General features: G+C 38.1%; 3 protein-coding genes across 8 annotated transcripts; 1 reads left to right on the plus strand and 2 right to left on the minus strand.

Annotated features, from left to right (window-relative positions):
* Positions 1 to 12,898: 12,898 nt before the first annotated feature.
* Positions 12,899 to 32,470, minus strand: SELENOT (selenoprotein T). Its single transcript, XM_019748911.2, has 6 exons — positions 32,248 to 32,470; positions 19,375 to 19,485; positions 18,696 to 18,822; positions 16,000 to 16,087; positions 14,148 to 14,301; positions 12,899 to 13,634 (listed from the first exon to the last, which is right to left on the minus strand). The coding sequence occupies exons 1-5, from the start codon at positions 32,382 to 32,384 to the stop codon at positions 14,177 to 14,179; spliced, it is 588 nt and encodes a 195-aa protein (XP_019604470.1). The 5' UTR covers positions 32,385 to 32,470; the 3' UTR covers positions 12,899 to 13,634; positions 14,148 to 14,176.
* A 10,235-nt stretch (positions 32,471 to 42,705) lies between these two features.
* Positions 42,706 to 80,023, minus strand: EIF2A (eukaryotic translation initiation factor 2A). Of its 6 annotated transcripts, none has more exons than XM_019748894.2 (14): positions 79,881 to 80,023; positions 70,838 to 70,907; positions 65,929 to 66,003; positions 63,297 to 63,415; positions 62,156 to 62,255; positions 61,701 to 61,783; positions 58,907 to 58,980; positions 58,618 to 58,762; positions 58,292 to 58,408; positions 53,120 to 53,691; positions 49,711 to 49,824; positions 44,605 to 44,736; positions 43,712 to 43,777; positions 42,706 to 43,103 (listed from the first exon to the last, which is right to left on the minus strand). In XM_019748894.2, the coding sequence occupies exons 1-14, from the start codon at positions 79,906 to 79,908 to the stop codon at positions 43,038 to 43,040; spliced, it is 1,761 nt and encodes a 586-aa protein (XP_019604453.2). In that variant the 5' UTR covers positions 79,909 to 80,023; the 3' UTR covers positions 42,706 to 43,037. The 6 variants fall into 6 exon arrangements, with proteins under 6 accessions (XP_019604453.2, XP_019604455.2, XP_019604456.2 ...); XM_019748896.2 differs by lacking the exon at positions 79,881 to 80,023 and adding an exon at positions 79,619 to 79,760; XM_019748897.2 differs by lacking the exon at positions 63,297 to 63,415 and having other exon boundaries at positions 79,881 to 80,019.
* A 118-nt stretch (positions 80,024 to 80,141) lies between these two features.
* On the plus strand, positions 80,142 to 84,750 carry SERP1 (stress associated endoplasmic reticulum protein 1). Its single transcript, XM_019748899.2, has 3 exons — positions 80,142 to 80,691; positions 80,951 to 81,026; positions 82,230 to 84,750. The coding sequence occupies exons 1-3, from the start codon at positions 80,608 to 80,610 to the stop codon at positions 82,268 to 82,270; spliced, it is 201 nt and encodes a 66-aa protein (XP_019604458.1). The 5' UTR covers positions 80,142 to 80,607; the 3' UTR covers positions 82,271 to 84,750.
* Positions 84,751 to 140,183: the final 55,433 nt, after the last annotated feature.

Below are 140,183 nucleotides of genomic sequence, written 5' to 3' on the forward strand. Positions count from 1 at the left end.
TAAGAGACCTTTGGGACAACATTGAGCATAGCAACTTTCACATCATAGGGGTACCAGAAGGAGAAGAGAGAAAGCAAGGCATTGAGAACATATTGGAAGAAATAATGACTGAAAACTTTCCTAACCTGGCAAAGGAAATAGACACACAAGCCCAGGTAGTGCAGAGATTCCCAGACAAGATGAACCCAAACAGGCCCACACCTAGACACATTATAATTAAAATGGTAAAAGTTAAAGACAGAGAGAATCCTAAAAGCAGTTAGTTACCTACAATAGAGCCAGAAGGGAGCGGCAGGAAATATTCAAAGCGACAAAAAGCATGGACCTACAACAAAGACTACTCTACCCAGCAAGTATATCATTTAAAATTGAAGGACAGATAAAGTGCTTCCCAGAGAAGAAAAAGCTAAAGGAGTTCATCACCACCAAGCCAGTATTACAAGGAATTTTTTTAAGACAAAAAATAAAAAATAAAAAATATGAATAAAAAAATGGCAATAGTTACATATCTATCAACAATTACTTTCAATGTAAATGGATTAAATGTTTCTATCAAAAACAGGGTGGCTGAATAAATAAGAAAACAAAACCCTTATATATGCTGCCAACAAGAGACTCCCTACATATTGAAAGACACACAGAGACTGAAAGCAAAGAAATGGAAAAAATATTTCATGAAAATGGAAAAAAACTGAAAAAGCTGATGTAGTAATACTTATACCAAACAAAATAGACTTTAAAACCAAAGCTATAACAAGAGACAAAGAAGGACCCAGTAATCCCACTTCTGGGTAAAATTTATCCAAAGAAATCCAAATGCTACTTCAAAGGAACATGTGAATTCATATGCTAATTGCAGCATTGTTTACAATGGCCAAGATGTGGAGGCAGCCTGGGTGTCTGTTGCTGGAAGAATGGATAAAGAGGAGGTGGTACATATATACAATGGAATATTGCTGGCCAGGGAAGGGAATGGGTTCTTTTCATCCTCGCTGGCATGAATGGACCTGGAAGATATTGTGCTGGGTGGAGCATATCAGACAGAGAAAGATAGATGCAATGCGATTTCACTTATATGTGGAATCTAAAGAACAAACAAACAAAATAGTAACACACTCATAGATACGAAGAACATTTTTGCCAGATGGGAGGGGGGTTGATGGGGTGGGTGAAAAATGGGAAGATATTAAGAAGCACAAATTGGTGTTATAAAGTAGTCATGGGGATATAGGGTATAGCAGAAAGAATATAATCAATAAGCAGTAATAACTATGGTGTCAGATGTGTTCTAGATTTATAGGAATGATAGATGGGAGGGAGGTTGGGGGACAGGATGAAAAAGGTGAAGGGATTAAGAAGTACAAATTGGTAGTTACAAAATAGTCATGGGGATGTAAAGTAAAGCACTGGGAATATAATCTATAACGTGGTAATAACTATGTATAGTGCCATGTGGGTACTAGATTAGTCAGGGGGATCCCTTCTTAAATTATATAAATATCTAACTCCAATGCTGCACACCTGAAATTAATACAAAATAATATCGAATGTTAACTGTAATTGAAAAATTAAAAAGAGGAGGGAAAGGTGAAGGGGAATAAGAGGTTCAAATTTCCAGGTACAAAACAAACAAGTCATGGGGATGTAGTGTACAGCATGAGGAATACAGTTAATAATGTTGTGATACCATTGTACAGTGTCAGATGGTTGCTGGACTTATCATAGTGATCACTTCTTTAGGTATGTAAATGTTGAATAACTATGGTGTATACCTGAAACTGATATAATATTGTATGTTAGCTATGTTTTTTTAATAAAAATCTTTAAAAAAAATACCAAAATGAAATATCACTTCATAACCAGTAGGATGGCTACAATCTAAAAGTCAAATAAAATAAGAAGTGTAGAATTGAAACATATACTGCTGGCGGGAATGTAAACTGCACAGCCACTTTGGAGAAACGTCTGCCAGTTCCTCAAAATATTCAACATAAAGTTACCACATGACCCAGTAATTCCACTCTTAGGTATATAACTATGAGAATTGAAAACATATTTCCATACAAAAATCTTGTACATAAATGTTTATAGTGACATTATTCTCAATAGCCAAGAGGAAACTATACCAATGTCCTTTCTGCTGATGAACTAAGATGTAGTGTTATCTATACAACTACAAGATACAATAGTGTATCTATACTACTATTGCTGGATTATTATTCAGCAATAAAAATAAATGAAGTGCTGACTCATGCTACAACATGGATGAACCTGAAAAATACTGTGCTAAGTGAAAGAAACTAGTCACAAAACACCACATATTGTATGATTTCATTTATATGAACTGTCCAGAATATGCAAATCTATATAGATACAACATAGGTTAGTGGCTGCTTAGTGCTGGGGGATGCCAGAATAAGGGGGTGATAGCTAAAGGGCATAGGCTTTCCTTTTTATGGAAGTATTCTAAAATTGACTGTGGTCACAGGAGGGCTTTGTTTTAGGGAGGACAAAAATGTTCTAAGATTAGGTTGTGGTGATTGTTGCACAAGCCTGTGAATATTACTAAAAAACAATTGTATACTTTAAATGGGTTAATTGTATGGCATGTGAATTATACCTCAAACTTTTAAAAAACCTGGAACATTTTTCAGCATTATTTTTCAAATACTTGCTTCTCCTTGCCTCCTCTGAGATTCTCGTTACTCAAAAATTTTATCTCAGAATGTTGTCCCACGGATGCTCTGATTTTTTTCAGTCTTTTTTCTTTCTTCAGTTTATTTCTTTTGCTACGTCTTCAAGTTCACCGATCTTTCCATCAGGTGTCTAATCTTCTTTTAAGCCTTCCAGTGAATTACTGTGTAACACATTGTATTGTTTTATTGCTATAAGTTCCATTTGGTTCTTTTTTTATACTTTCAATTTCTCTCATCATTGTATTCATGTTTTCCTTTATATATGTGAGCATATGTGTAAAATCTTTTAAAATCTGTGCCTGCTAATTCTATCATTTTAGTCATTTCTGGGTGGTTTCTACTTATTGGTTTTTCTCCTGGCTATGGTTCACATTTTCCTGTTTCTTTCCACGTGTAGTAATTTTTTATTGACTCTCCATTGGGGAATGTTGAACTTTGTTTCCTCCAAAGCATGTAAACTCTTCTGTGAGGTAGTTGTTACTTTTGGGATCATGTTGAGCCTTTTAAGTCTTATTATTAGGCTTGTATGTGTGCGTTTGGTGTAGTCTTTCCTCTGGGCTGGTTTAGCCCTACTGCCAAGGTGTGACCCTCCTGGGGTCTCTACTGCATGCTCTAAATGTATAACTCTCCATTCTGGCAGCTCAGAACATGTATGTTACCCAGCCCTTTTGAACTCTGGGAATTGTTCAGCTCACAACGCCCCATTCTGTGCCTGGCCTCATGGGGTTTCAGCAATACACTCAAAGGAACGCCTAAGGAGACTTCTGGGTGTCTTTCTTTGCACAGCTGCCTCCTTTGGTGTCTGCCCTTCAAATTCTAGCCACCGCCTTGAACTCCAATCTAGTATACCTCAGCTTAGTAAGATGACTGTGCTCTGCCTGGGATTCCCCTCTCTGCACCTTAGTCTGAAAAATGCCTGTTGTTGACTGAATTGTGTTCCCCCCAAATCCTTATGTTGAAGCCCTAACCCTCATTGTGACTGTATTTGGAGATAGGGCCTTGAGGGAGGTGATTAAAGCTAAATGAGGTCATAAAGGTGGCGCCCTAATCCCACAGAACTGGTGTATTTATAAGTGGTTCCAGATCCATCTCTCTCTCCTCTCTCTCCCCACCTCCTTCTCTCCACGTGAGCACAGAAGAAAGCCCATGTGTGCACACAGGCTATCCACAAGCCAGGAAGAGAGGCCTCACCAGAGGCTGATTTTGAGAGCACCTAAGTTTGGGCCTGCTCGTCTCCAGAACTATGAGAACAGAAATTTCTATTGTTTAAGCCAGCCAGTCTGTGGTTAGCCCAAGACGACTAAAACAGCCTCCAGGAGGAAGCCTGGACCACTCTATGTAGTTCTTTTCTATTTTCCTTTCTCTTGGGGATCAAGGTCCTGCACTTGAAACAATGACTTGAAAGTAGTTATTTCACATATTTCATCTACTGCTAGTTGTCTATTCAAGCTTGGATACCAGTTATTCCATCATGACCAAAAACATGAGTCCCATTGCAACATGTTTCTTATGTCTTAACTAAATTATTTTTAGAAATTTCTGAGAGCTGGAAAAGGTGGAGAGTCACATCCCATCATGAGGGACCCTTGAAATATCTTTACTGCTCGATCTTCTCCAGAGAAAAGCAAGTGCGTTTTCCCATCTGGACTGGGGTGGGAGTGAGGATCCTATACGTATCACGTAGCTCAGCACAGGCCTAACAAGATTTCAGATTTCAGCAAAATAGGAGTTCCAGGTCCTATTCGTACTTGTATTGACATGGAGTTCCCATTCAGTCCAAGAAGGTAATCAGTTTAATTTCCATCATACACTTTTCCTTGGAATAAAAATCAGTCCCCTAAGTGAATACCTAGGCTCAGTGTCCGTCCTGATATCAATACTCACAGGACATACAGAGTATTACCCCTGGAAATTAAAACCAAGATTATATGCTGGACTGTGCCACAAAGGGCGGGAATGACTTCTCAGAAGAACAAGAAAGAATAATCACACTAAACCACTAGGCACTTTACTTACAGTGAATTTCATTCACGCTCTTAGGGCAAGAAGGGAAGCTCCTCAGCCAATGAGCAGAAAATAGATACCAAGAGGCATTTAAATGATACCCAGGGGTTAAAAGCTAAATTGTAAACACGAGACTTTAGATGTAAGGAGGATAATTCTAAGTTTCAGCCTGACACTGAACCCTAGAATAACAATAAACAAACTGCAGACTACGAAGCAATCGTGACCACAAAAGCTAACAGTTTTGTTTTTAATTTAATAAATTCCTGGATATATATCCAAGGTCAAAGATGTCTGAAGAGTGAGATGCTATCAGGATACCACAATAATGTTTTTCTTAGAGCTTCTGGCCATCTCTTCTGGATCCTCTGCCACCCCTCCAATGCTACCCACTCACCCCAATATCCTCCTGCAGCCAGAATCATCTCTTAAAACCCACATCTGGTCCTGCTGCTCATCTGCACAAAAACCTTCCTGACCACGGCACTGTACACCTGAAGCTGAATAATAATGAATATCAACTATAATTATATATATATATATATATATATATATATATATATATATATATGTGTGTGTGTGTGTATATATATATATATATGTATATGTATATAATTTATATAGTCACAGGATATGGAGTACAGCATAGGGAATAGAGCAACGGAATTGTAACAGCTATATTCGATGTCTGAGGGGTAGTAGATTGGTGGGTAATCACTTTGTGAAGGGTGTAAATATCTAATTATTACATTGTTCTGTACACCTGAAACTAATAAAAAAAATTAAGCAAAACAAACAAACAAAAAACACCTTCCTTGGCTATCATCCATAGAGTGGTGCCCAATTCCTCAGCTCTCAATGCCCTCAACCATCTTTCCCGGACCTGCCTTTCCAGGCGATTTCTCACCACATCCCCCATCTGTATCTGCCAGCTCCTCCCCATACTCTGTGGTCCAGCCCCCTTCCTCTGCAGGGATTATCAAAGACCCTGGGTCTGTTTTCTCATTTTTAAAATGCTGTTCCTTCTGTGCCTCCCCCCACCCCTGACTCCAATCTATTGAAAATTCTGTTTTCAGGGGTTTAGATCTAATGCCTCATCCCTCTGCTCCTGTAGCCCTGTTAGGTTTCTTTTACCAGGACGTATCATGTTTTGATGTAGTTAACACTTTTGCGTGGTTGTCTGTTCTGCAATATAAGCTCCTTGAACACAGGAATTGTATTATACATCTTCACAATCACTATCTCCCCGTTACGTAGCACATAGAAACCCCTCAAAAAATGCTTTCAAGATGCTAAATGGAAACATTATTCTGATTTTGGAACATTCCAAGAATAGGTCTGACTTTCAAGTTGTGGATTTGCTTGCCCCTCAGTGCAGACTCCAAAGCTATCCCCCACACTCCCTAGCCAACCTAAGGAAAGGTGGGAGCCCAGAGGATTAAAACACATTAATTCTTGGAAGACATTTTGAACTCTACTGGTCCAAAATGTTCATCAACTCTTATCATCTAACTCATTAATACAAATGCCTCAAGGAGGAAAAAAAATGCTACATCAAAGCCAGTCTTTTTAAGTTATGTTATTTCAAAGCTGCTTCTGATCATAGCTTCACTTTCCCACAAAAGTTCCAAGGAAACAGGCACTTACCCAGAAAGCACTGTAAATAAAGCCTCTTTTGTATTCCTTTCTGTCCTCTGGTGTGACCCGCTACCAACTTCAAGCCCTCCAAGTTCTGTTTTCCCTAATCAAACAGAGAAAGGACTTAACAAGAGCCATTTCTCTTTGTTGTTGGATTGTTACATTTGACAGTAACAATTAATCTTTCCCATTAAAATGTTTGTCACCTTCAATTTAGTTTTTTATTTCATTAATTAAATGAAAGGCATCCTCTGTTAATTTTCAACATAAACATGGAAAGATTACCCAGGGAGGTAAAGGAGACCCTTTGAAAACACACTGGTTCTCCTTATACTGTTTCCCAGAAAATAAGACCTAGCTGGACCATTAGTTCTAATGCATCTTTTGGAGCAAAAATTAATATAAGACCTGGTCTTATATCATAATTATATTACATTACATTATATTATATTACAAGACCGGGTTTTATATTAATTTTTGCTCCAAAAGATGCATTAGAGCTGATGGTCTGGCTAGGTCTTTTCAGGGAAACACAGTAAATCCCTTTCATGTGTGGCTGGAAAAGAGCTGCCCTCTCCCATACAAAGGGCTGATCAAGCTAAGGCTCGTCCCTCCCAGGTCTGGGCGACAGGCTGCAATTGCGAGGCTCCATTCTGGGACCCCGAGACCACTCTGCATGTGTCTGTTGACTGGTCTGTCTCCCCATCTTTTTCTTCTTTCCCAGCACCCTCCTCCAATTCTCCTCCCCTTGACCCAGTATTCTCAACAGCAGCCTATCAACATTTTGGAGCAGATTATTCTTTGTTGTGGGAAGTTGTCTTGGACATTGTAGGGTATTTCACAGCAGCTCTAGCTCTACCCACTTAGATGCCAGGAGCAATGCACCTCTCCCTCCCAATCATGACAATCAAAAATGTCTCATCACCAGTGTCCCCTAGAGAGTAAAACCCCCAGTGGAGAACCACTGCCTTAACCACACCCATCCATCCATCCACAAGTAACATTTATAGGACCACCCTTTTAGCCTTCCTCAAAACTTTCACAGGCTAGGTCTTCAACAAGTTTGTCATTATTTTCCTCTATACAGTATTTAGTGTTTTGGGTATCGTAACTCTCTTAATATCACATTTTAAAACTTCTAATTATGCCTCTCATATTATCTTTCTACATGCATCTTCTAGATAAGTTTCCAGGAACACAGCTTCTTCAGTTACTGTGCTCTACTGCAGATTATGTAGAAAATTTATATACGTTTAAACAATTCTATAATGTAGATGTTTCCTAAGATGGTGTATACATACACATACACACACACACACACACACACACACACACACACACGAGGAATAAGATGCAATGGAGCAGGGGTTACAGCCTTAGGAGAAACACAACTTCCTGGAGTATAAATTTTGCTTGACGATTTAGGGGGAGCCATTAAGAATAAAACAAAAATTTTATGCTAAGACATGAACAATTTGGAGTGAAATGAATTTTTTGCATGAATTTTAAGAAATGTCAACAAAATTATGTTTTGCAATGGGTCACGTCAAGCCACGGTCCCAGGTAGAGCTGGGCTTCAACAGAAACATCGAGAAGCCTTAGGAACATCTGAACATCTTCACTGAATTAAAACTGCAGGAACTTCAAGAGATCTTCTAATCCAAACTCTAGCTCAGAGACACGTGCGGTATTTTTTAAACAATTTTAAGGATGAAGGAACTGCCTTGCCTAGGACATGTAACTAACTGGTAATTTCCGTATGTGCTTTGCAATTCTCACCATGGAAACAGTGAGGAGAGTAAGTGGTCAGGAAAACTGCAGTGCGTAAATCCACTTTGGGGAGTGGAAACAGGCTGTGTCAATCTGTACCTTGAATTTAGATGTTAGGACAAGAATTTGTCATATAAACTTGCCTTGTCTCGTTCTGGTTATCTCCTGTACTCCCGAGCTTTTTTTTTTCAGTTTAGTTGATTTGAGAAATTCCAGTCCATCTTAGCTAAAGTTAAAAAAAAAAAGTTGTGAAGTGAAATCGAGATTAAATTTTTGTTCTATTATTGTCTCTTCTCTTCACACCTGGAGTAACTGCTAACAAAGCCCTCTTTGCTTTCACTCCTTCTTCCCCAAGCCCCACCAAGGGTGTAGGCTGTGGGGTTTTTTTGTTTGTTTGTTTTTAGCACTGCTACAAGCTGTAGAATCAGAACAAGACACTTAACATCTCTCTCAGACTTTTCTAAAATACTGAAGTAGGTATTAAAATCTTTCACAACACATTCTATAGTATAGAATTTTACTGGCAGAATCATTTATAAACAACGTGCTTAACTACATATATATATATATATATATATATATATATATATATATATATATATATATATATTGCCCACAGTATTTATTTACCAAGAGAAACTATTCTTTAGACCAAATATTCATATTAATATTTCAGTCAGTGACAAACTTCCATGGAACTCAATCCAAAGAAATGCTTTACATTCCAAAATCACTTTGCATTCTGCAAGATACCAGCCTTCCTCATCTCCTCAAAACCTTTCATGGAACTATATACCACAGATGCTTGGCCACAGGCCATCCATGCATCTGAGGTTTTGTCAAAGCACTGGAAGGCATGGCAGTTACATTCTCGGTACCAACGAACGTCCTTCCTGGTGGGAAAAGGGTTGCGCTCCAGCAGCGAGCAGGCGCATAAAATAATCTGTATTTTAATACCTTAAAAATAGTGTCTCATCTCTAGATCCTATGGGTTATTAAAATGAAATCCAGCAGCATTTTCTAATATTTTTTTACATGTTTAGGAGAAAATGTCATCAGCACATTTCTCTGCTCTTAGCAACACAAGAGTAACAATAAACAAAGGAGCAGTAATTGTTTTTTTCTCTAGTAAGAGTTGCTAGTACACAAACTAAATGAGTATAGCCAGTGGCCCAAGGGAGTGTGGCAGCACCCTGCTGCCCAGGTCCTGACACTTTGCTTTACTAACCAAGCCAAGCAACCCGATGCCAGCTCCCTCCACTCCAGGTAATTCTGAAAGAGCTAAGGACTTGATCTGAGCAGCTTGTAACCACAAAGCCATAAACGTGTCTTCACACATTATGATCCTAGATAGGAAGGAGGCTGGGTGAAGGGAGCAAATAGAGGAAACTAAGAGTTAACAGATGACAAAATTATTAGGGTGGGTATCAAGTAAGAAATAGAATCCAAAAATAGGAATGTGACCCAAGTTGCACCAGAACACATTTCTGGGACTTCATCCATGCTCATTCCTCTCCCATCCTTCCTAGCCCCCCTGCACCCCGTCCCTCCTCCCCACAATCTTCTCCCCAGTTATGGCGGAGGCTTACGGAGAAAGGAGGCCGACGTAGATGAAGAGTTCTGGTAATCACATCGGAATCCCTGAAGTCAACGAACTCTACACTGGATTTTTTAGTTGCATGAACCAATAAAGCCCTTACTTTTTTGGGGGGGCAATGCTTAATTAGGTTCAGACTGGGTTTCCCTAGTGATTTAAAGAGTTCTATTACGATTATTACAACAAAACAAGAAGTCAGCATTTTCTCTACTTAGAATTATACAAATGTAAATAGTTCTTCATGAATATCAATCAAGATCAGTTGTCACTATAAAATATAAGCATAATGCAGGCATATTGCTGGCTTTACGCTGAGAAAATCTAGCAACTCAAACCAGTTATTTTATACTCAGACTTAACATTTCCTTTAACAAACGATAACAAACATGTTGCATTATTAGATTAATTGGGACAATTAAGGTCTCAATGTAGTTCCTTAGAAACATAATCTCCCTCATGTCACTATTTCTCTCTCGAGTTCCCATTTTACTGAATTCGTGTTACTACGTCATTCTATAAACGTGGAGCACATGTGCAGACTCTTCTTCTGCGCCAGGAGCTATTTTCTCCCAGGATGAGTCATGAGTCCTGCATTCTGCTGTGTACAGTGCTCTTCCGTGCAGACCAGACTGACAGTGACATTATTTGGAAGCTTGGCTAACATGCCCATTGGTGGGTCACGTCTCAGACCAAATGAGTCACACTCTCTAAGGATGGGTTCCAGGGGTTTGTTCCAATAATTCTGAGTTTTAGAAGCACTGCTGTGGTGCACTAGTTATCATGTTGTTTCTTTTCAGTTTGCTCATGCTTACTTTAGGCAGAAGACATTCTATAAGCCTTGATCGAGTGGGTGACCTAACACTCACCCCACTGTGGCTGAGACCAGTTTATATTTTTCTTCAGGATACAGTTCAGAGCTAGGTCTATTTCTATTTTTTTTTTAATAGCCTAGAGAAAAGAAGTCAGGGACTGTGAAGAAAAAGGCTCGACTGGATTTTTAAATAACGTCTGAACTTTGTTCTGTTTTGAGGTTGTTAAATTGTCTATACCAGTCAAGAGGAAACGTCCTCATTTTATTCCTCTCTAGATGTGGAGATGTGAGTATGACTTTCTCAGGAATTGTGGAGGTTGGGGGTAAAGACAGACAGTGATGTAAACGGCTTCTTTCTGTTCCCGCCTGGCACAGAATCATCACACAGCTGCTGATACTTCAGCAACACGGAAGCACAAGCGGACCAAGAGGAGCTTAGGGTCCACGAGTGGTAAGACCTGAGTGCCAGCCAGATTTGGGGTGAGTTAGGAAGCCATTAGAAAGTACACATTATTTGATGACACAAAGTCTTAAACAGTGCAAAATTTTCCAAATACAGTTACATATAAAGTGCTCTAGCACAGATTTAATTCCACAAAGGAGGGGATCTTTTCACATCAGCTTAATAAAAGTTTATTTTCACAATGCTAGAGAGGTAAGCCCCCAAACTTTACAATCCCTCAGATTTTACTCAAAAGATTTTTAAAAAGCTTATAAATATCGAGTCATGATTAAGAATTCTGTAGGCTTTTTAAAAAATCTGAATTATTTAAAATTATGAAAATGATAAAATGCCAACAATCAAAGTCCTGAACTAAAAACGTTCAAAATAAGAATCATCATTGGGATCCTGTTATATTTTGATAGAAGTAAAGGCTGATCAACTGCTGTCATTAATGTCAGTGCTGGGAGGAAATAATGCACTTATATTCTGAAGCATATTTGTCTTGCATATCTTGATACTGAGGTATAAACCCATATTTGCCAACATCTTTTTATTAATCTAACAATTTCTTCCACAATAGCAACTGTGGTAAAAACCGCAATAACATTAGCCAACCTGCTGTCATTTTCTATGGTCTTCTAATTAATATAGTACATAGACATTTATGAACTACACAGCCACACAAATTTGTAAGCAACTAATAAATTCTGAAATGTTAGGCATATATTAAGACTACATTCTAAATAGTTTCATTTTAACTTTCCCTTTTCTTTATGTACTCATACTTCCCATTATTTTTTTCACTAATTCCATTAAATCCTAGATTTAAATATGGCCAAAGATAAAACAACAATATTGAGATGAATGTCAACAAAATACATGAGTTTACCATTGTCTAAGCCACGTAAAGCTATTCTTTAAAAGACAATTTATTCACCCAAGGCAAACATGGAAAAAGTTAGAATCAAACCTTAGGCTCTTCATGGTTAACCTGTCAGATATATGGGACATCGTAGGCTCTGGTTTGAAAGGTCTAAATGCCAAAAGGTTAACTGTGTCACTAGTGGAATGTCCATCAGCTGAAGAAAAACCCTAGACACGCCCAGCAGTGTGTTCAACTTGCAGAAGATAGGAAGTTTGACCTGGTACAAATCAAGTTAACAAGGTTTTCAGCCCTAGTCAAAGGTAAAATTTTCTTACTCCTGAACAATAATAACCTGTAACTTCCCAGCTTAAATTGTATTGACTCTTGCCACTATATGAACTTGGGTTAACAGTTCTGCAGTCTTAACTGAAAGGATAAGCCAGTTAATCAATTTCCCGCAGACCAACTTCTTGTCAGCTACAGATGACAGTATGTTCCACCCGAGGCTGTCACAATCATGATCCTTACCAGACATGCATTCAACAAATAGTCAGATACAAAGCACAAGGTTGTACTAAGTGTTTTGGTGGACCCAATGTTGAATTATCTCATAACTTTTCCATAAGTCTCTTTACTAACAAATTTAGACCCATCACTTCTACTCCTGGAAGCTGAAGTACGTTATAACGTTGCTAGAGAACAATTTTTCTACATTATGGTCCCATTTCTGCTCAATTACACTTACAGTCCTTTTAGAACTCTGGAAAGATTAAATTCACTGAATAAAAAAATTTTCAATTTTGTTGCTCAAATACAATAAAATTCTGATATATGATGTTAGGCAAATTAAATTATTAGACAAGTGATCTCCATTCACCTAACATTAATGTTGAGAGGTTAAAGTAAACTTGAATGAGGAGAGTTTCAATGATCCTAAAAATGGTAAATGATTGATTATTTGTATGTGAAATCTAAAGTATGTCCCTTATAAAATTATCTGTAAGTCAGAAAAATTTAAGCAGACAACTATTAAATATAATGTTAACAGGTACGCTGGGCAATAAATTCAGAGTTTTTAACTTACATCTGCTTAGTTTTTTATTGAGTATAAAGGCCCAGTTAATCAACTTATTAGATTGGTCAAGGCAAGACACGAACTATAACAGGATTTAAAAAGCAGTTGGTCGTTTAGTAGTTCTCTGGTAATCACACACGCACACACGCACACACACACAAATCGGTAGAGTACTCTGCATACAGGATTTCCCCTCATAATCTTGTATAATGCACTGACAAAAGTGTCACAAGCTACAGTATTCTGAAAACTATACAAATTGAACATGACCAAATTAGAGATGCCTGAAAAACTCTTATAAAGTATTTGAGAACTTCAGCTGTATTCGCAAAAAGATCAATTTTAAACTATAAAAAAAGAAAATTCATATAAAATCACAACAGATTTAACAGACATCTTTGAAAAAATCAAACTGTAACTCATTTTTCTACTTTTTTCAAATGTGACTAAGAAAAAAAAGTACAAGTAGTAATGTCCACATTTTTAAAAAAGCTATTAACTGAGTGGATTTGGGGAAGAAAAAAAAACAAAAAAACTATACAGTATTATTGCACTCCACGAATGTGCAGAATTCCGAAGTGTGCCAGCGCTGAAAAACTGTCTTGCATTGAGGTTTTCCAAGAGGTCCAACGCGCCTGCCAGGAAAGCATCTGGTCTGTACTAACAGCTTGCTGTCTTCAGTACAGGCCTTCATTATGTCAGCCACGCTGCTCTTGCAAAAATCCCTTAATGTCTGAAAGACACACACAACAAAAGAATGTTTGACTTCAAACTTCACTCTTGTAAAATCAACTCCTTGTTCAGAAAAGAACCAAGAACATCTCTGCTAAGCAAAAGTTAACTAACACTTCTTCATGTTCAAACACATTTGTTTATTAATTCTCTATCTTGAGCATGTTAAGACAATATTCTTGCATACTCTTAGGAACTAGTTATTTGAAGGTTCAGAGAGGATATGTATATAAACAGCCTAGTATAATATATCAATTCTGGCGATTAGTTCACAGTCAAAAAAATGATATTACAAACCCAATTATTAAGCCTCGGAGATAAATTCATTAATATAACCTTACTTCATTTTGGCAGGTCCAAACTCTCTTAGAAATTTTAATGAAGAAAACATCCATCTGTTAAATCCTAAGTTGGAAACTCAAGTGATAATATACGTAGTATCTAGTATCTTGCGGATTCATGATGAGAATTAACTGATATCTACACGTAGTTCTTATATTTTTAAACCACTTACAAAAGAGTTTTCAGTGCTGATAGGTGGGGCTATGATCGATGATGTGGGATTGAATCCATATGCACATTGAGCTTCATTTCATTGTCAAGAATTTGAACAAGCTGTTGCATGGATGGAAGGTGACCAGATTCCAGCTTAGACCACACAGGTACATCTATAAAAATAAATGATACCGGCCCCCCTAATTAAGTATGATTCTGTAATAAACATTCATTCCATAAATATTTAACGTCTGTATATACTGTGTTTCCCCGAAAATAAGACCTAGCCGGACAATCAGCTCTAATGCGTCTTTTGGAGCAAAAATTAATATAAGACCCAGTATATTATATTTTACGTTATACTATTATATTTTATTACATTATATAATATTATACCGGGTCTTACATTCCAGTAAAATAAGACCGGGTCTTATATTAATTTTTGCTCCAAAAGACGCATTAGAACTGATTGTCTGGCTAGATCTTATTTTCAGGGAAACAGCGTAGCTGGGAATACAAAAGTGAGCAAAAGAATTAAGCTTCTTGCTCTTACGGACTTTACATTCTAGTACGGTAAATACAAAAAGAACAATACAAATACTACAAAATCACAACTGTGTACTAAGAATTAAAACTAGTAGATGCTATGAGAGGGACATATGAGAGGCTGGAAAGGAGCCTTTAAACTTACTATTACTAAAAGTGAGAGAGCTGAAATATAGAAGCGTGGTACAAGGGAGGCTGGAGAGGGGGGCAGGGACTAGATCGGGGGTCAACAAATTGTAAAGGGCCAGATAGTAAGCATCTGCAGCTCGAAAATATATACAATCTGTCACCACTTCTCAACTCGCAAAGTAGCCGGAAAGCAGAAGAGGCAACACACACAGGAATGGCCGATTCCAATACAACTTTATTTACAGCACAGGCAGCAGGGGATATGGTCCACAAGGCCCTGTGTGTGGATCCCTGGGCTACGTCACACAGGGCCTTGGGCCATGCTAAATGTTCTGGTCTTTTTCTGGAGAACAAAGTAAAGACAGTGAATGAATCTGAGGCAGTGAAGCAACAAGATGAAATGTCATGTAAAAAAAAAATCAGTTTGTAGCAGATGTCAGCAAATTTTCTCTGTAAGAAGCCAGATAGTAAATATTTCAGGCTTTATGGAGCAAGAGGCAAAATCAAGGATATTATATAGATACTTACATAACTCGAGAATAAATTTCCAAAATTTTTTCATTGATGAAACTCAAAACTTTAGGTACAGACACTGGAATTTGAATTTCATATAAATTCCATGTGTCACAATTATATTCTTTTGATTTTATACCCATAAAAAAAATGTAAAAACTCTTGTTAGCTCATTGTTTGCCGACCTCTGGTTTAGAGAATGTATTAGAGGGTAAGAAGGTAATTGTGGCTTGGACAGGGTGGTGCCAGTGAAGATAAAGAGAAGTCGATTTTTGAGAAATGTAACAGGCGGTCCTGAGAAGACTTAGTAATCCATTAGGTATAGCGACTAAGGAAGAAAGGGATGTTATCCTAGGCTTCTGACATGGGCGACTGAGTAGAATGAAAACTGCCATGAAATGAATGAGAAATGCCAGGAAAGGAGCAAACTGAAGTATACAAGAACTGCAGCAAGCAGAGGTGGTCAACAGTTTGGGAACAGGAGTTAAGCACACAGAAGAGGGGTCTAGAGCTCTAGTGAGCTATACATTCAGGGGTCACCATAAAGACATTACTTTAAAGCCATGAGAGCAGATGAAGACCATGTTAAGAGATCATTTAGCATACTATGATAAACAGAAAAGCCTAATGCTCATTAAAAATCACTTAAAATTTATCACAGAATGGAAATATTCAGAACCCACCATTCAAAGTGATCTCAAATGCACCTGTCGACATACACTGGTTTTCAATCATGTTGCTCAAGAAGAAAACCATCATACATGCATAAACCTAAAAGAAAACATAATTAAGTACAACAAGTGAAGTCATTTTGAAATTAAAACATGGTAACTTAAGACAGTAACCTTTAAATAGTCTCATCTTTACTTGGTAACTACTCTTTTTTTAATCTACTTCAGAAGTTTCTATACAAACTATTAGTGCTATTCCATATTCAGATAACATACACAGAAAAAGGAAAATACATTAATTCACAGCTCTATACATGTTGAAGAACTTACATGTGATATTCATAATGTAGAGATGGAATTTCTAGAGATCTCTTAATAGCTTTAATATGTTAAACAAAAGAATGCCAACGTAAGAAAGGTTCATCTTACCATTTTTAAAATATAATTTATGAATTCACAAGAGACTACTGATGCAACAATCAGCAACTCCGTGTATTCAATATAACCTGTCCAGGTTCCAAACATACCATATGAAGTCAAAAATACTATCTGGTCTTCATCCCAGTTTCTGGCACAGAGCACCTAAAACCCTTGGAAGTTCCTAAGTGATGGGAGCCTAAAAGTTTGTGTTTTGATAAATTAATGATATGACTTTTGAACCTGACCTAAGGATAGGAGGCTGGTTGCCAGGAAAACCAATCATGTGATTAGAGAAAACTTTCAGTTTGGGGAAAGGACGGTTGAATTAGTTGCCAATGGCCAATGATTTAATCATCCAAGCCCTATGTGATAAAGTCTCCCTAAATATCCAAAAGGACAGGGACTGGAGAGCTTCCAGGTTGGTAAACATGCAAAGATGAAAGGAGATAGTGCCCCTGGAGAGGGCATGGAAGCTCCGCGTCTCTTCCCACATACCTTGCCCTAAGCATCTCTTCCACCTGGCTGTTTGAGTTATATCCTTTTACAATAAACTGGAAATCTGCTATACATTAAAATGTTTCTCTGAGTTTTGTGAACTGCTCTGGAAAATTAAACAAATGGGTTCATGGAGGAGGTTGTGAAAACCTCCAGTCTGAAGCCAGTTGGTCAGAAGCACAATTAACAGCCTGGACTTGCAACTGGAGTCTGAACGGGGAGGAGGGAGCCTTGCAGGACTGAACCCTGGAATCTGGAATCTGACGCTGTCTCTAGGAAGTCGGGCGTCAGAACCCAGCTGAACTCTCAGATGCTCTGCTGATGTCTAATCATTGTTTGTTGGTGGGAACCCTCCTCCACCCACACACAGGTTTAAATTGAGTCCAGGAACTCAAAAGACAAGAAAAAAAGTAGGTTAGGAAGCACTGGTAATAATAAATTACACTCATTCACCTTTTGAATGCAAATCTATACCCTCCCAAAAGAGACTGGAAGCTCCTTGATGGACAGAAAGATTTTAATTTAAAATCACCTGACTAACAGCAGGATGTAGTGAGGATGTCAATCCACAAGCTGTTTAAGAAAAATAAATCAAAACGCCCACAGCAAACGAGAAAGAGCTTTCCCTGCTCACCTCTCTCTTGAGCAAAGTGGGCACTGATTTCACAGAGGTTACCCTAGCACGTAAGTAAGTCTACTTTCACGGGAACAGTACACAAGGAAGTGTCATGTAAGCTAGTTTTCAATTACACGCCTCTCCTATAGTAGATCAACAATCCATATTTCTATAGAAGCAAAATGCACTAAAGGTATTTTGAAATCAATAGAATAAAAATAAAACATTACCGATATGTACTTAACTTCCAATTCTTAACCCTATACAAATTAACATTTCTTAATCACAGAGTAGACACACTTGAATTAGAGGTAGCCCCTGAGGAGGTTTATGTGTTAAGAAGCCTGGCCTGTCACTAGACAAACGGGGTGCCCTAAGAAAAGGAAGTACAGCTATGTGGGAGCGCGCCAAAGGCAGTCTCAGCCTGGAAATACAGGACAAGACCAGTGGACTCCAAAAGAGAAGCTTCTTGGAAGGCAATCTCATCCAAGACAGAAATAAAGATTAGTCCCATTTATCACAGCAGAAAGGCAGACCCTCCGGAAAAGATGACTTTAAGTAAAACAGATGAAAAAAAAACACCTAGAAAGAATGTATGCTGCAGCAGGACCCTACAAAAGAAAAAAGAAATAGCACAATATTCTTATATTTATATTGATTGTTTCAGGTAATTTGCTAAACAGATTCTCCATGAACATAAGAGTCAAGGGACAAATAATAAAAACAGAGTGAGAGAGAGAGAGAGTGTGTGTGTGTGTGTATTGATAAGAACAGTTCAGTGGAAATCCTGTTTTTAATGTGAATAAACCCATTAACTCCCATATCAGCTGGTATAAAAGAAAGGCCCACATTATGTTTATATCATGTTTTGCTAGGTACGTTTTAAGCCCATATAATCAAAATCAGGTATTAAATTATTTTGTGCCCAGGATCTACTAAAGTAACACCTCCCTATCTTCAAATAATAAAAAGGTAAGACTGAATCATTCTTACATAAATATGGAAACTAAGGCTAAGGGAGGCTAGGTGCATTGCCCAGAGATAAAAAGTGGTTTAAGTTGAAAAAAAAATACGTAAACAGGTGAATCAGCAACAAGTACTTAAAAAGAAAAAATTATTAAAATATATTCATTGACACCTAAAAACTTACAGCTATGAAAGCTATTAAATTACATACCTTATTTTCTTGGCCCCACTGCCAGATGCTAGGAGCTTGCATGCCAAAGAAAGCAAAAGGATCCTTGCCAACAATTATTAAGCCTATTAATACTAGTTTGAAGACTGACAGGAAAGATGCTATGTGTCTATTAAAAAAAAACAAAAGAAACAAATTCATCAGAAGCCACAATTTCTTGTTTACTTTAGAATTTCATAACTCAAGTGTATGTGTATAGACAATTTCCAGACATCAAATCTAAAAGTTATTAATCATAACTAGTGAAAAAGATAGTAACTAGTTTATTGCAGTTTTAAAACAAAAAAATGTTTTATATATTTTAAATCAATCAAAAATTAACTTATAAGATTATATAGCATTGGCCTTTAAAAAATATTATTGTAACAGTACAAAATTTTATACCATTGACTGACCATAAAAATTTGGGAGTTCCTGGTCTATTTCCACAATAAAAATTACGTAAGAAAACACATTTTCAGAAGGGTTGTTATCTAGAAAAAGATCCTCCTCTTTACTTTCTTACAGAAAAATTCTTCTGAATTTGCTTTTATGAAAGTGTTGTCTGTATATTATTACAACTAGCTAAGAAGTTATAATAATCAACAAAAGTTAACTGACCAATTCACAAAAGTTCACCAAGTCAAATTATTTTCCTTTTAAGTTACTGAAATTTACTCACCTATATATTGGTTGAGGGAGGTAATTCTCTCCTTCAATGCGGATGTCTGGGTACCGCTGGCTAATAACCCGCATGTACTCCTCAAACACCCGCCTATAACCTCAGGAAACACTGCAGAAAAACAAAAGTGCTTCCGGTAAGCGGTTTATAATATGCCTAGACTTATTCTGCAGTTAGACAAAGCCTAAAAATTATTACCAAGATTAAAAGTGTATCTCAAGAATAGCCACAAGTTAATACAATTGATGCTGAATGATGGGTATATAGAGGATTTGTTTTCCCCCTACAAATTTCACATATTTAAGCTACCTCACCCGTAAGTAAATCCTCCCATTAGAATATTAAACTTTATAGATTTGGGTTTTTGTTGGACAGCAGCAAATACCGTATTTTGCTGAGTATAATGTGCTCCCATGTATAATGCACACCCACGTTTTGGGCCCAAACTTTCAGAGAAAAAAATGTTTCATTTCAATTTTTTAAAGCAAATTTTTATTTGTTTACATTTAGGTACTTGCTTTTTATATTATAAAGAAATTCTAGCATTTATTTTTTAACATAGTATGGTACAAGAAATTTTATGTAACAAATAATTACAAAACACAAGAACAGACACAAGGTACAAGAAATTTTATGTACCGTAACAAATTTACGATATTTACACATCACAGAAGGCCAAGAACTCTTCGTCATTACAAGTTTGTCGTAAGTTCTATAAAACCGATTATCATATTCCAGGGTATTATTTTGCATATGGATTTCGTTATTGATTTCTCAAGTTATACTTTAACTCATAAGCATAAATAAAATAATTTAAAACATGTATATAAATATGGAATTAGTACTACCCATGTATAATGTGCATCCTTATTTTTCCCTCACAAATTTGGGCAAAAAAGTGTGCATTATACAAAGTAGGGTATACGTGAAATCTAAAAAGGCTGAACTCAGACACAGAGAGTACATTGGTGGTGGCCAGGGACTGGGGTAGGGGAAGTGGGATAATGCTGGTCAAAGGATACAAACTTCTAGTTTTAAAATGAATAAATTCTGGGAATCTAATGTACAGCGTGGTGGCTTGTTAACAATACTGTAATGTATACCTGAAAGTTGCTAAAAGAATAGATCTTAAATGTTCTCACCACAGAGAAGGTAATTATATGAGGTGATGGCTATGTAAACTAATCTTACTGTTGTAATCATTTCACAATACACACGTATTATCAAATCACTGCCTTAAATATATACACTTTCTATTTGTCAATCCTACTTCAATAAAACTGGGAGGGAGGAAGGAAGTGGTACTACCATATCAATGGAGCAGCCTATACATTCAGGTAAGATTGCCAAGCACTTAAATACATTAAGTTCTAAGTTAAGGAACACATAAATATAAAGCAGTGAAGGTACCACTTGGTAGAGAGAAGGCAGAATCAGTAATTAAGTTAGAGTGACACTGGAGGTGCCAGCTTTGGAATTACACTGTCATCAAGGAAAAAAACACCAGCCATCAACTGAAGGGAACAGAATCAAGTTTATATCCAACAGGGTGAAACAGTCCAAATATTTGTAGATCTAATTTAAGAAAACTCACTTTAAAAAAAAGAGAGAGAAATTCACCAGTCTTTCTTTACAATTAATACCTCTGCTACATCTAAAATAAAAATTTCACAAAAGATCACATCCCTAAAAAGTAGGAAATTTTCTCAAAGGGACACAAATCTCTTTAACTAAATACTTAAAAGAATTTATAAATCTCTAGATACTTTATCTTTACATAACATTCATCTTACCCAATATTTTATTAATACTGTTGTTAGATTCATCAAGTATGAACAGTTTGCCACAACTGCTTTTTCTATAAGAAATGTTTAATGATGCTTTTGCTTTGAAGATATAAAAATAATCTAGATTACCTATATACCTACTTACCCTGAAACCAACAAATGTCAACCAGATTTCAATGCCCAAATTTGCACTGGTGTTTACAATGGAGCTGATTATCTAAAATGAAAGTCTCTTTTAATGCAACATTTTGAGAACTAGAGACCTAATTAACTGAGTTGAAACTTTTTTTATAGATGAAGGGAAACATGAAACCCAGAGAGATCAAGTGACTTTTCCATGGTTATATATCCATGTATTATTTAGTAATTCACTCAAATATTTATTGAATGCCTACTATGCATCAAGCATAGGCGGCAGGTACGCAGTGGTAAGTGACATGACAGATCCGGTCCCTGCCCTTCGTCAGGGCTGAGCCTAGAACACAGACTTTATGATATGAGATCCTAGGCCCCTCCCACTAAACCTCTATAGAACAGTTAGAGCACGCCAGGAAATAAGCTCTCTCTGCCCACAAAGCCACAATCAGTACTCATCTAGTTGGCCTCCTGGTGGCAGAGATCTCTAAGGATCTCCCTCTAGGAGATCTAAGCCTGTGGGCCCCCAGAAGTCCCTTATATGAGCTGTAGGAGTTCCAACCCTTCACCAAGGGAAGTCCAAAAGGTCCAGCTGGAGAGGTGTGTCTCTGTGCAGGCAATACTCTTGGTCAGATTCCTCAGTCACCCATTTTTCTGTACTCAAAAGCCTAACTCTATCCTCCGTTCTTCCAGTCCCAAGCCTTCAGTTTAGTCTCAGATCTTTGCACCAAACTCCAAAAAGAATCAGCCCATAATCTTGAAATCCAAAAAAGACTTTAAAACTGTACCTTCCTTATTTCTGAAAAATGAAAGTTTATAAGACACACAACATAGACAAGTTTATTTCTATGTAAGTAAACTTTCCTCTTTATATTTGCCTCCAGACTTGTGAGGAAAACCAAAAAACTTTTTTCCTATAGAATTGTTTTCCCCAAAACATTTTTTCTGTGTTGAAACAGCAATCACACTACTGACAGAAAATAAAACATACCTAGTGTTTATCAGTGTGCAACATGTTAAATTAAAGGCATACACGGTAAGGAGCCAGTAATCATTCCACCCCTACCACTACACCCAGCTCTTTCAACTGACTCCATTCTTGCTGGGTAAGAATGTAAGTAAAACTATCATTTCCAGTATACTTCCAACAAATAAATATCTGAACATGCTAAAAATGTGTTGCTGCAGCTGCCTGTTCCTTCTGCTCCTAAACCAAAGGTCCTTAAGAAGTAAATTTCAACTCTGAAAAGAAATCTTAAGTCCTAACCACTTTGCAAATCTCTTTCTAGTAATACAGAAATATCTTACTTATAGAGTCAACTTTTGCAACTGCTCAATTTAAAATATTTTCACATAATAGTTTTCTAAAAAAGAACTTGCATATAAATTAGATGACCTGTGTGTAAGAAATAGAAAGGAAATTTAGGAAGTACAGGAAAATCCCTTGTCCATGCTATTTCAAATAGATTCTGTGCTTTTTAAAATCCAACGTGTTTTCAGTTTCCTGATTCACGGTGCCAGCCTTCCCATGTTTCCCTTTCCTATACTACATCTGCACCTAACTGTAGTCAAATGCTTACTGACATCAAACCTGAGCCTGTCACAACCCCCGACCTCTCACATTAAAAATAAAAAGCAAAACCTCAGATATTTACTATCATGAAATAAAGACTTCTAATTTCTAATTTTAGTATCTCTTAAAGTTATCTTCCCCCTTTATTTATAATAAGCACCCGTCTCCAACTGCCCTATCACCACATTTAGGATTAGATCCTGTTACACAGTGAGAGCCAATCCTCGGCTATAGCTGATGTTCCAGAAATGCAAATCTGTCACAGGAAGGCCCAAGTTCCCTGTCTGAAAATGAAGAGCTGGGATTTTAAAGAGTGACTATCTCCACACAGGTGAACATCTAACACCTGGGCTGTTGGGGGCAGAGAAGAGTGATGATGCTTCAAAAGGATGAAGAAGAAGAAATAAGTCAATCTTCAGAGAGGACAGAAAAATGAGGTACATTTTACTGAGAAAGTACAGATATGAACCAGACGAAGAGTGAATGAAGTCTTCTCATACTTTCCAGTTTTCTATTTCAGCCGGTCTTGAGGCCCTGCTGCATCCCCGCCTTTGGGTTCTAGATTATTCACTTGGTAATTTAAAAACGCATTTCTAAATGTGCTGTTCAAACCAGTTCAAATAAGTTTGTTACTTGCATCCCAAGAATTTCAACTAATATTCCCCCACGCGGGACGGAAATTCCGGTGGCTCAAGTGGTTGGAGCACCGTGCTCCTAATGCTGAGGTCGCCGGTTCGATTCCCACATGGGCCAGTGAGCTGCGCCCTCTACAGCTAAGATTGTGAACAACAGCTCTCCTTGGAGCTGGGCTGCCGTGAGCAGCTGGAGGTTGGCCATGAGTTGGCGTGAGCTTCCCTGGGCTGCCATGAGCGGCCGGCAGCCGGCGAGAGCTGCCCTGAGCTACTGTGAGCAGCCGACCAAGGACTGGCGACCGGCTGATAGCTGCGGGGAGCGCAAAGCTCTTAATACCAGCATGGACTAGGGAGCTGTGTCCTACACAACTAGACTGAGAAACAACGGCTTGAACTGCACTGGAGAGGGAGGAAGGAGAAAGGGGGAGGAAAAAAAAATTCCCCCACACTGTACCAAAAAAATCAGAAGATATTTTGTTAAAACTGTGGTTTCTAGCTGTCTACGACACTGATCAGTCCAACAGCTCACTGATCATTGAAAACTGCATTTTTAGATGTAATCTTGATTTCTCCCTGGTCTCTTCAGTAGATGTAGTATTAGACATTTGTCTGTTCCATCACCTGTTCAAAGTGTTTTAAGCAATGAATTCTGAGCAAGGTGCTCTATAAACCACACAAGAAACAATCTATTAAGGGAGTAAGAAACTACTATAATCTGATAAATTCTTTCTATAAAAATTACAAACAGGAGTGCTCGCACACTTTGGATGAAGACAGAATGTGGACCAGAACCTGCTCCTATTTAAAAGCTGCAAAAACAGCACTAAAGAAGTATCAGCTTGTCAGGTTAAGAACTGTATCACATGAAATCAAGTGGTTTTCCCTCTGGTTGTCTCCCTCTTGGAGCACTAGTTAGTGGCCGCCGAAACACATCCGCAAAATATGCCTACAGTGGCTTCTAAGATACCTGGCTTCCTTATTACATTTATCCCAAAGATCTGACACACCTAAAATTCAAGTCATGATCTGTTTTTATTCTCTTTATTCTTTTTTTTAAATATTTTATTGGGCAAGGGGAACAGGACTTTATTGGGGAACACTGTGTACTTCCAGGACTTTTTTCCAAGTCAAGTTGTTGTCCTTTCAGTCTTAGTTGTGGAGGGCGCAGCTCAGTTCCAGGTCCACTTGCCGTTGTTAGTTGCAGGGGGCGCAGCCCACCATCCCTTCTGGGAGTCGAGGGATTGAACTGGCAACCTTGTGGTTGAGAGCCCACTGGCCCATGTGGAAATCAAACCAGCAGTCTTCGGAGTTAGGAGCACGAAGCTCTAACCGCCTGAGCCACCGGGCCGGCCCTATTCTCTTTATTCTTACAGGAATCTTCTAGTTTCCCTAATACCTTTGGCATAACATTTCAGGAAATATTTTGCTGCAGACTATTTCACCAAAATTTATAAATTGCTTATTTTCCTCAGCTTTTTCTGGAGAAGGAATTTTATCTCTTTATTCTGGAAAGCACTTTTTTTATTAACAGATTTATAAGCCAGTCAATAAAGATGACTTGATAAATGTATTCAATAAATCATGACTTATTACATTTTACAGGAATTCTTTGTCTCAAAATATTTCATACAGAACTTCATGCTTTTATTCTTTTCAGTATTTTTAAAAATTGAGGTATAATTCACACACCCTCAGTACATTTTTATAAGGTGTTCGAGAGACTGATAAAAGATAAAACATATTGTGTTCTTTGCTAATTCATTGGCCAAACTTAGAGGGGTCTCCTGGCTGCTTTGTTAATTGTTTTCCTGTCTCATACTTCTACCTGTTGGCTGTAGACTGATTTCACACATTAGAATAAACTCAGTAAAAAAGGCAGGAATCTTAGAAACCACCAACAGCGTAAGTAGTGAGGGTGTGTTGGGAAATCGCGCAGCAGGAAGAGGACTGATGGGCAGTAGCATAATGAATTCTGGGAGCTCAGCCCCACCAGTAGAAAGGCATGGAGGCCAGGCCAAGGTCACTGCTGGCAGCGTATGTTCAAAACTGAGGTATTACATGTATCGCATTCTATGCGTAACAGCTACCACACTGCAGCAGAGGCCAAGCAGGGAAAACCCTGCCAGAAAGGAACAGCCCCTAGAGCTCTCAATCTGTACTCGTTAGGAATTTTAAATAGGTTATCTCAGGGCCACCACAGTGAAATACAACAGGTTGTACTCATTTTTCAATAAATACTGACTGATGAAACGTAGTGGTCTAGGCTCTAGAGAGAAAGCAGCGAGCCACAGAGAGAAAAGCCTATGCCTTCCTGGCACTGGCAAAGTGCTAATGAAACGAGGAGCGAACTGGTAACAGTCTAATGGAGAGAATACAGTTCATCAATTGATAGTATCTTAAGCTGTTTCTCTTGTCTTGCTTTAGAGAAACAGGGAGGAGAAACCAAAAAATAAAACACTGGAGGGACTACAGAAAAAATGTCACAAATAGAAAGAGCAGAAACAGCAAACAGAAGATTAACAAACAAAAAATTACAGGTCCTCTGAATAGCACCATTAATAGACAGATTTCACAGATACATCAGTTTTTTTCTCTACAGAAAATACCCTCTGACAGCCCACAGAACATTTACATCAACTGACCATCTATAGTTAGGTCACGAGAAAGCCCCATAAGTAGAAACTGCAAATGTCACACTCTGATTACAGTGCAATAAGCTAGAAAGTTTTAAAAACCTAACCCACTTTAAGATCTTCTAGTATTAACAAATTTAACTATGTCAAAATTTAAAATGTGATGGCCTATGACAATCATTTCACCTCTATGGATTTACTTTATGGAAATAATTGGACAAGTACATAAGATATATGAGGATATTCACGTTAGCAAAATAATTATGTGAAAAATTAGGACCAACCTAAATGTTAAATAAAGATTTACTTGTTAAATAAATTAAAAAATATAGACCTCATGGAATACTATGCCTGCTGATGCAGAATTGTATTTACTGACAAAAGAGATAAGTGATGGAGGGGAAGCAAATTTCAAAAAAAAGCATACAACTATGAACTCATGTTTATAAAATTACGTAATATAGTATGTGTCCTTGTAAAGAATCAGCTTGAAAGAGGTTCTTCAAAATGTTAATGAGTTACAAGATTTTTCACTGTCTTCCGTAGACTTTACTATTTTTACAACAAATATGTATTACTTTCATAGCCAGAAAGCTATTTTCATTTTTTTCAAAGCTGAAAGTCAAAGAGTAAAGTTTCATAGATTTACTGACATACTCATCACAGCATTAGAGACAATAAAAACAAGTTACAATAATGAGCAATTGACAAATGGTAGTATGTACACTGTGCTGTGTTTTTAACTGATTACCTGACCCCAACTTTCCTCATTTCTGGTCCCCTCCCCTCCTCTACTCTGCGTAAGGCTTCATTTGCATATGCTCTTCCATTAGCTGGTAAATCTCTTTCTCTCTCTCTCTCTATTTCCTGGTGGCGTTCCCCACACCTTTCAAGGTTTCATTTCCTCCTCTGCAAAGCCTTCCAGCTACCCCTGGATAGATGATCTTATTTTCCTCTGGATTTTTCAAGCCCTGTTATGCCCTCCTTTAGAACACTCAGAACAGAGTGTTTTACGTATGTCTGTCCCTCCCAGCAGACAACTGGTTTTCAAATGTTACTGTTTAAAACAAATTCCTATCTTTCTGAAAACTAGACATGGGAAAAAGGACATAAAAAACGAGGACTGAAAGCAGTTCTTGCTAAAACCTATGTGGCAAGGTGTCTTTCTCACAGACTCCAGGCTACACTCAGGGTAAGGCATGTGACAGCATGATTTCCATTTTTGGAAAGCTGGGAAAATGACTATTAGAGGAACCTGAGGGCTCCAACAGTACTCTTAAGTGACAAAAATAGAAATGAAACACATGCATGCTTTCACTGTTTTTCTTTAAGTTCCTAACAGTACAAAATAGAATCAAATATTAGAGGTTACTGGAATGCAACCAACATCCTAATTTTATAGATGAACAAGCTGAGACCTAAGAGATTAAATAATTTCCTGAAAGTCATTCAAAAGGTAAGAGGCAGATGGAATAAGAACCTGGAACTCCAAACTGCCAGTCCAGTAAATGTGCAGTTTCCCATTAACTATCCTAATTCAAAATTTATGAGGTTATCTTGGTATTTCTAAATGATGTATTCAATTTGATTTCTACCACTTACCTTAATGGCAAACTGTAAGGAAAGAATGTTTCTATTTTCTGTAACAGGAGATAAAACCTTTAAAACCATTCCTCTTTTACATACATCTAAAAGCTTTGAACTAAAGTACTTCGCTCATTATTAAATAGAAACAACTATTATGTGCACAGTATTCAGTTACACACTGCAGTGATTTGTTGTTTAAAATGGTAAAAACCAAAAAACAAAATGATTCAATTCCATGTAAACATGGAACTTGAACAATCTAACATAGTAGATATAGTAGCCACCTTTTTATCTGTTCCCTATTAACACTCTACTATTACTCTACTATCTGGATCAACTTCTTACTGCTCCTTTAATTCACTGATTCCAAGTACGTTTTTCCCTACTTAGCATCTATTTAAAAAATCAGGATTTATCATATAATCATGAGTGTATCAGTTTAAATGGCAGTAGTTTTTTCCTTCTGAGTGGTATATAAAATAATGGTGTAGTTTACAAACTATCATATCTTAGGTTTAGTGTAACACAGTAACTATTATTTAAGTTTTTAGTTTCAGTTACTGTGGCTATTTTGGGGAAATGAAAATTTCTTTGTAGGATTTCCCCCTGGCTACTATGTTTCAGATTTAAAAATTCAGGATTTCTCTCTTTCTCTTTCACCAAAATTATAAAAAAACAAAATCTGTCTCCTTTGTTTATCATGCAAGTGAATGGCACAGCATTGCTCCTGAACTCAAAAGTCATCTTTGACACTTCTCTTCCCCCAAATATGTAATCCATCACCTAGAACTAAATTTATCTTCTAAAGGTCTCTCAAACTTGCCTTTACTCTCTACCTTCTGCTATCACCTTTCTGGTCCAAGCTCCATCATCTCTTACCTGGGCAACTCCAACAGTCGCCCTAAATGGTTTCCCTACATCTATTCTTTGTCCCATGTAATTAATGTCTTTTTCACAGTGAGTCTAGCTGATTTCTCTTTAACATGGCCTGCCAGACCCTCAAGGGTCCATTTCACCTTTTCTTTGGTCAGTAGCTTTGACCTCCTTAAGAAATTACATTCTCTCCCACTTACAAGACCATTGAACATGTTATTCCCATTGCTGGAAAGCTCTCTCTAAATAAATCTTATCCTTTAAATATCAGTTCAAAGTTCATTTCTTCATGAACTATGACTAAGCCTCTCTCATGCTGTATAACTTTCCTTCACAGCATGTGACACAGTTGTAACTCTGTTTGTGGTGTCCATGATGAATGACTGCCTTCTGCTCTTACCTGTCCTGTGACATCTATGAGAACACTGAGTTGAATTCCCAACACCAAGTTAAGTGCCTTCACAGAGTAGATGCTCAAATATTTGTCGAATATGCAACTATTTAGTCTACAGTAACTGACATGATCTCTGCAACTCACAATTGCTCAGATTTCTTTAATCCAGCATTTTATTATCTTGACCAGTATCAATATCCAAGTCAGTTTCAGGTCTTTATTATCTTGCCTCTATACCGTGAAAGCAAAGGCCGATCTGATATAAATTTGAATAAAACTGTTCTTATAGTAGTTGCTTCATTTACCTCTTAAAACTCCATTTACAGTTTGTTTGTCCTAAAACTGTAGCAGTGGATTCTTAAATTAACAAAAATTGAAAAATTCTACTATATTCTGCTTATGTTTTGAAATCTTAACTTTTTAATCTACTATTCTTTGTAAATCAATGTTCATATGTCACATGTTCAATTATTAACAGTAAAGAGTTGTAGCCAGTAACCTCTTTAAACAACAAAAACTAACTAAATGCTGTACATCTCATTACATGTCACTAGGTTGGTGCAAAAGTAATTGCAGTTTTTGCAATTATTTTTAACTGTTTAAACCGCAATTACTTTTGCACCAACCTAGTAAGTCACACGTATAGGGAAAATAAAACATGCATACAAACATCATGCCAAACAGTACCTGTCAGAATACATTTACACATAAAAATCACGAGAAAGGAAAATGTGACAAGGGAACTTTTAAGTTCTGATTAGAGAACTTCCTTTTTTTATGTTCAATGTTTAAACATCCAAATAAGATAATTTTTTCCTGAAAACAAAATCAATGTCATCATACTTACCCAATTCTATTGCTCAATTGACATAATTAACCAAACACTCAGGTACGTAAAGTAATATTGTGCAAATTTTGTAGCAGTCATATCTGTCTTGTTCACATGGTATCGTTAGTCCCTGGCACAAGCAAGTACTGAATGAATGTTTATTGAAAAAATACATGAACATAGAAAAGTTTGTTTTAAGCTATTTTGGATGCTTGATCTTTCTCCCTTCAATTCCACTTGTGTGTCGTGTTGCTATTTTCTTCTATCAGCCAGTACAAAAGTAGTACAATAAACAGATGATATATGGAGCTAAAGTTTAAGAAACAGTACTCATAATAAATGTAAAATAATAAGGGACAAAAGCAATTGAAAGGAAGGTAAAAATAGTTCTTTCCTTTGTATGCAATTAATGAAAAATTTCATCTTACAGTACTCAGATTCCATGTGAAATTAAAAGAATTTTCACATATTTATCTTAAACTGTCTTAGCTTTCTTTCCTTTCTCAAACAAACTTGCAAATGAATGTCCAAGAGATTCTACCAAAACCAGGAACCCAATATTCACCTTACTATGCAGATTAATCTCTAGGGAGAAAAGTAACAAACAACAGGCTAAATTTACCTGTATTCAGTAACACATTAATAAAGTTATTTCTCATCTACAGATTTAAAAAAGAAAAAATTGTATGTAAGATGCTCAGTGATGGCAAAAGAAAACTCTTATTAGACTTTTAGAACAAGTTTATACTTAAATCAAAAAAAGAAACAAAACCTAAGTATCAAAAGTTCAGTGAAGTACTTAAGACTTTTTAAAAAGTTTAATTGGAAGGAATGAAGCTCTTCCCAACATTTGTTCTACACATTTTGAAAACTTTGTTACGAATATCCTTAGTGGAATGTATACTAGCTACTGTGACAAGTATCTCAATAAAAGCACCTATAAAAGATCGATATTTTATGAAAAGCACAAGTGAAACCAAGGGAAATAGAAAAACTATATAAAGTGGAAGCTGCAGTTTTTTTTTTTTTTTTTTTTAACTACTTATAGGCAAGAGTATCCCATTTAAACCTTAACAATATTACAATATTTATGGGTTGGTAAAATGACTGCCAGTTTCTAATTTTAAAAAAAATTATGGGAAAAAAATCGGAATGGTCAAGCTGTAACTCCCACTTGCAGTATTATATAAAAGATGATGCATGCCAGGCACACAGTAAACAGCACAGAAGCTTTTTTTTTAATCAAGGAAAATCGCAAGGTTTTTAGTTTTCACTCCGAACATAAAGTCTCACCGTAGTATTTTCTGACTTAAGGGTCACTTACTAATTTTTCTTTTTTTAAAGATTTGCTTCGTCTTTAAAGATTAAGCAAAAAGCTAGTTGGGTAAGTAGGAAATTAAACTTTAGTACCATTATGTTAATACATGAAGTTAAGAAAGCTGATTTTAAATGCATTATGGCCAACAGCAATATTCCAAAGTATCAGGATTCAAGATTTACTAATCTGACCATCCTATCTTGAAAAAAGCCGTCACATCTTTTGCGATACAGGATTCTAATTTCTGCAATTTTACAATTTTGGTGGTTTTTTCTTTATCTAAGACTTTCAAACCTTCCCCAACGCCACTTGCCTTACTACATGTATTACTGCTTTGCTTCTAATACTTAACCAGGTAACAACAAAAAAATCACTTAAAGTACATTATCGAAATCTTCCTCTCTCTCTCTTTCTCTGAATGCACAAGATCTGAAAGGGAGAAAGAGATGCCAAGGCAGGCAACTCCTGGGAAGCGGATGTAGAGGGAAGGAGAGAGAAGATCCACTTGTCCGGGCGCGAACGGTTGTCAGAAGAACAACGTACTCCTTTTTCAAAGACTTTCGAAAATGCAAACTGAGACTCACCCTCCGCAGACCTCTCCACGCCCGCCGGCTGTCAGAAGCCCCATTCCCTCATTCCACAGTCCCCTCCAACCACCCGAATTAATCTTCACCTAACCGGGCAGCGAGACCGCCCGGCACAACCCCGGCCAGGAGGAGAGGAAGCGTGAACTGGGTGCAAACGCTGGGAGCTCCGCCGCCGCCGCTGCGCCGACTCCTGCCCACCTCCGCAGGCAGCCGGGGAGCCATGGCGTGACACGGCCGACCGCTCCTCCGTACTGACGAGTGTCCCCAGGTCCTCGCCTTTCAGTATTTAACCTTCTCGTGCCCTCCTCCCCCATTCCCACCATTCTCAAAAACAAGAAGTGAGCGGTTGTGTTTGGAGGAAAACAAGGCGGCCTGGCAGTGCCGGGAAAGGGCCCCGGGAAAGGCAGGCTGCGGAAGGCTGCTGGCGCCGTTCTTCCGGGCCAAGGAAGGTTCAGCCCGCTAGGCCGTGAAGCCTGGGCCTCGCGTAGCGAGAGGCTCCGAGCGGAGGCGCGGCGCACGACTCACCAAATCTGGAACTTGAGCAGCGGCCCCGTGGCGTACTGCATCTTTAATCTCTTGCTAGGCACGCCACCCAGGTTGGTCGAGGCATCGCTCCGGACCACCGCCGACGCCGCCACCAGGAGCAGCAGCAAAAGCCTCATCTTAACCCACCCAGCGCTTGAGCCGCTCTCACTGACACTGCAGCCCGCCCAAGGCCGAGCCCGAGCCCGAGCTGCTGCCCACCGCGCAGGCGCGATCCGCCAAGGTCGGGGAGGGGGGCAGGGACGCCGCGCGCAGCCCCGCGCCTGCGCATGCTCCGCGAGGGAGCGTGACCCGTTTGCACGGTCCTGACCCACCATCTTGGTTGTGTGCGGGGACTGGGCGGGAGTGAGATAAGCAGAGAAGGGAAGCAGCAGTTGAGGGGATGTCAGAGCAGCCTGTTAATCATAGCTCCGGCACACCTGGGTTCTACGTAGACTTTCATTAATTCAGACATGTATCTGCCTGAGACTTAGGAGCACCTATTGAGCAGCCTTGATTCAGTGTGGGAGATAAAGGAGAAAGCTCCCGCCCTCGTAACAGTAATGCATAACTCTTCAGGGGTGCCTTGTTATGACCTTTTACTTGACCTTATAATATTACTTTGTCGTAAAATGGTTTTTTTTAAAAGACCTTTGGAAAATCTCAATCATATTCAAGAACAATAATTACTAATTAATCATGGTTGTGTACGGCTCTAACCACTTTTCCCCCCAGGGAAGCAAGTATCAGACACCATTATTTCATCTATAGCTATCTAAGCATGTATTTCTAAAAAATAACTATTCTTTACAAACAAAAACAAAATCCTGACCATAGTACCATTAATCCCCCCTTAAAAAAAAGTTATTGCTTAATATCTAATATCCAATCAGTGTTCAAATTTCTCCTGTTTTAATAAATATTTATTTTTCTATTTTTCATTTATTCAAATCAGGACCAAAATAAAATGAATATATTGCCATTAGTTGATAGGTCTTTTGGTCCTGTCAAAGCCTTTAACACCAAGAATACACCTGGAATTGAATAAGTTTCTTTTAGTATTCATTGCAGCAAAGGGGAACACACACCCGAGGAACTAAGGGGAGTCTCAGTACCAGGGTGTTCAAAAGACTATTATACTATCTGGACTTTGCATGATTTGGGGAAGAGGGTTGGTGGTGGCAATGAAAAAGTTGATCATACCTTTAAAATAAAGTCTCAGTGTTAATAAATATAGGTCATTCTGGATCATTTAACCCAGATACTGCAATCACTAACTAGATCAGGTAGGAGTAGGAGAAACAGCTGAACATTCAGTCAGAAACAGTTAACTCTCACTGCTCCTATTCAGCACTGTGCTGAATTGTACAATTAATTGTGCACTGTTCCTAGCAAGTTTGGTAAGATAAGAAAAATAATAAAACATGTAAGGACTGCAAAGAATGACACAAAACTGCCATTGTTTGCAAATATTAGTTGCATAGAAAACCAAAGAGTACAAACTTTGAGTACAGTAAGATTGCTAGATACAAGCTCAATTTACAAAAATCAATAGTTATCTTTCATCAATAATGAGAAAATGTAATTTTAAAGAGGTATTCCTTAATATTTCCTAGAATAAACCCTTTATATATAAATGCACACAAAAGGTGTCAAATATATATATAAACCCTTTATATATATAAATGCATACAAAAGGTGCCCAAAAGGTGCCAAAAGTATATATATATTTACATACATACATATGTATTTATATATTTACATACATATATGTATATACATATATATGTGTATATATCTATGTATATATACATATATGTATATACATATATGTATATATGTGTGTGTGTGTGTGTGTATATATATATATATATATATATATATATATATATATATATACTTTTCTACTCACTTTTCAAGGCCAATTCACTGTTTCTTCAGTGAAGTCTTGCCGCCCTGCACTGTGCCCCTGAAGCACTCAGCACTGAATTCCCTATTTAGTCATCAAATTTCTTCGTAATCAGTTATTACTATCTCAGTCTCCTCTGCTCTTAGCTGAGCTTGGTAAGGACAGAGATTGTCATTCATCCCTGTAGCTCAGGTGACCATGGAGTTCTTGCAATAATAATAATGAGAATACAGCGAGAATAAAGTGAGAATAATATTGGATACTATTCATCAAGTGCCTACTATGTACAAGGTGCTGATAGGCCTTTATGTATTTTGTTTTAGTTTATTAATTTCTGACACAGACCAAATGTTTGAATGTATGCATGTCATGGACGGGTAAGATTTTAATCAGTGAAGAAAGGAGAGAACACAAGCAAAGGCCAGGAGAGGGGTTGCTACATGACTGCTGTTCCGGAAGAGTGGTTCCTCTAGCAGAAGAATGGGAAACCAGATTGGGAATGTAGGTGGGGCAGATTGTGGAAGGCCTTCAATACCAGCCTAAGCAGTTTGAATTTTTTTTTCCTATAGAAAATGGGAGCCATAGAAGATTGATGGCATTATCAAAGCACTGTTTTAGTAAAACTGAGGTAGTAAGTGTGTGCATAAAGATTGAAGTAAAGTGTCTGAAGGTAGGGAATCATATATAACAAGGAGACCATTGGTGATCCTTTTTGGCCTTACCACATCCTGCATTCTTGTGTGGGGAGCGGGACCAGAGACCCTGCCTGACACCCTGCATGACAGTGATCTAGAGAGTGAATATTATGGGCTGAATGTTTGCCACCCCCCACCCCCCAATTTATATATTGAAGCTGTCAATGTAAGAACCAAACCTATACAGAATTTTTATAAGAGTTTATTTGAGCTAAACTAATGACATGTGCCAGGGAGCAAGATTTCAAATGCTCAGGGGAATAACAGTTTTGCAGTTTCTTTTAAGCAAGGCGGGGACTGGGTTACAGGATAGTTAAGAAAGATTATTTGTTCCCTTTAGGGTGGTGAAATCTTAGAAGGTGTCATATTAGCCTCTCTTGTCTCTTCCTTCTATCAAGCAGCCTCCTGTAATAAATTTGGGACATCTCAGAATTTTCTTCTTGTCAAGCCAAAAGAACCTAGAAGGGTAGATAAAACGTTTTCCTCCCCCACAAGCTCATGTAAACACATAGTGAGATGGTGGCCATCTGCTAGCCCAGAAGTGGGTCCTCATGAGAACCAAGTTGGTCAGCACCTTGTTCTTGTACTTCCCAGGCTCTAGAACTGTGAGAAATAAATGTCTGTTGTTTAAGTCACAATGTCTATAGTTATTTTGTTATAACCGCCTGAGCTAAGACAGTGAAGGTTCAGTAATCATGTCTCTAGCTCAGGTGTTCTTCTCATTTAATTAATCTAGGATGGGACCTGGGCGTCCATATATTGAAGTTTCCTCAGGTAATTCCACTTTGCAGCCAAGTCTAGTACACTAGACTTGAAATCTCTTAGGGTACAGACTGATGTCCTGTTTTCAAATTCCCAGAGAACTCAGCAAATTACTGAAAACATGGAAGTTACTTGACCTTTTATTGCAATGAATGGCAATGGGGTAATTGGTAAGTGGTAAAAGAAGATAATTTGGTCAATATGTTAAACTTCAGCTTTGACTGCATAGTCAAGTAAACTCATGCTGAAGATAACTGGCAATGTGGGAGTAGAAAGATACATAGAATGCACACATATGTATTTGGGAATCATGTAAGTGCATGTGGTAGCTAAAATAAAGAACATCCATGTATAGTGTCAATGTATGAAATGTCCAAACCTGTAGAGAATTTTTATAGCATTTATTTAAGCCAAATTGATGATATACGTGGTCTGACAATTAATTTCACGAACTCTTCCTAGAAAAAGTGCTACACACCTCATTGCTGAATATCACTACGGTCATCTTTGAAGTACTCCCTTTGGGAAGCTATGCAGTGACACCAGCATCTAGCCCACCCTTCAAAGCAACTTTGGAACTCTTTTTCTGGAATGGCCATCAGAGCTGTCATCGTATTACCCTTGGTGTCCTGAATGTCATCTGAATATTTTCCTTTCAAAATTTCCTTTATCTTCGGGTAAAGATAGAAATTTGGGGGCCAGATCAGGCGAGTAGGAGGCAGGGAGTTCCAAGTTATTTGTTTATGGGCTAAAAACTCCCTCACAAACAGTGCCATGTGAGCTGGTGCATTGTCATGATGCAAGAGCCATGAATTGTTGGTGAAGAGTTCAGGTCATTTTCGTCTTAACTTTGTCATGCAGCCTTTTCAGCACTTCCAAATAGTAAATTTTGGTTAACTATTTGTCCAGTTGGTACACATTCTAATGAATAATTGCTCTGATACCAAAAAAAGTTAGCAACATCGTTTTGACTCTTGATTTAGACTGACGGAACATTTTTGGTCATGGAGAATTGGCTGACTTCCATTGTGAACTTTGATGCTTTGTTTCATCATCAGTGGTAACACAGCCCAAACCATCATCTTGCTTTTCCCAAAGGTCTTGGCAAATGTTGACTCTCCATTGCTTTTGTTGTTGAGCTCCTTTGGGAACGTTTTTGCACACATCTTTCTCATGCCAAGATTTTCAGCTAAGATTTTCCTAACCGTTTCTCTGTTGATGTTTACTTAGTCTGCTATGCTAAGTCAGTCGACGATTTTGATGCACAATTTGATGAATTTTTGCAATGTTTTCATTAGTTCTGCTCATTACTGGCCACCCTAACCTCTCTTCAGCAGTGACATATTCTCTCCCCTCAGAAAAACATTTAATCCATTTGTACACTGCCGTTTTCTTCATGGCATTATCCCCATAAACTTGGACTAACATGTCCCTGATTTCATTTTCACTCTTGCTAAGTTTAACAAGAAATTTAATGTTTGTTCGTTGCTCTAATTCAAGCTCAGACATTCTCATGATGGTACACAAAAATACGCCACAACAATGAACGCCACTCAGCAAGACACCGCCACACATCGACATAAACACAGCTGTGAGACACTGATATACCAAGGTTATGAAACCTCACCGAGCTTTTGGTACAGTGCTGCCAATGTAAGTGCCCAGTGGCGAGTTCGTGAACTTAATTGTAACCTTGAAAACACCAAATGACCTCAATTGTGGTTAAGAACAGTGAAAATTTATATCAAGCAAAAGAGAACATAAATTAATTTGTATGTAGTAAAAATTCAGTATCTAAAGCACACAAAAATTACAAAAAGGGAATTTTTTTATTCTACTGTTTCCTTCCTTCATTTAAATGTCTTTTTTTAAAAAGAAACAAAAAGTTTGTATTCAAACTTTAAAAAAGAATTCTATTTTCTTGTATTTCTTATTCTGACATTAATTTTTCAAAATTTATTTTTAAACTGCTTAAAAAAAATCAATCTATAACCAGTTCTTCCATTTAAGGTTTTCATGGGGAAAACCAATACCAATCACCACAGTACCATAAACCAGTAATATTGTTACTTCTATGGGAAAAACGCATTCCATTTTGTAAACAGTTAACCTACAAACTCTTTTGTTCATTTGCAGCCAATAGGAGATCAGTGACAGAACCTGGGGAATGGTAGGAATAAGTCTGATGGTTAAAGGGCTAACGCGGATTAATTCAAGAAGTTTGGCAATAAAAAAGAAAGAGTGGCAACTCAGGCTATTAAAATAGCAAGTTTTAAGTGCATGAACATATTTTCCAGATAAGTTCTAAAATTTCTAAATCCTTATTAATTTCCATATAGTCAGATCTTTGGAACCATCTTGTGGCCATATCAGGAACTGTTTTAGGTGAGCTGATGAAGCGTTTTTAATTTTCAAACTCATTTAAAATACAAAAATGTTACATATCATAAAATATTAGAAAATAACCTTCAGGGTGGACGGGTGGCTCAGTTGGTTAGAGCGCAAGCTCTGGGCAACCGGTTCGATTCCCACATAGGCCAGTGAGCTACGCCCTCCGCAACTAGAATGAAGTCAATGAGCTGCCACTCAGCTCCTGGGTGGCCAGACGGCTCAGTTGGTTGGAGCGCAGGCTCTCAACCACAAGGTTGTCGGTTCATCTCCTCGACTCCACAAGGGATGGTGGGCTGCACCCCCTGCAACTAACAATGGCAACTGGACCTGGAGCTGAGCTGCACCCTCCACAACTAAGTTTGAAAGGACAACAACTTGACTTGGAAAAGTCCTGGAAGTACACACTGTTCCCCAATAAAGTCCTGTTCCCCTTCCCCAATAAAAAGAAAAAAATCACTGTTCCCCAATAAAGTCCTGAAAACAACAACCTTTAGAAGTGTCCTTTTCTGACTTCCAATTTAAAATAGCAAAATAAGCACCTGCCTTTGCTTCTCCCCTTTCTCAGGATCTCAGAAAAACGACAGGAATGTGGTACAGCAAGTGCAACTTTGGGAAGAAGGCAGTTGACCAGAGACTGTAGAAACTCTAGAAACAGAAAGTACATGGAACCATACCAATTTGCTTACCAATCATTTCCACAACACACCAGGAAAAAGGTGAAGACAGAAGCTGGTGAAGCCCTAGAGAGGCTCCAAGACAAATAAAGCAATATAAAGGGAAGGAGTGGGTTATGCAGCAGCAACTCAAGTAGTGAATTAGACGGCCCCCTTTTAGGAGAGGCATTCAGTGTACACTGCTCTCCCCACCTGCAGCAGCATCCATGCAGACACCTAAGCTCATTGACTCTACAGAGCTGAGCTGTCCCCATGGAATGGTAATCTTATTGCTGGGGCCTGGGACTGTCCCCTGTGGGATGGAGAGGTTACAGACAGTCTCAGTCGGAACAAGGCTGTTACTGGATTATGTCTTTAGGTAGACAGCCGAAGAGCCAAGAGTAACATATTTACCTTTTAATTTACTTTTTGAAAACTCAACATCTTACTTTTTTAACATTTCATAGACTTTCTGGCATAAAATTTCTTTTGGAACTTATATTATTTTTTACATGGCAGGGGGTATAAATTCAGGAAGTGTACAATTTAGTTTATAAAAAGTGACATAGTATTTTATTGGAAGTAGGTTGGCCCATGAACTTCTTTCATTAATCTGTTAAGCAATAAATGTTTCCATGGTTCAAGCTACGTGAAAATCAATTGGCCCATTACCTTTTTCCTTTAAAAATAAGTGTAGGAGTTAAAATGCCAATTTGGAGACTCACTTATTTGATTGTACTATACTTCCATCAAATAAAAACAATGGTCTCAGAGTAATAACAGTAATAAACGTGAAAACAGATTGAGTGAAAAAAAGAAAGAAGCAGGAGAGGTTGGTGAAGGAAAGAATAATAAAAGGAGTATTTAAAAATTTTAATACGTGACCCAGTAATTCCACTTCTAAAAATTTATATAGTAGAAAATATAAAAAGCGAAATAACTATATATTATGATTATTTCCTTGTTATTTTGTATTCTGTATAGTAGGGGTTAGCAAACCTTTTCTGTAAAGGGCCAGAGAATAAATGTTTTCGACTTTGCAAGGCACGTGGTCTGCTGCAACTACTCAGCTCTGAAGTTGAAGCTCGAAAGCAGCGATGGCTATACTCCAATAAAACTTCAAGGATACAGAAATGTGAATTTCATTCAGTTTTTACATCACCAAATAGTTGCTTTATTTGCAACCATTTAAATGTGTAAACACTACTCTGTGCTGCACAGGATCAGCCCAAGGGCCGTCATTTGCTGAGTCCTGGGCCACAGCATCCTCCGTTTTGAGGCGGCGCTGTATCCCATTCTATTGTTAAAATATTTCCCTATTACAAACATCACTAGGATGAACGTTATTTTTTTGTAATAGTTTTATACAAATCTGTTTTCTTAGGACAAGTATCTAGAGGTGAATTATTGTGTTTCCCCAAAAATAAGACCTAGCCAATCAGCTCTAATGCATCTTTTGGAGCAAAAAGTAATATAATATAAATCTAATATAATATAAATCTAATATGATATAATATTATGTAATATATAATACCAGAGTCAAATACTGGGTCAAAAAGACATGCCAAATTCTAAGTAACACTTTCTTTGACTTTTCTTATCTCCCTTGTCTTTTCTTAACTTCCTCCACTTTTTATTTCATCCTCTTTCAGTTTCAGTTCTTTTGATTTACCTCTTTTAGCTTCTCTTTTTACATACCAGGCCAGTGGACGTGTGATTGACCCAAATGATTTTGTCCCACCTACTCAACTGAAGCTGAGAAGGCCTGTAAAGTTGATGGTGTTGCTTTCCCTACTTTCACTGAGTTTACAATGAAAGATGAATTGCTCTACTCAGTGTGAGTGCACTGGATTGGCAGAATACAGATGTTATAATGACACACAAATGAAAGAGTAAACAACAGGATTGTAAATCTTTCCATCACCGTTTATATGGAAGGAAAGCTTAAATGTTAGATTCTGTCTGGACTGGGCTTGTCCTCTACTTAGCTGCCAACCATGATAAACATGACAAACCACAAACAAAGTAAATTACTTCCTATATAGAGCACCCCAAACAGATCCACATTAAATCTTAGTTTTGTTTTGTTTTTTTCCCCATGAAAACTTCCCTGATTAATTGGTCGTCCTTGAAAACAACCTGAAATGTACACACCCACCCTGTATTAGTCTGCCTAGGCTGCTGTAACAAAACACCACAGGCTGGGTGTCTTAAACAATAGAAATTCTTTTCTCACAGTTCTCAAGGCTGGAAGTCCAAGATCAGGGTGCCAGAACAGTGAGGTTCTGGGGAGACATCTCTTTCTGGCTAGAAGACAATGGCCTTCTGAGTGGTCACATGGCAGAGAGAGATAGAGAGCAAGCTTTCTCATGTCTCCACTTATAAGGGCACAAATCCCCTGATGGGGGCCCCATCTTCATGACCTCATCTAACCCTAATTACCTCTCAAAAAAGCCTTGGTATATAAAATGCAGACCCAAAATGTGATTTTATGTTATACATGTATAGCATATTTCTGCTACATAAAGTCAGTTAGATGGAAGACAAGAACCATATTATTTCACTCACATGTGGGATATAAAACAAAGCAACATATGAACAAACAAAACAAACAAAAAACCCTTATAGATACAAACAGAATGATGGTTACGAGGGGGTGGGGGATGGGGGGAGGATGAAGAGAATAAAAGAAGTCAAATAAATAAATGGTGACCAGATTTCGGGTGGTGAGCATACAACAGAGTACATAGATATTATATTATAGTTGTACACCTAAAATTTATATGTTATTAACCAATGTTACCCCAATAAATTTAAAAAGAAACCAACTTAACACTAAGAAAAGATGGAATTTATTAGGTGTGCCAAAAGTGGAAAATACTTAGCATCAGATGCCCACAGATTTGTTGATTTGTTCAAATGTAAATAAAAAAGTACATGAAAAGCATATGAAATATTATATAGTGAGTAGTATGTCATTGGGTAAGATGTAAAACATATTTTAAGCTCTACAGAGATGAACACACCTTAAACAGGAAAAAAAAATCACTTGACTTTCACACATATTTTCAAGAATGTATTAATACTGAATAGCACAGGCTAGGTCTGTGGTTCCCAAACTTTGCTAACACTCTGGAATCACATGGGAAATCTTTAAAGAATACGGATGCTTGATTTCCACGACCAGACATTGTTATTTAATTGGCACGAAGGGGGACTTGATCTTTGGGGGTTGTAAAAGCTCCCCAGATGATTCTAATGTGCAACAAAATTTGGGAGTCACTGGGTTAAGTTATCCTGGGGGATAAAAAGCATCTCCAAACTCTCAGTGGCTTAGAAAAAAGAAAGTTTCTCAACCCCAGGCCCCAGGGTCCATCACAGCAGGGGGAGGCATGAAGAATCATGCATTGGCTCTTACACGTTTTTGCTCAGAAATGACACACTTCACTTCTCCTAACATTTCATTGGCCAAAGCAAGTCACTTAGCCATGCCTTACTTCAAGAACATGGGTTAGTACAATTCTCCCACATGCCCAGGAAATGGAAACAAAAATATCAGAGTAGTATCTCCCATCTTTTTAAAATCTATATTGAATACTTAATGATTTCCCTTGGTGCTAAAGACTGAATGTTTCTGTCATGCCAAAATTTATGTTGAAACTTAATTTCCAAGATGATGGTATTTGGAGGTGGGGCCTCTGGGAGGTGATTAGGTCATCAGGGCCGAGCCCTAATGAAAGGGACTAGTGCCCTTTATAAGAGAACCCAGGGAGTTCCCTGCCCCTTCTTGCTGGCACAGCAAGATGGCCCTCTATGAACCAGGAAGTGGGCTCTCACCAGACACCAAATCTGCAGGTGTCTTGATCTTGGACTTCCCAGCCTCCACAACTGTGAGAAATAAATCTCTGCTGTTAATAAGCCACTCAGTCTATGGTATTTTGTTGCAGTTGCCTGAATGAACTAAGCACTCAAAGGACAATTTTCCCAAACTTGCCTTGTAAATTAATAAAGGATTCCTTGAGTGAGGAACTCGTAACAAAACCAAAATCGATTAAATTTAAAAAGTCTTTATTCATTTATATGGTAAATACCGTCCCTTACTAAAAAATAATGACATCTGTCTTTCAATAGATCAAGCTTAGCTAGAAAAATCCATGTGTCTCTTTTTTATACCATATGTTGAAATGGTAGAGGATGCAGGATGCAAAAATCAATATAATAGGCATCATTAAATAATTTCATACATACGCAGAATCTTAGATAAATGGTTAAAATTATAGGTGAACATTAAATGTGGGCACATGGATATTCCGTATATGCCAATGAACTTAACAGAAGATGTCTGCAGTGATTTCTGGTAACCAACTTGCTTCCTGTGAATCTTTAAATACCCAATTCCAAATTTTCCAGCTCCTGGAGAAGGGCTTTCTCTTTCTGAATTTTCTCCAACTAGAAAAGTTTAAGACAATAAAGTTATTCAACAGGAAATAAAATAATTATTGGATCTATAGTCAAATAGCAAAGAAAAAAACATTTAGAGAGTATTTCTGACACTTTATCAGACCCACTAGTAAACACAAATTTAAAAATGCATATTAGAAACAAGTTCTAAATTGTTATCTGGTATGAATCAAGGGGGCAAAGGTCAGAAGCTGTCTTACTGCATTCCTTTAGGTCCAGTAAATTTTCCATTCTACACTTGGGCTTAAAAGTGCTGAGGAAAGGAGGAGGAAAAGGTGCAAACAGGGCAGTGCAATCTGAGATACAGGAAGGAAGGAAATCTTGTATTTGTTTAACATAATAAATTGCCTTAATTTTCAGCAGCAATAGCATTAATGCGCCTGTTTGGAATAGCAACTGTGTCATTAACCATGATCTACATTATGTCTCCTCCTATCCATCCCTGTTTAAGAGTAAAAACTTTACAATATATATGGCACGTGATTTTCAAAAGAAGTTTAAATCTATGTGCTCCCTTACCCAATTAAACAATTGCTTATAAGAAAAAGGGAAGGGTAGTCGTGATTATGAGCCCAAATGAAAAATGCAGAAGAGACCTGATTTTTTTCCAGCTGTTTTCCAGTTGCTGCTTGTTCTTTCAGCTGTTCGATTGCTTTCAGTTTCTGCAAACATCAAATATGTTATGAGTCAAGAGGAAGGAAGAATGTTATTTTGGAATGCAAATTTTCTTATTAACAACTCAATCATCTGAATAAGGAGAATCAATTATCTTACATTTGTATCAAAAATAGTTTGTTAAAATGCTAAGGTGAATTATTTTGTAAGATTAATTGAAAATTTTAAAAATAAATAAATAAAATATGCTCCAACTCTGAAAATTAAAAAAATATGGGATTTAGTAAAATATTTTTCAAGCTTGTAATTGTTATGAGTATATGTATACATATGTGTATATACATATATGTGTCAATATGTGTGTTTATATATATGTAAATATATCACCAATTTCACCATTTATTTTAGCACCTCATTGTACCTGGATGATACTTTGGCTTTAAAAGAAACTTCATAGTGCAGCCCAGGGAAAGCTCCAGAGACCTGGTTTTACCTCCACAAACTGGTTGTAATTTGACAAGTTAATAAACTTCTTTTTGTCTCTGTTTAAAAGTGGGATAAAGATCTGTTCCCGCCTATCTCACACTGTCTAATGAAATACTGAGTATAAAAGTGTTCAGCATATTTCTGTACAAATGTACATTATTTCTTATTACTCCAAAAATCAGTAATAAAAAGACTAAGAGCCACTAAACATTTTGTCAATAGAAATTAAATCAGCACCATTCCTGAGTTAAAGTATTTCGTAGAAAGCAACGATGAGAGCTGCTACAAACGTCTTAGATTCCTGTCTTTAGGCATTTAAATATTGCTTTATAGGATTCTCACGTATTTTTTTCAATAAACATGTCTTATTTTCATTTAAATCACTCACCTTCTTTAGGTTCTTGATTTTTTTGTCTCTCTCAGGGTCTCCAGAAGTTGACTGAGACACAGTCTTTTGTGCTGAGCTCTGTGGGGCAGGGGTAGGTGCTGAATCTGGTGAGCTCTTGTCACTTCTTGCTTCCTACAGAAAATATTTTCAAACATTCAATTTTCTAAAATGAAAACATTAAAGTACTTCTACCAAAAAAGCCTTGGTATATAAAATGCAGACCCAAAATGTCATTTTATGTTTTATACTACAATTTATATAAAGAAAGGATCTAAACTGAAGGTCTCATAAAGTATGCTACATTGTTCCATAATAAATACAATGCGGTTTAAAAAACAAAATCACAGTATGAGACAAAAGGTTTTTACTATATAATCGTTATTGAGAACACTTTGTTAGATCTAGAATTTAAAGTAACCTAACAATAAAATTTTAAAAAATAGTATGTTAGTAGTATAATGAAAATACAAATGAAAAGAAGTGAAATGACCTTAGCAGAGTAAACTAGGAGATTTCTGTATCAGCCAACGAGCATTCAAAATTTCTGGATCTTTTGGGAGATTATATGGATGTTTTGGAAATGTGAGAGGCTTTTTTTTTTTTTAAAGATTGGGGGAGGGGAACAGGACTTTTATTGGGGAACAGTGTGTACTTCCAGGACTTTTTTCCAGGTCAAGTTGTTGTTCTTTCAATCTTAGTTATGGAGGGTACAGCTCAGCTCCAGGTCCAGCTGCTGTTGTTTAATGCAAAGGGCACAGCCCACCATCCCTTGAGGGACTCGAGGAGTTGAACTGGCAACCCTGGGGTTGAGAGCCCACTGGCCCATGTGGGAATCGAACCGGCAGCCTTCGGAGTTAGGAGCACGAAGCTCCAACTGCCTGAGCCACCGGGCCGGCCTGTGAGAAGCTCTTCCGATTAAGGTATGTGAAGTTTCACTCCTCTGATATCCTTCCAAACTACAAGTGTGTATGGCCAAGTCCATGTAACCGATGATGCCACAGGATAAGTCCTACAGAGACTTATTTATAACCAGATCAATTCCACTCTGCAAAGTTCCATGGAAAACTTTTGTCCTGAAAGTACATTGCTCTCCATGTGATCAGACCTCTGATGAACCTTTCTAGTCTCATCCCTCCTCACTGAGGAACCACTGATTCTGAACCACTCTGATTTCCGCTAAGGTGCTGTGAACTCTTGTTACCCGGCCTTTGCACTTACAACTCTTGTTTACTGTTCCTTGTGCCTTGAATCCCTTCAGGTCACCTGGCTGACCCTACTTATCCTTTAGGCCTCCCAGCAAATGACCCCACCTCCCAAGAGACCAGATTAGTTGTACATGTGGTATGTATCCCTATTGCAACACCACACTGCACTAGCCCCCATTATTCAGTACCTGAGGTTTCCTTATTCCTGTTCTACTTGTGCCCCCAGCATAATACATGCTTTACTGCACATGCTAAATAAATGAAAGAGCAAAGACTGACTCTCCTTTTGTAATTATGACAAGATGTATGTTTTGACAAGGCGAGGGGGGGGGTCGAAGTTAAGTCTTTATTGGCCTAGAGATAGAGCTCCTGCCTCTTCTTCATAGAGTTCCCAGTGGAATACACGGAACCCCGAGAATTCAAAAAACCTCTTACTCAGAATTCTGGGTGGAATACTCTGAATTCCCAAAGCATCGCAGGGGAACATGGTACAGGGTATCGCTCCTAGATAATCTGACTCTAAAAATGTCTGCTTCAGAGTGTTTAGAGAGTTTAAATTAGAGTCACCTTTTCTTTTTAAAGTCATGTTGGTTATACTTTTTTTTGTATACTCCAATGCAACAAACCTTAATTCTATGTGAAAGCACACTACTGAGTGCTTTAACAGAGTATTCAGAAAGAAACTATTTAGTTTCTACTCTTAAGGAGCTTATAAGTACTGATAATGTGCAGTTTTGTATTCTTCATAAAATTAAAGAAGAGTGGATAAAAGAAGAAGAGATACTTTACCTATCAAAATTTACTTTTGACATCAGATTCAAAAATTTTTTAATTTAGTTGTTTGTAATGAATTGGGAATCTTAATTTTTCTATTAGGAAGGAAGAAGGTTAATGTTACAAATGTGAAAAACTATTAAAGTTAAGTGAAGTATAAAATTTAATTTTCTTTCTTTTTTTTTTAAGGAGGGCGCAACTCAAAGTGGACCATGCGGGAACCGAACCGGCAACCTTGGTGTTATTAGCACCATGCTCTAACCAACTGAGCTAACCAGCCACCCCCAAAATTAATTTTCTACCATATTTTAAATAACCGAGAATAAGTAAAAATGTCTGCATTATTATACGTAAATTCTGGCCGTTCTCTGGAAAGAATATGTATATGGTAAGATTAAATTCTTAGTTTCAGTTCTTTTTGGTACAGTTGACAAGCTTATAAAACCATCACCAGTTTATAAAAGTACTTGGTTAGATTTTGCACATCTGACTTCTTTATCCTTGGTTACTTAATTGAGAGTCAGGGCCGAGAAGGTGTGGTCAAGGTGAGATACTGTCATGGACCCTTTACCTGTGTTCTATCACACAACAAAAATTTTTACTAATTCCAGCCAGTTGTCTCAAAGTGCACAGTGAAAGGATTATCTTGCAAGTAGAAAACCTTTGCCACCACTGGGAAAACATGAAAAGAGCAACTCCATAAATTACAGATCAGTAGTATCATCTTTAGTAAATAACACACGTGGGTAATTGCATGGTTGGTTGTTTTTGTAATTATTATGTTTTACATTAATGGCACTGATTATTTTTTCCAAACAACCATAAGGGTGGCCGGGTGGCTCAGTTGGGTAGAGCACGAGCTCTGAACAACAGGGTTGCCGGTTTGACTCCCACACGGGCCAGTGAGCGCTCCCTACACAACTAGATTGAAGACAACGAGCTGCTGGTGGGGCGGCAGGATGGCTCAGTTGGTTAGAGCGCGAGCTCTGAACAACAAGGTTGCCGGTTTAAATTCCCTCATGGGATGGTGGGCTGTGCCCCCTGCAACTAAAGATTGAAAAACAGCGACAGGACTTGGAGCTGAGCTGCACCCTCCACAACCAGATTGAAGGACAACAACTTGGAGCTGATGGGCCCTGGAGAAACACACTGTTCCCCAATATTTCACAGTAAAATATTAAAAAAAGCAAAACAAAAAAAGAAACCAACCATAAGGGCTCTCTCTAAGTCCATATATTTTAATATTGATTTTTCTAAATAAGAAATACTAATTCTATGAACACTGACCCAAATTTTATGTGCTCAAATACCAGAAAAACATACAAAATAAACAACTAATATTTTATTACAAAGGGGCCTTAGCTCAGTACCAGTGATGGTCATACTAAAAAGATCTGATAAAAGGAAGAATTATCACTTATAAACAGGATTCTAAGATGAATGGGTTTTATAGAAGGCCCTTAAATCTCTATTAGAAGGAATTTTGTACAGCCACCTGGAAAACAGTATGAAGGTTCCTCAAGATATTAAAAATAGAGCTACCATATGGCCCACCAACCCACTTTTGGGCATATACCCAAAGGAAACAAAATTATAATCTCAGAGATATCTGAACTCCCATGTTCATTGCAGTATTATTCATAATAGCCCAAGTATGGAAACAGCCTAAGTGTTCATCAATGGATGAATGAAGATAATATATCTATACACACAGTGGAATATTATTCAACTATTAAAAAAGGAGAAATCCTGCCATTTGCATCAACATAGATGAACCAGGGGCATTATCCTAAAGGAAACAAGCCAAAGAGAGAAAGATAAAATATGGCATGGTATCATTTTCTATGTGGAATCTAAATAAAAGAAGGCAAACTCATAGAAACAGAGTAGAACGGTGTTGCAAGGGGCTGGGGGGTGGGTGAAGTGGGGAGAAGTTAATACAAACTTTCAGTTATAAGATGAATAAAGTCTGAGTATATAGTGTATAACACGGTGACTATAGTTGATAGTACTGCAGTGTATCAACGAAATTTGCTGAGAGTAGAACTTAAGTGCTCTCAGCCCCCAAAAAAGATAAATATGTGAGGTGATGGATGTATTACCCTGGTTGGGGGAATCCTTTCACAATGTATATGTGTATCAAATCATCACATTGTACACGTTAAAATTTTTCTTTGTTAATTATATTAGAAAAAATATCAGCTATAAAAAAATAGCTAGGAAAAAAAACAATGGACTCTTACCTACTAGTAATTATAAGGTAACACTCAGGGCCCACAGAGGTCTCTAACCACAATGAGGAAAGGACAAGTTCTACTTTTACACAGGTGTAATACATGGAGTGGATCATTTTACTCAGAATGACCTAACTTGAGCTATTTAAAGATATTTCTGGAGATGAAATATATGAACTACAAAAGAGCATACTGATTTTTTTAAGCCCAGATTTTAGCACAATATGGTTACATAATGCAATTCTACACCTTAAAACAATTGTCCACCAAAACACATAAGCAACCTAAACTATCAGAATCAAGCATTACCAGCACAACCACACTGTTTGAACCTCAAATATGTCGTCACTGCTAATCAGATATTCCCAGCCCAGCTAATCTCACTATCACACCATCACAATTTGTCAACTATTACACTAGTGTGGTTTTTCAACTACAAAATCATATAAAAATCAGTTTAGAACAATTCCATTGTTTGGGTACTTCTGGTGCTTAGATTTCTAATTGAATAATTTCTTATAGTACCACGATATTGCGTGACAAAATGGCTTTATAGTCATGTACTTTTTGTTCTCTCTTAACAAAAACATGTTTTCAAGAAAGCAAACACTTCACAAAGTCTCCACCAAAAAGGTCTATATAAAGTAACATACTATATAATCCCATTAGGGTTTCAGGTTTTAAGGTCAGATCCAATTTCCTTAATTCCACATTATATACACAGGAATACTTAAAAAGTCATAGGCAAACACAAAAGAAAGACATTCTGACTAAGTCTAATTCCAACTACATTTTATAACAGTCAAGTCTTTCGGACGTCAAAACCTTCAGCCTTAAAGCTAATTTAACTGATTTTCTTTGTTTTGTTTTGAAGGGATTAGTGCCCCAAATACCTGTTTTGCAGCTTTCTTAGCCTCATGCTTCCTTTGATTTTTAAGGGCTGTTTTTGATAACGGCTTATCATTTCCTGGTTGTGGTTTCATATTCTGAGGTGGTTCCTCCTCGTGCTACGGAAAATGTAAAATAAACGATTTTGAAATAGTCCATGTTTTCAAAAACATATACTACAAAGTATACAATTTTGCTAGCATGAGATAAACTTATTTTAACATCACTGGCAAATATTTCAAAACTCTGATTAGTAGTAGACACACTCCAACTGTCAGCCTGGATTTAATGATGTACTTCCTATTAGTTGATAGTTACCTTTCAGATTATTTATCTGGCAAATAAGAGCTGGCAAAATTCACTTTGGTTTTGTTGAAACAATGGAACTTTTCTTAGTATTACCACTGACAGATGATTCTTATAAAATTAGACATCAACAACAGCTTCTTCTGAAATCTTTTTGGATCTGACTACTGCCAACAGAAACCCAGTTCCCTCATTTGTTTTCTTTGCCCAAAGAATTATTTGCTAGACCTTGACTTGCAAAATCAGATACTAGAATTTAAAAACAAAAGCACATAGAAACACTAAAACAGACTATTAGAAAATAGATGAAACAGGGATAACTGCATAATTATAAATCCAAGAGGCCTACAAAAACCTAAGTAACTTGTCAGACTTTATGAAACCAGACAATTGATTCCATCATCTGATATTTATACAACCATCTATCAACTATGTTCCACAACAGAAAGAGGGTGAATTAAGTACAGGATCAAGGAGGATCTAATACAGAACATGGGAATTATACTGTATTGAATAACTGAAATTTGCTGAGAGTAGAATGCAAATGTTCTCATAAAAAAAAATTCATCTACTGATTCTGTCTACACTGCTATTATGCTAGTGTTCAGGGTCTCGTAGACTCTACCACACTCAGCACATCAAAAGGACGAGATCTCCATGAAGTTTCTTGAGTACTAGATCTGTGTTGTGCTTGTAAGTGCTATGAGGAAACGGGCAAGGCTCAAACATTTAAGATACGGAGGAATAAATAAGAAACCATAGAGTGACTTTATCTTCGCAGCTGCATTAACTAGTTCAGGTCATTAAAATTCTGTGTGTGTACATAGCCTACTTGAAGCAACTGAATATATGAGAACGCACATTTGTAGAACAAATTTGGAGCTCAAGACTCTTTTACTTATTTTTTATGTCTACTACACACAATGTTAGTTAAGATATACTACTCTTTGCTGAACATTTGTTTTACACATCAGAATTCTTTCAATAGTGGGCTATTCTACAGCTCCTTGCTTTGGCTGAAAGTTTCTACTCCTGAGAACTTCAAAAAAGGACAAAGCAATAAAAAATGATGCAAGAAGAAAGGATAAGCTACATATCTCTTCCACACTAGAAGCATCATGTAGCTACTGACAGACATTCATTTTAGACATAAATAAATAAATAATCCCACACAGCTTCTACAGATCATGAGCTATATACTTTTTTAAACATAATTTATATATGAATTTTTACTTATAAAAAAAGTAACATTTTTCTTCAAGGGAAAATCTCAACACCTTTTTTTCCCTTCTGCTGTGTAACCCTCCTTCTTTGTATACTGTGTTTCCCCGAAAATAAGACCTAGCCGGACCATCAGCTCTGATGAGTCTTTTGAAGCAAAAATTAATATAAGACCCGGTCTTATATTATATTATATATTATATAAGACTGAGTCTTATATTATAATTATATATTATATTATATAAGACCGGATCTTATATTCAAATAAGACCAGGTATTATATTATATATTATATTATATTATATTATATTATATGACCTGGTCTTATGTTAAAATAAGACCAGGTGTTAAATTAATTTTTGCTCTAAAAGACTCATTAGAGCTGATGGTCCAGCTAGGTCTTATTTTCGGGGAAACACTGTAGTTATCAACTAGAACATTTGTGTTTCTAAGTAATTTCTTGACAGTATTTTCTTTGCCATTTACCTAATTTCTGGAATTAGATAGAAACAAATTTTTTTTATTAGTGGTTACTTCAACTAAAATCATTTGTTAAGATCCCATAATCACCACGTCCCATACAAAAGCAAAAATTAAGTGGAAATCTTAAATGTTAAAAAGTTCTGGTTTTAAGAAGTTCTCATCTAGTTTTATTATCATTTTCAAACTATTATCTTTCTATATTAATTTCTCTACCTCCTTTCACCAAAACAAATTAGTTTTATGGATCAGAGAATTAAAATATACACCAATTCAGAGTTTCTTTCTTTTGTGCTAATTTACACATATTTAGACGGCAGGATAGGCTGAGGTAAGTTACTGTTTTTATCTTAGGTAAAGAAAATTTCAGTACACTGATGGGACAAATCTAAAGAATACAATATGCTTTCTTTTATGAACTAATACAAATATCATAAATAGGGCTTAATTTATTATATAAGTTTATATATATTTACAAAATAGCTTAATATGACAAAAATGTTTAAACAGAACATTTCAGTGAAGTCAAGAAGTTAGAGATCACCGCTACATTTTATGAGGACAGGTTGTTCTTTTGTTTTTTCGAGAGGGTTAGAAGTGGTATTGTACAAGGGAGGCACAGGAGTATCTGTACCTTGGAAAAGTATTTACTTTCCCGAGAGCCTAATAATTAAGGAACTACATATCCCCATTTACTTGGAAGCCCCAGTTTACGCCTACAATACTGTCACTTTTCTAATAACAGAAAGACTTACAGAGCTAACTTTATTTCTTAACATCATCACGGAAACTCAGGTCATTTATAAATATTTTCTCCTGAGCTCTGAAATGCTACCATTTTAAAGCAGATAAGAATCTGACCAATATTCTGGTCATAACTTTACAATAGAGGTGGGCTGATGGCCTATGGAAAACAAGTGTGTTTTCTTTGAACAACAGCGTTTTTAGAAATTGATAACTTTCACATAAGCATCCAGACTTCTTGTCTTAAAAAAAAAAAATCAAACATTTTGGCAAACTGGGCCTCAAATCTCCTACGGAAACAAGCAGCTACTGCTGTGGGGTGGCCATGGCCTTCAAAGATGGCACATTTTCTCCCTGTCACCATTCTCTCCCAGACATCATTGCCTTAGATCACCAACCTTGCCTGACAGGCATTTCAATTTGAGCCAACGATCTACAAACCAATATGACATATTCAGTTAATTGTTTTAAACTAACTACTTTTACAACTTAGCAATATGAGCTGCCCGCCCTTTTCAGCAATAGGTTCTCCACTGTTTCTACCCCTAGAGTATATATTCTGATCAGGTGCCAAATAACACAAGAACATGCATGAGGAAACAATCTAGAGAACTCCACACACTGAAAAAGCTTTTCCTACCAAAGTACTAAGACTTTACTTACCAGTTTGGAATTGGTGATTGGTTTATTTCTCAAAGCTGGGGGTCTATAAGCTGTTGCAGTTTTAGGTTCTTCACTGGGTAAGTCACTTGGAACTGCTTGGTAAGTTATTGTTTTTTTGGGAAATATTCCATCTAAAAATGGCTGCCAAGAAATCTGCCATAATTCTGCATTTGATGGCACATCATACTTGTGTAAGACAGAGCCGGTATAATGCCAAATCTTGTACCCATTATTAACTCGTAGCCTGGGAGCACATGTGGCTGTTAAAATATGCTCACCATCTGGGCACCAAGCAAAAAATGTAGAATCAGAGGCCACTGGTTTAGAAATAAGTTTGTAGTTTTTAACATCCCACACTTCCATTTGTCCCCTCAGATTTCCAAATCCAGCTAGAACTAATATATGTCCATGAGGGCTATAGTAGGCTGCATTACGAGGACCAGTTCCAAAGTCAAACACAGGGTCACATTTCAAGTTGAAAATTGTCGCTTTGGCGGGCATAAAACCATAAACAGCACAGAACTCAGTAGAATTAGAATTCCAAACTACATCATAAATGGGGCCGTTTTTTGCTAGAAAAAGAATATAAAACCCAAATTAGCAATAAACAATTGCATGAATATAATATTTATTAGCACAAACTATAATCATATGACACTCATAAACATGTCAAACAATAAAAAAATCAAAAAATTTCATGGTGTGTCAAAAATTAAAATATTTTTCTGTGATATTCTATAGAGATTACTGTATTTCCCCGAAAATAAGACCTAACCGGAAAGTAAGCCCTAGCATGATCTTTCAGGATGCTCATAATATAAGCTCTACCCCAAAAATAAGCCCCAGTTAAGATCATCAGCCAGACAGATGCATTTAGTACGTCCGTTGCAACACATGACGGACGTACTGAATTATAAAATAATAATATTAATATATAAATATAAATAATATTGACATTAATACTTAAAATAAATGATAACATACATTATAATTAAGTATTTGTAAATACCCAAGCGGGCGCCTTTGGACGCCTATGTAAACAGATGAACTCGAGACTTATTGCTGAATGACCAATCAGAGTACAGAAACAAGGCATGAGTAATGTGCACACTTGATAACGAACTGACGTGGTTGTGTCTCACATGAATTTTCATAATTCAATACGTCGTGCGTTGTAACGGATGTACTTAATGCACTCGTGTGAAATAAAAAAATGTTTTCTGAATTTTGGTGCCTGCAATTTTTCGTCACTTTTGTGTGGACCATCATTCTTAATTGTCATCATTTTTGTTGCCACTACTGTCTCCTACATCTTCAATTAACACCTGATTTAACGGCAGATTTAAAGGGAATACTATTTGACCCCCAGACAAGATGAGTGCAAAAAGAAAAAGCTATTCCGTCAAGTACAAGAAAGGAATTGTGGAGGACTCCAGGGGCAAGAATCTTATGGCTTTCTGCAAAGAGAAGAAGTTGGATCTCCAAATAGTCTGAAAATGGCAAGCAGAGTATGATAACCTCAGTCAACAGGTGGAAGAGGGAAATGCTAAGCAGCCCAAGTGTGGATCAGGTCGGCAACCATTATTTCCTGACTGGAAGAAATCATCTGGGAATGGACTGCTCACAGGAGCGCAAAGGCTTTGGTTGTGCGCAGGGCTGATATTCAAGCATTTGCTCTTGCAATGGCACTATAGTTAGAGATATCCCCAAAAGAACTCAAAGCATCACAACACTGGCTAGATGGCTTCCTTCAGCGATATGAACTGTCTCTAAGATCGACAGCACTGTCCAAGCTGGAAGATACTGAAGTTATTAAACGTGCACTTGCATTCAAGTCCTTTGTTGAAGGACTTTTCTAAATATCAACTCTCCAACGTGATTGCTATGGGTGAAACTGCAGTGTTTATGGGCCAAGGATCTCAAATGACAATTGATCAGAGGGGTGCCTTGTCAATCTACATTCCCTCCACTGGTTACAAAACTGCATGTGTTACCTGTATTTTGGCAATTCGTCTGGATGGAACGACTCATCTCTAATCATCACTAAGGGCAAGAAAGATAAGGTTGAACGTGTTTCAGGCTTTTATGTTCTTGAAAACAAAAAAGCGTGGTGCACACAAGCAGTTATAAGCAAGTGGGTCAATTTAATGCTGCCACTTGTTTTGCGAGGTGGCCAAAGAGGTCTGCTAGTCTGGGATTCAGCCAGCCCTCACCGCGCTAAAGACATGAAGAACTTCCTTGCAGAGAGAAAAATAGATCAAATAATGATTCCTGCAGGAATGACTGCCTGTCTCCAGACTCTTGATATGGCAATAAACAAGCCATTTAAGGACCACTTGCGCATGGAAATCAATGACTACACTGAAAATAGAATGGAGAGAAATCAGCGTGGAAACTTTGTGAAGCCTAGCCTGCAAGAGGTCATGACTTGGGCGAAGAATTCATGGGATAAAATCACTGACAGCTGTGTTGCCAATGCACTACAGGCAGGCTACATGGACAAAACGTGCTCCTTTAAGGAGAGCTCTATTGCTGAACATGAGTGACTGGGGACAATGGTTCTACAGGAAATGGAGTCACAAGAAATTCAAGCCAGAATTTGGGGTTTGGAGAGTTATGACGATGTTCCAGAAAAAGATGACATGACTGTATTTGAATAAATGTAGATTTTTTTACATGAATAGATGTAGATTGTTATGCTTGAATAAATGTAGGTTGTTGTACATGAAAAAATAAGACATCCCTGAAAATAAGCCCTAATGCATCTTTTGGAGCAAAAATTAATATAAGACCCAGTCTTATTTTCGGGGAAATACGGTAATATGTAATCATAAATTTACTTAAGAACCGGAAATGAATCTTAATTATTTCTTTTACACTTTGGCAATGTGGGTTCATAGCAGCATAAGTTATTACTACTATTAATAAATAGTTTTTATTCAAAGAGATGGTAATATATGCACATAGTAGTAAAAACATAAACTATATAAAAAGACAAGCCACAAAAATAAGTCCCTCTACACAAAGGCCAGATTAGATTTCTTGGATGTCCTTTCAGAATGTTATCGTTGAAATTAAGTATCTCTCGCTGAACGCGCGTGCACACACACACAAACCTCCAAAGTTCTAAACCTTGTTGTTGCATTTAATACTCTATCTTAGAGATTTTTCCATATAAGCACATTAAGATCTGCCTCCTTAATTCATTCATTCATTCAATCATTTATTTATACCTCATTCTTTTTCAGTTGCACTGTATTCTATTACTAACCTTGCTGCATATACTCCACTGTGAGTGTTCAAATACATCTTTAGGAGTGAAACTGCCTGGTCAAAGGGCGTATCCACTTACTTGAAAACATACCATCAAGAGGCCCTTCAAAGAAATTGTACCAATTTACACTATTAATAGTGTTTCATAGTACAGATTTCCCCCTCACTCTTCCTCATGCTGTGTAGTTTCATATTTTATCTTTGCCAGCCTACTAAGGTGAAAAACTGTGTCTTGTTTTTCTTCCTATTTCTTTTATTATAAGCTAAGTACCTTTTAATATATTTACACATAATTTCATTTCTTTTTCTGTGGACTACTTTTTACTGTCTCATGCCTATTTTTTCTCTCCAGTTATTGGACTTTTATTGATTTACTTGATATAGTAACAGAGTTCACCTTTTCTCATACTTACTCTTTGCCTGTCTAAAAAACGTTTTCCCCAATTTTTTGTTTGTTTTGCTTAATTTTCTTTTCTTCTCCCAAGCAGAAATCTATAATTTTTATACATGCAAATTTATCACGTTTCCCTTATGACTTATGCCTTGTTTAGAAAGTCTTTCTCTACTTTAAAATTAGAAAAAACAAATTCTCAAATATTTTTTTCTAGTTCTATAGTTTTAAGTATAATTTTTTGGTCCAATTGAAATTTACTTTGGCGAAGAGGCAGCATTATTAACTTTTTATTCCAAACAGCTAGCCAGCTGTCCCCATACCATATATTAAATAATCAATATTTTCCCCCACTGATTCAAATGCTGACTTTATTATGTATCAGCAGTTACACAACTCTGGATCTATTTCTGGATTCTGTTCTGTTCCACTGATTTATCTGTCTATCCATAAGCCAGAGCCAAACTGTCTTAATTACAACTGTCTTATATTTTAATATCTAGTTGTGTCAGAACTCCCCCTGCCCTACTCTTCTTTTGCAATTTTCAAAACATTCTTGCATGTTTATTTTTCAATATCAACTTTAGAACAAGCCTACCCAGTCAAAAAAAAATTTTAAAAAACAACAATCTGCTGGCATTTTAATTTAATTTTAGATCAATTTGGAGAGAAATGACATGTTTATATAAAATTCTTATTAAAGGTCACAGTTTGTCCCTCAGTTTAAGTTTTCTTCCCATCAGCTCTACATATTTCTTGTTTTTGTTGCTGCAATATGGAATCTTTCCTTACACTATGGTTTTTAAGTGGCTGTAGTTTATACTGTGACTTCATCTAGATGAGCAGGGATGATTTTGATTTCTCACTGTACAACTATATACTTTATCTTTTGATCAGTTACATTGACTAGGTCTTTCAAAATGTTAAATAATAGTAGAACGGGGAGTCAGCCTTGTTTTGTTTCTAACTTCAATGGAATACATAGTTTTTTGTAAGGAAGGTTACCTTTTACACATTTTATTCAAAATAAAAAAATTAGGAAGTTGCCAGAATTTTAAGACTGTATTATTTTACAGTTATTAGGTTGGTGCAAAATTGTGGTTTAAAAGGTTAAAAATAATTGCAAAACCTGCAATTACTTTTGCACCAACCTAATCATTTAGCTCATCAAAACAAAAAATGCAGTACTAATATTCTTCAGTTGTGAAGATAGCACTAACCTTACTAGATGAATTTACTGCCCTAACAAGTTAAATAAGTCCCAAGAGAACAACTATAATGGAATCACCTCACTCAGCAAGCTCTCTAATTAAGTGCTAGCAGAACTAAATCCTGTCAAAATAAGGTCTGTTTGGAGATGATTTTAAGTTTCTTAAGTGGAAGTTTATCTCAAAGGTTATAAGATATGTGCGTTTTAGCACTTGATCAAGAATTTCGGTGACCTCACTTTTATGGCACAGTATTTCTTACCATCATTTTTATCACAGGAAGACTGTTGAAATACTCACGTAATTGCACTACAGCACTCTCCCCATTGGTTGCAATGTAGTGCAGCGTTTGTTCCCCATAGTAGGAAGCTCCTGTCTTGTCAACTTCCATACTGGCTATTACCAACACAGCAGTAGCTGTAACAGAAAAAACTTTAATTAGATTTAAAACACAAATTACCCTAATGGTGATTAAAAAAAATAACATGAAAAAATGTAACAGAACCATGTAAGTTTTCATTACATAAGCACTGGTACTTTTTTTTCTATACACACAGGAATACAGGAATACAAGTCTAAATCAATACTTGATTAACAAAATGAGAGATAAAATATATTTATCATACCTTTTTTGTTCCACAGCATTGTAACCTTATCTGCCTTAAAGAAACTTTTATTGGCTAAAGCTGCATGGGGTCCATCAAAGTTGGGGTACTGATATAATCTAACAAATGAAGGTGCACCCTTACTTCCTGGAACATAGACGGCCACCTAAGATACACAGATGTAAATCGTTATTTAATTTCTTGAAGCATTTAAACTAAGATGGACATGTTTTTTTTACAGTCACTAAAGACTAAAAAAAGGTTTAATCTCATACTATTCCACATGAGCAGACAAAAACATAGCGATTACCTTGTATGGTTGGGGTCCAGGTGATAACACAAAATCATTAATCTTTTGCAAATGCAATTTATTTGTAATTGTATCTAGAAAAAAAGTAAATGGTTTTAGATTAATGAGAGAAGTTAATAGTATTATGTTAAATTCTGAATGCGTTCTAAAAGGTTAATATAACTATACACTAATACTGCTCATTGTAGCCTCATGTAGGTGAGAAAGAGCAACATACTGGGAAAAGCACGGGCTGGAAGCAAGACAGACCTACACTTCAATTCCTACTCAGTCACTTCCTAGCTGAGTGACCCTGGGCAAGTAGTGGGATTATATACCTAACTCTCAGTGATTGATGTTTAAGAGCACAGTGCCAGGCACACAGTAGGTATTCAATAAACGCCTGTTCTCTTCAACCTCTGAAATAAAGTAGTTTTAGAGCCCATTAGATGAGAATGAGGACTCTAGCCTGATACTACAGAATGTGGCTATGGAAGTTCTGTAACTAATTACATGATAATGATGATCACAAGAGTAAAAATGGTTGGTATTTGAGTGCTAACTCTGTGCCAGGCAGTCAGAACCCGTGTTATAAACAATACTGCTCCCCTTGTTAATGGGATCAACAGCTACTACTCTTTCTTTCTTCAAAGTCAGAGATCCACAGCTGTTCAAAGCAGCATACCAAACTGCCCAAATAGCAGTTTCCCTCCTTTGGCCATGCTCACAAAGGGGCAAGTAAGATAAGCAAGCAAGCGAGCACAAAATCAATGGGGTAGAAACGAGTCTCAAAACCAGGAAAACGAAGTGTACGGCTATAATGATTGAACAATACTTCAAATCAGCCAGTATGCCATCTTTGGTACAAGTGAACAGAGTTATCAACTCCTATTCTACTTTAATATACTCAAAAGTGTACAGTCATTAATGGGCTAAGAACAAAAGGAGCTGCCAAACTTTTTCTTTCAATCATTTTCAGTAATCATGTTATTGGTATTGTCATTCTCAGAACACCGTGTGGTTCATGTGGAACAAAGCAAATGAGAAATTATGTGAATGTGATATTCTCAAACTCTCACCCCTGGTATCCGAGAGAACCAGGTTTCTGGTGTTGGCAAAAAGCAATACAGAGATTAAGATAAAAAAACAAAAGAAAAAAAGGCCTAGAAACAATGATTAACCCAGTAGCAATAAGAACCTCTTACACCCAGACTGTGGTCTTTAAATGCCATTTTTCACTAAAAGGAATCAGAGTATCTTGAAGCATTGGCTGATTCTAGGTGTACAGTGGGAAATATACAAGATAATCCTAGAACACCTTAGGTTACCATATAGCAAAGGAGTCATTAAAGACTAATTGACCACGGATAGGATAATTTGAGCATCAATAAGAATAATAATTGCAATGGATTGAAACATATCATATATGTTTAAATCTACAGTTCATGATAATGGGGGTGTAGGGAAACTAATTGGTTGCAATGAAGATTGCTAGAGAAAGAACTCATCACATTAAAAGTGATAAAGGGAAAGAATATTATCCTGCCTTTCCTATGTAAATGGTACCACTAGGTAACCAAACAGTAGATGGGGGAATTTCTCTTTGTAGAAGTAGTACACCTAATAAGCGAGAGGGGAGGAGGGTAATCAGAATATCACCAATTTGCAACCACTCATGAAATAATGAATCGAGGCATAATGTCAGCTAATCCTAAAAAATTAAAGACAGTAAGACAAAATGTGCTTCTTGATAAAAGAATTGAATACTGGCTCATGATACAGCCTTGCCCTCATCTTCCCAAAAAAGAACTTGAAGCTGACCAATTCTAGATTCAAATTAGCTACTGACAGGGGACAGATGAACATTTTAAGTTATAAGATGGAATACAATAGCAAAATTCAAACTATGAGAAGATGTATCGCATAAGTAATCTTGTTTAACTAATAAACTGCAAGGGGAGGAGATGGAGAGGTAACCTATAGCTTAAAAAAAACCTTAAAAGATGTTATCAATCAATTGCAAAGTGAGGAACTTGTTTTGGATCCTGAGTTTTTTTTGTTGTTTTTTAAATTTTTATTTATTTATTTAAGTGTGTTTTTCCAGGACCCATCAGCTCCAAGTCAAGTAGTTGTTTCAATCTACTTGTGGAGGGCGCAGCTCACAGTGGCCCATGCAGGGATCGAACTGGCAACCTCATTAAGAGCTCGTGCTCTAACCAATTGAGCTAACTGGCCATCCCCTGGATCCTGAATTTTAAAAATATATATAATATTTACAATTATTAGCAATTTAAAAACACTGAACAGGTAATTTATAATCTGTGATAATGGTCTTCTGTCTAAATTTTAAAAATTAAAGAGTCCTAACCTTCAGAGATACTGAAATATTTACAGGTAAAATTATATGATCTTTAGAATTTGCTATAGCAGAATAAGAGAGATGGAAGATAGATGGACAAAGTAGGATCGCTTTGATGGTTATTGGGACTAGGTGTCTACTTTTGTGTTTGAAATTCCACACAGTAAAACATCAAAAAATTTGTATCACAGAATTTCAATAGCAAATAAATTCAGAAAGAGATACTAAATGTTTTAATTGAATAGAAATTATTAGATACTAAAAAGTTATTATAAAAGAAAATCGTCGTGTTATAAAATTTCACTAGCATTTAGATTGACAAGTTATTCAAATGAATTAATATAACAATTATTTATATTATATATTAATATATAGCACTGTATTAATATTAAGAGTATTTTGGAAAATTCTATGTTTATAGTAAATAATAAAATTATTTCATAAATCTTTCCATACTGAAATTGTTGTTTTCAAAGAAGTGAACTTCATTGTTAACATTTCGGGCACAAATAATTTCATCGTCTGACCAGGATGGACACCTACATTGAAAGAAAGAATATAAAAAAACATGTAGACAGATTGTAACATCACATGTTATCATGTAAAAGTTTGCGATATTGTTTACTATTTAAGGAACAATACTTATGATGTTAAGTCAATTATTTATGATGTTAAGTCAATTACTAATAGTTTTAGTTACCACATGTAATAAGAAAAATAGTGTTCTTTTTCAATCAAATACTAAACAAAAGAAAGATTAAGTGTTTATTACATTCCTACATACAAAATCCTCGGATCTAGATTTTGATCTGACAAGTTACATTCTAAACCAATACCAAAGAAATAAACATTATGCAATGAAGATATTGAAAATATTTTCTAAATAATTAATATTTAAAGCATTTATTTACCAATTTTGCCCTTTTTTCTGGATGAAAGACTTTAAACATGTCCCAGTTTTCACATCATAAAGTTGTAGGTTGGGAGTCCCAGCTGTGCCATCTTTAGAAGCTGCAATAAAAACAATTTTTTATTTTTACAATAATTGTCTCCTAACACTAGTAATAAAAGTTTCATTCTTTGAAAAAATTTAACAAGATCATAAACTATCAAGTATGAGAATTGCTTTAAATCAACTTTCCCCATTAGCTTTAATTATGGATTTAATTTCCCATTCCTAAAGCCATGACAATATGGCAGCTGTCTGAGCAAAAGTTCAGCATTTCTAAAATGAGTTAATTACTACAGATTTTAAGAATACTTAAGAGATTTTTTATTAAGTTAGACATGGTTTGCTGTTAAATGGATTAATTTGTCTTACTATGAAAGCTTGTATGTATAAGACATACACACACACACACACACACACACACACACACTAAGTTATATGAAACCACTCAAGATTCTCAGCTGCTTTTCAATTTCCCTTTTATTTATTTGGAAAAATAAGATTATTAGAGTCCATGCCTACGAGAAGAACAAACCCAGGTTTATAACCCAACAAGGAATAATGATCATATATTTACTCAACAATATCCATACATAATTTGAAAATGTAATCCCCAATATTTCATTACTCATTTATGAAGCACAGCTATATAAAATGTTCATATAACGTATTATTATATCTCTAAATGTGTTAGAAAATGACACACCACTTCTGATTTTTTGTCATACCATACACATTTTTTAGATGTTGTGTCTACTGTACTTCCTCTTTCATTTATGATGATTATTTAAAATGTTTTTTATTTTAAAGGTTATTATTACTCTTAATATTTGAGATCTTCTCTATTCAGTGGTTATTTACTTTCTAAATTTTGGCTTTTTCTTTTCCTCTATCTCATAATGGATCTTTTTACTTACTATACTTTGAAATTATTTCAAGTCCATTGTATTTGGGGAATACAAGATTCATTGTCAGTTTAAAATATTCACATACTATTTACTATCATAAAGATTAGAATACTTTCCTATAAGGTTGTAAACTGTTTTCTCCCACTGAATTGAACTGGTCCTGTTCGAATGTTGTTATAATTGGAAAATACTTACTAGTATAAGGCTGCCACGTTGCCAGGACAGTGTTTTTTGGCGAGAACTCAAGGCAAACTGCCTTTGGGAGGTCGAAGGAGTGCAGCAGTCCCTTGTTAGTGACATTGAAAATATTTATTCTGGTTTCAAAAGAAATTACTTCAGCAACGGAATACTGTTTTACAATAGCCAGCACTACCCAAGACATTCATACCCCTTTTTAAATACAGATCACTCTTATGTGTTCATTTTTCATGAAAATCAATTTTCAGTTAGTTCTAGAAAATATCCAATAAACACCTTAATGAAAAAAAAACAGTGTACATTTTACCAAAAGGCCCCTATATAAGGCTGGTGTTGAGAAATAATATCAAATTAGTAGAAAGACACAATAGATAATTCTACCTTGAGCTGAAAGGGAAACAATAGGCTTTTAAGTGAACAGAGCTAACCTACAGACAAGCTGAGGTATATCAAACCAGAGAAAAGACGTGCTAAAACAAAAGTATATTTTAAAATTTGAGTAAATGGAAGCTGTAGTAGCTGAGGAAGTCAGCAAAGAGACTTTTGACGTCTATTAAAATCTCAGAAGCAGTCTCCAAAAGATGGAACTGTAAGAATCATTGTGGTATGATAATAACATAATTACAATTGTGTAATAAAAGCAATTTCCATTTTTTTGGATGCTTTCTATGTACCATGGTCTAACCACTTTATGTACGTTTCCTGATTTAAGCCTCACAACAGTCTTATAAATGGGCATCATCATCTCCATTTTACAAATGGTGAAACTGAGGCTTAGGAAAATGAAATGATTTGATGATTTACCCAAGATCATATTATGGATAAACGCCAGAGTCAAGCTTTAAAACTAGCTTGGCTGACTTGCTCTTATGGACTCTTTGGGGTTAAAGAAAAATAAGAGATTCCACCTTATTCCAAAAATTGCTTAAACTTACTTTGTTCTACTAAAGTTTGAGGACACTGGGTTAGGATAAGCAGAAATTGGTAACAAATGATTACTGCTTGCTGTTTTAACACATACACACACACACGAGATTTTTTTACAATTTACTGTAAATTACACACTTTAGAATTACATGAAGTTTTCTTTTTTGTTTTTGATAACTTTTAAGAGTTACTGTTAGTTTAATGAAGGGTACTTATTTTAATTAAAAAACACACATATTTAATGAAAAATCAGTTATAGTTTCTGGCTTAGTTAACCATGAACTCAGCAGAGATCACAATCAATACATTACAACTGTTTCTCTTGCCCCAGGAACATTATGTATCATTGTGGCCACAGCACTTTAAGGAAATAAATGCTAGAACCAGGTATAGAAAACATGTATTAAAAAGATACAGCATTTGCGGACATCTTAGAAGGATTCAGAGTTGAATCCAAGTGGGGATATGAATAAAGTATACAAAATAATTAATAATAATTGCCAAGGTAAAAACAGACTTACTCAACAAATCTTAGCTAGTAGAATAGGGATACCTCAAAAAGGTAAGAGGCAATGAAAAGAAGTATGGTATGTCCCATTAGACAGTAAATTTCTATTAACTCGTTATTCAAATAGTATAAACTAAAATATGGATTTAAAAAAATAAAACCCAAATACCCACAATAGGTTACCCTCCACACACACACACACAAAGAAAATTTGAGTACATCCTTTCTTTTCGGCTGAGATTAAGACGGTCAACATGGATAAGCCCCAATATGATTATCTACTTAGTAATTTAAGAGTACTAGTTTATTGGTTGGATTTAATAACTTAAAAAAAATATATATATATATTTAACCATAAAAGCTAATCTGCCAGCTATTTATAGTCACAAAGTAAATCAATTCAATGTAATCTTTTTAGTACTAATTTTAAAAAATCATGTGTTTGAGCCAATCTGACCTGACAGTTGAAAGACTTCAGAATACATTACCACAGTGGGTGAAAAACACTGGGTAAAAACAACAATAAAAATAACTTTAAATCAAGCAATAAATATTCGGGCATTTTCCTGGTTCTGTGAAATGAAATGTTATAGTGACTATGGAAAGATTAACAAGGATTGGATTTGTTGGTAAAATTATAAGCATTTAATCAAAACTTATTGTTTTGCAGACCAATTGTGTAATCTGATTATTTTATGTAATATACACTATACTAAACATACTTTTGAATAACTTACAGATACTTAGATGATATACTTTTATATACAATAAAACTAATAACTGCAGATAACTGTTATTAGTTTAACATCAAAGCTATAAAGTATTTAAATCCAAAGTATACAAGCAAAGAATTATTCTCTAAATGTTAGTGCAGAACTTAAGTAACCCTAACCAATAACTTAGAACACTATTTAAAACAACCTCTCAGCTTCTTCAGCATTAAATTAATGCCCTTTATCATATATTACTTTTTAATTTGAAGTAACTAGATAACTCAAACAAGTCATGACACACAAATAGAAACTAACAACTTTGGAGGTATTCTATGGAAACTATGTTGGAGATAATACCTAACTGCATCATGACATTAAAAGATGAACTTTATTAATAAGACCCAAATACATATTCAAACAATGCCAGTTATGCTTTATACTCATGACACATACATAAACTGTTACATAAACAGACACTAACTTTTCTCCGTTGCCCCAGGCAAACAAGGTCCCATCCTTACTAAAGGTATAGACTTTGCAATTTTTCCCAGATTCCCTGAAAAGGACAAGAAAAAAAAGTTAAATTAATAAGCATTAATGCTTCTCTAAAAATCCACAATTTTACTACAATTTAATGACTAAGAACTTACATAAACTTTAGAAAATAATTCAAAATATTTTAGTCTACCAAAATACTTTCTCTCTTAAAATGCAACTACTGGAAAGTAAACTAGAAATTGATTTTATGCCAACAGATCAATCTTAAGAAAGAAAACCAGCCCTTTGGGTGAATATCTAGTTTGTGTGACAACCCAAAAATGTAAGTGAAAGAATGTGCAAGTTACCAGCCTTCAGCCTGGGTACTGAGAGGGCTGAAGGATTTGAAAATGGATACTTTGTGAAGAATGACCTGAACCATCTGCATAACAAAACAATGGTGGCCAAGAAGTGCTCCTGGATTTGAAGGGCAAACACCTTCCATCAGTTTCTCATGTGTAGACAGAACGTATAACAAGAGGATCTTCCCATTAAACAATTATGCAGATGCAGGATTCTGTATAAAAACAGACGTGAAAATCGGACTTCTTGGCAATATTCTATCAAATGATCAAAACTCTAAGTACTGTTTCTCTGAATTGGCGATAACTAATGAAGAGCCAAACAGAAATGTGTATGTGTGTATATGTAGTGTCCATATGTATAGTTACAACATTAGATCAGAACTTCATGGCTAATAAATATTTGAATTATTAAATAACAGTGCTTGAGAACTGACCAGTAAACCCCTCTTAGACTAGATACTTGCTATCTTTGCATTAATTCATCTGAAGATGACATTTGTGTTTCTGCAATCACGCAAAAATGGTGGCTTATACTCAGTTTCTGGTTACTGCAATATTATTATTCTCTTTCATATTTGGTTGGTACAAAAGTAACTGTGGTTTAAAAGGTTAAAAATAATTGCAAAAACCGCCATTATTTTGCACCACCCTAATAATAAACAGCCATGAGCAAGATGCCCTCCACCCTATACTTGTGCAACTCATGGTTTGTTTGTTTTTTTATTAAAAAAATTTTTTTTTTTAATTCGGGAATATTGGGGAACAGTGTGTTTCTCCAGGGCCCATCAGTTCCAAGTCATTGTCTTTCAATCTAGTTGTGGAGGGCGCAACTCAGCTCCAACTCCAGTCGCCATTTTCAATCTTTAGTTGCAGGGGGCGCAGCCCACTATCCCATATGGGAATTGAACCGGCAACCTTGTTGTTGAGAGCTCATGCTCTAACCAACTCAGCCATCCGGCTGCCCCAACTCATTTTTGAACCTTAAAGCAGAACTTTACAATTATCATATTAAATTCCACCCAGGTTTTGGCTCATTGTTCCAGCCTACTGAGATCTATTTACATCTTGATTTTCTCTTTTGAAACATTAGTCATTCCCCCAGAAAATAAACAAATAAATAAACAAAATAAAACAATAGTCATTTCTTACAGATTTATGGACTGTACACATTATAAAACATCACCGTAAGCTATCATCTAAATAAATTATGAGAGTGTTGAATGAGCTCTGGACAAGATCCTGTGGCTCACCAATAGTCCGTGTCTCAAACTACAATCAACTCATTAATCAGCTGATTTCACAGCTCTTAACCAATGACAACTCTGTCATTATCGTCATCCAACCAAAAGACGTTGTCATTTCTCAGTACTTTGTTAAAATCATGTTCATAGTTCTATTCTGATGTGTCTGGAAATTCTACTAAGAAAGGAAATGAGATAAGCTTAAAATAATTTGTTCTTAGCAAGTTCATTTTGATTCCAATAATCACTCCTTTATCTCAATGATTTTAAATTGTCCTTTCAGTAACTCATTCGAGAATTGTGTTTAAGATTGAAGGTAAGCTGACTAGACTATAGTATCCAGAATTTAATTCTTTTCTTACTCTTGGCAATGGGAAGTTTTGTCTATTTCCTTGTGGTACAATCTTTTAAACGAAATATTTCAAATATAGACAAAAATAGACAAAAAGAATGATAAGCCACGTATGAACCATTACCAAGCTTAAACAATTATTAACTCATGGCCAAATTTGTTTAATCTACTCCCTTCTTTTAATTTAATGCTAGAATATTTCAGAGCAAAACAAGATCGCATATCATTTTACTCTCTACTTCAGTATGCATCGCTAACTGATGAGGACATTTTAGAAAAACAATCACCACTATGCCACTTAATTTCATAAAATTACCAATAATTCCTTACTATCTTTTAACACCCAGTACTTGGATGTGTGGGTTTTTAAAAGCTCCCCGGGTCATTCTAATGTGCAGCCAAATATGAGAACCATTCATCTAAAAGCTTGATTAGAACCAGTTTTTGTTTTTGTTTTTTTTAAATCTTCATAGACGGTAAGTACCATGTAGCTCCTACTGCCAACTCACCAGGAGACACAGAATGAATGTCTCCTTGTTCTACTCTTGTGATGCTTAGATTGCACTGGACTCATTATGTGCCTCCTCCGAGTCCCTGGGCCTCCCTATCCCACATGTCAGCTATCAGTGAAGAGGCCTGGCTACCTCATCTCCCACCAACCACTGTTGTCTCAGACTCTCCAGGAGTGAGGACCCCATTTCAGCATGGCTCCCACTATGCCTACCGCAGCAGCAGGAAGAAGCTCTGGCATTCAGATTCAACCCGAGCAGACCAAGAAGCACTGGGGCAGGACATAAATGTCTTACCCTTCCTCTCCACCACAGACTGTTTGGAGACACAGTGGTTCCATATAGCCTCTCTGAGACATTCTGCATCACCCAGCAACCTGGAGCCTGGCTGTATTCCAGGAATCTACGGGCAGCTCAGTGCATCTCATGCTATATTCACTTTCATTTCTTTGCCTCATTCCCTTTTCTCTTCTTTCTTACTGTCTTGGGATTGCACACCTCAATGAAGTGCAGCACAAAAGCTTTGACACCCTTCTTGTTTTCTAGAGCAGTACTTTTCAAACATTAATGTACATACAAATCACCTGAGTGTCTGGTTAATATTCTGACTCTGGGTATGGACTGAGATGCTACATTCTGCACTGGCTCAAGGTGATACCAGTATGGTTAGTCTTAGGCCTACACCTCCTGTAACAAGGTTTTAGAGAACTGGGTCTAATAAGAAATTGGTCCATAGATTCAGGTGACGTCAGCCTGATTACAAAGCTCCTACCAACAGTTCACTCCCAGTTTCAGTAGCTTTTAATGATCATTAGCCTAGGTCAGTGCTTCTCAAAGTGGGGTCCCCAGACTCACAGCATTAGCATTACCTGGGAATTTGTTAAAAATTCCAATTCTTGGGCCCACCCCAGATTTAGTGAATCAGAAAATCTGGGGAGAGAACAGCAACCTGTGTTTTAAAAAGCGTTTCAGATGATTGTGACGCATGCTGAAGTTTGAGAACCACTGATACGTGTCTTCTCGAGGATCATAAAATAAGCATTATCTAGTCCCATCATTCCTTCTCTTTTGTTAACTGGAATTCCATAAAACAGTTTTCCTCACCAACAATTTGGTTACGCTGAAAAAGTTTGTATGGAAAAGGCAAGATAAATGCTGATTCCTCCTTTTTATTGATCAATTTTCAAGGAAATGACCAAGGACCACATCAACTTTTAATAGTGACCAATAAGATTTAGAAGAAGGGGGATTTTGGGGGGAGTGTTTATATACTTGCCATATCTTAATCCTTTTATTCATAATTCTTTCTAATGCTCAGACTTTCCCATTAAGTTGGTGTGAACCCTTCAAGTTGACTCCTGTGACCCCTTAACAAAACTGTTAGTCTTTTATAGCTTCCTTGTTTTCTGCCACCACATGTCTGTCTCTAGCTCAACTTGTACATTTTCTGTCCCAGACCTGGAATTGACCACTTCTCTAAGAAACTGGTTCCTGTTAGTGAAGAATGGTGTTCAGAGATCACAATCTGTGAGGCAGAGGTATTCACTATTATTAGGTTATCACTGCTTCTAGACCTTTTCAATGGACAGAACTAGGAAGTAGTAGTGATTTTATGATAACAACAACAAAAAAAAAACCCCCACAAAAAACAAAAACATGAGTTCATATTGACATATGTAAGTCTATCCCTTCACTGTTATGCTGAAAATCTTGGTTCCTAATGACATTATTATAATTATTTATTTGTTTTATCCTAAAGTAGATTTAAAAATGACAGTATCAATTTTCTGTTAACAATAAAATTATTGAATGCATTTAAGAATTTTGCAGGTCATCATATGGTTATGCCTTCAACTTAATATAAAGCTAGGTTCACATGCTTCCATTTTGTTTTAAAATTTAAAATAACATGGTCAAAAGTCAAAACTATATACACCAACGTTCATTCATAGACAGGTCCCCTGCATTCTGTAACTCTCTCTCCCTCTATAACTTTGATTCATTTTTGGTTTACCAATTCATTGATTCTTTTTGAGAAAAATATATCTGTCTAGCTTTATATTTTATATATTTTTCCCATATTTCCTTCCTTTTTTGTACCCTTTTCACTTCGTGATTTCATGAAAATTAGAGGCAGTGGTTTGGCTATCATATTTGCAAGTTTTTCATTTCCTAAAGATAAAATTCTTCCAAGCTAGAGGCTTGAACTCAATTACACTATTGTCTATACATTTTCTTCTAAACATGCTTATTTAAGCTATTATTTTCAAATCTAAGGCTTATTTTTCTTGATAGAGAATATGCATTCTTTCCACCTTCTATTAATTATTCAATATGTTCCTAGAACCTACCCAATCTTTTTCTTTCTTGTTCTGTAACAACAACAAAATAATTTACAACGTATTACATAGTCCCCTATAACATCACTCAACAAAACAAACCGTACCTCGGAAACACTGTGCTTTCTGTAAAATGTGGTGGTCCATTCACCATGTACAGGCCTTCTGATCCTCGGACTAAAGAAATAAAATGGAAAGAACCACGACTTTGTTAATACTCAGTTATCACATCTGTCTTAAAAAGCTTTCAGTCAAAATATTCATGAAATTATTAAACATGTCTTAGAATTACAGGATATTAGCGTTAAAAAGGCAACTTTTTTTACCCTTTTACATGAAATCATACAACTGCTGAGAAATAAATCTTCCCCAAATCCTTATGTTGAAACCCGAATCCCAATGGGATACTATTTTGGAGGTAATTAGATGTGAGAATGGACCGCCCACGAATGGGCTTAGTGCCCTTACAAGAGCTCAGAGAACTAGCTCGCTCTCTCTGCCCTGTGAAGATCCAGTAAGAAGCTGGCAATCTGCAACGTGGCAGAGGGCCCTCACCGGAGCCTGACCAGGCTGGCACCCTGATCTCAGCCCTCCAGCCTCCAGAACTGTGAGAAATAAAGTTCTGTTGTTTATATGCTATGGTACTTTGTTATAGCAGCCCAAACTAAAACAGGTAATACCCCTTATTTCTTTTCCAATAAAGCACATTCATTTAGTCTATAGGGAGACTACTTCAATATACCCACGTTTATCTATTTTACAAGAAATCTATGTGTGTGCACTGAGATATAATAACATTCATACTTACATTCCTTCATTCAAATGGAAAAACAAAGTGATCTCAGTACTATGTTTTCACGTTATTTTAACCTCATTTTCAGAATGTGTGGATGTTGGAAACAGATTTAAAAGCTGAGCCTAAATTCAATCTTGGTTGCATCTGCTTACTCTCTCAAGCAACTTTTATAAATAAAAACTCAAAATGTTAACGGCCATCAGTGAAAGGTAGTTGGTGCTGCAATAGAAAGGACGTGAACTCCAAGGCAGACTTGCATTCCTATCCGGCTGCGGAACCCTGCCTGCATCACTGTGTCTGTGCCCTAATCTGTAAAATGGAAACATTAGAACACAGGGTGGCTGTGTGCTTCATATAAAATAATGACATGAAAATGTAGTATGTATTCCAAATTCTTAAAAAATGCAGCACATTATTAATATATTTCTCAAACTAAGAGAGCAAGTGGGTTTCAACGCATTCATTTACAAAGCCCCCAATGACACTAATATCCTGAAATATTAAATGGGAATAAAATTCAAGATTAAATAAGCAAAAATATCTATACAACTAGATTACACTTTTTAATTTTTTTTTAAATTTTTATCGTTTTAACTAAATTTATTGGGGTGACAGTGCTTAGTAAGATTACATAGGTTTTACGCGTACAATTCTATATCATCTATATATCACTCGTGTGCTTATCACCCAGAGTATACTTTTGAAAGTGGCTGAATTAGAAGCTTCTAAGGCTGAACCAACTCAATTCATCTAGTCAACAAATACGTAGTTGGAAAAACTACCTCCCAGATCCTACGTTGAGTAATGGAGACACAACAGGGAGGAAAATTCGCCTTGTCCCTGACTTGATTAATCAAATAATTAGTCAAATATATGGAATTCTCTGTGTTTAGTGCTACAAAGGAAAGATATAGGGGGCTAACAGAGTGAATAACAGAGTTTTGATCTAAAAGTGGAAGGTTATGGAATGTGTCCTTGAGTAAGTCATTTGTGTGCTAAGATCTGAATGATGAACAGGAGTTACCAAGCGAAGAGAACAGTAACAAGTGCAAAAACTCCACGGCAAGAGAGGTGAGGAAGCATCAGAAGAATGGAAAGAAGGCCTGTGTGGCTGGAAGGCGATGCAGCTAGAAAAGAAAACAGGGCACAGACCACGCAGAATTTCATGGCCTAAGTTAGGCAACACTGGTCTGTCGCCTAAGAATGGTGGGAAACTTCAAAAGGGTTTTAAGCAGATTTCTAAAACTAGATTTGCATTTTGAAAAGGTCAATCTGATACACTGTAGAGAATGACCTGAAAGGGAGTAAGAGTGGATGTGAAGTGACTATTCAAGATGATTCTGCTGTAGTCCCTCAGGAGAGATGAAGGAAACGGACTAAGGCGGGGCAGTGAACACAGAAAGTGGAGAAGGAGTGTTCAGTACTTAGGAGATAAAACTGACAGGACTAGGTGACAAGTTACTATTTTATCAGCTAGAATTCTTGCTAGTAGCAATAAGAGCTGAAAAGAAGAAAAATTGTACGGAGGTCCACGGTCATGATTATAGCTGCTTTCTGCCAGCTGTTCACAAATCTACCCTTCTTCTCTTGGTTCCTGGGAAAACAGCAAACCTGGTAGACAGGGGCCACTCTGGGCTCCAACTCTGATCCACATTTTCTTTCCTTTCTCCAGGGACAGTTCTCAGAACACTAACATTCCACCTGAGAATTAACTCGTGCAGCTTTCAGAGACTGAAAGTAATATAATGTACAGTCTCAAAGTAAGTATTTTAAGGTTAGAATGAAAATAAAAGAGCCACTGATGAACGAGATGTGCCCTCATGGAGCTTCCAATCTAGTGGAGAGATGGAAGATAAGTAAACACATAATTGAACGGTGACTTTCTTGTTAGACATCCACAGATAAATTATACAACTGGATACGGTATTTCCTCATCTGCAAAGCACTGGGCTGAGTGGCCAAACCTTTGAGGGTAGTTTGCCCTTGAGCAGAATGGAGCCTAGCAAAGTATTCTGCATATATCAAAATCTAAATTCCTGCCACCACGGCTTACAAGGCTCTCTCTATACAATCTGGCCCCTGCATAGCTCCACGTGATAGGCATTGGATTTAAAAAAAAAAAAGAATCCATCACTGCACTCAAGATAATGACTTCAAAGGAGCTCAGTTTATTGCTGCACCTTAAATGAAACACTAAAAATATCTATTCTAAAAATATAATGACATTTAGAAAATGTTTTGTGCCAGAAAATGTTTTTTAGAAGATTTTAAAACTATGAAGTTTAATTCGTTAGCATGTAAATTCTCAATCGCTTCTTGGCCTTCTGACTATTCTCCAGTACAGGCAAAACAGTACTATTTTTCATCACCAAGTAAATCACCTGCTGCAATACCATGTACGATACATTATGATTTAGAAGAGGCCATTCTTTTCTTCATACTGTAATTGAAATTTTAACAAACATGTACTTTGAGGGATTATTAAAAGATGAATTTCCCAAACTAGGGAGTAGTTACAGGATTTCACTTTATTCCTAGGTTACACAAAATTTTGTCAGCTTAATGAGGTCCCTCCCACAAGCTACAGTGGCAACTGAACACACAAAGAGCTCTCTTTCAATATTCACATAGAAGCGCAGGAAAGCAGAACGGCGCATTGTCAGCACAGTCCCAATGAAGCTGCAGTGTATTAGAAAACGTGCCGTAGGATGACACAACCCAACCACATTCTCCTGCCATAACTGTTAGCCCATGAACATATGCTTGAGGTGACTGCAAAAAAGAAAAAGAAGAAAGTTTCCTCCAACTCATCTCAGCTTCTTGCATTTTCATGACACTTGTACCTAGTGACCTTGTTCCTCTACACTTGATTTTGCCATCATCACCGCCACGATGCTTACTTGGGGAAAATTCAGTTTTTGTACAATACATGAAAGTGGCAGCCGTACCTCAGAACCCATGAAGATAAGCCTCCTGGCCACAGCAGTGGGAACTTTCAGGGTATCCGGGGCAACCACTACAAGCATTTCCTTTTCTAAAATCTCTGATTCATACCTACATCCCAAACTAAGATAGGTGAAAGACCGCAAAGGAGTTGCTAGACTGACGTTTGTTTATCCCACCCCCCAAATTCATATGTTGAAACTTAATCCCCAAGGTGATGGTATTTGGAGGTGGGGTCTTTGAGAGGTGATTAGGTCATGAGGGCAGAGCCCTCATGAATGGGACTGGTGCCCTTATAAGAGAGACTCTCGGGGAGCTCCCTTATGCCATGTGAGGATACAGAGGAAGACAGCTGTGTATGAAAACAGGAAGCGGGTGCTTACCGGACACTGAATCTGTCAGTGCCTTGATCTTGGGCTTCTCAGCCTCCAGAACTGTGAGAAATAAATTTCTGTTGTTTGTAAGCCACCCAGCCTGTGGTATTTTGTTATAGGAACCCGAATGGACTAAGACAGAAGTGTGTGTGTGGGAAATCCCGTTTAACCCACACTCTTTCATGTAGATTATCAACCCAAAATCTTAGAAGGCAACACTTGACCAAAAACTGAGTTTGAAAAGTGTCATGTCTTTCCTGCTCAAGTAGATTCAGTCTCATGTGGTTTTCAATTCCTGATTTTAGTATGTTTTGGAGAAACAAAAATCTTGATTCAAATTAACAACTGCTTTTCAACATGCACATGTTTACATTCTAAATAAAGAACACTTTAAAAACAAAAACCCAAAGGTTACATATTCTGATTCCATTTGTATAACACTCTTGAAACGACAAAATTATCATTGCGGAGGACTGATTGGTGGTTGCCAAAGGTTAGAATTGGAAAGAGGGTAACATACGAGTACAGTTGGAAGGTTAGTGTCTTCTTTGTGGTGATGAAGCAGTTCTACGCTCTGATAGTGGTGATTACATGAATCTACTCATGTGATACATTTTCTTAGTCACACACACACACACACACACACACACAAAATCCAAATAAGGATTGTAATTTAGTACCATATTTTGCTGTGTATAACACGCACCCACATTTTGGGCCCAAACTTTCAGGGAAAAAAATCTTTTGTTTCAATTTTTTAATTCAAATTTTTATTTGTTTATATTTAGGTACTTGTTTTTTGTATTATAAAGGAATTTTAGTGTTTATTTTTAGACATATTATGGAATAAATTTTATGCAACAAATAATTACAAAACCCAAGAAATTTTATGTACTAGTAACAAATTCACGATCTTTAGCCATCATAGAAGGCCAAGAACTCTTCATCGTTGCAAGTTCGTCGTAAGTTCAACAAAACTGATTATCATATTCCAGGGTATTTTTGCATACGGATATCGCTATCGATTTCTAGAGTTACACTTTTAACTCATAAGTATAAATAAAAGAATTAAAAACATTTATATAGATACGGATTAGTGCTACCCATGTATAACGCACATCCTTATTTTTCCCTCATAAATTTGGGTAAAAAAATGGGCATTATACAGGGCAAAATACAGTCAATACTACTGTACTAGTGTCAATTTCTTAGTTTTAATAATGTATATGTCATCTGGGAAAGCTAGGTAAAGGGTACATGGAAATTCTCCACAGTTTTTGCAACTTCTTACAGTCTTAAATTATATCAAAATTAAGGGCCTTTAAAAAGCCTATCATTTTGTGTAATGCTTTGTTCACAATGTGGCAAAAAATTAAACCAATTTAGTTGGTTTAAAAATTTTTCAACATTTCTCAAGAATGGGAATACTGGACAAAAGTGGTAAATAAAAACCAAAAGTTGAATAGAACAACATTTTTGTACAAAGGAAAACACATCCCACAAGAGAAAAGTACACATCATAGCTACTTTAAAGACTGATACTGTTGGTTTCTAGTAAATTAGACAACCGTTTTTGAATATGATGTTTTACAAATGATACGCCTATTTTAGGGAACCAACAATTGAATTTATCGTAAAAATAATATTAAGTCATTATAGTATTGTTCATACATATAGACTACTATTTAAAACAAATATTTTACTTCATATCTCCCTTCATAGAAGCATAACTATTGAAAGACCTGCAAGACATTTTGGAACCAATCAAGATACTTTACTGGATTTAATCAGTTTGAGAAACTTTTTATACAAATTTGACTAAATACATATACAAAGTTTATTAGAAGAAACACCAAATCAGGTTCGTAACACAACAGAGACTGTATTACAAGTTAAAAGCAAAAATAAATATGGACTCAAAACAAATTCTTTTCAATAACTGAAATAATTTTTTCTACATAGGACTTTGTAATGAGGAATTCATTTTAATTAGAAGTGACTGAATGTGAAACAGTGAATAGAACGTGAAGCTAGCTTAATACAGTGTATTGAGACGTGATATGATTCTTTGTTTTTAATGATTTCTCTTTTTAATCAAAGGGGATCTGGCAACATGTTCTATTAGAAAGAAAAATCTAGAATGCAAATAATTATTTTCATTAAAGCAACAAACAAATGCCAGAGTTTCACACAGAATAACTGTTTGAAAACAGTAATTACATTATATATTGTACATATGTAATATCTTTTTAAAACTTAGCCTTTCCACATATTCACAATTTATTGCTGTAGGCCTGAAATTATGAGTTAATTTGAGAAAACTACTAGGCTTCAACAAACAAGGGTCCTATGCTAGGGATATGGTGATCATCATGATACTCTTTCCAAATTTTATATCCACTGACATACATATCAATTTAGGAAAATGATTCAACTTTGAATAAATTATCTCAATGGCTTCAACTAGGCCAGCTGATTAGACAATATGGATTTCATGTAAGGCCATTGTTGTTTTACATGCCCAGCATCCAAGCCCCTTTTTTAAGGGGACTCTAATTTTCCTTTGGGAACTATCCAAGGGTGAGAGTACATTTTTAGTCCTGGTGATGTGATTAAAATTTGACTGATTCAAAGATGAGCTAGAGCCAAGCCAAGCCAATGACAGCAAGCCTTGAGACGGGCAAAAATGTGCTCTTTCCTTTGCAGCTGCTGAACTGGTTGAATGCAAACCTGGAGCTCCCATGCAGAATGTTAGCTTGAGAATGAATTTAATCAAGAGGAAAGCAAGAGCCTGGGGAGGGAAAAAAACAGATTTTTGGAGTCATGTGAATACTTGCATGCAGCCATACTGAAGCTTTAAGGTTAAATGAAGTTTCCTATAAAAATTCCATTTTCACCTGCTTTGGGTTTTTGTCATTTCTAATTAAAAGTCGTGACTAATAAAATTTACTGGATTATCTCCAAATTTTTACAACTCCAAAATCCCATGAGTCTAAGTTTAAAAAAGATTCTGGAAGTAAAATAATCTATTGTTAACTAAAATATCTATACTAAGAACGCATAAAAGATGAATCAGTATGTTCCAGTGGGGGGAAAATGAAGGACCATGAAGTGGGAAGACTGGACATAATCCCAACTCTGCCAATTTGCCATATGAATCTGACGACTTAATCTTTCTGGGCACCTATGAATATAAGGATATTCATAGGTAGATTTACTAGATAACCTGTAAGCTCTTACAAAGTCCTTGATTTTAAGCATTGTAAGAAAATTGTCATTATTGATTAATTTGACTATAAATGAAGTGATTATTTTTCATTAATTTATTCCTCCATTAAACACGTAAGAGTGTCTACTGTTTACCAGGCACTGTACTTACACTGAAAAGAGGAATGAATAAGACTTCACCCCACAATCAAGGAGTTCACACAGTCTAGCAAGGGAGAAAAGCATCTAAATAACTAGATAATTTTCTTAAATGATAAGTGAGAAAAAAAATCCAAATAATTTATGAGGTACAAAAATGGCCTGGGAGAAAAATATCCGGGAAGAGTGAGAAAAGTCCTTACCAAGCAATGATGCCTGAACTGAATTTTAAAAGACTAAAAGAAGTTAGCCAAATAAAGAGAAACAGGATAGTCCTAGACTGAAGAAATAGTTTGTTCAAGAATTTTATAAACAGTTCAAGACAGAAGGAGTACAAAATAGGATGGAGTGGCAAGGAAATAAATGTCAAGAGCTATTCAAGGATTATAAAGCGTTCCACAGGCTAAAATCTGTAAGCAGTGAGGAGCCATTGTACAGATTTTAAAAGGGGAGAACATTTATTAGATTTTAAATATACTGTTTTTTAATTAAAGTTCAAATATGCATTTAGTATTCCAAAACTGTAAATAGCATACAAGTGACCTTTATGAAGCTAGAGAAAAACGTTCACTTAATTATATGATTATGCCTTTTAAACAGTATCTGCCTGGCATATTATCTAACAAATTATAGTCAATATTTGATAAAATGTTTGATGAATAAACTGTGGTAGTCAGACTGAATGTGAGTGGGCATGGTGCTTAATAACAAAGATCTTAAAATGTAGAATGACAAAAGTGCAAAGCTAAAAGTTCATTTCAAGTTGCAGGGGTTGGGGGGGAATAACCTCTTTCCTGAAAAAAGTAAACAATCTTTCTTAATGATTTCTTTTTTCCTTCTACATAAGTTATTAAGTTACCAGTGACTTAATCAAAGCCTTCTTTTCCCTCCCAACTTCCCCCTCCTTACTCACTATATATGAGACTCCCAGGCATTACCCTAGTCCAGAGTCTTCCCTGACATTGTCCAAGACTAAGGTAATTAATTGTCTTCTCTAACATTATAAACTCTGACTCAGTTTCAAAATCTCAGGAATCCTCTAATGTTCTAATTCTAAAATGCTCATAACCATTTCAACATCGAACGTTCCTAGATTATCTCAATGATGTTCACTACTACCATCCCAGACCACTTTCATCACTTGAAACCTACACTGCCAAAGCTCTATGCTTTCTATTCAGTCCTACAAATTTCATTAAAGCAAGAAGTACAGAATTTAGTAATACTTAAACTCAGGTGTTTTTATTGTGTGGTCATTCTAATTGACTGAGTCAGGTTTATGTTTTTTCCTTATTACAGAGCTAAATGACTTCACACTGTCAACAAGGTCTGTCAAAACATAAGGGTTCATGCAACACTAGTATTGCAAACCCAGGGTAACAAATTCAACTAGCACTTTCTGTTCTTACCTCCCTTCCTTATTTCTGTAGAACTTGAAGCGGCAGGGAAGAATGATGGATGGCAAAAGGGAGGGGAAATGCAGGCTCGGAGGCGGGGGGCCTCACTTCCGATTGCCACGCTACACCAAGAAACCCGAAAGGCCCTCCGGCTCTTCCGCAATCAACAAGAAAAGGCCGATCAGACTCCAAGGCTTCTCGGGTAGTCCCCAAAGACAAAGACACAAAAAGAAACTGCTCTTAAGAAACAGTCCCTTGCTCGTTCAGAACTCACCTGTCAGGAGCGGCGTGGACGGCGCCATGTTGTCCCGGAAAAAGAAACCCGTGTACTCGGGTCAGAGTTCACAAGGGCCAACCCGGCCCCTACACGTATCCTCAGGCGTGGAGACCGCGACTTGGCGTTTCCGGAGCCACCAGCCTCGGGGCCAATTCACTTCCGGTTAGAGAGCGCGGCAGTAAAGGAGCCCGCACGCGCACGCGCAGCTCTGGGGTCACACTTAATAGAGCTTGGGAGGGTTGGGCTACAGCCCGTGAGCCCGCCTTGCCCTCTCTCTCCCTCTTCTTAAGCAGGCGGAGCCCGCACTTCCGCGGGGTGGAGTCGGCTCAGTGCTGACGTTGGCAGCCGAACCCGAGGTAGTTCGAGGCGAAGGGCTGCACGGTTCGCTTGTTGCGTTGCGTTTCCATCCTCTTTCACTCCACGCTTCCAGCGGCGGCGGCGGCGGTCTGAGGAGTATCCCGGCGGCCTGCTCTCTTCCTTGAGCGCCCGCCTCCCTCGGCCGGTCAGTCCGGCGTCCTCAGTTCAATCGGCGGCCCGCGCCCCGCTAGCGCTCAGCCCCCGCGCTCGCCGCGCCCAGGCCCAGCGACCGGAGCTAGCGCCCCGTCTGAGAACCACCTCGCTCCGGCGACACGGGCACCGGGAGCGGAGCGTTGCAGCGGCCGGAGGAGAAGCGAGCGAGCGAGCGAGTCCAAGGGGTGGCTGGGCAGGTGGTAGCGTCGCGAAGATGGTCGCCAAGCAGCGGATCCGTATGGCCAACGAGAAGCACAGCAAGAACATCACCCAGCGCGGCAACGTCGCCAAGACCTCGGTAAGGAAAGAGCGGACCCTGCTCTGTTCTGCAGCCGGGGCTGAGGTCCGAGCCCGAGGGCCGCGTCGAGTTCTCCTCCCCAGACCCGCCGACTCTGGGGGCCCGAGGCCGCGAGCTGGACGCACAGTTGGGGGGAGGTGGGTGCCGGAGCTGGGCGGCTCGGGAACAGAGGGGAGACTTGGCCCGGAGTGCAGTCTGTGGGAGCCCTGGTTCGGAGGGGTTTTTTTGCATTTGAAACGGTGGATTTTCCTTTTTGCAGAGAAATGCTCCCGAAGAGAAGGCGTCTGTAGGACCCTGGTTATTGGCTCTCTTCATTTTTGTTGTTTGTGGTTCTGGTAAGTGTTTTGGGGGCGACCGTCGAGTAGGGTGTTGGATGACGGGTTCGGGATGACGTGGTAACCCATCAATGGTGAATCTTAACCGCGTAGTTCTCAGCCCACCTGCCGGGAGCTCCACTTAATTCTGTTCATTTGAACCAATTTGCTTGTCCCACATATGCACAGAGGGTGGTGCTCCAGAAACTTCTCCCAGTTTGATTTGTGCGCACAGGAGATCAGAAAAGGAGGTCAGGTCCTTAGTAATTATCAAGTTGGAAGAAATTTAAACCAAAACAAAAAACAAAAACACCTCACGGAAGGAGATAGACTGTTTTTGCAACCGCATTATCAATTCCTTTGCAAAATAGAAGCGTATGAACATCTTGTGCATATGGACGTTCGAACTTAATTTAACGTGTCCCAGAATCTAACTTCTTATGTCAAAACTGGGTATATTTTACAAAGTAAAGTAGTACAAGGAATTGATTCACTATAGAGAAAACGTACTTGATTGGCAATTTAATATGTGACAAATGTTTTTTAGATTAATAAAAGAAATGTTTGACATATGGTAAGAAAAATTAGTTATCAGAGCAGCCTGCTGTTAGAGTAATAGACTCTTGCCTCTGCAAATGGATTACAGAATGCCTTTCCTCTCTTCATTTATTATAGAAGCTGTTGATATTGAAGTACATGTTTCAGTTTTCCACATTCTGACCTTCCAGTTATTGAGGTTTCTCATAAACATTTCGCTTTGCCTGTCTCCTGAATGTACCAGTTGGAAGCTTTCCTGATAAATGGCAAAGAGCCAAGCAATTTATATAAGCTAAAGATTACTGAATTTCAGCTTTGTGAGAATGAGGAAACATGCATATGTTGTAGGCCAGGCCTTCAAAGGACATTTAATATTTAGTGACAAACCTAACTAATTCTGTGCTCGAAAAACTAGTTTTGGCACCGTTAGTTCTTTCTAAAATGATTACATATTTTCAAACGGACATTTAGACATAAAACTCAGAAGCTGAGATTTTAAAAAACAACAATGGATATTTACTCGTTTTATTAAGGTGGGCCTGTCTTCATTTCTTGTTACAATGAAGTTACATAGCGTTTGCAAGCAATTGTCTAAGGGTAGTCTTGGGCTCTAATTACTTAATATCTATCACTTACCAGACCTATTTTATTCAAAACATGTTTTAATATTTGCTCTTTCTCTTACAGCAATTTTCCAGATTATTCAAAGTATCAGGATGGGCATGTGAAGTGACTGACCTTAAGATGTTTTCATTCACCTGTGAATTTTAACTTGAACTCATTCCTGATGTTTGATACCCTGGTTAAAAACAATTCAGTAATGCATCCTGCCTCAGAATGACTTTTCATATCATCCTTCATGTGTCATTCCAAGGTTTCTTCACGAGTCATTCCAAGTTTTCTAGTCCATACCACAGTGCCTTGCAAAAGCACCACATGAATAAAGCAATAAAATTTGATTCTTAAGCTACAGTAGTGGACCCTACTTATTCAGTCATTTAAGAGTAAGTTTTTTAATGTGGTTATTAACACAGTGTACCGTATAGATAATTAGACTAAGTCTGTGTAGGCAGGGTCTAGATTTTGTTAACCCTCGTGTAAATGCAATTAGCTTAATTTAAAATTCAAAATCTTACGGTTTTTATATAGCTAGGCACTTTATTACAGTATCTTGAAAGCACACTCCCATATAGGGTCATGTAACTGTCCTGTAAGAAGGTGCTTGTAAATGGAACAACTACACAGCCTAGTTTTCCCACAATCTTTAGCACCTGAAAAAATGTTAAAGCTTCTGAGTGCTTAATGTAAAGGGAGACACTTACAGCCACAATGTCTATTTTAACATTATTTCTGTTATAGTACCTTGGGTTTTGCATGAGTGAATATACTAACCTAATATGCCATAAGAAGACAACTTGTTTGAGTATTTTATAACTTAGTCACTTCAGTTTCACTGAAAGCTATCATGGTGGAGTAAAGTCAGGGAAGTTTTGTTTATGTCACCATTGATTTCACCAGAATTACTTTAATATATCAAAGGGGTCTACTATGCTAGACAACATTTTAGGGAAAAATACTACTAAAAATGGATGCCTCATTGGGACATATTGTTGTGTCCAATGTGCCATAAGACAGCATGTGAGTAGCACTTTTAATACCAAAAATGGCACATCAACTTAAAAAGTTACACTTAGTTTGGAAATGCTTTTTCTAGGTTTATGACTAAAATTCTGTTAGGGTTCTAGATATGTCATAGTAAAGTGTCATCTGGAATTAAATGGTTTTACTGATAAGGATCAGTCTTTAGTCTTCCCTTTGTTACATGATTTTATAGGTTATGGTTGATCAGACTTTCTTTTTACTAATGGTAAGGGTGAGTGAGAAGGCAGATTTTGGGTTTTCTGGTACTGTTGAAAATTGCAAGTATTGGCTATTTTGAAATATTGAATCATAACTTGATGAAAAAAGCCTGAGCGGCGTCTATGTGTTAATGAATTGGAAAGAAAGCTGCTTGTTTGCTTTGTTAATTGCCTCAGGATATTTCTTTTTAAAATAAGCTGTTTTAAGAGGAACAGAAGGGAAATCTGCTACCTAGTCTATACACAGTGTGAACCTCAGAGTTTCTGATACCCCAAAGTATGGGGGAGAGTGAGGGAGAGGAGTGGTTTAGGACACTTAGGAATCTGACTACTTTAGTTAGAATAGGAAAAGAATCAGCCAACCTGGGCCCAGCAGGTTTTTGTCTTCATTGTTACCTGCTTTCTCACCCAGGAAATGAATCTCTATACTTGTTTCCCTTTTTGAAACAAGTGGCATGTTTAACTAATTCTATTTTATTGTAACTTTAAAAATGAAAGTTATTGTTCTAAATTCATAGCAGGTGCCTTATTCCTTACTTTGAGTTAAACCATTCCATATCGGTTTCCGTTGGTGTACTATAGATAATTGGCTTTAAGATGTTGGGTATTTTTTAATATACAATGTCTATTAATTTGACTGTTAAGTTGCCATAGCTAACAATCGTTTTACATATGTAAAGTTGCATTCCCTTTGTATTTCATGTGTAATTTTCCAGTTGAGAGCATTTTATGTTAAGGATGGATTATGCATGTTTGGGTCAGTGAAAGCTATGTCTTATTTGATTTATCCTTTAAAAATAAATTTCCCTGAATATTTGATGCCTTCTAAAAGAAAATGATTTTACAGAGTTCTTATCTGAGTGTACCTCTTACAGTTAATAGAAAATGATTTTAAAGAATGCCTAGTATTATGATGTACTTGAGATAAATAGTACCCAGACGCACAGATGTAAGGTTTTTAACTGGGAATAGGTAGCAAGAAAAATATATAAAGCACAATGAATTGCATACTTCCCCACCTAGGCTTTACCCTCATTTCATTATTATCTGAGTCTGGTTCAAGAAAGAAGCACAGTTCTTTTGATCTCCTTTTCCCAATTGAATTTTATCTCATCTAATGCACAGTATGAGAATAAATGCTTTATTGGGGTTGTCTACCTTATCCAATTACTCTTTGTAATTTAGCTATAATATTTCAATGAGTTGTCAGTGATTTCATTGTATGTGTTGGATTGTGAATAATGTTGCTCAAAATAATGGAGTGGGCTTCCAAAATAAGTAAAGATTTTCAATGTAACAGGATGCATTGTAATGGCTTTAACTTACATTAAAGAAATGTACATACTCGCTGCAGGGCCGTGGCTCTTCTCACTGAGGTTACTGGAGTTTTGTTGGCACAAAGGACTGCCGGGTAGGGCTGGATTATGTTCTTGGGAGGTTCAGCAACAGAATTTTATTGTGCTTTGGCATCTGTAAAATTTAGAACATCATCAAATTTTACACTTAGAAATTATTCTAAAGTTCGATTTCTCTTTACCTCCCTTTTTAGTTTTTTTACTTGGTTTAGACACAAACCACGACTTGAAGAGGTAGGAGTTGGGCTGAACAACACATTCTACATCACTCCCTCAGAGAATCCTTCTTTGTCAAACATAGTCTCACTCCAGCTGCTTTATCTTCAAGTTGAATTAGGACGAAAATGTCCTAATTTGGTAAAAGTACTAGTAAGCAGTAAAAGGCCAGAAATAAGCTGAAGGGAAAAATTAAACTGGACTTAGATAATTCAAAGTAAATTCATACATATCAGAATTATAAAGATGGAAAGGATATGGGAAATTTTGTCCAACTGCCTCAATTTACAGATAAATGTAAAAAACTCATTTATTCAGTGAAGATTGAGTAACATATGCTGGATATGGAGATAGAGCTATGAATACAGCCTTCCAGCTCTCAAGTATCGTTCAGTCCAGTAGTGGGGGGAAAGATAATAGTGATCATAATTGTAATGAGTATTTCTAAGGAGTGAAACCAGATAAATGTTGTCTTTGCCCCCACAGAGCTAGTTGAGGTGAAGCAGAAACTAGAAACAAGGTTTCCCGACCCATTGTACCCTATAGAAATCTAGGAATGATTGCAAAGTGTCCTAAAATACAAAGATCAATAGTTTTATCCACTGTAGCATTGAAGAGGACATTTTTAAAAAGTATTTGCTGTCATTTTACTGTACTTTGTTTTAAATTGTTTCATCTGTAATGTTGAAAATTCTTATTTGATAGTGCAGTAGTCAAAAATAATGCAGTCATGTGTCCTCCATGATGCTTTTTATAACAGTTTCAGTGAGTAAATCATGTGTGACTTTGTGCAAATTTCTGCTTTGGAGTACAGATAGAACAAACCTACACATTTAAATAATTAAAACTGTGATTTCAGTATCATTAAGTGGCTTATAACAGGTTTTTCTTCTTTTCTCCCTGTTATGGAGAATGTCTCTCAAGACAATGAGAATAATTGATTTCAGAGCTGGAAGAAACTTTAGAAATGATCTTGATTAACTCCTTTAATTTACACTTGAGGGATTTATGCCCTGGAGAAGTCATCTTTCCCATCACCAATGAACCTGTGGCAGAGCAAGGATTAGAATAGTTTCATGATGACCAAACTGGCTCTTTGGTATGTTGAGTGCCAAGGAATTAGGATTCCGTAGGAATGTCTTCTTTTACTTCAGGAGATTACACATTAGTCTCATGAAACTCTACGAGGGTTGCTTGATGGTAAAATCTGAAGATTTCTTGAGCTTTGGTGGGTTCCCACTGCCTTTGGGATTGAAATTGAAATTGTGCTTTGATTTTCAGGGCATGTTACAACATGGCCCAACCTACCTTTTCAGCCTGGACTCCCACTGCTCCCCTCCATAGCCCTGCTCTAACCCAAAGAGTCTACTTTCATTTTTCGGATACCTTGTGCTTTCTTTAAGTGTTTTTGTTCGTTTTTCCCTACATTATAATACTACGTATCCTTCAAAGTACAGCTTATGTTTCACCTCCTCTGTGAAGTTTTCCCTTGCCGTGGGAAACACTCTCTTTGGGATTGTTGAGTAGTGTTCATTATGTTGTCATGTTTATTTGTTTTGTTTCTTAGTTTCTCAGCCAGTGTATGGAATCCTTATGAAGTAATGCCATATTTTTCTATTTCACTCTTTTTTTCATCTACTCTCAACCACCCCACAAGGCTAGTATGAAACTTTACACACGGGGAGCTCACCTTTTTGGTTGAGCTCACCATTTAGTTGAAAGAGTAATGAATGCCCCATCATATTAGAAAAATCTTTAAAGCAAGAACATGTCCTGTAAAATCTACCCTTGATACAACAGTCATCCCAACTTCTTCCAATCCTGGTAACCTCTGGTTAATGGCTGGGCTCTGCACCAGAATTCAGTCTGCCGTGGAAACAAACTCTCCCAGGACAGTTTTGACATTTAGAATATATCAACAGTGGTATTTGTCCTTCAGTCATATTTGAGAAACTTTCATAGTAAGTGTCATTGAGAAAACCAGAAAGTGCTTTATAAAGAAACCTGACAACTCACCACACCAGTCTGTCCAGTTATAAGGGAAAGGTTGAACAGCCATGCTTGTTTAGAACAGGTGCCTGTGGGCTGTCAGCTGCCCTCTGTCCCCAGTCCCATCCTAGGGCACAGGAAGGGGCACGGATGCCACATGCTGTGCCCTTCACACCAAACCACGAAACCAGAATGGCTCTGTGCTACCCAGACCAGATCCAGTCCATGGAAGGAATAGCTTGTTCTCTCTTCACAAAGGACATTTCTACAGCTAGGCCACAGAACATTGACTAGCATTTAGGATGTGGCGTGGTTACCAAACAAGATCTCATAATGTGCAAAGGAGATTCCCAGGGCCTGTCTGAGATAATGCCATCCATGCAGACATGCAGAGCTTGGGAAGGACGCTTAGGTCCTGGCACCCAGGAGCGCTCTTGGACTAGATTCCAAGGTGCAAATGCATTTGGGATTAAGACAGATTTTAACTTCCGACAAAACCCAAATCATAAATAAACACTGGGAGTATCCAAGCATGTTTCCACCGAGTTCCAGCCTGGTGACTCCGGCACAACCCACCTGTTAATTACATAAGGAAGGTGACACAGAATGGAAACCATCCCGAAACCGTAAAGTCATTTCTGCTTGTTTGAGAACAACAGCAGGACGTTTTTTCAAGGCGAGATCTGTTTCTTTTGCTAAACCTAAAGTTCAAGTCCATCTGCACTGCCACGTGCACACGGGGAAAGTGGGCCATCGGGATTTAATGCCCAGCCCATGTCAATGGTTTAATCTATTACTCGGAGGACAGCCAGGGAACCAACAATTACCTGGAAATCTGTTAGGAATGCAGAATCTCAGGCCTCTCACAAGGCTCACGAAATCAGAATTTGCATCGTCACAGGATCCCCAGGTGTTTCATAAGTAAATTAAACTCTCAGAAGTTTTCAAGAGGTCGCCTCACAGGGCCTTAAATCCCCAACCTCCCCAGCCTTCATTCTCTCATCTGAGAAAAGGAAACACCTACCCTCCTGTCTCATACAACTGTTATGAAACTCAAATGATGGTAAAAGCACATTGAAAGGTTAAAAATGCTCTATGCAAATAAGATTCCGCTAAATTTGTGAACCGCAAAAAACAAAGATCTCTGATAGGGTGAAAGGCCTTTCTCACTGAAAACAAATAGGAACAGTAGCCTCTATATTTGACTTAGCAGGAAATCACCAGCTTTCTTAGGATCACTTGCTATTTTTATACATCTTGAACTACAATTTTACCTTTCCAAAATTTTGCCGTCTGAATTGCTTCTCAAAACTTAACAGCACTGTGACTCATATTAGGCTAATTAGCCCCTACAATGGAATACTTTGCATATCCCAGGTTCTCAAGGAAAATCTGTTGTATTTGGAAAAGTGAGGTGGAACCAGGAGGTATATTGGTCTCAAAGGCTGCCTGTCACAGGAGCCTATCCCTGCTTCAGAGGCTCTTTTGACACCCTTTCTATTACCTCACATCAAAATTTACAATGCTGGTGAAGTGCCGTGATCGCACATACAGATAATCCTTCTTCAGACATGAAAAGGGTACTAGGTAAATACATAGGCTCATAAAACTTACTTGTGAAAAGGCTTGAATTCCTGTTAAAAAAAACACCAAAACATTTAGAGACAATATATGAAATTTGATTTGATACTACCATCACTCATTTTAAAAATAAGCTTATTAGATTTAGAGCAAAGTTGCAAAGACAATACAAAAAGTTCCTTTATACCCTTCACTCAGCTTCCCCTAATGTAAACATCTTCCACAATCACGGTACATTTGTCAAAACCAAGACATTAACATCACAGCAATACCATCAACTAAATTAGGAGTTCATTTGGATTTCACCAGTTTTTCCACTAATATCTTTCTGTTTTAGGATCCGATCCAAGCTACCACATTGCAATTTAGTCTTCACTTTAAAAAATAATAAGAAGAAGAAATTGTACCTAATATAAGCTATTGTGTTAAACATTTTAATTACAAAAAATTTCAAATATACACAAAATAACATGAGATTTCTACATGCTATCATCAGTATGCCACAGTTGTTAAAATTTTGCCATATTTGCCTTATATCTCTTTTTTAAAAATGTAAATAAAATATTAATGATATGACAGAACATCCCTTTCAGCCTTCTGAAGTAAATGTAGGCCATTGGTACACATTTTTTTACTGTGCATACAGAAGTTAATAAACAATACATATGCGTATTTTGTGAACTTTTAAGATTTGCATAGGTAGTGTCAAATTACACATTTCATAGGAAATTTTACTTTTCACTCAACATTACTTTGAGGTTTCTCCAGTGGATCTAATTCATTCATTTGAATTGCCATGTAGAGTACACCCTTTATGAATAGGCACATTTATGTATCTAAACTTCTGAGAGATGCTGAAGCTGTTTCTACTTGTTCACTGTGGTAATCTGAAATGTAATGAATGTGGATGTTTATACATTGTTTCATTGTATAGATGTATATAGAATTTCTCTAGTCTAGAAGTGGAACTGCTGGGCATGAGATGTATGCATTTTCAAATGTATTAAGTATGGTGAAATCATGATCCAAAAATGTTCTAAGAAAATTAAGTTTCCACCAACAATGTGTAAGAGTTCCAATTTTAAGTGCTCACCAAAGTATCATTTATCAGCCATTACTTCTGCCCTTCAAATAAAAAAGTAAAGTTGTCTCATTTTTTTCACTATGCATTTCTGTGGTTACTAGCAAGGTTGAGCAACTTTGCAAGTGCTAGCCTTGAAGCCTGGGTTTGTATTTGCTTTTTGTCACTCTGTATCTATGTGACCTTGGGCAATCTATTTAATTCTGTTTTCTCAGCTATAAAATGAAATAAATGAGTGAATACAAGTAAAGCATATAGAAAGGAAACTAGCATAACAAAATGCCCCAGATTTACCTGAGATATTTTCTCCCCTAGACTTGGATTCAGCCATTTTTTCCAAGGAGCCGTGGTTCTTTTTACCAGGATGTGGACTTTGTAGAGATCTTAGTCTGAACTCTAAGGGAGCTCATTGCAACTGTGTTCTCATTGCTTCTAAGACTTTTGGTGATTAAAATTAGAAAATAAATATTTTTAAGAGAAAATACATCAAATTAATATTGATACTTCAAGTTTGAAATTACAGATTTTCACTTATTGAACTTTATATTTGAGTCCTTTTTTCTTAAATTGAAAATTTTGGTTCCTAACAACATTAATGTGATTACTTAGTTGCTTTATCCTTCCAAGCATATAATAGTTTTGAAATACAACAACTTTATTAACAATATGATTACTGAAAATAGTTTTTTTAAAAAAATCCTTTGCTGTTCCTTTTGTCTTTAGGCAGTATTTCGTGAGGGATATAAAGTTATTATTACTTAGCAAAAATTACTGGCTTTTACTTTTTAAAATTTTTATTGGGGAGTATTGGGGAACAGTGTGTTTTTCTAGGACCTATCAGCTCCAAGTCAAGTTGTTGTCTTTCACTCTAGTTGTGGAGAGCACTGCTCACTGGCCCATGTGGGAATCGAACCAGTGACCTTGGTGTTATGAGCACCATGCTCTAACCAACTGAGCCAACTGGCTGCCTGATTACTGGCTTTTAAATCACTGGAAATTTCTGTCTGTGATCATGCCACTAACTTGAATCACAGTTACGTTCATTTGTTCCATTTGACTTTGATTTTTAGGATTTGCTTTAAAAAAACAAAACAGCTTTATTGAGATATAATACACATACCATACAATTCATTCACTTAGTGTGTACATCTCAGAAAGAAACATAGTTTCTTTGACTATGACCACACAATTATCTGCCACCACCCACCACCACTCCATAGCCTAAAGCAACCACTAATTTACTTTTTGTCTCAATATATTTGCCTGTTATGGACATTTCATGTAGGTGGAATAATTTAATATGTAGTATTTTGTAATTTGCTTCATCCATGTAGCATGTATCAGCACGTCATTCCTTTTCATGGCTGAACAATATTCCATTATATGGATATACCACATTTTGTGGATCTATTCATCAGTTGGTGGAGATTTGGGTTGTTTCCACCTTTCACTATTATTAATGCTGCTGCTATGAACCATCAACAAAATGAAAAGACAACCTACTGAATGAGAGAAGGTATTTGCAAATGATACATCCAATAAGGGGTTAATATCCAAAATATATAAGGAACTCACACAACTTAACACACACACATTAAAAAAAAGTGCAATTAAAAAATGAGCAAAGGAACTGAATAGTCCTTTCCTCAAAGAGGACATACATGCAGATGCCAACAGACATATGAAAACATGTTCAACATCACTAATCATCAGGAAAATGTAAATTAAAACCACAATGCGATATCACCTCACACCTGTCAGAATAGCTATCATCAATAAATCAACAAATAAGTGCTGGAGAGGCTGTAGAGAAAAGGGAACCCTCCTACACCATTGGTGGGATTGCAAATTAGTGCATCTACTCTGGAAAACAGTATGGAGATTTCTCAAAAATTTCAAAATAAAGCTGTCATACAACCCAGCAATACCACTTCTGTGTGTTTATTCGAAGATAAAAAAACTAATTCGAAAAGACATATGCAGCCCTATGTTTATTGCAGCATTACTAGTAATAGCCCAGATATAAAAGCAACCTGGATTTCCATCAATAGATGAATGGATAAAGATGTGGATATATATATATATATATATATATATATATATATATATATATATACACAATAAAATATTATTCAGCAATAAACAATGAAATCTTGCCATTTGTGACAACATGGATGATTCTAGAAGATATTATGCTCAGTGAACTAAATCAGGCAGAGAAAGACAAATACTGTATGATTTCACATATATGTGGAACCTACAAAAACAAAACATGAATAAACACAACAAATAGAAACAAATACATAGATCTAGAGAACAAGCTGATGATTGCTGAAGGGGAGGGGGTGGGTATGGGAATAAAAAATGGTGGAGGGACAAAAAAAATAAAATTGATTAAAAAAAAAAAATGCTGGTATGAACATTTGTGTAGAAGTTTTTGTTTTGACGTATGTTTCCATTTCTCTTGGATCTATGCCTAGGAGTAGAACTGCTTGGTCAAATGGTAACTCTATGTTTAATTTTCTGAGGACTGCCAGATTGTTTTCCAAAGTGGCTGTACTTTCTCATCAGCAGTGTATGAGGGTTCCAACTTCTCTACAACCTTATCAACATTTGTTATTATTGTCTTTTTGATTCTAGTTATCCTAGTGGATGTGAAGTGGTATCTCACTGTGGTTTTCATTTGCATTTCCCTGATGGCTAATGATTTTCATGGGCTTATTGGACTGTGTACATCTTCTTTGGTGAAATATCTGTGCAGATCCCTTGCTTATTTTTATTTTATTTTGGTAAGATCTCTTTTAGTAAGATCTCTTTATTTTTATAAGATCTCTTTTGTCTGTTAAAAAATTGAGTTATTTAATTTTATTATTGAGTTGTAAGAGCTCTTTATATAATTCTAGATATGAGTTCTTTATCAGAAATATGATTTGCAAATATTTTCTCCCAGTCTGTGTGTTGTTTTTTTAACTCTCTTTTTTTAAACTTTTTTTTGTATTAGTTTCAGGTGTACAAAGCAACGTAATAGACATTTAAACCCCTCATAAAGTGATAACCCAACCCCCCCCCCAGCTACTACCCCTCTGACATCTTATATAGCTGTTACAATACCATTGACTGTCTTCCCTATGCTGTACTCCACATCCCGTGACTATATATACCTATATATTTACTTATAGTTGACATTCAGTATTATTCTACTTCAACTCTTCAGGTGTACAGCTTATTGGTCAGACATCTGCAGTCTATGACGTGATCTCCCTGATAAGTCCAGTGCCCATCTGGCACCTTACATGATCTTTACAACACTGTTGATTATATTCCCCATACTGTATTAATTATCAATTTATATTTCTTAATGACTTCATCTTTTTCACCCTGACATCAACCCCATTCCCATCTATCACCTGAGAGATCTAGCACCTATCTGGCACCATCCCTGGTTATTACAGTATTGTTGACTACATTCCTTATGCTGTAACCTACATCCCCATGACCACTGTACTTCTTAATCCCTTCCCCTTTCACCCATCCTTAATCCCCCTCCCATTTTAAAGAAGTCCCTCTAAGAGTCCCTGTAATACTGGTTTGGTGGTGATGAACTCCTTTAGCTTTTTCTTCTCTTGGAAGCTCCTTATCTGTCCTATAATTCTAAATGACAGCCTAGCTGGGTAGAGCAATCTTGGTTGTATGTCCTTGCTTTTCATCACTTGGAATATTTCCTGCCACACCTTTCTTGTCTGCAAAGTTTCTGTTGAGAAATCAGCAGTCTTATGGGGGCTCCCTTGTAGGTAACTAACTGCTTTTCTCTTGCTGCTTTTAAGATTCTCTCTTTGTATTTAAACTTTGGCATTTTAATTATGATGTGTCTTGGTGTGGGCCTCTTTGGGTTTATCTTTTTTTGGGATTCTCTCTGTTTCCTGTGCTTGTATGTCCATGTCCTTCACCAGGTTAGGGAAATTTTCTGTCATTATTTCTTCAAATAGGTTTTCAATTTTTGCTCTCTCTTTTCTCCCATATAATGTGAATGTTGATACGCTTGATATTGTCCTGGAGGCCCCTTAACCTCTCCTCAATTTTTTGGATTCTTTTTTCTTTTTGCTGTCCTGGTTGGGTATCTTCTGCTGCCTTATCTTCTACATCGCTGATTGGATCTTCTGCTTTATCTAATCTACTGTTGATTCCCTGTAATATATTTTCCCTTTCCATTATTATATCCTTTATTTCTGACTGGTTCTTTTTCATGGTTTCCATCTCCATTTTTATGAGATCATTGAGCATTCTTATAACCAGTGTTTGGAACTCTGCATCTGATAGATTGTTTATCTCCATTTTGCTTAGTTCTTTTTCTGGAGCTCTGTTCTCTTCTTTCATTTGGGACATGTTTCTTTGTCTCCCCATTTTGGCTGCCTCCCTGTGTTTGTTTCTATGTATTAGGTAGGGTTGCTATGTCTTCTGGTCTTAGCAGGGTGGCCTTATGTAGTAGGTGTGTTGTGGGGTTCAGTGGCACAGTCTTCTTTCTGTTCATCTGAGACACGTGCTCCAGGTGTGTCCCTTGTGTGGGTTGTGTGTGCCCTCCTCTTATAGTTGAGCCTTGGTTGATGTTTGCACATCAGTGTGAGGGACTGACCCTTGGGCTCACTGGTTGTGAGGACTGGCTGTGACTACAGTGGAAGGGTGGCTGTGCAGGGGCTGATCCTACAGTGCAGGATCTGCCTCAGCAGGACTCTGATGTCTGCCCAATCCGCCCCTTGGGTTTGTTATACTTGGCGACAGCTAGGTAATGCCCCAGCTCATTTTGAAGCTGGCCACTAGGATGCCAGCCCCAGGACCACCTTGGAGGGGATCCGCTGTAGGTCTACTTCAGCCACAGCCCGTGCTCCACCCAAGGCCACCTAACGGGAGCCAGAAAGAAATCCGCAGATGGCTGCCACCCGTGCTGTGTTTGGAAGGGCATTTGAGAGGCCAAGCCCACAAACCAAGGCCATCTGCCACTAGTGCCAGCTTTGGGCTGCTCAGCAAGAAGTACAGGACACGCTCAAGTCAGATGCTGCTTGTCTGGGTTCGCAAACCTTTGAGAGACCATAGGAAAGTGCAGCTTGAGCCAAGGCAAGTGGCCACTGGAAGCAGTCTGGATGTGCCCAAAAGTTGGGCAGGACCAGGTCTCAAATTGCCAGGGTAGGATGAACAAATGGTGGAAACTCAGAAATGGTGGCTGCCTGTGTTTGCATGCTGGGAAGGAGGAGGGTTCAACAAAGAAACAATGGCCTCCACCAGCTCCCCTGTCCAGGAGAAAGCTGCCTCTCCAGCCCCTATCCCAAGCCAGACAACTCAATTTCCCACCACATGTCCCTGCCACCTTTCCAGCTGCTGCTCCAGTGCTGGAGCTCAGAGAGAGTGATTCCACTGGTGGGTAAGTCCACACGCACAGTTCCTTTAAGGAGAGCCCCTGGGAGTACAGCCACACTGTCTCACTCAGTCACAACTCCGCTGTTTTTCACAACCAAAAATTATGGGGACTTCTGTCCCCAGCACTGGAAACCTGGGCTGGGGTGAAGCTGGGATCTTTCGCCAATTTAGGGGGTTGGGGGGCCCCTATAGCTAAAATAGCCCTCCTGATCTTTAATGGTCACACGTGGGTGTGGGGCCAGCCTGTTCCATATCTCTGACCTTCCTACCAGTCTGGAGGTGGCTTCTTCTGCAAGTCCCTAGTTGAAAGGCTCCAGTTCAGCTTGATTTTAGACAATTCTCAACAATGGTTGTTTTGTAGATTAGTTGTAATTTTGATGTGGTTGTGAGAAAAGGTAAGCAGAGTGTTTACCTACTGTGCCATCTTGATTGTCCTCCTTAACTTTCTTGATAGTGTCTTTTGAAGTACAAAATTTGTAAATTTAGATGAAGCCCAATTTATCTATTTCTTTTGTTGTTTGTGCTTTTGGTGTCATGTCTGAGACTCCATTGCCAAATCAAGGTCATGAAGATTTACCCCTATGTTTTATTCTAAGGGTATTGTAGTTTTGGCTCTTACATTAAATCTTTCATCAATTTTGAGTTAATTTTTGTATATGATATGAGGTAAAGATCAAACTTTATTCTTTTGTGTGTGGCTATTCAGTTGTCCCACCACCATTTGTTGAAAAGACTTTTGTTTCCTCATTGAATTGTTTTGGCCTCCTGTTTAAAACTCCATTGACCATGTATACATGGGTTTATTTCTGGACTTTCCATTGATCTACATGACTAGCTTTATGCCAGCAACACAATGTCTTGATTTCTCTTGCTTTGTGGTAAGTTTTGAAATCAGGAGGTGTGAGTCATCCAACTTTGTTCTTCTTTTTCAAGATTATTTTGGCTATTCTGTGTCCCTGGAGTTTCCATATGAATTTTAGGATCTGTTTGTCAATTTCTACAGAAAATTCAGCTGGCATTCTGGTAGGGATGATGTTGAATCTGTAGATTAATTTGGGGAGCATTTCCATTTTAACAATATTAAGTCTTCCAATTCAAGAGCGTGGGTTATCTTTTCATTTATTTAGGTTTTCCTTCATTTCTTTCAAGAGTGTTTTCAATTTCTGGAGTATGTATTTTGCATTTTGTTAAAATTATTGTTAAGTAACTTTTTATTCCATTGTAAATGGAATTATGTTCTGAATTTCATGTTTTTGTTTGCTCAGTGCTACTATATGGAAATATTTGTTTCTGTATATTGAGCTTCTGTCCTGCAACCTTGCTGAGCTCATTCATTAGTACTAATAGTTTTTTAGTGGATTCCTTATTATTATTATTATTTTTAGGATTTTCAACATAACAAGATTATGTTACTTGCAGATAGTGATGGCTTTACTTCTTTCCTTTGCAATCTGAATGTTATTTATTTATTTGTTTGTTTATTTATTTATTTACCTAAGAACCGCCAGTGCAATATCGACAGCAGTGGCAGCAGTGGACATCTTAGGAGGACGTCCTACATGGATGATCTTAGGAGGAAGGCATTCAATCTTTCACCACTGAGTATGACGTTAGCTGTGGGTTTTTTGTAGATGTCTTTTTTTTTTTCAGATAGAGGTTTTGGTTTACTAGTATTTGTTGAGGATTCCTGCATTTACATTCATAAGAGATGTCGGTGTAGTTTTTATTTCTTGAGATGTATTTGTCTGGTTTTGGTATCAGTGTAATATTGGCTTCAGAGAATAAAATGGGGAGAGTTCTCTTCTATTTCCTGGAAGAACTTATGAAGAGTTGGTGTTAATTCTTCTTTAAATATTTGGTAGAATTCACCAGTGAATGGTAATAATTTCACAATATATACATATATGATATCATTATGTTGTATATCTTAAACTTATACAGTGTTACATGTAAATTACATCTCAGTAAAACTGCAGGGTGGAATTCATCACTGAAGCCATTTGGGTATGGACTTTCTGGATCGTTTTTTAAATTACAGATTCAGTCTCTTTGCTTGTTTAGGTCTATTCAGATTTTCTGTTTTTTCTTGGCTCAGTTAGTTTGTGTCTTTTAAGGAATTTGTCCATTTTATCTAAGTTGCCTAATTTATTGGCATATAATTGTTCATAATATTCCTTTATAATCCTTTTTATTTCTGTAAGGTAAGTAGTAGTGTCCCTTCTTACATTTGAGCCTTCTCTCTCTTTCTTGATAAGTCTAGCTAAATGTTTTTCAACTTTGTTGCTTTTTTTTCAAAGAACCAACTTTTGAGTTTATTTTCTCTATTGTTTTTCTATTCTCTAGTTCTTTAGTTTCTTCTTTATAGCCACTGGTATTCTTGGCTTGCTTGTCTGGGCATAGAACTTCTGCTCTATAAATGAGTTGGGGTGCGAGGAATCAGATTCCAGTATTCTCAGTGTGCCAAACCCAAGGTAAAGCCTCTGTCCCATGAGTGGGAAATGGGTGGAAGATGGGAGCCCTGTGTTGTTGGCTGCATCTGTCTGGAGTGGCATTTCCATCACTGAGTTTCCATCCCATATTTACATGGGATACGGAGCAGGTCTTTCATGTTCAGATGCCACAGAATCTCACTGTTCCTACTGAGTTTCAGTAGGTTTTTCTTGAATAAATGTTTCTTTATTTGCTATATGGTCTAAAGATTAATTATAAAGAACTGAATATTTTAAAGTGATTTCACCAGTTTCACACTGGAGTGGGACCATGGAGATCTTCAAATTGCCATGCCAGAAATAGACTTTTAAGGTTGCTTTTTAAGTTTTAAATTTGATTTTATAACTGTAATATGTTTACATGATTCTAAACTCAAATCTATTAAGCAATATATATTCAGAGAAATCCAGTTCTTATTCCTATCCTTTCTACTCTGTTGCCTCTCCCTATTGATAAGGTTAAATTTTTTTATTGAGATATAATTAATACACCATAACTTTCACTTTTTAAAGTGTGTAATTCAGTGGTTTTTAAAATTTTTATAAAGTTGTGCAAACATTATCACTACCTAATTTCAGAATATTTCATTTCCCCACAAAGAAACCCCATATTTGTTAGTAGTGACTCCCCATTTCCCCATCCCCCCGCCCGTGACAATCACTAATCTATTTTCTTTCTTTTTGGATTTGCCCATTTTGGACTTTTCGTATCAATAGAATAATACAACATGTGGATTTTTATAACTGACTTCTTTCACTTACCATAATGCAGTCAAGGTTTATTCATTTTGTAGCATGAATCAATAGGTCATTCTTTTTTATGGCTGAATAACATTCCGTTTTATGGCTATAACACACTTTCCTTCTCCCTAACCTGGAGAAGGAAATAGATATACAAGCCCAGGAAACACCAAGAGTCCCAAACAAGATGAAACCAAACAGGCCCTGTCCTGCGGAGCGGCCTTGGGGGTCTCTGCTCCCGCTCCCCACATAACACAGGATATGATGAGGCCAAAAAGGAACACCCACGGAGCCATAGGTAGGGGAGTCATACCACTATATTCTCTCTGGCGGCACTATACTCTCACTGGAGGCTGGATCCACACTGTCCGCAAAGCGCCATCCACACTTGCCAGCCCAGCCGCCATCTTCTTGCTAGCCCCCATTCTTTTTCTCTTCTCCCTAGCGTAGCCACAGCAGTTATATTAGTGGCCAATGGCTCACTGGTTACAGCTGACGGCCAACTAGCCACAGCTGATGGCCATGCAATCACAGTTGATGGCCATTTACTACCTGAGCCAGGCACCTGTCTATGTGAGGCCGAGAGCCTGGAAACTACTTTCTGGGGCTCTGCCCCCACAAGCCCACATCAAGACACATCATAATTAAAATGCCAAAGGTTAAAGACAAAGAGAGATTCTTAAAAGCAGCAAGAGAAAAAGCAGTTAGTTACTGTGGGGGCAGAGCCCCAGAAAGTAGTTTCCAGGCTCTCGGCCTCACATAGACAGGTGCTGGCTCAGGTAGTAAATGGCCATCAACTGTGATTGCATGGCCATCAGCTGTGGCTAGTTGGCCGTCAGCTGTAACCAGTGAACCATTGGCCACTAATATAACTGCTGTGGCTATGCTAGCAGAGAGAGAAAGAATGGGGGCTAGCAAGAAGATGGCGGCTGGGCTGGCAAGTGTGGATGGAGGTTTGCGGACAGTGTGGATGCAGCCTCCAGTGAGAGTATAGTGCCGCCAGAGAGAATATAGTGGTATGACTCCCCTACCTATGGCTCCGTGGGTGTTCCTTTTTGGCCTCACCATATCCTGCGTTCTTGTATGGGGAGCGGGAGCAGAGACCCTGCAGGCCGCCCTGCACGACAAATGGCCCAGCAAGCAGGGTATGGTGTCGGCCAAGGCTCTCCCAAGAGTGGTGGGGCAGTTTGTGCGTGTGAACACCCAGTCTGAGGAAGACCAGGAGGAGCAGCTGCCGGAGAGCTGGACCCCTGTGGAGGGGTGGGAGGACGTGGACGGTTCTCCCACCAGCACAGGAAAAGCCATGCAGCTGCTGGAGAGATGGAGCCCCGTGGAGAGGTGGAAAGATGTGGACGGTTCCCCAACCAACACAGGCCGGAGAAAGCGAAGGTCGTTGCAGCCCTGTGGGCCGGGAAGTTCCTGCTCGGGCAGCCCGGATGCAGGACTTGTAGTCCCAGGAGGTAACGCTTGCTGAGTCCTCTGTGGGAGATAAGGGTGAGGTCAAGGTCATCCTTCACCCCAGGACAGCCCTGGAGAAATGACTATGTACTATGGGGAATTGCCTTCCATCCCTAATTTAATGGACAGCTTGACTGTTTGTTTGGGAACTTACCACCTTGTAGTGGAACTGGGGGATATTTGCTTTTGTGTCTTGACTGGCCGCCATTGAGAATATGTAAGCACCTTGATTGTGAGTCGCTGTTGTTCCAGCAGGGTACCCTGAGAGGCCCAGAGAAAGTGGCAGTGCCCTGGGAGCCCTGGCTGGGTCCGTGAAGTCTGGCTGAGCCCTGAAGATACCCTGGCTGTGCCCAGGAAGTCGGGCTGTTCCCAGAGAGAGTGGCAGTGCCCTGAGAGCCCTGGCTGTGTCCAGGAAGTGTGGCTGTGCCCACAGAGAGTGGCAGTGCCCTGAGAGCCCTGGCTGAGTCCAGGAAGTCGGGCTGTTCCCAGAGAGAGTGGCAGTGCCCTGAGAAATCCTAGCTGTGCCCGGGGAAACTAGTGGTACCCTAAGAAGTCCAGGAAGTCTGGCCGTGCCCAGAAGCACTGGTGGTGCCCTGAGAAACCCTGGCTGTGTCCGGGAAGACAGGTGGTACCCTAAGAAGTCCAGGAAGTCTGGCTGTGCCCAGAAGTACTGGTGGTGCCCTGAGAAACCCTGGCTGTGCCCAGAGAGCCTGGCTGTGTCCAGGATATTGCATTCACCCCCAGGCTCCTCGCACAGGTCCCCTCGCGGAAGACGCTTGTCGCGTAGATTGTGAGGCGAGAGCCTGTAGGGGTGGAGTGTGGGGGCGGAGCCCCAGAGAGAAGTTTCCAGGCTCTCGGCCTCACATAGACAGGTGCCTGGCTCAGGTAGTAAATGGCCATCAGCTGTGGCTAGTTGGCCGTCAGCTGTAGCCAGTGAGCCATTGGCCACTAATATAACTGCTGTGGCTACGCTAGGGAGAAGAGAAAAAGAATGGGGGCTAGCAAGAAGATGGCGGCTGGGCTGGCAAGCGTGGATGGCGGTTTGCGGACAGTGTGGATCCAGCCTCCAGTGAGAGTATAGTGCCGCCAGAGAGAATATAGTGGTATGACTCCCCTACCTATGGCTCCGTGGGTGTTCCTTTTTGGCCTCACCATATCCTGCGTTCTTGTATGGGGAGCGGGAGCAGAGACCCCGCAGGCCTCCCTGCATGACAAATGGCGCAGCGAGCAGGGTCTCCTGCACGACAGTTACTTATAAGGGAACTCCCATAAGACAGTTGATTTCTCAACAGAAACTTATAGACCAGAAAGGACTGGCACAGAATATTGAAAGTTTTGAAAAGCAAGTACCTACAACCAAAATTACTGTCATGTGTGGAGTCATGCGGGAGACCCTGCTCGCTGCGCCATTTGTCGTGCAGGGTGACAGGCAGGGTCTCTGCTCCCGCTCCCTGCATAAGAATGCAGGACATGGTGAGGCCAAAAAGGAACACCCACGGAGCCATAGGTAGGGGAGTCATACCACTATATTCACGCTGGCGGCTGGGTTGGAGACACAGGAAGCAGGAGCCACACTGTTTGTAACCCTCACTGCACCGCTTGCAGGCTCAGCCACCATCTTCTTGTTAACCCCCATTTTCCTGCTAGCGTAGCCACAACAGTTATATTAGTGGCCAGTGGCTCACTGGTTACAGCTGACAGCCAACTAGCCACAGCTGATGGCCATCTGATCACAGTTGATGGCCATTTACTACCTGAGTCAGCACCTTTCTATGTGAGGCCGAGAGCCTGGAAACTGCTTTCTGGGTTCTGTCCCCACAATTACCCAGCAAAGCTATCCTGTAGAATGAAAGGACAGATAAATGAGCTTCCCAGACAAGAAAACTCTAAAGGAGTTCATCACCACCAAACCAGAACTACAAGGGATGTTAGAGGGACTTCCTTAAGACAATAATATAAATAATAAAATGGTAATAACTACATATCTATCAACAATTACTTTCAAGGTAAATGGATTAAATGCTCCAATTAAAAGATACGGTAGTTGAATGGATAAGAAAACAAAACAAAATCTTTACATATGCTGCCTACAAGAGACTCATTTCAGATGAAAAGACACACACAGACTGAAAATAAAGTGATAGAAAAAGATATTTCATGAAAATGGAAACAAAAGAAAAAACGTTGGGGTCGCCATACTTTTTTTTGGTAATTTTATTGGGGAATATTGGGGAACAGTGTGTTTCTCCAGGGCCTATCAGTTCCAAGTCATTGTCCTTCAATCTAGTTGTGGAGGGCGCAGCTCAGCTCCAAGTCCAGTCTCTGTTTTCAGTCTTTAGTTGCAGGGATTGCAGAGCCCGCCATCCCATGAGGGAATTGAACCAGCAACCTTGTTTTTGAGAGCTTGCGCTCTAACCAACTGAGCCATCCGGCCACCCCAAGGAATAATTATACCAGACAAAATAGACTTTAAAACAAAGACTATAACATGAGACAAAGAAGGATCTAGTAGTAATCCCACTTCTGGGTATTTACCTGAAGAAACCCAAAATGCTACTTCGAGGGGATGTGTGCATCCATATGTTCATTGCAGCATTGTTTACAATGGCCAAGATGTGGGGCAGCCTGGGTGTCTGTCAATGGAAGAATGGATAAAGAGGAGGTGGCACATATATACAATGGAATATTGCTTAGCCAGGGAAGGGAGTGGTCTCTTGCCATCTGCGGCAGCATGGATGGACCCGGAGAGTATAGTGCTGAGTGGAGTATGTCAGACAGAGAAAGACAGATGAGATGTGATTTTGCTTATATGTGGTGTGGGGACAGAGCCAGGAGTGGTTTCCAGGCTCTCGGCCTCACATAGACAGGTGCTGGCTCAGGTAGTAAATGGCCATCAACTGTGATTGCATGGCCATCAGCTGTGGCTAGTTGGCCGTCAGCTGTAACCAGTGAGCCATTGGCCACTAATGTAACTGCTATGGCTACGCTAGCAGGAAATGGGGCTAGCAAGAAGATGGTGGCTGAGCTGGCAAGAGCGGATTGCAGAGAGGCGGATGCCGCCAGTGAGAATATAGTGATATGACTCCTCTACTTATGGCTCTGTGGGTGTTCCTTTTTGGCCTCACCGTGTCCTGCGTTCTTATGTGGGGAGCGGGACCAGAGACCCCGCAGGCCGCCCCGCACGACACATGGCGCAGCGAGCAGGGTCTCCTGCACGACATGTGGAATCTAAAGAACAAAATAAACAAACAAAACAGAAAAACTCATATATAAAGAGAACATTTTGATGGTTGCCAGACAGGTGGGGGATTGGGAGTGGATGAAAAAGGGGAAGGGATTAAGAAGTACAAATTGGTTGTTACAAAGTAGTTATGGGGATGTAGGGTATAGTATAAGGAATATAGTCAATAATATTGTAATAACTATGTATAGTGCCAGGTGGGTGCTAGACTAGTTAGGGGGATCGCTTCTTAAATTAGATAAATATATAGCCACTATGCTTGTACACCTGAAATTAATATAAAATAATATTGAATGTCAACTGTAATTGAAAAATTTAAAAAGTGTGTGTGTGTGTGTGTGTGTGTGTGTGTGTGTGAAGGTGAATAAGAGGTCCAAATCTCCAGGTATAAAATAAATAAGTCATGGGGACGTAATGTACAGCATGGGGAATATAGTCAATAATATTGTGATAGCGTGGTACAGTGTCAGATGGTTGCTGGACTTAACCATGGCGATCACTTGTTTAGGTATATGAATGTTGAATAACTATGGTGTACTCCTGAGATTTATATAATATTGTTTGTTAGCTATATTTTAACAAAAATCTTTTTAAAAAGACTCATAGTGTATGTAACGTCTCTGCAAATGGTTCAGGAAAATAATTATAGATAGAGAATGATAAAAGTGCGTGGTATAAAATGTTAACAATATATAAATCAGGATTTAAAAGCATATGACTATTTTGGTACTATTTTTATATTTGCAACATTTTATAACTTTGAAATTATTTCCAAAGTTTTAAAACTCAACATTTAGCAAAATATTTAAAAGACTGTTTCTTTTGTTTGTGAAAATTTCCATTCGCAATAAGTCGAAAAAGCATAGTACATTAATACAGAGGGTGCCAAAAAAAATGTATACACGTTTTAAGAAAGGAAAAAACTGTATTAAAAGTGTAATACTTATATATTGATAACAAAAGATGAATTCAAGTCATGTGTATACATTTTTTTGGCACCCCCGCTATTTTGATGATGATTGGGTGCCACCCAGTGTTCAATTTCTGCAACGACTATTAAACCCAAACTCAAAACTATTTGGAAAGGGCTTTTTGTTTATTTCTGTACGGTGGCAACATAAGATTATGAAAATGATGTATGTGATCAAAATTAGTAAAAAAGAAAAAGTCACAAGCTACTAAAACATGAAAAAAGAACCATGCATTTTAATATCAAATTCAGGTTTCTGTTTCCCTTAAATTTTATCAAAATCTTAAGAAGACGTCAAAGTAGCTAGAGCATAAAGAAAGATTGATCAGTGCACACACAGACTAGTCAAAACTAGGGATTTTACACATAATGCATGATAATTATAGCGCATAGAATTTATTCAAAACATTCATATACTTCCGGTGAAGTGGTCACAGCAGGAAAACTAGTAACACTTGTTTATTTTTCTAAACAGTAGATGTTATGTGTTTTTTTTTTTTTTTTTACCCAGGTAAATTTCATTACAGAAAATGAACTAAGTGGATTTAAATCTGACTTAAAATAATTCAGGATCATAAGTTTTCCAGGAAACATGATACCTTAGAACAAACATTGACAATGTGCTTAACAAACTGCACTCATGCTAACGATGTTTTATTCTTCTTTGTGGATTGTGGCAAATTGTGCAACGATCCTTAGAAAACTCAGAGTGTAAAATGCTGAGTTCAATTAAGGTATCTTCAGTGTCTTCACCATCATCTCCATCATCAATCTGGATTTTGCATCATCCTTGGGAACAAATGTAACTTGCCTTGACTGTAGCTTTTTCTGGAAGCTCAAAATATACCTTCAGATGTCTAGCCTCATTAGCAATGTAATGAAAAATTATGTAACTTTACTATCCAGTAGTCTGCAACCCCACAATATAATATCTGAAGTTCTAATCCAAACCTTTTTTTTTCTCTCTCTCTGAATTGCTCCTGATCGTCAAAACACAGTGCTTCTCACTGTCCATTTTGTAACATTTACTTAGTTGGGTCAAGTGGTCCATTTCCCTTGAATACTACTTATCTTATTTCAGATTCATTCTCATTCTTACCTCTGCACCTATTTTTACTTCTAGTCTTGGGCGTGACCGTGATGGAAATCTAGGTCTCCATCTCCCTTCCTGCTGTGTGGGGCTCAGCAGCCATGGGAGGCTGGGTGCCGTGTGTGGGAGAAGATCGACTGAGGTTTCCTTATTTTCCTTTTTCCCATCGCTGTTTCATACGAGGTTGAACAATTAAGTTCGTGAACTCATCCTAGAAAAAGCGCTACATACCTCATTGCTGAATATCACTATGATCACCTTCGATGTACTCCCCTTGGGAAGCTATGCACCTATGCCAGTGCCTAGTCCACCCTTCAAAGCAATTTTGGAACTCTTTTTCTGGGATGGCCATCAGAGCTGTCATCAAATTACCCTGGATGTCCTGACTGTCATCCAAATGTCTTCCTTTCAATATTTCGTTTATCTTTGGGTAAACAAAGAAGTCATTGGGGGCCAGATCAGGTGAGGAGGGAGGGTGTTCCAATACAATTGTTTCCTGGCTAAAAACTCCCACACAGTCAGTGCCCTGTGAGCTGGCGTATTGTCGTGATGCAAGAGCCATGAATTGTTGGCAAAAAGTGCAGGTCGTCCAACTTTTAAAAAAATTATTATTAGTTTCAGGTGTACAAAACAATGTAATAGACATTTCACCTCTCACAAAGTGGTAACTCCCCTCTCCCAATCTATTGCTCCTTTGACATCGTATAAATCTATTACAATTCTGTTAACTCTCTTCCTTATGCTGCACTCCATATCCTGTGACTATATATATATATATATATATATATATATAAAATTATAGTTGACATTCAATATTATTCAGCTTCAGCATCAGGTGTACACTGCAGTGGTCAGGCACCTACAGTCCATGAAGTGGTCACCCTAATGAGACAAGTGTCCATCTGACACCCTACAAAATCTTTACAGCATTATTGATTATATCCCCCAAACTGTCTTTCATATCCCTGTGGCAATATTGTTGTTACCAATTTGTGCTTTCTAATCCCCTCCCCTTCACCCTCATCCCTACCCCTCTCCCATCTAGCAACCATCAGTTTTTCCTCTATATTTCTGTTTACTTTGCTCATTTATTCAGTTCTTTAGATTCTACATAAGTGAGATCATATGGTATTTGTCTTTCTCTGTCTGACTTATTTCACTTAGCATAATGTTCTCTAGGTCCATCTATATCATTGCAAATGGTAAGATTTCATTCTTCTTTGTAGCCGAGTAATACTCCATTGTATAAATGTACCACAGTTTCTTTATCCGGTCGTCTACCGATGGGCATTTGGTTGTTTCCAAGTCTTGGCTATTGTGAATAGTGCTGCAATAAACATAGGGGTGCATATATTTTTTCGAATTAGCATCTTGGATTTCTCTGGATAGATACCTAAGAGTGGAATTGCTGGGTCATAAGGTAGTTCCATTTCCAGTTTTTTGAGATACCTCCATACTGATTTCCATAGTGGCTGCACCAATCTCAATCCCACCAGCAGCGCATAAGGGTTCCCTTTTCTCCACGTCCTCGCCAGCACTTGTTTGTTGATTTATTGATGACAGCCATTCTGACCGGAGTGAGGTGTTATCTCATTGTGGTTTTTATTTGCATTTCTCTAATGATTTCGTCTAACTTTTTCATGCAGCCTTTTCAGCACTCCCAAATAATCAACTTGGTTAAGTGTTTGTCCAGTTGGTACAAATTCATAATGAATAATTCCTCTGATATCAAAAAAGTTGCAACATTGTTGCAACAAGTTTGCAAACTTAATTGTCAGACTTTGTGTGTTGTTTAATCCACCCAGTCTATGGTATTTTTGTTGTAATAGCCAAACTAAGACATCATTTTTCAACTAGGCTCTGACTTTTGGACTTCCATGTTCACCTTTTCATCGTCCAATTTTAGTAAGAATCCTGCCTAGTTAGTTTAGCCAGAATCCTCCATCCTCAATACCTGATCGGGGTCCTTATCTGTCACCCTCCCCCAGATGATGTCTGGTCACCCTAACCTGCCTTTTGGAAGAATCCTATCAGGTCAATTTAGCTAGAATTCCCCCTTACCACTGATGTTTCTTCTCACCGTAGTAGCTGTCCATTCACTGACCCCACCCCCCCAACTCTCACCCTGCTCCTTGGCTATAAATTTCCACTTTTCCTTCTTGCTTTTGAAGTTGAGCCCAATCTCTGTCGCCCACTGTGAGACCCCATTGCATGGTCCCTACCCCTACAGAAATGGTCCTCAATAAAGTCTGCTTTACTATTTTATAATTAATGTTGTGAATAATTTTTTAAACACAATTTTGGATTTTACAGTAATTTTTCAGAGAAGACTTTACCTTTGTATTGATTTCTTTATCTTCTAATAGGAAATACCAGCATTTATCTTTTATCTTTTGCTGGGTTGATGGAGCCTAATTTGGGGGTGGGAGTAGGGGATTAAGAAAGAGAAGGAATTACTTTAATATCATTTGCCCCATTTTCTCTTGAAATTTCTGAGAAAATGTAAGGGGCCGTAAATGAACATTGGGATCTTAGTGTATTAGTTTATTTATGGAAGAGGGGGTGATAGATAGATGGCAGGGGGCCATGGTTGGTTTGTAGACTATGCACAGGATATAAATACTTTGGGTTCTGGGGACAGAAAATCCATTCTCCATCCACCCACCCCAAACCACTCCTTGTGAAGTATATTTTGAAAACCACTACATGAGTTTGAAAGATGAAGTTGCAGTTAGGATTTTCCCTTATATTTTGGACCTTACACTTTTGTTTCTAGGAAGATGATCAAACAGATTTTGCTCATATGTTTTCATAGGGCTGAAAGCACTTTGGGGACAGCCCTGCATGTCCAGCCTTGGTCACTAAAGAAGTTAGAGGAATGAAACGGCATCTTCAGGTGGGATAAAAGGTGTCAAAGATGACTTCTTCCTCCAGCAATGGCTGGTAGACAACTGGCTCGTCAATCCACTGATTTTATACCTTTATCTTTGAGGCACTAACAGCGTCTCCTATATAGAGGCACTTGACTGAGGCAGTTGCTATTTCAAGCAGAAGAGATTGAGTGATGGGGTAAAATGCAGTCTGTCATTGATCAAAATGTTGTTATGAGCACATGACTGTATTCGTATACCTCTACATTCGTGTACCTATACAAAACCCAGAAGGAAACAATCGGCACATATACTCGAACATCCATAAAATTAAAAAACTCCAAAATAAACGGTAATTTTGGAAAAACAATATTTTAAAAATGGAAATATTACAGGTAATGAGACAACGTCTTTATTGATAAAAAGGGCTTAAATCTAATTAAAAAATGAAATATCTGATGTTTTTAAAGGGACATGAGAAGAAAAAATCACACACTAGAAATGACCAATAAAGCTATGAAAATTGATTTTATATTATTAATAGTAAAAGAAACAGAAAATAAAAATAAGTTGTTATTTTTCACATGTTGTGTTGGCAGCTATGAAAATCCTCCTCTTCTACCCTACAAACTGAATTCCCACCAACGCGGACGTGGGAGTGGTGGATTAGGGCAGTCACTGCACAGCCATGGTACTAGGCACACAGGGTGATCGGGGAGAACCAGTTTTGATAGCAAAGGTGAGGGAGGGGTTCTCTTTGCACGTGTGCAGCCTCACACATATGTGTACTGCGTCTTGTAATTGCATCATTTTCTCTTGTGCTTGATTTAATTTGTGTTGTATGAATTTATCGCAGTTTATAGCGTACAGTGCTTGTAAGTCTACAGTAATGTACAGTAACGTCCCAGGCCTCCACATTCACTCATCACTCATCACTCACTCACTCACTCACCCAGAGCAACTTCCAGTCCTGCAAGCTCCACTCATGCTAAGTGCCCTGTATAAGGGTACCATTTTTTATCTTTTAGACCTGATTTTTACCGCACTCATTCTATGTTTAGGTACACAGATGCCATTGTGTTGCAATTGCCTGCACTGTTCAGTACAGGAACGTGCTGTACAGGCTTGTTCCAGCCCAGGAGCAGTAGTCCGTACCACGTAGCCTAGGTGTGTAACAGGCTGTACCATCCAGGTTTCTGCAAGTGCGCTCTCTGATGTTTGCACAACAATGAAATTGCTTAACAGCACATTGCTCAAAATGCATCCTTGTCCTTAAGCAACATGACTATTTTATATTTTTACTAGTACAGATGGTCCCGACTTAGGATTTTTCGACTTTACAATGGTGTGAAAGCGATACAAATTCAGTAGAAAGGGCACTTCAGAATTTGAATTTTGACCTTTGCTGGGCTAGTGGTATGTGGTATGATACTTTTTCACGGTGCTGGGTAGTGGTAGTGAGCAGCAGCTCCCAGGCAGGCTGCCATCATGAGGGTACACAACCGATATTCTGGGGTGCACTGTGTTGTCAGCGTTTTTGGATGTGTGTTCTGAGCGCGTTTGAAGTAGGATAACATAATCACTGATGTTCGCTAAGTTACGTGTATTAATTGCATTTCGACTTACAACCTTTCAACTTACAATGGGCTTATCGGGGTGTAACCCCCTCCTCCGCCTCCTCGGAAGTCAAGGATCACATGTGTCCCCCTCTGTGTGTGTTTGTAAATACTTATTCTTTAATGTAACAGAAATTTATTTTCATGCATGGTGTGAAGTAGAGATTTAGCTTTGTTTTTCTTTAACAGCGTGTTAAAATACAGTTTGGAAACGGAAAGAATCTACAACGTTTCATCAGCTTTGACAGGGGTCTTGTTAATCTCTGCTCTCATTAGTTACAAGAGAGCATTGCTATGGATTTGGAAGGAGTTTTTTGTTTTGTTTCTTCCTGATTAAAGCGGTCATACTTGTTCATTATAGGACGTTTGGAAACCATGGACGTGTCTGAAACCTAAAGTCAAAATGGGGAAATTATACTCACCTAGTCTATTGTTGGTCCTGGCTTCACTCCTGTGATCTCACACACACACACACACACACACACACACACACACACACACACACACACGGACAGTTTTTCATGACCACAACTTCATCTCTTTGTTATCAGGGGAATGGTAACCACAGGAGCACCTGCTGACCTCAGCTCAAATTCCTGAGAATCCAAATACACTTAGTTAACAAAAGAATCACAGAATTCAAAAGAGACCCCGATGGGATTTTTTTTCCTCCTCATCTTCTTGATCTTGCACAGAAAGGATTGTACCAACAACATTTCAGAAAAACTCTGTTCCAAAGAATTCCACCATCTCCCTCCAGAAACCTTCACTTGCTATTTCTGCAGACAGAAATTTCTTGCAAACATTCACCCCACGTCTGTCTGTTGAAATGTAAGCTCACCCCTTCCTGCCCCTTTCTCAGACAGGAGGCAACTGCTCACCACCTCTCATGGATCTGCTCGCACACACTTGCATACCTCAGCCGTATTCAAGGGGTCAGAGGCACCGTTTCTCCCTAACTGCAGGACAGCAGTGGTGTCCTGGGATTGACAGGTCGCTTTTTCTTCTTAAAGTTGTCTCTTTTCCCGTTGAAAGAGCACTGTTTAGTTTAGGATTTACAGCAAAGCAGATGTTGAGGCAGACTACCTATGTTATATGTTTGGGGCTCTTTCTGGGCTTCAGTTTTTTCTCAGCAAAAATAAAAACAGTATTTCACTAATAGCCACTGTCCAATAGGACTATTTTTGGACCCAAGTATAAAGAAAAAAGTGTAGGGTTCTCATGTGGCACTTTGGCTTTTGGATTATTTCTATTTTGTTTTTTTTTTACATTTATTTTTTATTTTTTAACTGTGGTAAAATATATGTAACGTAATTTACCATCTTAGCCATTTTTTAAAAGGGGAAACCAGTTTTCATTTTATTGTAGTAAAAAACATTGATTTACCATTGTGACCATTTTTAAGTGTATGGTTTAGTAGTGTTAAGTGTATTCGCATTATTGTGAAACAGATCTCCAGTGCTTTTACCTCTTGCAAAACTGAAACTGCATACCTATCGCCAGTAACTTCCCATTCCCACATCCCTCAGGTTCTGGCAACCGCCACTGTACATTCTGTTTCTGTGAATTTGACTTTAGATGCCTCATAGAAGTATAATCACATAGCATTTGTCTTTTTGTGACTGGCTTTTTTCACTTAGCACAAGGTCCTCCTGGTTCATCCATGTGGTAGCATGTGTCAGAATCTCCTTCCTTTTCAAGGCAGAGAAATGCTACATTGTATGAATATACCACGTCTTGTTTCTCCATTGATAGACACTTGGGTAGCTTCCACCTTTTTGGATTATTTTTGCTATAAGGAATATTTTTGTGATTTGAGGATGATATATACCTAAAAGAAAAGTAAATAGAATAGGGATTATAGGTCACTTCATGGTATTTGTGTATTTCTTCTAAGAGGCTATACAGTCCTAGAAGAAAGTCTTTGCTAGTACGTTGTGTTAGACTTTGTGACCCTCTGCTCCCTTCTTTTACCCTCCTTGTACAGTCTCCAGTTCTGTGCTTACTGTCTAACTACGTATGAATCGCTTGGCTAATTTGGGACAACTCAGCTGAGAACAGAGTAATGAGTTAGATGGCAGAATCATACATAGCTATTATTTCTTTCTAGTTGAGATTTTTCTTTTCTTTTTTCTTTTTTAAGGAGGACGCAAATCACAGTGACCCATGCGGGGATCGAACCGGCAACCTTGGTGTTATCAGCACCACGCTCCAACCAACTGAGCTAACCGGCCACCCTTCTAGTTGAGATTTTATGTAACACTACACGTTTGCAAAGTGTTGTGTGATCAATTTAATCACGCAAGCATCTTAAAAGCCATCTGAGGATTTATATTTTAGTCAGTTCAGGGCCCTGCATAGGACAGTGAAATCTCTAGATCTAACAGGCGATCAGGGGAGAGGGTGATTCCTGGCCTGGAGGCCATAGGAGGGGAAGAGAGAAAAAGGGTGAGGAGTGTCTTCTTAACAGTTTTAGTGAAATTGACATATTACATAGCAAAATTGTCTCCAGGACCACAAAAAATGAAAAAGCAGCTTTTAGACACGTGACTCTGAGTTCCTAATCTACTCCTCAGCGACATCTAAAGTTCAGTAAACAGTACTTTGCCGCTTTAAAGCACTTCTAGTGAGCATCTTGTATCATTGCCAAGGGGAGCAAATAAAAATCTGGTGCATCAGAAGAATGGCAGCCAGTGTGCCTAAGCATTCCTAGTCTAACGAGGAAGAAAACCAGCTCCAAACTTCCAGGAGGGAATTCAACCCCAGCCTCAGTAGTTAGCCACACACCTCAGACCTTTTTAATATCATGACTGTTGGTAACCTAGATTTTTCAAAGCTCTTGTCCCCACGGAATAACTAAAACAAAATTCACAGTAGGGCTCGGTGTCTCATTGCACGCTGGGGAAGTGTTGTATTTCACAACTCAGCTGCCTTGACATCTCTGGCCATTTCATCTTTTCTCTGGCTCATTTTGCCTCCTTGTTCTTAACTGCAGTGGGTGCCCTGTATTCACATGTTATTATTATAATCTTGCCATCTGAGCTTCTCCTCTCGATGTGCTTTAGGTACTTTGTCTGGGACTTTGGTTTCCTGTTCACTTGGCTTCCCTTCTTTGTGTAGCCTGATCCTTACTACGACCTGCTTTGCAATCACTTGCTCCTTCCAATTTAAGTAGGGTTGCCAGTCTTCTGAGTGGGCCTGCACAAGATTATAAGTGGAAGTGGTGCCTGCGCTGGCTCTTTCTGATGCAAAGGAACTAAACAGCAGGAAGCTAAAGAGCAACCACTCCTAAAGGGCTGTGCCTGCTGGTAGGCATTCAGAATCACCTGAGGCCCTGTGAAAACAAATTATTGCCAGGCATGACTCCCAGATTTTCTCATTGGGTACGTCTGGGTTGGGCTTAGAGAATTTCTAACAAATTCCCAGGTGATGCTGATCCAGGGATTACACTTTGAGAATTAATGCTTGAGGGTAAAATATTAATATTGGAAAGAACTACATTTTATATTTTTGGCCACTTACATATAAGACACTATTCTAAGTACTTTACTCATTTTTTTTAATTGAAGTTTATTGGGGGGACAATTGTTACTAAAGTTACATAGATTTCAGGTGCACAATTCTGTAATACATCATCTATAAATCCCATTGTGTGTTCACCACCCAGAGTCAGTTCTCCTCCCATCACTGTATATTTGATCTCTTTTACCCTCATCTACCACCCCCTGCTTCCTCCCCCTCTGGTAACCACTAAACTATTCTCTGTGTGTCATGGAGGGTGTCATGCGGGGTATCAGCTCCCACTCCCCACATAAGAACGCAGGATATGGTGAGGCCAAAAAGGAACACCCATGGAGCCATAGATAGGGGAGTCACACCATTATAGTCTTGCTGGCGGCTGGTTGGAGACACAGGGAGCAGGAGCCACACTGTCTGTAACCTGCCGTCCACTTCTCTGACAACCGTCCCCACTTGCTAACTGCAATCTGCCCTACTAACTGCAATCCGCTCTTGTTAGCTCAGCCACCATCTTGCTAGCCCCCATTTTTTTGCTAGTGTAGCCACGACAGTTATATTAGTGGCCAATGGCTCACTGGTTACAGCTGATGGGCAAATAGCCACAGCTGATGGCCATCCGATCACAGTTGATGGCCATTTACTACCTGAGCCAGCAGCTTTCCATGTGAGGCCGAGAGCCTGGAAACTGCACGCCTGGCTCTGTTCCCTCAGTGTGTCATTTTGTTTTTACTACTTTTGTTTTTTGTATTTTCAAAATGAGGAAACTAAGTCAGAGAGGTTCACTGTCTTTCTCAAAGTCCCAGTGTGAGGAAGTGCTGGTGCTGGGCTATTAATCTTGGTAGTCAGTTTCAGGTTTAAATTAACCTCTACAATATCAAGTGATGTATATGACAGCTTGAAAAGAGTATATTTTTCATTTACTTATGGATGAACCTATACAAACTCAGAGATGCTCAAGAAAAACAATCATTGGTATTACTATTAAGCCAGTTGGTGCATTCCCCATCAATTCTATTCATTTCTTTTTAATGTCCCAGCCACCCCACCCCCCACTGTGGACGAGAAGGCTGGAGAATGAAGGAATATCATAAAAATTTTTCATGGAAAAACTTAAAGATGATTTGCCTCTCAAAATGAGGAATATTCTTGCATATTTTTTTCTACCTCCTGTTCATTAGAATCCCCCTTCAATCTTCAGTCGTACTAGTATTTCTTTCATGTACTTTGATCACCTGTGAAGATGTGGCTTATTACTACTTTTCTTCTCCTCAAAGAAGGGTCCTTTGTCTCTCTCTGCGCTATTGATGCTTTAATCTGGGCTTTCCCAAGAGCTGAAGCTGAAAAACTGATTGATTTGAGAGTTTGCTGCTTGAATGACTGTAAGTTGTGACAAATTAGTTCCTCTTGGGTCTCCACACCCGTGACCATGATAATCCAGGGCAAAGAAAGGTCTTGAGCCAATACTACTGCATTGCATCAAATCTAAGATGCCACTAATTGTAAGAAGGACCATTATTTTATGTACAGGCAGACCTTGTTTTATTGTACTTCACTTTATTGAACTTCACAGATGTTGCATTTTTTGCAAATTGAAGGCAAGACCCTTCACCAGCAAAAAAAATTATGACTGGCTTTATTGTGGTGGAATGGAACCAAAACTGCAGTAGCATCTCCCAGGTATGCCTGTGTCAGTAAGAACAAAAAAGAATGTCGTCAATTAAACTCTGACACAATGTCTCAGCTGAAGTCCTTAGGCAATAATTGGTCACACTAATTTCCCATTCCTTGACAATTCTTTCTTCTGTTCTGAGGGATTTGGCAAGATTGCCAAGTTCATTCAGGTGCATTTCTTGGCATGTGACATACCAGTGCTTCTCAAATTTGACTGGGCACATGAATCACTTGGGAGTCTTGTTAAAATGCAGATTCTGACTCAGTAGGTCTAGGGTGGGGCTAAAATTCTTCCTTTCTAATAAGCTCCCAGATAATGCTGATGCTGCTGGTTGCACACCACTCATTGAGCAGAAAGGGGACAGGTAACCTTTTACATATGTCTCCTTAACAAAGTGTAACTCCTCTTCATCTCCTCATGGACAGCTTCCTTTTTTAGGTATTCTAAAGCACTTGCTTGTTGCTTTGCAAGAAAAGTAATTCCTTCAACAACAAATATTTGCTTTACAAATATCAAACTTAAGTCCCACATCTTCACTACTAGACCTTTCTTTGTACAATGACCTTTTGTTTCAATATTGAATCACACTGTAAACATTTTGAAGGCATTTTAAAGGGAATAAAGCCCTTTAACACATCCCATAGGACAATGCACACAGCTCAAGAGAGAAGATAATTCGGATGGCCATGACCAAGTTCATAGATGTACGGGGCAATGACAGCTATGCCACAGCTGCTGCCTGGATGACAGTGAACACAGGACACCATCAGTTTGTACGACTCATTTTGATTTCTCAGCAATATAAAAATATGAAAAAAAAAGAATCTATGAAAAGTATAATTATGGTGTATTAAAAGAACAAAAACAATAGGAGGACAAGAAAGACATTGGAAAGGAAACTATATAAAAGTGCTTTGTAAAAAAAAAGTGCCTTGCACTTAGTGTTCGTTCATGATATGTTTATTGTTTGCTGTACATAAGGCACTGCCCTGAGGAGATAGTAACGAACAAGCCAGTCCACAGTTCCTGCCCTCATGAGGCTTACAATTCAGCAGGGAGACTGAGGGGGCAGAGCCCCAGAAAGTAGTTTCCAGGCTCTCGGCCTCACATAGACAGGTGCTGGCTCAGGTAGTAAATGGCCATCAACTGTGATTGGATGGCCATCAGCTGTGGCTAGTTGGCCGTCAGCTGAAACCAGTGAACCATTGGCCACTAATATAACTGCTGTGGCTAGGCTAGCAAGAAAAAAAATGGGAGCTAGCAAGAAGATGGTGGCTGAGCCTGCAAGCGGCGAAGTGAGAATTGAGAATTGTGTGGCTCCTGTTTCCTGTTTCTCCAACCCAGCCTCCAGAGAGACCATAGTGGTGTGACTCCCCTACCTATGGCTCCGTGGGTGATCCTTTTTGGCCTCACCATGTCCTGCGTTCTTGTGTGGGGAGCGGGAGCAGAGACCCTGCAGGCTGCCCGGCATGACAGAGACTGACATTAAAGAGACAGTCAGTCCTCATTATTTGTGGATTCTGGATTTGCAGAGAGGAACTGAAATGAGTATTTTTTCCCCCGGTTACATTAAGAGCTGTGATCTGATTTCCAACCACCAGGTGGAGATCAAACAAAACCAATTAAAGTATTCCCTATCTGTCTTCTGCTTTACACCGAACTTGAGCAATTCCTTCATCTAAACCAGGGGCACCAAGAATCGTTTTCCTTTTGTGGGTGAGCTACTGACCTCCTAAGGAATAAAGACTCAGAGGTCAAAGCCACATGCAAATTCAAAACAAACACAGTTTTTCGAAGAGAACCATAATGTGTTCAAATCAATAACTTTTGAAATTAAAATTGGGAAACCTGTATATTTCAGATAAGCTTAACAAAAGTAAATATATTTCCATAGTACATTATGGTCAGTTAGAGGATGGCTGAGATGAAGTACAGAAAAACAACAGAAAAAAAAGAAAAAAGAGGAAGAAAGAAAAGCAGATCAGACATAGGCCCACACAGAGTGAAACACTGGTCGAATAGCGAAGGCTGAGCTGGAGAGTGAGAGAGAACGTCGGAGGGGAAACCGAGGACCCGTCCATCCGGTGGGGAGCCGCACCCTTCTCACCCTTGTTCTTGTCTCTGTGCACGAGGGTACTGGTCTGTAATCCCACAGAGCACGTCAAAGGCCGACTCACCTCCAAGCATCCCCTTTCTGAACTGGGAATTGGGTCTGCTTTTATTTGCACACTGTCATGCAGGGTGTCATGCGGGGTCTCTGCTCCCGCTCCCCACATAAGAACGCAGGATACGGTGAGGCCAAAAAGGAACACCCACGGAGCCATAGGTAGGGGAGTCATACCACTATAGTCTCTCTGGCAGCATCTGCCTCTCTGCAATCCGTGCTTGCAGGCTCAGCCACCATCTTCTTGCTAGCCCCCATTTGCTGCTAGCGTAGCCACAGCAGTTATAATAGTGGCCAATGGCTCACTGGTTACAGCTGACGGCCAACTAGCCAGAGCTGATGGCCATCCAATCACAGTTGATGGCCACTTACTACCTGAGCCAGCACCTTTCCACGTGAGGCCAAGAGCCTGGAAACTGCACTCCTGGCTCTGTCCCCACACACACTTCAAAGTTTAATTTTAAAATGAAGATATCTTTTCCACGAAACGTGAAAGATTTCCCACCCCATGTGAAGAAATCACTTGAGTTTTTAAAGACTCTTCTTAGCAATCTTAGAAGTACTGTTTTTGGGGGTGTGATATTTATTATCCAGAAACTGTCAGGTAGCCTTATGTCGTGCGGAGACCCTGCTCGCTGCGCCATTTGTCATGCAGGGCGGCCTGTGGGGTCTCTGCTCCCGCTCCCCACATAAGAACGCAGGATATGGTGAGGCCAAAAAGGATCACCCACGGAGCCATAGGTAGGGGAATCATACCACTATAGACTCACTGGAGGCTGTATCCACAGGACCTGCAACCTGCTGTCCGCTTCTCTGCCTGCCAACCCACCGACCAACTGACCAACCAACGCAGCCGCAGCAGTTATATCAGTGGCTAATTGGCTAACTGGTTACAGCTGACGGTCAACTAGCCACAGCTGACGGCCATCTACTACCCAAGCCAGCACCTTTCCACGTGAGGCCAAGAGCCTGGAAACTGCTCTCTGGGACTCTGTCCCCACACCTTATGTCTATTTTTTGGTTAGGGGTTTTCGTTCCATCACATTTGGAAGGTACAGTAATTCCAATGAGCATATATTGCTAATCAAATCTATTGTCTATGTGTGTGTGAGACCCATAGCCAGTCACGAGCCTGCACCCCTAATGAGAGCCCTGGGAAGATGTTCTATGATGGGGAAAAAGACAGAACTTCCCTTCAGGGAACATACGGTAACAGCAGACCCTGCTTCCTGCCTCTTGAGGGATCCAAGAGTTGCAGGCACCTCAGCTTACCACAAAGAGGAGGAAATGGCCCTGTGTTTGTGCAGCTCACTTCTCCTTATTTACTAGGAACTGGATGCAATGAAATTAGCAGCCAGATCCCAGTTACAGGCGAGACTGCTCTGTGAGGGTTTCATTGTTCAGATGAAAAGTCTAGCAAACTGTCTGGCACAGCCGTCATTGTAACTAGAAGGTTATGGGGGTATTGGAACCAGCTCATTGTTTTAGAAAAGCCCATCTTATAGCTACTGTGACTCACCACCATTTATCATATGTGAAGCTTCTGTGAAATTACATCATACGAAAGGTGGTAGCCTTTTGACGAAAATTCAACGGTATTCACATTTCTTCCTGTACCACTTGGGGATTTTTAAAAAATGGAGCAAAAGGAAAAGCTAACACTGCGTTGTTATTTAACAAGTACCTGCTTACGTATATGAGCTTTAGAGCAAGAACAAAAATGCCTCACTGGAAGCAGCTGTGTGAGCAGGGGCTACTCAGTCAATGTCCCTGGGTGTCTGAGAGACTAGAGCGTACACCCCTGGGGCCTGTGTCAAGATGATCCACTGAGAGCTGGAAGAAATGTTAGAACCTTTACTTACTTATATGTTTTTTCCATCTGAAATGTAAGGACAGATATTAAGCTTTACTAATATTTAATACATGGATCAAGAGAGTACAAGCATATAATTTATAAATGCATGCATTTTGGAAGTGCATGCTCAAAAATGTTTACTCTTAATGGCCTATGATTTAAAAAGTGTGAAGATGACTGACCTACATCTTTCAAAGATTAGGCTAGGTCTAGTGTTTTTTCAAATTACTAGTTGCAACCTATTGGTGGGTTGTGCAGTCATTTTAGTGGATTTTTAGAGTGAAATAAAATATCAGAGTGCATTGCTCATAGTAAGAATTAAGTACTGTTCTGTGAAACTTTTCAGATGAACATATGTGTGAGTACTGGGTTCTGATTAAAATGTTTCCCCTATTGTAGTTAAAAAAAAAAAAAAGCAACTAGACTTAGAGCAGCGGTTCTCAAAGTGTCATCCTTGGACTAGCCGCAGCATCCATGGGAATTTATTAGGAAGGCGTATTCTTCCACCCCACCCCAGATTTCCTGTACCAGAATGTCGGGGTGGAGCCCAGCAATATGGTTCAGCGAACGCTCCCAGTGTTTCTGATGAGGGCTGAACTTTAGAGCCACTGGGCTAGAAATCTCTAGGACTCATCTGGTTACAAAAGTCTAAGACTCTGTTAGCTATTCCTTTCATTAAGTCACTGTTTTTCAAACTTACCTGGTCCTAAGAATCACCTGGGGGATGTAAAAGTATCTCGAAGATCCTAACTGCACAGGTCTGGGTGGGGCCTTGGAACCCTGTTTTTAACAAAAATCTCTGGTGATGTTTGTGATCAGACAAGTTAGAGAGACACTTTAACCAAGAATTGTGGAGATTAGAGAGTTTGTCGAATATAATTATTTTACAGAGCAGAACAGTGTTATAGAGAAACCAAGCCTAAGGCAGGGAAATAAGCAATTCAAACCAAAACCTAACACTAAAAGTTATCTAAACATTTCTAAATGGAATGAAATGACCTTTCTTAAATTTTGAGTCGCTGTGACTGAGATTCTCTTCTGAAAGCTTCCTCTGGAGTTCTGTATGGCACGTCAGCTCTAGCACACAGTAGGTGCTCAAGAATTCCTAGCAGAATGAGCCTTGCATGCCTAAAATAGTTAGTCTTAGGGCCACAGAGGCACCTCCCGGACTCAGGGAGTTTGGGGCACGTGTTGGAGGACATATTCTCAAATTCCTTCATGGCTAAATCAGGCAAATTCCAACACATTGGAGGGGTAGAGACCCCACTTTCAAAAGTGACTATCACAATTGACGTAATAGTAAATATCATAATATATTTCAAAAAATCTTTATAAGTTATACGAGTAATGTCTGTACATTATAAATATATTCAATAAAAATCTGAAATCGTCTGACATCCCACACCCACTCTCAGCCCCAAATCCCCAAGTAATTGCTAACAGTTTGGAAAATGTTTTACAACTTTTTAATATCCATACATACAGCTTTTAAAAAACAGAATTATTATTGATGTTATGCTATAATTTTTTAGTAGACAATACATCATGGATATTTTTTCTGTGTCATTACATATTTAGCCAATTCTTTTGAACACCAGCAGATTTTAAATGTTTAATTTAATATTTACCAAACTTAATTGACCTCAGAAGACTTTTAAAATTAGAATGTATTTTGAGTGCATATTTGCAAGAACTCAAAGCAGACAATCTGTGCTTAGATTAAAGGAGACAGCTAAACAATGTCTCCTGGACAGATTAATGCTGCAACAAATGATATAAATTTAATTTATTGCATTTTTTAAATCTTTATAACAGGAAGAATAATAAGGGTGAAAAAATTAAATCATCGCATTTTACTAAGAACAAAGTATACTAAGATTAAGTAAAAGGTTTTTATTTTATATTTTGTTATAAACTATGACATAAAAACAAATTTACAATAAAAATAGCATTCTGGGGTTATTTTATCACATAGCTTAATAGCTGCAATACTCTTTTGGGGTAAAAAAATCTTACCTGAGATAAAATATCAGATCTGTTGTTATATGTTGTATCATAGCATAATATTTTAGAAATCTCATTTTCTATATAAGAACACTAAACAAAGGAAAGAAGTGCATAAACAATACAAACATTTTACAGTCTTCATGTGTTTTTTATTTAGATGCTCTAAAAATTCTTAATTATATCTTGCATAATAGCTCTCTGCTGATTTTTCTAGACTCTGATATGTACAATCATTCATTTTTATATTGATGTGTTCAACAATTTTCCTTTTTTAATTTGCACCAATCTTTTGAACTACAGGACTGTTTTTCATTTAAAACATTTTTCTTTCAGGCTTAGCTCCCTGAGAAACAAGTTTGTATATTATAAGTGTATAATAATGCCATAAATGTCAAATAATAACCTCAAAGGTATGTGGCAGTTATGAAATAAGACGCCTGGCATGGAGCAATCGTCATCCAGGAGAAGATGTGTAGTAAGTCAGAGTTTGTGCTTCCCAGGCCTACACTTAAGAGGTCTGACAACTAAGTTCCCGCGCTTGTTGCAACAGTGTTGCTAGCCTTTGCTGATAGCAGAGCGATTATTCATTATGAACTTGTACCAACTGGACAAACAGTTAATCAAGTTTGCTATTTGAAAGTGCTGAAAAGTCTGTGTGAAAAAGTTAGATGAAAACGACCTGAACTTTTCACCAACAATTCATGGTTCTTGCATCATGACAGTGCCACCAGCTCACACAGCACTGTCTGTGAGGGAGTTTTTAGCCAGGAAACAATTGTATTGGAACACCCTCCCTACTCATCTGATGTGGCCCCTAATGACTTCTTTCTTTACCCAAAGATAAAGGAAATATTGAAAGGAAGACATTTTGATGACATTCAGGACATCAAGGGTAATACGACAACAGCTGTGATGGCCATTCCAGAAAAAGAGTTCTGAAATTGGTTTGAAGGGTGGACTAGGCGCTGGCATCAGTGCATAGCTTCTCAAGGGGAGTACTTCGAAGGTGACCGTAGTGATATTCAGCAGTGAGGTATGTAGCACTTTTTCTAAGATGTGTTCGCAAACTTAATTGTCAGGCCTCGTACATGTGACGTATTTTTCTCCTGCAATTTCCTAACATTCTGGGGTAGGAAGTAAACTTAGTATTTACTGAAACTTTATGGTTTAGGACACAATTGTTATATTTAGCAAGGAAATAAACAAATGCTGATAAGATGCTATAGATTTAACATTTAGGCCTATTTTTTTCTGATATAAAAATCAAACTCTTCAATCTGGATGATTCAGTCCAGGACTCAGGCCCAATGGAAGCTCATATTCCTTTACTGGGATGTCTGCTATTAATCTATTTTCTACCTATTATTTCACTCAGCCCTTAGAAACACCCTGTGAAACAGTTGTTGCTGCCATTTTACAGATGAGGAAACTGAGGCCAGGAGTGGTAAAGTTAGTCGTGCAGTGTCCTTAGAATTCAAATTTGAATTTGTTCAATGTCAAAGCCTGTGCTGTATCCACCATGGCAGGATTCTCTATGTTTCAGTCATTTATTCACCTTTAAAATTATGTTACATGTACCACTGCTTTATTTTTTGGTTAAAGTATATTTTTAAATCCTCTCTCTCTCTCTCTCTCTCTCTCTCTCTCTCTCTCTCTCTCTCTCTCTCTCTCTCTCGTTGTTACATAAGAATGTTGTAAAAAGAAATTTCAGTAGTGATCTTCAAATCAGGTAATGAAGACTCTACAAAGGGAACCTGGCAAGAATAGTTTTAAGGCAATTGATTTTCAGATCCTCAACTTCTATAACTTTCCTAACACAGGTCTGCCTGAGATATGACCTTCCCTTCTCCCCTTGCCCATTCTGTTTTTATTGTGTGGCCTTGCCCGGGGGGATAAAAATGTCTAGGGTCCAAATAAATGGACAATTAAAATATCAGCTTAGGTATTGACAAGTAACAAGTCATTTTGTAAAGTAGGAGTTTCTCAAATTTTGATTTTGGCAAAATTGAAGAAAAATCTAATTGAGTTTTCAAGCTTGTTGATCACTAGAAGGAATATCCGAGGAGAGATCAGTATGTGAATCTTGGACCAGAACTCGAATGAATTCAAAGGTTGCTGTTGCTGTAATAAAACTCTGATTCCCATCTACTCATGTCAACAAAGTTTTTCAGAGCTGACATCTATAAAAATGAAAACTAGAAATAGAATTGATGCTAAATCTGTCTTATTCAACCAGTAAATAATATTCACCTGTGGATACACAAGTTAACTTAAAAACGTTCATATTATTAAGACATGTGTTTCCAGTATAGCTTTTCTTTTCAAGTTTGAAATTTATTATGATTTTGAATATATTTAGTTTTTTTATCAATTGTATACTGATATAATTATAAAGATATAATGACAACTAATTGAGAAAACAATTTAACACCTAGAACTTTATGGTCCTGTCTAATAAAAATTGTCTTAGTCTTTTCAGGCTGCTGTCACAGAACTATAACCTTAGACTAGATGGCTTACAAACAACAGAAATTTATTTCTCAGAGTTTGGAGGCTGGGAAGTCCAAAGCAAGTTGTTGGCAGATTCAGTGTCTGGGGAAAACTTAACTTCTTCGTTCATAGGTGCCCAACTTCTTGCTGTGTCCTTACATGGCTGGAAGGGGCAAAGGGATCTCTTTGTAGTCTCTTTTATAAGAACATTAATCACATTCATGAGGGCTATACTCTTATGACCCAATCAGTTCTCACCTCCTACTACCATGTTTCCTGAAAATAAGACCTGTCCAGATCAGCTCTAGTGCGTCTTTTGGAGCAAAAATTAATATACAACCCGGTATTATATTATATTATATTATATTATATTATATTATATTATATTATATTATATTATACCCGGTAGTATATTATATTATATTATATTATATTATATTATATTATATTATATTATATTATATTATATTATATTATATTATATCCGGTCTTATATTAAAATAAGACAGGGTCTTATATTAATTTTTGCTCCAAAAGACGCATTAGAGCTGATGGTCCAGCTAGGTCTTATTTTCACGGAAACACGGTACCATCACATTGGGAGTTAGGATTTCAAACTATGAATTATAGGGGAACATACACATTCAGTGTAAAACAAAACAATGTATTTTGATTCTTACAAGCATATTTTTATCACAGTAAGTAGAATAGGGTTAGCAAGACTTTCAGGCTTAAGGATATATTACACCGGTCAGGGTTTCTTAACCACAACCCATTATGGGGCAGTTAGTTCTCTGTTGTTGTTTGAGGAAATGCTGTCCTGTGCTGTTAAGGATAATTACCACCATTCCTGGTCTCTACCAACTAGATGCCAGTAGCACCCCGCTGCCCCCCAGATCTGTCTAGATATTGCCATAAGTCCCTTATAGGGCAAAATCACCCAGTGTTCAGAACCACTGCATTAGGCTGTAATTTTGCGGGGGGGAGTGAAATAGAAAATGGAAATTCCAGGAGTAAAGGAACCACATGCAATTGCTGCCTTTTAAAGAAGAGTTTGTTCATTTTTAGTTGGTAACGGGTATGTAGTCACTACAGAATTTTAATTCTACTGCTCTACATCACCACATAAGTGGAAAACCAGTTTTCCTTGCTGTTATGGGTTAAATTGTGTTTCGCAAAAAAGATATATCATGTCCCAGAAAGATATAATGAAGTTTTAACCCCCATCACCCCAAAATAGGACATTATTTGAAAATAGGGTCATTATAGAGATAATCAAGTTAAAATGGGGTCATTAGGGTGGGTCCTAATTCAGTCTGACTGGTGTTCATATAAAATGAGGAAATTTGGACACAGACACAGACACGCATAGAAGGGAAAGAATGTGAAGAGGGCCATATAAAGGCAGAGAGCATTGTATGGATGTAGCCGCAAAACAAGGAAAGTCAAGGATCACTGGTCCCCACAGGAAGCTAGGAAGAGGCAAGGAACAATTCTACGTGGAGTTCTGGGGGAGCTTGGCTCTGCCAACACCTTGATTTTGGACTTCTAGCCTACAAACTTTAAGACCATAAATTCCTGTTTTTTTAAGTCACCAGTTTTTTTGTTTGTTTGTTTGTTTTGTTATGGCATCCCTCATAAACTAATATACGTGCCATAATAATAAAACCATAAAAACAAATACAATACAAATAAGACAATGCTCTAAATTAATGCATGAATGGATAAACAAAATGTGGTATATATACACACAGTGAAATATTATTCAGCTATATAAAAAGAAAATTCTGGTACATGCTACAACATGGATGAACCTTGAGGATATTATGTCGAGTGAAATAAGCCAGTCATAAAAAGACAAATACTGTATGATTCCACTTATATGAGGTACTTACAACACTCAAATTCATAGAGACAAAAAGTAGAAGGGTGGTTTCTGGGGGTTAGGGGGAAGGGAGAATGTGGAGTTGTTTAATGGGTATAGAGTTTTAGTATTTCAAGATGAAAAGAGTTCTGTGGATGGATGGTGGTGATGATAGCACAACAATGTGAATGTACTGAAATGAACTATACGCTTAAAAATAGTTAACATGGTAAATTTTATGATGTGTATTTTATCACAATTAAAAATAAAAAAGAATAGCCAATGTTTTTTTATTTTCTTTTTAAAAAATATTTTTTATTAAAAATATAGCTAATGTACAATATTATATTAGTTGCAGGGGTACATGATAGTTATTTAACATTTATATACCTGAAAAAGTGATCACCATGATAAGTCCAGCAACCATTTGACATTCTCAATATTATTGACTATATTCCCCATGCTGTACATTACATTCCCATGACTTATTTGTTTTATATCACGAAATTTGGACCTCCTCCCGTTTCCCCGCCTTTTAAAATTTATCCATTACAGTTGACATTCAATATTATTTTATATTAATTTCAGGTGTACAGCCTAGTGGTTAGACATTTATATAATTTAAGAAGTGATCCCCCTGACTAATCTAGTACCCACTGTACACAGTAATTACCATATCAGTGACTATATTCCCTATGCTTTACTTTATATCCCCATGACTATTTTGTAACTACAAATTTGTACTTTTTAATCCTTTTACCTTGTTCACCCTGCCCCCAAGTCCCTATTACCTCAACAAATCTAGTACCCATTTGACACCATACATAATTATTACAATATTGACTATATTCCTTATGCTATACCCTACATCCCCATGACTACTTTGTAACAACCACTTTGTACTTCTTAATCCCTTCCCCTTCTTTCACCCACACCCCCAACCACCCTCCCATCTGGCAACCATCAAAATGTTTTCTGTGTCTATGAGTTTCTGTCTTATTTGTTAATTTTGTTATTTACATTCCACATATAAGTGAAATCACATTTCATCTGTCTTTGTCTGATATATTCCACTCAGCACAATACCGTCCAGGTCCATCCATGCCACCGCAGATGGCAAGAACCCGTTCCCATCTATGGCTGAGCAGTATTCCATTGTATACATGTACCACCTCTTCTTTATCCATTCTTTCATTGATGAACACCCAGGCTGCCTCCACATCTTCGCCATTGTAAACAATGCTGCAAAGAACATGTGGATGCACACATCCCCTCAAAGTAGCATTTTGGATTTCTTTGGATAAATACCCTGAAGTGGGATTACTGGGTCCTTCATTGTCTAGTCTTATAGCTTTTGTTTTAAAGTCTAATTTGTCTGGCATAAGTATTGCTACCCCAGCATTTTTCTTTTCCACTTCCATTTTCATAAAATATTTTTTTCCATCCTTTTACTTTCTGTCTGTGTGTGTCTTTCAATCTGAAGGAAGTCTCTTGTAGGCAGCATGTGTAACGGTCCTGTTTTCTTATCCATTCAGCCCTCCTATGTCTTTGGATTGGAGCATTTGATCCATTTACATTGAAAGTAAGTGTTAATAGATATGTAGCTTTTGCCATTTCATTATTCACAATTTTATGTATTTATTTTTCATCTTAAAGATGTCCCTTTAACATTCCTTGTAATACTGGTTTTGTGGTCATGAACTCCTTTAGCTTTTTCTTGTCTGGGAAGTTCTCTATCTGTCCTTCAATTTTAAATGATAGCTTTGCTGGGTAGAGTAGTCTTGGCTGTAAGTTGTCACTTTTCATCACGTTAAATATTTCGTGCCAATCCCTTCTGGCCTGCAAAGTTTCTGTTGGGAAATCAGTGGACAGTCTTATAGGAGCTCCCTTATAAGTTACTAGGTACCTTTCTGTTGCTGCTTTTAGGATTCTCTTTGTCATTAACCTTTGGCATTTTAATTATAATGTGTCTCAGTGTGGGCCTCTTTGGGTTCATCCTGTTTGCACTTCCTGGACTTGTATGTCTATTTCCTTCACCAGGTTAGGAAAGTTTTCAGTCATTATTTCTTCAAATAGGTTCTCAATCTCTTGCTTTCTCTCTTCTCCTTCTGATACCTCTATGATGAGAATGTTGTTATGCTTGATGTTGTCCCACAGGTCTCTTAAACTGTTCTCATTTTTTAAAAATGATTTTTCTTTCTGCTGTTCTGATTGGGTATTTTCTGTTCTGATTGGGTATTTCCAAATCTCTGATTAGATTCTCTGCATCATCTAGTCTACTGGCGATTCCTTCTAGTGCATTCTTCATTTCAGTTACTGTATTCTTCATTTCTGACTGGTTCTTTTTTATGGTCTCTATTTGTCCTTGTTTATACTTGCTATCTTTTTGTTGAAGTTCTCACTAAGTTTCTTGAGCAGCCTATAATTATTGTTTTGAACTCTGTCTCTGGTAGGTTGCTTGCCTCCATTTTATTTAGTTATTTTTATGAAATTTTCTCCTGTTATTTCATTTGGGATGCATTTCTTTGTGTCCTCACTTTGGCTGCTTCTCTGTGTTTGTTTCTATATATTGTGTAGATCTGCTATGTCTCCCAGTCTTGGCCTGGTGGCCTTATGTAGTAGGGGTCCTGCGGGGCCCAGTGGTATAGTCTCCCTGGTCACCTGAGCTGGGTGCTCCAAGAGTGTCCCTGGTGTAGGTTCTGTGTGCCCTCCTGTTATAGTTGAGCCTTGATTACTATTGGTACATCAGTGGGTGGGATTGACCCTCAGGCTGACTGGCTGTGGGGTTTGGCCATGTCTACAGCTTATGGGCTGCTGTGCGGGAGGCTTACCTCACTGGTGGGATTCACCCTAGCACGTTCTGGTGCCTGTTGAGACCACCTTTGTGTGTGCCACTAGTGGGACTAATTGGGTGGTGCTCTGCTATGGTCTGAAGCCAACCTCTAAGTATGTTGGTTGTGGGGCCTCTTGGGAGGGGTTCTGGTGCAGGTCCTGTTCAGCCACTGCCTGTGACTGGCTGGGGGCTACCTGGTAGGAACTACAAAGCAATCCAAGGTTGTTCACTGCCTATACTAAACCTGGAAGCACGTGAGAGAGGCCATGATGTGAACCAAAGATGGCTGCCACCAGTACCTGGCCTGGGGTAACTCTGCAAAAATCCAGAACACTTGGAGGCCTGCTGCCACCTGCTGCCTCCCTTAAGTTTCAGCCCCTAATAAAGCCTCGTGCGGTAATCAACTTGGGTGAGGCAGGATCTCAGGGAGTCACTAGAGTTAGAAGAGTTGCGATCACCAGGTTAATGTAGACTCTGGTTTGGTGCCAGTACTGAGCCTGGAGAGATTCAGCAAAAGTCTCAGAGCACACCGAGGCCAGTCACCACCTGCATGGAGCCTGCTGTGCTCTGATAGTTTTCCAAGAAAGAGTGCAATTCTGGAGGGGCTGGCTACTCATGGAGCAAGTGCCTCCAGCGGTATGTGAGTTGGGTAGGGTGGGTTCCAGCTGAGTCAGCAGGGCAGAGCTGTGGACTCACCAGACCAATCAGATTCAGATTTGGCCTGGGAGAGTGGGCTCAACACAGGAAAGACGGCATCCACCTACTGGCTGCATTGGAGGATGACTCCTCACCAGGAAAATGCCAACTGTCCTCTAGTCCTCCCCCTGAGGCCCACACATCTCAGTCTGCCCTCCGTATGCCTCCGAGGCACCCTGAGTCACTGGACTCTGCTGGAGGCCCAGGTGAGTGCTTTCGAGCGAATGAGTCTGTGCGCTGGCCGTTTAAGAAGTTGTCTGGGTTTCTCGAAGCCTTCCATCCCTCCCAAATGGTCGGAATCCTTACTGTTTTTCACAGCCAGATTTTGTGACAGCTCTTCTTTCTGGCACCAGTATTCTGGGCTGGGGAGCCTGGTGTGGGGTTGAGGTTCTTCGCTCCTCTGGGAGGAACCTCGGTGGCTGAGGTATCCCTCCTGATTCTCAGTCACCACAGGGAGGGTTGGGGCTCATTCAGTGTCTCCGCCCTTCCTACTAGTCTCGATGTGGCTTCTTTAAATTTTTAGTTATAGGACTTCTGTTCAGCTAGACTTCAGATGGTTCTCCAGGTTGATTATTTTACAATTTAGGTGTAATTTTAATGTGTTCACAGAAGAACAGAGGCATGGTGTTTATCTACTCCTCCATCTTGGATCTCTCTCAAGAATAGCCAATGTTAAAGGCACAATAACACAAAATTGAGATGACCTAATGATGTATTTGGAGTTCATTGAAGTTTGAATAACATTTTACATGAGTCAATATTATTTTTTTACTGGATAAATGTCTACACAAGTCATCTCACAAAGTGGGGAACATTACCCTATATCATGTATTAAGTTCTAAAAAAGTTTTCAGCTATACAGAGTCAGAGCCAGGGCTTGAACCTAAACCCTTTGACTCTTAGTATAGTACACTGTCCTTATAATACAAAAGAACTTTTATTTTGAAATAGTCACACATGGTACTTAGGTATCAGACCAGGAAACAGACTGTGAACCCAATAGCCCTCTGTTAGGTTGGTGATAGGCAGTGAAGCATTCTGAAGTGAAGAACAGGGAAAAAAGAAACTCTTGGAGTTTTGAGTTTCCAGGGGGAGGTCAGGGAGATTTGAAGCAAAAGTAAAGTGCCAAAAAGAGATACAGTGACCAGAAAAAATAAATGCAGTCTCTATTGTATCATTACAGTGTCACTGAAGAGGAAAAGTAAAGATCCATATTTGAAAATTGCAAAACATAGGCCTCTTGGAAAATGGAAGTTATTTGACAGTTGTCCATTCTATTCCTGCTTTGTTTGAGCATCCTGGGGGCCTTGCAACATGGGTAGTTATTCAGTGATGGCTGGAGACAGATGCTTAGAGGCATTTAATCTGGAGTTAGAAGCAAGAAAGTTGGGGATTGTTTTGTTAAGTGTGAATGGAAATAGTTTCCCCAACCAAATATTATTTGAAACACTATTTTTTATACGTGGATTAGAAGAGACATTTTAAATGTGGGTTTAAAATTAGTTTGGAAATTGTCTTTAAGCAGGGATTGTATATAATTTATTTGAAAACTGGGCCTGATTAAAAATGCATTAAGGAACAGTCAGATGCTGTGTGCTGCTAGTGTGATGCAGGACGAGGCACAGAGCACCATGTAGGAGCTTCTTGCCAATAATGTGGAACTTGAACCCAAACAGGCCTTTAGCGGTCATTCCTATTTATAGGAAACAGGGGTATGAGGAGAGAAGAAAAGGTTAAATGATAACATTTGAGCTGAGATTCACTTTCAAATACTTCAGCAAGGAGAAAGAAGTAAAAAAAAAAAAAAAGCGCATTCATTTCCTGTAGGTGCCATAACAAATTACCGTAAACTTGGTGGCTTAAAAGAACAGAAATGTATTCTCATTTAGTTTTGGGAGGCCAAAAGTCCCAAATCCAAGTGTTGGTAAAGCTGCAATCCCTCCACAAACTCTAGGGGAGAATTCATTCCTTGCCCCTTCCAGCTTCCAGTGACTCCCGGTGTTCCTGGCTTGTGGCTTCATCACTTCTCTCTGCCCCCATCGTCATATTGCCTCCTCCTCTTCTCTGTCAAAACTCCCTCTGTCTCTTTTTTGTGTAAGGATATAGGTGACTGCATTTAAAGTCCACCTGGATAATTCAGGCTAAGTGCTTCCTCTCAATGTCCTGAACTTAACTGTCACTCTTTTGTCATATATAAGGCAATATTTATCCCAGGTTCTCAGGGATTAGGATGTGGAGATATCTTTTGGGGTGGGTGGGCACCAGTCAGCCCACTACATAATGAAAGACAAAATCTTGATAATTGATCAATTCAGTTAATTAATTTATTTTCCCAACTTTATTAAGGAATAATTGACAAATATAATTGTATGTATTTAAAGTGTAGACCATGATAACTTGCTATAACTGTGCATTATGGTCTCATTACCAATGTCAAGATAATTAGCACAACCATCATTTCACATAGTTAACTCTGTGTGTGTGTCTTGAGAATGCGTAAGATCTACTCTCAGCAATTTTTAAGTATACAATACTGTATTATTAACTATAGTGACCATGCTGTATATTACATTCTCAGAACGTATTCACCTTGATAATTGATCAATTTGAGTAATGGGCCTATACAGGTTTTAGCTTGGATAAATTTATGAATTTTCAAAATAAAAAAAAAGAATTGGATATCTTTTAAAAACTCCCTCAGGCAATAATGGAGTAACTGAAACCAGATTTAACTTCTGCCAAAAACAAGTAGAAAACTGGACAAAATAGATGAAACGTGTTTCGAAACACTGGACAGAAGGCAATGCAGACCAGGGACAGAAGGAAAATACGAGATTACCCCAGGGTCACCCTCGCTTTCTGCATATAGGTAACTTCCAGACCATAGCACAGGGAAGAAAGGCTCAAATAGGGCAGAGCAGTATCACTGAATTTTGAAGACTCAGATAGGAGTTTGAAAAAGCTGAGGCAATTGGAATCAGTGATAGAGCAACATCACTGCGTTGAGCAAAAGAAGCCAGACCTGAAAGATTAATTCTGTATGATTCCATTTATATGAAATTCAAAAAAAAAAAAAGAAAAGAAAACCAGATGAAGGCAAGAAATGGGTGGGACTCAGTTACAACGGGACAGGGGGGAACTTTTTGAACAAAGCTGTTCATCCTGGCTGGGGTTGCTGTTGCATGACAGCGTACATTTGTCAAAAGTCATCAAACTGTTTATTTTAAATGGTCCATTTTATTGTATAGATTATACTTCAGTAAAGTTGATTAAATGTATTAAAATAAGAAGTTACTTTAATGTTTTCCTGCTTTGATTCATCTCCTGGGAGCACCTAGATTCTAGCCATTTTTGCTTTTTTATTCACTCTGCTTTTCCCCTGGAGGCAGGTAGTTGTACAGCTGAATGGGATGGGAGGATACAAGGCATTCAATAAAAACAATACAGCATTTGATATCTTATCATTAGACTAGCAACATAATTGGAGGATAAAGGGAACCTGGGTTTTGGAACTAGGGAACTGAGTTTCTGTTCTTATTACTTATTTAAAAACTCTGGCTTTACCCTGTGCGAGCCTTAGTTCCCTACATTTTTTTCTTTTCTTTTCTTTTCTTTTTTCTTTTACAGTGAAATGACCTTACACCTATGGCTCACCATTGTCTTGCATTTTTTAAAAATTTTATTCATTTAAAGGAAATAAAGAGGTACAAACCTTTATTATAAAAAAATATAAGTCATGGGGATGTAATGTGTAGTTGTCCTCTTGTGTTATCCACATGATGTGAAGGCAAAGGAGTCAAGAAATGTTGGCTAATGCTATTCTTATTCTGAAGAAATTCTCATCCATCTAGACAAAGACATATAGAGAAACAATTTTGGTTACAGGAAAAAATCGAGTGCCATCTAATTGTCCATCAGTAGGGGAACGCCGTGCTATGGCTTATGATACGATACTATGCAACCACCTAAAGGAATGAAGATGACCTCTGTGTTGTTATGAAAGGGTGTCCACGATTACTGCAGATTTATAGAAAGCAAGTTGAAGAAGAATATATTTGGTATAGCACCATTTCTGTTTGAAAAAACCCCAACATGTATATGAGTATATGGGTGTGCATCTGAATTATATGCAGAGCAAACTCTGTCAGCAGAGATGACCTCTGCAGACAGGAGCAGCTTTGCCTTTAAAAAAAACTTCTTTATTTGGAATTATTCAATGAGCATGTGCTACTTATTAAGAAATTACACATTTCTAACAAATAAGCAGTCAGCACCCCTCCCTTGCATTCAGGCTGCAGAAATCAGAGATGCCAGTAAGCTGATTGCAATCTGTCTGGTGTGCTTATAAATGGAGACTTACTTTCTTTATTCCATGGAGGATATCCTACTCATATATTGTTCTCGCTTTTCCCATCCCATACAGTTATCTTTTTGAATCACTGAGTTGCCTCAATGAACTCAAATAGATGAATCAATGATTAGAAATAACTTGTGTACAACTTCAATGTAATTTGTTCCAGAAGAGGAGTTATTTTTCTCCTGTGACCTCTAACCCATTTGAGTACAATGTGGGGAAACAGGCTATGGTATCGCACAGCTTAGACTCTAGTGCTACCACCACCAAAATGCTGGGCCCGTTTCTAGCTCTCGGGATTCTCTGAACCTATTCTTCTGTCAAATGTGCAAAATACTTGCTTTCCTGAGACTTACTAGGGTAGTTGTGAGTGTCTAATCAGATAAAGGGGAAACAGATTTTGGAGAAGGTGATTTAACTTATCTAGGTCACCTGAACTATCGTAGGTGCCGAAAAGTCACCTAATCTTTCCCTAGAACTTTTGGTCAAAAAGTGATGAGGATAGAGAGCACAGCCTCAACCAAATGCCTAGAAAGAGGTAAAAAGGAAAGCAAGAGGAAGCACTTATTATGTACTTACTATGGGTCAGGTGGCAGTTAAGCAATGTACGTATTTTATCATGTTTAATCCTCACAACAAAACTGTGATTTGGGTATCTCAGGCTGCGTTTACAGATCAGAACACTCAAAAATAAAGAATATGTAACATAGATGTGAACATCATTCATCCATCCATCCACGCATCCATCCGTCTGTCCACTTAACAATAGAACTTGGTCCAAGGAATGCAACTGTGAATAAAAAAGTAGAAGCCCCTGCTGTCATAGAACTTACCTTCAGGGGCGACCTGGTTGGAAGTTTCCCAGCTATCCAAGGGCAGAGGGGCGGTTCTCATGCTGTGTTCTACCACACAGTTTCTGGCTCTAGCATTGGCACCCTCCCACCCCACCTTTCCTAGACTCTTCACTTCAAGTCCCACATGTAGGTCCCAGGAACCTTGATGCCCTTTTCCGTCCTCCCCCTGAGGCTCCGCACCCTGTGCCAACACTCGTGAATATTCGGGAGTGAAAGCTTGTATTAACCAGTTTTTCTTCCAGGGTGATTATCTGAGCAAAGGAAACTTCCAGGAAGGCTGCATTTCTGGATGAGTCAGTTGTCATCACAGCCATTGCCCAATGCTGAACCGGGACGGGGTTGGGAAGGCTAAGTCATTGAAAAAGCGAAGACTCATAGGTTTGGAACTCGAAGTTGCAAGGGACGGGCCGTGTTTCTGCAGCTGGCGCCGACTTGTTCATTCTCTGGAGAAAAAGACAGGGTTGCCTTCAAGAACCCCAATTTAAGATTGCTGGGAAAGGGGCTCCTTTTCAATCTTTCTCAATGAGTGTTTAACAAGGACAGCCAAAGGGGGGGAAGGAGGAGGAAAGGGGAGAAGAAAGAGAATTGGGGCTGGAGAAAGGCAGATGTGAGAGGAGAGCCTACTGGCAGGAGCACACAGACGGAGGTTCTTGTGCCAACCACTTGGGTTCTTAAGCTGATGTCCCCGCGCTGAAACCTCTTGTGTCGGGGCCAAGACCATACGAATGACAAGGAAACCCATCATCAAGGCAAACTTAACAAAGGCAGCAGACACCTGGGGCCCCGTGTTGCTGGTCTTGATTGCCTTGCTTAGAAGTAATGCTGCATAAGCTAAATTGTCGCCCATCCTATGCTGTGTGTCTTAGGAGACTTCCTGGCTTCCTGTCAGCGTGGACGGAGAGCACCTCCAGTCTGCACTGGCAGAAAGGAAGCACACGAAGTCCACTGCTCGTTTGAGCTGGCTCCTCAGGGAACCCCGACCTGCTTCTGTGACTGCTGATGCTGCTTCTGAGCTCACCCTCATTCCCTCAAGGTACTCTTGACTCACAAGTTACTCCCAGACTCAGCAGTAAACAGACACGTTTTCAGCTTGCCATTTCCTGTCATCAGCTTTTTGGGGGTTGTCATTTCCTGGCTTCTCCCCAATAACACCTGAAATGCAGCATCCCAAGTCAGCTCTCTTCTTCTCAGAATAAAATATTAGCGTGTGTCTTCCTCAATTGCTCCGTAGTTATTTTTATTCCTTTCTAGGTACTCAACTCAGAGATAAAGTTAGAAATAAAAGGAAAGAGTTAAGTCCCTGCCTTTCTTATAGGAGATGTACCTCAAGGTAACTGAGCCGTTGATAAGGGCAAGTTTCTCTTTAGAGAAGTATTTCACTAACGACTGAGAAGGAATGACAGAATTAATGAGGCCAATGTGTCTGGGCAATGATTATCAATGCTGCCCAAAGTACAAAATAGAGACAATCAGACATATTGTGATGGAAGTGTACACCACTACTTATGAATTAATCTTGACAAAATTAAGAGACTTAAGAGGCATACTGCCCAATTGCAATGTATGATCTTATTTTGATCTGAATTTAAAGAAATGCACTATAAAAAAATCTAAGACAAGCAGGGAAATGAAAACATTGACTAGATTTTTTTAATGATATTAAGGAATTAATGTTGAAATGGGATAATGGGATTATAGTTATTTTCTTTTTAAAAAGAATCCTTGTCATATATATATATATATATATATATATATATATATATATATTATGGATGAAGTGTTGTGGGTATCTTGAATTTCTTTCAAAATAATCCAGAGGATAGCGGGGTAAATGGGTGTGAGTGTAAATAGTACAAGACTAGGCATGAGTAGGTAATTGTTTAAGTTGGGTGATAGGTGCATAGGAGTTTATTAAAGTAAACACTTTTGTGTATGGTTGAAAATTTCTGCAACAAAATGATGAATTTTAAGATAAACTACTGGAAGAATGAACATGAAAGGTATGACATCCCTGCCATTAGAAGGGTAAAAAATGAATAAGGAAACAATGAATTGAATAAAAACCATGAAAAGGGAAAAAAGGGCAAAATTAACCTAGAAAGCATTTTGAGGAGATAACACAAAATAAGATGGCAGAAATCCATCCAATTCTGCCAATAATGATAATAAATGGGAATGGATTAATCTATTAAAAGATCAGGTTACTATTTTCAGTTACATACATTGGTTTTTTTTTTTACAAGAGAAACCCCCAAAAAATTGAAAAGGAGGAAAATGAAGAGATAGAAAATGATCTACTAAACAAACACAAGCAGAAATTAGTTGAAACAGTTCAGTAAGTTAAGAACTGGAATATTTCAGACAGAATTAGCAACAATGTGATCATTGGTGACCACAACAAGAATGGTTTGAGGGCACAGTGGGAGCCCCAACCAGAATGCATGTGACAAGCAGTGGATGGAAGCAGAAGTGGAAAGGAAGAAGAGGTAGCAGAAAAAGCAAGTGGAGGGAACACATTCCCAGTAAGGGGAGGAGGGTTATTTATTTATCACTTATTTACTTATTGAGCCTGTACAAATACTGATGCAATGAAGCTAGAGGAAAGGGCGAAGTGGAAGAAATGGTAGCGAGAGAAGGAAAACCATTCCCGGGGAGGGGGGAAAGCTGAAAACGATGAGACCCAGAGCTGCAGAGGAGACATTAGCAGCAGACAAGAAGCAAACACCTTATATTTTATTTTATGTCTAATTTATTAATTTGTCATTACACAAACAATACATGAATGCGTCCTCAAAAACATCACACATTACAGTTAAAGCTAATGCACTCCACCAAACTAATGTTAACAGTTTGGTTTTATTCTTCCAGACCTTCTCTACACATTGTTATAATACACAAATAGGTACTTAAGAGTACACTGTACAGTATCCGTGTATGTGAATGTATGTGGCATGTGTTAGTATCAGTGGTGTCATATGTAGTACATGTATTGTCCTTCAATTTTCCCCCATACTTTAAAAAACTTAACACTGTATCCAGAGATATTTCCACGTTAGTACATGCAGGACTCTCCATTTTCATCGATGCCCAGTATCATATAATGTATACCACACTCTATTCTCTTGAGGGGCATTTCGTTTTTTCCAATTTTATACTATTACAAACAAAGGTGTAATCAACATCATTGTACAAACCACTTTGTGAACAAAATGTGTAACATGGATTTAATTAAAAATTGGAATTGTTGAGTCACAGGGCATGTGAATTTTAAATTTTAATGGATACCACTTAATTGCATTATAAAAGTGGCCCTGCCAATTTATACACTCCCCAGCAACATAGAATTCTTATTTTCCCACACCCTTGCCAGCTCTTGATTTATATGTATTTTAAACTTTTGCCAATTGGATCTGAAATAGTTTCTTGTGTTTTAATGTGCATTTCCCTTATTTCCCTTATTGGGCATCTCTTCATGACGTATTTGTAAAACTTTTTGTTTATGTGCATTTCACAGGGAGATTTCGAAAAGGGCTCTGTGACCAAAAAGCATAAGACTCGCAGCTAGTCTAACTGGAATTAATTTTTGTGAGAGATCTAAGTTTATTTTTTGCCCAAATGGTTATGTTGTTCCAGTACTATTTGTTGAATAAAAAACCATTCTTTCCCTACTGGTTGGAAATGTCATTTTTATCATTTAATCAATATATATTTGTGTTTGTTTCTGGGTTCTCAGCTCTATCAGATTTATTTTTGGTATCAGGCACCTGAGTTATTCTTAACTTGATTCATTGAATGGTACATGGTTTTGTCAGCCAAGATAATATGTTGCTTATGAGACAACAGATGATACAATTCATAACACACAAATCCTATTCTAGTTTTTGATTTAAATCAGTTTCATTATCTACAAACTTGGAGTATTAAAAAAAAGTGTAAACTTCTCTCTCAATTAGTTCCTCTTTTGTTTTAGGCTCAATGTAGAGATGGGAGGCTTTTCACCAGGTCCCCTCTTTCTAAAAGTATTATTTGATGCTAAAGCTTTTTGGTGATTTATTTAAAGTTTTTCCTGGCAATGTCAAAGGGTTTCACGGGGCATGGCAACTTTACTGTTGATTTATACAAACCTTTCATTCAACAAACGATATGAGGTCCACAAACTATGACATATACTTTGAAGCAATATGGCACTTTAGTTTTTACTTTAATATTGGACTATGAGGTCCTGAAGTGCACAAATCATGTCCCATTTGTCTTTCTGTCCCCAAACATCTAGTATACAATACAGCACCTGAATAGAAATAGAATTGCATTTCAACAGTGTTTCTATAAAATAAAAAATAAAACCCGAACTTCTCAAAAACAAAACCTTTACTTTAGGGGCTTTACAAAGTTACACATATATATATTTTTAATGTCCATTTGCCACCTGATTCAATTATATATATACTTTTAGTAGAAACACTAGAATTATACACTGAGATGATATTGTTTCATGCCCAAGTGCGGGGAAAATGTTCCCTTGCTGTACGTGGACTTCCTCGGGTATAATATGTCGATAGATGCATTGCTTGCCTGTGAAATAAATGATGGCAAGAATTGTGATCTGGAAAACATTTTAGGTTGCAATGGGCAAGAATACTTTACAGTTGTTATAGAGAAATATCTCAGGCATGCAAAAGAACACAATGAAAAGATAAACTTGGCTTTTTTATGGGAAAGTAGAAATGTGGCATTTGCCTTGTTTTAAAATTCAGTGACTTTTATGCATTAAATTAGCACCGTTTCCTTCCCTCTTCCAAAGGGATAACTTTGGCTTATGTGGACAATGTTTTAATCCATAAACTTAGATGCTCTGTTTTATAGCTCAACCCATGACATCAGATCATGGGCAAGTTCCCCGAATTGCCTAATCTATCAGTTTCCCTGGTGAGGAGAAGGAAAAATAAAGCTAATTCACCATCCAAGCATGTTGAACAAATTCTGTGACCATGTGGATAGACTGTGCCAGAGCAAAATACCAGCCTCTTACTTTACCATTACCAATCCTGAAAGACTGTCTTACTTTATGAGAATTATGTTAAGAAAATAAGAGTATCTGTGACCTTTATCTTGCTTTATACAGTGCCTATTTTTCATCCGTGAACACAGCATATTCTACCAATTGTAGCCCACTCAGGTTGTTCAAGAGCACTGTACAGTAATCTCTCCACTGACAAAGGGAATATATGCAAAGAACAGCTCTTGCTATAGCAGTTCTGTGACTTGGAAATGTTCGAGACAGGGATGCTTCCAGAATGTCGAAAAGAAGAAAATACGGTATAAATATACGTGACTAAATAAACTATTGCTAGAAAATAGAAACATGCATTACTAGGCTTGAAGCAGGAGATGGGAGAGAAGGTCCAGTTTCACGTAGGCAGGGGACTTACAGGGAAGAAAGCTTTCTGAACTGGACTGTAGCAAAGAATAGAAGGTTGAAGCTTGGGCTGTGTCTGCAGCGGGGCCAGAACCCATATTATCCTTTCTGGGGAGGAGGGGACAGCTAGCTTTGGACTCAGGTTTCCTCTATCTTAGTCACCATAAAAAGACTAAATTTGGTTTACCTTTAGGTGCTTAATTTACACAGAGGCATAAAGTGACAATCAAGTCTCCTCTATCCCCTTCTCCTTTTGATAAATTCTTGAAATTCCTTTAACAGGATTCAGACTTTAATTTCATAGGGATCTATGGCTGTTGGAAGGAAAAATCTGACTCAAACTTTCTAAGACTTGGGGCTCTCTGATCTTTCCTTGGAGCAAGAAAGAACAGGAACCTGATGCTGAGAATTGAATTTTCATTGGGGAGGAAAAAGTGGTACAAAGAAAGACACAAGACAAACTTCCTTCATGAGCATCACAAGATGACCTACGTAATTTTGCCTTTTCATTTCTTCTCTGGCTTATTGTTGTCCTTCCTAAATTATTTCTCAGCTTCCAGTTTTGGCCCCCAATATACCTCCCATCTGCTGCTGGAACGATTTAAGTTTTCTCGAATGCAAATCTGATCACAACCCCACTGCTTAAAATCATTCAATAGATCATTCTTGCTTTCCGAACAGATGCCAAATTACTAAGGTGCGTGAGGCAGTCGTGGCCTTCTGCCTCCGGTGACACAATTTTGTGGCTATTCAAGGAGCTTCATGTTCTCCTTGAAGCACTGTTTTCTTACTCTTGTGACCTTCAAGATGCTGGTGTCATCTCTTTGAGGAAGCCTTTCCTGACAAAGCTGTCCTTGAGTGTGTCTTTATTATTGCATTGTACCTGCTGGCTTGTTGTATCCTCAATTAAACTGTGCATCTTAAGCTGAGTTTTGTCCTTTTAGCAGGATTA

The sequence above is a fragment of the Rhinolophus sinicus genome, linkage group LG01 (assembly GCF_036562045.2).
Source record: "Rhinolophus sinicus isolate RSC01 linkage group LG01, ASM3656204v1, whole genome shotgun sequence".
NCBI lineage: Eukaryota > Metazoa > Chordata > Mammalia > Chiroptera > Rhinolophidae > Rhinolophus > Rhinolophus sinicus.

Coding starts and splice junctions, on each gene's coding strand:
- EIF2A (XM_019748894.2), bottom strand. CDS start 79,908: ATGGCGCCGTCCACGCCGCTCCTGACAG. Junction 70,908..79,880: donor GTCCACGCCGCTCCTGACAG/GTGAGTTCTGAA, acceptor TTATTTCTTTAG/TCCGAGGATCAGAAGGCCTG. Junction 49,825..53,119: donor CAATCACCAATTCCAAACTG/GTAAGTAAAGTC, acceptor CATTTTCCGTAG/CACGAGGAGGAACCACCTCA.
- SERP1 (XM_019748899.2), top strand. CDS start 80,608: ATGGTCGCCAAGCAGCGGATCCGTATGGCCAACGAGAAGCACAGCAAG. Junction 80,692..80,950: donor GCAACGTCGCCAAGACCTCG/GTAAGGAAAGAG, acceptor TCCTTTTTGCAG/AGAAATGCTCCCGAAGAGAA. Junction 81,027..82,229: donor TTTTGTTGTTTGTGGTTCTG/GTAAGTGTTTTG, acceptor TTTCTCTTACAG/CAATTTTCCAGATTATTCAA.